The 140,739-nt window shown below is 50.7% G+C and overlaps 6 protein-coding genes and 2 pseudogenes across 15 annotated transcripts in view; 6 read left to right on the top strand and 2 right to left on the bottom strand.

Moving 5' to 3' along the window:
- The window catches only part of SYCE1 (synaptonemal complex central element protein 1), a gene marked incomplete at both ends in the record, with an annotated part of 8,562 nt that extends 3,754 nt beyond the window's left edge, over positions 1-4,808 (top strand). The window contains 11 exons of the mRNA XM_082673265.1: positions 405-464; positions 811-885; positions 1,572-1,619; positions 1,868-1,922; positions 2,625-2,714; positions 2,961-3,024; positions 3,823-3,889; positions 3,960-4,083; positions 4,153-4,263; positions 4,398-4,485; positions 4,731-4,808. Of these exons, the coding sequence (XP_082529391.1) occupies positions 405-464; positions 811-885; positions 1,572-1,619; positions 1,868-1,922; positions 2,625-2,714; positions 2,961-3,024; positions 3,823-3,889; positions 3,960-4,083; positions 4,153-4,263; positions 4,398-4,485; positions 4,731-4,808 (860 nt within the window). The remainder of the gene's footprint in view (positions 1-404; positions 465-810; positions 886-1,571; positions 1,620-1,867; positions 1,923-2,624; positions 2,715-2,960; positions 3,025-3,822; positions 3,890-3,959; positions 4,084-4,152; positions 4,264-4,397; positions 4,486-4,730) is intronic.
- A 33,072-nt stretch (positions 4,809-37,880) lies between these two features.
- CYP2E1 (cytochrome P450 family 2 subfamily E member 1) lies at positions 37,881-48,631 on the bottom strand. Of its 2 annotated transcripts, none has more exons than XM_082673187.1 (9): positions 48,437-48,631; positions 47,358-47,517; positions 44,304-44,453; positions 43,847-44,007; positions 43,220-43,396; positions 42,039-42,180; positions 39,996-40,183; positions 39,357-39,498; positions 37,881-38,601 (listed from the first exon to the last, which is right to left on the bottom strand). In XM_082673187.1, the coding sequence occupies exons 1-9, from the start codon at positions 48,611-48,613 to the stop codon at positions 38,411-38,413; spliced, it is 1,488 nt and encodes a 495-aa protein (XP_082529313.1). In that variant the 5' UTR covers positions 48,614-48,631; the 3' UTR covers positions 37,881-38,410. The 2 variants fall into 2 exon arrangements, with proteins under 2 accessions (XP_082529313.1, XP_082529314.1); XM_082673188.1 differs by lacking the exons at positions 47,358-47,517; positions 48,437-48,631 and adding exons at positions 44,854-44,989; positions 45,798-45,818.
- Positions 48,632-71,404: 22,773 nt separating this feature from the next.
- On the top strand, positions 71,405-88,128 carry LOC309834329 (olfactory receptor 6B9-like; annotated as a pseudogene). Its single transcript has 2 exons — positions 71,405-71,468; positions 87,151-88,128. The product of its transcript is annotated as an olfactory receptor 6B9-like (transcript).
- A 641-nt stretch (positions 88,129-88,769) lies between these two features.
- On the top strand, positions 88,770-89,355 carry LOC309834459 (ganglioside GM2 activator-like; annotated as a pseudogene). The gene has a single exon. The product of its transcript is annotated as a ganglioside GM2 activator-like (transcript).
- A 5,132-nt stretch (positions 89,356-94,487) lies between these two features.
- Positions 94,488-94,934, top strand: SPRN (shadow of prion protein; the record flags this gene model as incomplete). Its single annotated transcript, XM_082674342.1, has 1 exon — positions 94,488-94,934. The coding sequence occupies one exon, from the start codon at positions 94,488-94,490 to the stop codon at positions 94,932-94,934; it is 447 nt and encodes a 148-aa protein (XP_082530468.1).
- A 2,631-nt stretch (positions 94,935-97,565) lies between these two features.
- On the bottom strand, positions 97,566-129,549 carry LOC309834428 (mitochondrial ribosome-associated GTPase 1). 7 transcript variants are annotated; one of them, XM_082673220.1, is made up of 13 exons: positions 129,514-129,549; positions 120,575-121,061; positions 119,490-119,689; positions 109,756-109,820; positions 107,223-107,327; positions 105,207-105,287; positions 104,618-104,674; positions 104,309-104,399; positions 102,994-103,055; positions 102,513-102,609; positions 102,129-102,210; positions 98,272-98,384; positions 97,566-98,034 (listed from the first exon to the last, which is right to left on the bottom strand). In XM_082673220.1, exons 2-13 carry the CDS (start codon positions 120,853-120,855, stop codon positions 97,901-97,903), a joined length of 1,368 nt encoding a protein of 455 aa, XP_082529346.1. In that variant the 5' UTR covers positions 120,856-121,061; positions 129,514-129,549; the 3' UTR covers positions 97,566-97,900. The 7 variants fall into 7 exon arrangements, with proteins under 7 accessions (XP_082529346.1, XP_082529341.1, XP_082529342.1 ...); XM_082673215.1 differs by lacking the exon at positions 129,514-129,549 and adding an exon at positions 121,557-121,795; XM_082673216.1 differs by lacking the exon at positions 129,514-129,549 and adding an exon at positions 121,557-121,795 and having other exon boundaries at positions 98,288-98,384.
- A 100-nt stretch (positions 129,550-129,649) lies between these two features.
- ECHS1 (enoyl-CoA hydratase, short chain 1) lies at positions 129,650-136,917 on the top strand. Its single transcript, XM_082674341.1, has 8 exons — positions 129,650-129,793; positions 130,966-131,163; positions 131,638-131,765; positions 132,597-132,696; positions 133,921-134,025; positions 134,495-134,614; positions 135,725-135,792; positions 136,763-136,917. Exons 1-8 carry the CDS (start codon positions 129,706-129,708, stop codon positions 136,826-136,828), a joined length of 873 nt encoding a protein of 290 aa, XP_082530467.1. The 5' UTR covers positions 129,650-129,705; the 3' UTR covers positions 136,829-136,917.
- A 1,395-nt stretch (positions 136,918-138,312) lies between these two features.
- FUOM (fucose mutarotase) overlaps positions 138,313-140,739 on the top strand; it is a gene marked incomplete at both ends in the record, with an annotated part of 8,106 nt that continues 5,679 nt past the window's right edge. Inside the window, 1 exon segment of the mRNA XM_082672983.1 lies at positions 138,313-138,532. Within this exon segment, the coding sequence (XP_082529109.1) occupies positions 138,313-138,532 (220 nt within the window).

The following is a 140,739-nucleotide window of genomic DNA, read 5'->3' as shown; positions in this document are numbered from 1 at the left end:
TCCATTTGGTTCCCATGCACTCTGCTGGATCCAGGGTTTCACCTTCCCTCCACCTCACCTCCGCTCCTCTGGCTTGCTCACCAGGCACCTTCCACCCGTGTTCCCACCTTAGGGCAGGCCTTTGTACTGACTGTCTCCCACCCCCACCCAGGGAACAGCAAGGTCTGCCCCCCTCACTTCATTTGGGGCCCTCAAGGGGTCTTGCCATATCTGAAGAAGCACGTCCCACTCCACTTTGTAATCTGTTGCCCCTCCTCTGTTTCTCTTGACTGCACTTAACCACAACCTGACTCAGGTTCTTTATCTGTTCCTGTCTCCCCTCCCCAGAATGTGAGCCCTTGGAGGGCATCCACCTCCCTTCACCTGCCCTGTCATCTTCACTCAACCTCCTTGTTTCCCTGCAGCCGGAAGCCTAGAGCCCAGGATTGAGGTCCTGATTAACCGGATTAATGAGGTCCAGCAAGGTGAGCTCAGGACCTTGGCTTGTCTGCCAGGTGCGGTTGCGTGATTGGCAGGGCCCAGTGCAAAATGAAAATGTAGGGCCCCTTGTTCCAAATTACTGTGTTTTGAAAGAGCAGAGCATTAAACTTAGCATGGGTTGGTCGGGCCCATCTAAATTCAGGTGCTGTACTCACACGTTTATTAACCTGTCCTGCTGTCAACTGAGCCCAACAAGAAAGGCTTGGGCTCTGGAAGCCTTGTTTCCTGCTTCCGGAAACAAGAATCTGGGCCCCTCTAGGTTTGCTTAAAGACAAATGCGAAATGTTTGCAAGGACAGACACTCACACAATGTTCTGCGGTTTGGCACAGCAAAAAAGAAAGCCAGTGAGGAGCTAGGCGAGGCCCGGACTGTCTGGGAGACCCTGCAGAAGGAACTGGACTCATGTAAGCTTGTGGGGGATGACCCAGAGGTCCCCACAATGTCATGCATCCTTGAACCCAGTATTCCAATCAGCATCCTTGCCGTGGCCAAGGGCTCCTGCCCCCTCTCCAACCTCAGGTCCTACCAATCTCCCCACTCCAACTCTGTGGGTGGGAGTGTTCCGGAAACACCCTCCAAGCATACTCTTACCTTAGGGGCTTTGCTAGGAGAGGTTCCCCCAGATAATACAGGTTCCTATTGCCTCACATCATCATTCAGTTCTCAGCTCAAATGTCCCCGTCTCAGAGAGGCCTTCCCCAGTTACCCCACCCAAAGACCGCACTCTGCCCACACCTAGTCACATGGCTCTTACTGCTTGATGTGTTTCTTCGCAGCCCTTATCCAACTTCGTGCAATGTGTTTATTTTTCCTCTTCCCTCCATGTAAACGCACTGCCATTCCACAGGGTCCTCACAGCCACCCTTTATCAACTTGAGGGCCCTTTGATGCTTACAGGGAGTATGGGCCCAAGAGGGAAGGGGCTCACCTCAAGGGGTCTACATCTGGGGTTAGGGCTCACCTTGAGGGGTCTACATCTGGGGTTGGGGGTAGGGCTGTACCAGACCACACATGTGACCATGGGCAAGCCCAGTCCCTGAAGGTTCAGTGTGTGGACTCTGATGCCTGAACATGTTACTGCTTTTTCCAGTGAGTGGAGAGAAAGTACGCCTGAAAGAGATCTTGAGCAAAAAGCAAGGTAATTGCAGCTACTCTGTCTCCAGGTTTTTGCCTTTGCCACCCTGCAGAAGCCCACTCTCTCTATAGAAGTAGGAGCCTTTTGAAACCTGAATCACCATGCATCCCTCCTGTGGCTTCCACCAAACATGCAGTAAACGACAGAGTCCCGTCAACTCCAGAGATCCCACATGATCTAGCACTTTTACCTCTGCCCAAACCTCATGCCCTGATGGGCTCTCACGGGGCCCTCACTTCCTCTCCCTGCAGAGACCCTGAGGATCCTCCGGCTCCACTGCCAGGAGAAGGAAAGTGAGGCACAGAGGTAAGAGCTTCCCCCTGGCCCCTGCTCAGCGCTGTCCATTCTGGTAGAGAGAGAAAGCAGAGGAAATCGGTCTTAGACCCACAGCTCTCATCTTCTCCCTAAAACGGGGAGGCCAAATGCCTGTCTTCCCACCTTGACTCCAACAGTAGGCAGTAGTGTTAGGAGTACTCATTCACGGGGACGGGCATTCATTTGCTAGAATGTCAATTAAATTCCCTCGGCTGGTTTTCATTCTATACCTTCATACTTTCTGCAGGCTGTCTTGGCTGTCTACTCACCTGTCCCTTCATTTAGGCGTCAAGCCAACCATCTGTGCACCAGTCTCTCTCCATTCATCCATTATCCCTCCATCCACCCAACTACTTGTACATCCATGTCTCTACCTCCTGAATCTTTATTTTGCTCATTTTGTGACCAGAGGCCCCAAGCCCCTAGCATACCAACTTTGAAACTGTTCGAGAAATTCACGAGATTAATACGTGTGTGTGCCTGTACTCGTGACCATGCCCACACTGATCTCCCCGGTCTTCACAGTGACATTTCCAGAGGGCATGAGCTCATGCCCCCTCCCACAAAGTTACAGAGAAGGACCTCAATCTAGAAGGTTAGAACAGACCTCAAGAGAAGGACGCGGAAGCCCCACCCCAGGCCCCTCCTAGGGAGACTTTCAGAAAACATGACGGCTGCCTTGCCTCTTGCCAGGAAGCATACCATGCTGCAGGAGTGCAAGGAGCGAATTTCTGCCCTGAACTCCCAGATGGGGCAGGAGAAGAACAAGCAGAGGCAGTTGAGGTAAAGCCCATTGCCCAAGGCCTGGGGGCTGGATGCATTGTAAGTGGGGGGAATGCTAAGAATGGGGGTTAGAAGACGAGCTGGCTGAGCTGAAGCTTGGAGGGTCAAGGAGGCAAGGTGCTCCCAGCAGAGTGAGGAGCATGGGCGAGCTCTCCCATGTCTCTGCATGAAGACCCCGGCCTGAGCCAGGTTGAGGAGGGGCGTCTCTCAGCCCACGGCCCCTCATCCTGTGTGGTTGGTCCCCAGGTTGGATTTTGAGGAGCAACTGGAGGATCTGATGGGCCAGCATAAGGGCCTCTGGGAATTCCACGTGAGTCACTCGGGGCCACTCCTTCCACCTTCCACATCTTCTCTGGCAGCACCAGCCCAAACCTCGGGGTCATCCTCCAGGCCTCCTTCCTCTCAGTTGCCGCACCCAGTTCCTGAGCAGCCCTGGCAGCCGTGTGTTAGAATCATGCTCAGTCCAGTTCCTCGTCACCCTCACTGCCACCCGGTATTGTCCTCTTCACTGGCCCTGCCCACCCATCCCTGATGCCCTCCCAGGGGCCTTAAGTGGTCAGGAGGAGCCCTGATGAACCAAGGAGGGGTTATCCATCAAGGAGATTCCTGGGTGTGTCTGGGGCCATCGCACACACAGGGCAGATAGTGGGGAACCAGGCAGGCCGGTGTTTGCCACCTGGGGATCCCAAACAAGAAAACAGAATGAATGTCAGGACGGAAGGGCTCAGTGCGGTCACAGAGCGGGAAGAGAAGGAGCTGCAGGGCTGGGCTGGTAACTGACTCTCCAGAGAACAGCCTCGATTTGTGGTGTTTGCAGGATGCCCTATAGCGAATACCCCAGGGCTGATTTCAAACCTTGCAGAATTCCTGAACACTAACCCTCACGAGCCTCCCCAGCATAGCACCACAGGTATCTGGGGTGAAACAGCTCCAGGTGGACAGAATGGCCAATGGAAAGGCCCTGAGGCTGGGCCATGCCTGGCATGCATGGAGGGCCAGAGCAGCAGGAAGTAAGGCATGCAGAGTAAAGACCAGATCCAGATTGGCTTCTCTGAGGCACATGGGAGGAAGCCAGGAGATGTGGACAGGCTGCCTTTCTACCCCTCAGAAGCCAGAGCAGCTGGCCCTGGAGATCGCCGCCCTGGACAGCAGCAAGGAGAAGCTGCTCAAGGAAGGTGAGGCCTGGAGAATGGGGATGCCCTGCCCTGCCCTGCCCTGCCCTGCCACTGTCCCTTCCTGCTGCAGAAAAGCTGGTGGAGGCAAAGCTGGAGGATGTGAAGCATCGTCTGTGCTCCCAGTTCGGAGCCAAGGGCTGCTCGGCAATCACTGAGGGGCTCTTCCTGCGCAGCCAGGAAGCAGCAGCTGTGGTGTAAGAGAGGGACGGTGCGGGGGGCGGCGGGGAGGGAGAGGTGCTGCCATCACTGACGCCCACCCTCAGGCATCTGTTTGAGGAGGAGAACAAGAAGGCCGGGGAGTTCCTGGAGGATGCTGCCCAGCGCCAGGAGCAGCTGCAGCAGAAGTGCCGGCAGCTGCAGCAGCAGAGGCAGAGGTAGGCGTGGTCCCCAAGGGGAAGGTGGCTAAGGGAGTCTCTGCTCCCTCCTAGACTCTGTCACTTGGTCTCTTTACAATCCTTCCCTTCTCCCCCTACCCTCCTACCCTACCCCCCTACCCCTTTTTGTCCAGGCTGAAGGAGGAGCTGGAAAAGCTTGGAGTGCAGGTCCCTGCTCAAGGCCAGAGCAATCAAGAGGAAGGGGCTGGCCCAGGAGAAGCTGTGAGTCCTGGCATCTGGGTCAGGGAGCAGAGACAGCTTATGAAAGGAGCTCTGGGTGGGCAGGCAAGGAGGGGTTCTGCAGAGAGCTCAGAAGATGGTCTTCAGGGAAGGGCATTCCCAAAGGGACACAGCCAAGGCAAAGGTGCAGAAGCTGGCAGCAGTGGGGTGAGGAAGGGCAGGACCCAGGGAGGGTGTGGGCATGGGGATGTGAGGAGACTCCCACGTCACACTCTGACCTCCCGCAGGCCAATCCCAAGCCCCTTGGAGTTAGTGAGGAGAAAGACCCAGAGCCGCCCACTAAGCAGAGCCTGATGCCCTCCTAGGCAAGGAGGAGCCACCCTGCACTAGAGCTTATGCCCTGCACTGGAGCTTATGGGCTTCAGGAAATAAAGGCACCATATTAACACAACTGCCTCAGCTGAGTCTGTGTTAGGTGGGGGGTTGTCCATCCCAAGACCCCTGGCACCTGAGACTGAGTGAAGCCTTGGCCACACTCTGCCTCTTGGCTTCAGCCAGAGTCCCACAGCAGGCACTCAATAAGTGCTTCCCTCACCTCACAGTCTCTGGTCTGCTCATCTCTAGGACTTGACATGTTCTGGGTCCCCAGGCAGAGGGATGCAAGACTGAGACCCTCTCACAATAGGCCCAGGGGTTCTGAAAACCCAGCCTGTGATAGTTTCTTCCATTCCTTATTCAGGCCTAGACCACAGAGTCTCAGAAATCCCAACAAGGACCAAGGGTCCTCAGCCAGTCAGTTCCATGCCCACAGCCCCCACTGATTCGCTGAGAAAAAGAAATGTAATTGGAGCCTAAATGTAATTTGTGCCTGCACAGGCACAAAACCTGTACCTGAGACACTTGTCACAAGAACATAATATGTTAGAAATCCTCAGTGTCGTGGAAGTCAGTCACCTAGGACAGTTGGTGCTTAGGGCATGTTTCAAATCCACTGGAGTGCATCACCCAAGCCAGGGCAATGATGGGAGTCAAAGTCTGTGTTCTTGGGTCAAAAGACAGTGAATTCAGTACGTACAAAGAGATTCCTTCTCTTGAACGGCTCCCCCATCCAGGTAGGACAGTGACACAGTCGGGCAGACAAACCTCAACAACTCTCATTTCTGAATATATACATATATATATATATATCCATTTCTGTAACTGGTCGTGGAATCACAGCCGGTATTTATATCCATCTTCACCTTCTTCCACCACCCATTCTGCTTCCCCTTTGCCTTCATCAAGCAACTCAGCCGTCTGTGCCTTTTTACCCGGTGGAGTGACCAAAACCTTTATTCCTGAAGGATCTGGGCCATCAGTACTCTTGCTGGATTGGATTGTTATCGTTTTTCATTGGCATTAATCACAGGGCGTGGTCATACTCAAAGAAACCCTAAGGTATCTCCTGTATCACAGACATGGTTTCCCTACCTGCACTGACGAGAAGTCCAGTTTCCCTGTGGTAGTCAGGCTCAGTGATCAGTCACACCAGCCAGCACAGGGACTCCTTTGCCTGTTGATTCACAGGCATGAGAAGCCCAAGGGGGCTGAGCGGCGGTCTTAACTTCCCGTTCAGTGGAATCATTATTGTATCTCCTAGTGGAGGCATTCCTCCCTCTGGGACTAAGGCCTCTAGGCCAGTGGAATATACAGTTGGGGGAACAGGAAGCAAAACTTTTCCAGCTGATCGCTAGGGACAACAGTGAATGTTACCACTCCCATTTCCACCCCATGATTTTTGGACCTTAGAGTGCTGGCCATGGGAGACAGCACCATATATTAGACACTGATTCAGAACATATGCAACCTTCTGGAGAACCCTGTCCCAGCCCTGCAAGGTATTGCCACCTAGCTGGTATTGTAACTGAGTCTTCAAAAGACCATTCCACCATTCTATCAAGCCAGCTGCTTCAGGATGGCAGGAGCATGGTAAGACCAGTGAATTCCATCACAACTTGGGCCCACTGCATAACTTTTTTTTGTTGTTAAGGGAACTCTTCAATCAGAAGTAATGCTGTGTATGAGACCATGATAGTGAATAGGAATTCTTAACTCTGCAGATGGCAGTTTGGGCCGAAGCATTGTGTACAGGGAAGGCAAATCCACATCCACATTTAACCCTACCCTCATTCCTTCTGGGGTAGCAGGCATTACTGATATTAACCAAGGCACATAGTTCACTTCTCAGAATACACCATGTTAGACTCTTTAAAAAGGCCTTCAATAGCACTTTTATCTTCCTGATAGGTTCTTGATAGCCGATTCAACTGAGAGACATGATGGTCTCCTCAGACAGTTTTTCAAATTCCACTCCAGCAAATGGACACCTTATATGGGTCTCTGTCTTGTCCCAGGCCTTAATCGCTTAATTCAAAGCCCCTTGTGAAACCATACCCTGTAATTTACAAGGTCCATGTAGTAGAAACAAAATGATACACCAAGAACACCAGGGAAACCACAGATAGGGAAACAACTTGCTGATGCACAGGCACATTGAGGGACTAGGGTGACTGATAGTGAACGTTAGATGTCACGAGCCAAAAATTCAGCCCCTGCTACACACCAAACACCCTGAATTTGCACATATGACACATGAAGAGCAGAGCAGTACTGCCTGGGCAGAGAACTCAATACTTCCATTGAAACTTACACGTACTTTTCACCAATCATTTCTGAGCTCCCTGCCCCTCTTTCTCCCTCTTTCCAAGATAAATACACCACTTTGCCTCCTGTCTCCTTGCTTGGCCACCCTGCAATAAAGCCTTTTATTTTCTGCAAAAGACTTGTCTCAATATTTGGTCTTTTCTATTGTGTAGCAGGAAATGAGCCCACACGCTTGGTTACAAATTTGCTGACATCTCCATGTACTCCAGGACTGTTCTCACAGGCAGTGTGGACTACGGAAAAGATAAATAGAAAACTCCACTTAGTAAATGAAATTCACATTTGGAGATAATAAAATCAAAACCATATTCCATAAGGATAAAACCAGAACACCTCTACCTGTTACTGATACGTGCTGGAGGAAAATCAACATCAAATGACAAAAGCCAGCCAAGTGAGCTGTAACCACTCTGCTGGATGTCTCCTTACTGTCAGTCTGGGTGTTTTCATTGGTTTGCAAACCAGAGTCCCAAACCTTCCAAGGAAGCCATGGTTTAAACCAACATGGTGAATGCAGGCCGACATGCCATCACTTTTGACTAATACAAGTTTTACAACCCAAAGACTGCAGGCTAGCCTGTCACCATCCAAACCAACAGCTGAGGCAAAGGGACGTAGAAATTGGCCAAATTAGAGGGCCTGTCTAGAGGGTAATGCCAAAGCTCCACAGCCACAGATATTTTAATTGTCAACCGGACACCCTGCTAACAACATACACCCAAATCAGGCCATATGACTTAAACCTATTTGCAACAGAATCCAACTCATCACCCATCTGGGAAAAACCTTGGAGAGTTAAAACCTCAGATCTGGCCATCTCTAATGGAGCCTTTAACTGCGCCAGTTGAGTGCCGGCACTTTGGTTCATGATGACAGCATCACAGGTGCCAACATCACCTTGGCTACCTGTGCACCCACGGCCCCTTAACTTAAAAGATATTTGCAAGTCAAGCTCCCAGGCCCAACGCTGCCTTCAAATTAGACAAGTTGTTCAGCATCTTTATAATGCCAAAGAGTCAGAAAAATAAGACTCATACCACTCCAAGTGGGTGTCCACTTGAAAAGGATACCCCAGTCTCACATTCTAGACAATATTGCTCTATCCAGGAGCTCAATGTTGGAGATGGCATCGCCCCCTGAGGTGGAGACAACTCTGTCCTGGACACTAAAACCTCTGCTCCAGGGATGCCTAAGACTTGCCCCACCCAAGGTGCTGGCAAACTAGCTCCAGGACATTCACTGCTTTTCTTCCTTTGACATTAGGGATTCTGTTGTGTTTCTTGAGCTCCTGGCCTGCTTATCCCATGATCCAAGTATACTCTTGCTCTCTGCAGAAACATACATCCCTACACGTCTACGCCTAAAGGGAAATCTGTAGAGATTACTACTGTCTGTACCGTTCTACAAATTAATGGAGACTATTGCCTTTCCCAGGAGACAACTGCCGCCTATCAGTCAATTCCTCAACCTGCTTGGGAAAGGACAACACACTCCCCAGTGCCTCTCCTACTCCCTGCCCCAGCTTTCCACCACCAGTTCCCACCTGGAGTCTCCCACCACGAGCACCACGACCACCGCTTTCTACTAGTTAACACACGAATACAACGAATCTCTACGCTGACTTCACTAACATCCATGCTCTCCAACAGCACAGTGGCCAGACCTGCCACACTGACCCGAGAAATTGACCCTACGCTGTTCAGGGCAATGTATGTCCTACACTCATTTATTCAGGCCACTCCAATACCCCAAATACTTGAGCTCAGTATTGACTCAATTTTGCGGCCCTAGCTAGATGAGTTTACCCTCTTAAACGGCCAATTAAGTCCACACTCCCAAGCACCTGCTGAGTTGTACCCTCACACTCTGCACTACTGTACACCTGCCCTAATTGCCCTAGGGCCAGGTAGCAGAACAGTCAGGGACAGCCTCAATGCCCCAAAGTCCACTGAAAATATTCACATTAGCCAATCCTAAGCCTGCTTGCAATGCCTATCCCCTTCCTTCTTGCTGAATCCACAGTACAGGCACTGGATCCACAGTTCCCCCTCTCCTCTGTCTACCTCTGAGTGGCCCTGCACGGTGTGCCGTTTCTTCCCAGGAAATTGTAACTAAACTGTGAAACTTTCTGGATTCTCTCTCTTGTTCTGCAACCTCATGCAAGACAATAGGATTAAAACAGGGTCAGAGTGATAACGGCCACACACGTGTTAAGCCACACACACACACACACACACGTGTCAGCTTCCCATGTCTATTGGGTCAGTTGAGATGTACATGACCCAGCTCCTTACGGAGTACCCAGCACGATGGATGTCAGCTTGTTCATAGTGGTCACCAGCTCAGTAGCATACACCTTACTGGCTTTTCCTCCTCTCCGCTGTCATTTCCCCCACTACCTCATTCCTGCTTTTTGCAATCACTTCCCAAATAAACTGCTTACACAAGCTCGTGTCTCACCTCTGTTTTGGAACACAAAACGAAGACAACAGGAAAACCAAGCAAGGCAACCCAGCCCCTACTCTGATCAAGTCAAAGACAAATATAGGGACTCCATCCAAAAATAAATTGATACCCACCTTAACACTCCCACCAAGAATTAAAGAGTGGACAGGTCCCCAAGCTAGCAATCCCAACACAATCACCCAGCAGAATCAATTATCACCACCAGGAGAGTCAGTAGTACTTCCGTTGTGTTTTTCAGAACATCTGATTTGTCCATTGACAGCTACCACTTAATGCTGGGAACATCTGCTTGGTGGAACCTCAGTCAGATACAGGATTTTAGCTGCAATGGATACTGGTTTCCATTGCTGTGTAAGAAATTACTGCAAACATAATAGTTTAATAAAAAGAAATGTACTCCCTCACATCTGGAAGACAGAAGTTCAAGATCAGTGTCACAGGGCTGAAACCAAAGTGTCAGCAGGGCCCATCTCCAGAGACTCTAGGGGATAATCTATCCCTTCCAGCCTCTGATGGCTGCTGGCATTCTTGTGGCCAAATCACTCTATATCATCTATCCCTTGGTGGTTTCAGGAATTTCTTAAGTGTCAAATCTTCTCTCATTTATAAGAACACTTGTGATTGCATTTAGAGTGTACCTGGACAACCCAAGGTGATCTCATCAAAAAATCCTTGATTTAATCTGTACAACTCTTTCCATATAAGGTAACACACACAGATACCAGAGATTGAGATCTGATATCTCTGGGGGCCATTATGCAGTCTTCCATACCTGGGAAAGAGCTTTTACCTTTCAAGCTTATTTAATGAGCAAAGGCCTGCTGCCACAGTGTTGGACTGGTTGCACGTTAAGTGAGCCATTATACATTATCTACTATACTCCCCCAACAGCAAAATTAGTCATCTGATAAACTCTCACCCACAGGCCCAGAAGACAAAGAAAGGTACGGCAAGCCAGGAAGGGGCTCAGCCCTGACTTGGAAGAAACAAGAAGTTTAGCAACTCTTGGGACAAACACAGGGTAAGCTGAGAAGGAGGCTGAAACTGAGGGACGGGAGGTGGAAGGTGGTGGGGGGAGAAGGTATCAGAGCAATAAAAGAAGGAAAATAAGAGGAAGAAGACTCCAAAGTTTTCCAACGTGACAAGAGCTCCTGGGAAACCAAGGGCCGAGTGCTGGGGGGAAGTGGTTGAGGTGGAGGCAAGGGATCAGGCCTGGGAGAAGAGATGCTACCAGTAAGACGTGAGCATCTGCTTCAGTTCAAGGTGGAGGAAGGGAATGTGTTCCAGAGGAAATGTGCGTGTGGCTTCCATCTAATGGAATGGGTCACAATTTGACATATCGTGAATCCCAAAACTTTTTTTTAAGGATTTCAATCAATTTGAAATAAAAGGTTTAAAAACAGTTCAAATGAAAAGAGCCCTCTGGGAATTCCTTGGTGGTCCAGTGGTTAGGACTTGGCACTGTAACTGCCAGGGGCCGGGATTCGATCCCTGGTTGGGGAACTAAGATCCCACAAGCTGTGTAGCATGGCCAAAAAAAAAGAAGGAAAAAAATTTTTTTTAATTTAAAAAAAAAATTTTTTTTAAAGAGGAAAAGAATAAAGAGAAGAAAAAGAGCGCTCTGGGCAGGAAGTAGGACTGAAGCAACTAGTTAAGTTATAAAATCAGGCTTTGTCTCTTGGAAAAGGGAAGACGACTTGACTCAGCACAGAGCCTTGGAAATCATCCCCTGAAACACTGTAGCCTAATCAAGGAACTGATGGTGTGTCCTGCTAGACTCAGCCAGTGATGCCTCAGTGCCTCCCCACTGCCCCGTGAATGGACGTGCTCTTGGTATCCCATCTCTGTGTTACCATTGCCTGTTGAGCGTTTGCAGGGCAGGTGACTGGTCACTTCAGGTCACACATCTTCAGATTCAGAGCAACCACGAACATGGAACTGTGCCCAAAGAGCCTATGTGTACCTAGACCTGATACAGATGACAAGCTCCTAGATTTCTGCGCCAACAGCTTTATAAAATGAGATTTGGGGGAGACTTAGTAGAGTATGAGTATTTTTTGTATGTGGAAGCTATGTGAACTCTGTGGCCATACAGTGGACAGTATCATACTATATTTTCCAAAGATGGTTGCATTAACATGTCCCATCCTGCACACTCTTCTGCAATGTGCTCTTGCAACATTTCCATCAAAGACGGAGAGTCTATTTCTCCACTCCTCAGAACTTTCATGGGCCTTGCAACTTCTCCGAATATGAAAAGGCAGAAGTGGCACTGCACTGGTACCAGGAGTAGCTCTGCCAAATGTTCCTTTGGAGGCAAAATCATTCCCATTAGAGAACAACTGGTCTACAGTCTTAAATTTTTCAATACGTTAATATTTCTATCTGAAAAATTGCATTCACGTTACCTAAGCTGATAGTTTTCATTAGAAATTCTCTGATGTACATAAAGTTGTTTTATTGAAAACTCTGACACATTAAAGATATTTGTAAGGCTTTACTTTATTCTCAGTGTTCAATGAGCTGTCTCTGCCTGATAAAGGCATTCCTACATTTCTTGCATTCTTTGTCTCTTCATATGACTTGATTTTTCCATCAATTGACTGGGGATGAAAGATGACACCACAAGGAATTGTGTTGAATTTTCTACACAATTTGTGTGAATTTTCTACACAAGGACTGGTAACTTCTCACAGAAGTCTGTCTCAAATTCATAAAATGAACTGGCCACAGTGGACTGGTAGCGTTGTAAATAGATTACACATGGGAGGGCCCAACAGTGAATATTTATTTCTCACTCAGGTAAAGCACAACTGAACATTTTTTTTGGTAGAGTTGGGAAAATTTCTGCTCTCCATAATCATAATCAATTTTTTCTGTCTTAAGTCATGATTGCCATCTCCACCCAGTGGCTCCCAAGGCAAACTGGGGTGGGGGTGTGGGGAGCAGATTTGCGCTTCAGAATCACAGGGCATAAAAAGTCAGCAGGAATGCATGGAAGGTTTTTGTTTTTTTTCTTCTGGCCTGGCCTGGAATTAATGTTTATTGCTTGTGTTCAAATTCTCCTGGCCACAGCTCAGTTATATGGTCCCACCCACAGTAAAGGAAGGCTGAGAAATGCAGGCTAACTGTGTGCCCCAAAGAAAAAGAAAGTGAGTTTGGGTGTACAGACAGCCAGTCTCTGCCATACATGATTTCTCCTCTGTGTGAGTCCTCTGATGTTTGCTGAGGTGTGATTTCTGGCAAAAGGTTTTTCCACATTCATTACATTCATAGGGCTTCTCTCCTGTGTGAGTTCTTTGATGTACAGTGAGGGCTGACTTCTGGAAGAAAGTTTTCCTACATTCTTTACATCCATAGGGCTTCTCTCCTGTGTGTGTTCTCTGATGTCTATTGAGGGTTGACTTTTCACAAAAGGTTTTCTGACATTCGTCACATTTATAAGGTTTCTCACCTGTGTGAGTTCTCTGGTGTACAGTGAGTTTTGACTTCTGGTAGAAAGTTTTACCACATTCTTTACATTCATAGGGTTTCTCACCTGTGTGAAGTCTCAGATGTACAGTGAGTTTTGGCTTCACACAGAAGGATTTCCCACATTCATTACATTTATAAGGTTTATCTCTTGTGTGAGTTCTCTGATGTACAGTGAGGGCTGGCCGGTGTCCAAAGGATTTCCCACATTCTTTACATGCGTAAGGTCTCTCTCCTGTGTGAGTTCTCTGATGTGCAGTGAGTACTGACTTCTTATGGAAGGTTTTACCACAATCATTGCATTCATGAGGTCTCTCCCTATTGTGAATCCTTTGATGAACAGTGAGGGCTGAATTCTGGCAGAATGATTTCCCAAATTCATTACATTCATAGGGCTTTCCCCCAGTGTGGATTCTCTGATGAATAGTATGGCCTGATTTACGGCAGAAGGATTTCTCACGTTCATCACGTGCATAGGGTTTCTCTCCAGTGTGTACTTTCTGATGTTTAGTGAGATTAGACTTTTTATAGAACGTTTTACCGCATACATCACATTCAAACATTTTCTCTAACTGAATTCTCTGAAGCTGAGTGGGATGTTATTCCCACTGGCAGAAATTATTCCCACTTTGATTACATTTATGCTGTTGCTCCTGGAGATCAGCTCTGTGTTGGTTTCTTACAAAAGGTATTCCCCCATTTGTTACATCTATAGTGATTCTCCCTTACGTGAGTTCTCTCTTGGGCAATGAGAGCTGACTTACCACAGGCCTTCCAATATTTCTTATATTTGTAAGCCATCTCACCCATACGAACCATCCTATGTATAAAGAATATTGCTTCCTTGATGAAGTCTCTCCCTTGTCTGTTACATTCAAAAGGTTGCTGCAGAGTTTGATTCTTCTTCTGATGCCTAGGGTACTCAGCATATCTGAGGGATTTCCCAGTTCTATTACTATCCTCCGGTTTCTCTCCAGCATGCATCTCATCAGGCTCACTAGGGAGAAACGTGTTCTTACACATATTCAACATTTCTGGCTTCATTTCTGAATAGTTACCATCATTTATCATCAGTTTTGAAATATGAATTGGGCTCAAATTAAATGTTTTTCCTAAGTCAGCTGTCCCCTTAGTTGACGTTTCATTGCTGGTGATTACAACTTGCCACAAACGTCTACCGTGATTTTCCTGGCTGGTCTCAATCATGTCATCCACAATCTGGACATCTAAAAGGAGATAAACATAATTACAGGTCATACCTTTGAATCACATATAAGTATTTCCTATTGAATGGTTTGTAAAGGTAAAGAAGTTTCTTTTCATCCTAGCAGGATACGATTCTTTAAAAAATCAGTAACGGGGGACTTCTCTGGTGGCACAATGGTTAAGAATCAGCCTGCCGATGCAGGGGATACAGGTTCAAGGCCTGGTCCTGGAAGATCCCACACGCCGCAGAGCAACTAAGATCCTACATGCTGTGCACCCCAACTACTGAGCCTGTGTTCTAGAGCCTGCGTGCCACAGCTACGAAGCTCACATGCCTAGAGCCCGTGCTCTACAACAAAGAGAAGCCACCACAGTGAGAAGCCCACGCACCACAACGAAGAGTAGCCCCCGCTCGCCACAACTAGAGAAAGCCGGCGCTCAGCAACAAAGACCCAACGCAGCCAAAGATAAATAAATAAATATTTTAAAAAATCAATAATGGGTACTGATTTTATGTGATTTTTCTCCCTAATGAATTAATGTAAGAACCTTCATTGATAGGTTTTCTAATGTCAAATCATTGGGTTTTTTGTTTTTGTTTGGTTTTGCTTAAGTTTTTTTCTTTTCTTTTAAATTCTTTTCAATGAGGAAGTATTAGATGAAAATATTTACTTACTGTCTAAATGTAGATTTCAGCTGACAGCTTTTCATCTACCATTGGTTTTCCATTCATTATCTCTACCTTTCTTCTTATAATTGTGGGTAACTTGTGCTAGCCCTTTTCTAATAGCTCAGCTTTGAAGATGGCATGATTTTCCTGGATAAGTTACTTACAGGATACGGGAGAGGGCCACTTGTCTGTCACCTAAACAAGAATACTGCTTAGAGAGAAGAACTTTACACCTCTGTTTGTTTAGTTTTTACTTCTCCCTGGGGAACACCTATAGGCACCTGTGGGTTTTTCAAAGGCTTAATCTTTTTTTCCATGCTAGACAAGGGAGCTTTCTGCAAATTCTTAACTTAACACTATACCCTTGGCTTCTCAGAACCCTAACAAGTTCATGAAACTCTAATTCATCACTTTGTGAAACTCCTCCCTGCTGGCCTGAAGGATTTAGGTTCTGCAACCCAGCATGTGCCCACCATCTTCGAAAAGCTTTCTCTGGGTGCTTCTGAGACCAACAGCCAAGGCATTTTCACCTCACTTCATGGTGCGAGTGACTCTACTTGATAATTCACTGCTTCTGAAGATATTAACTTTACTGTACTTTACAGTTTCAGCTGTCCCTTAGTTGTATTGAAACTGGAGTCCCATGTATACTTCTCATTCTTTTTTTAAAAAAAAAAACAACAATGATCTTCACAAGAGAAAGTAAAAAAAAATTTAATTTCAAACTCCACTCCCAAAGTATGAAATTCTTGGTTTCACTGGCCTTGGACCCATAGTCTCTAGTTTATCCTCCCGTGTCACAGGCCACCGCTTTCCACGGTGAACAGTTTTCTGGGTCCTTCTCAGCCTCATGGTTTCTGATGTAGTGATTCATGAGACCTGTACCTGGACCACTTCTCTCATGGTCTTAATAGGTCCGTAGGCCACCTCCTCTACTCCTACCAGTCTTGAGTTAATGATTTGCTAATTTGCATCTCCAGCAGTGATGTCCATCTTCTACTCCAGATTTTACATGCATGCATATGTTCCATGTCAAAATGGAATACAGTCATCTCAAACGTAAGCTCTACCAACATAAACACTTAATCTCCCCTAAATGTGCCTTCTTAACACCCTTCTGGAAACACTATACTCTTATTATCCTCTCTCTCATCCTTGTTTAACACTTTTGTGGCTCTGATTTCACTACTAAACATGTACATTTGTTTCATTTTTCTCTTTCAACAAAATATAAGTTCTATATAAAAAGGACATTTCGGGACTTCCCTGGTGGCACAGTGGTTAAGAATCCACCTGCCAATGCAACAGACACGGGTTCGATCCCTGGTCCAGGGAGATCCCACACGCCGCAGAGCAAGTAAGCCCATGTGCCACAGCTACTGAACCTGCACTCTAGAGCCCGTGAGCCACAACTACTGAAGCCTGTGCACCTAGAGTCTGTGCTCCGCAACAAGAGAAGCCATAGCAATGAGAAGCCTGTGCACCGCAACGAAAAGTAGCCCCCGCTCACCACAACTAGAGAAAGCCCATGTGCAGCAACAAAGACCCAATGCAGCCAGAAATAAAAATAAATTAATTTTAAAAAGGACATTTCTTTGATTACTGCTGTTATCCACACATTTACAAAATTTACCAGTGTGTAAAACTTCCCAATTAACATGTTAAAAGAATAAATGAATGTACGACTAAATGCCCAAAAGAAAACAGTCTCTGAGAATGAACAAAAAGGAGGCCTATTGGGACTTCCCTGGTGGTCCAGCGGTTAAGAATCCTTCTTGCAATGCAGGGGACGCCAGTTCAATTCCTGGTCGGGGAACTAAGATCCCACATGCTGTGGGGCAACTAAGCCTGTGCGCCTCACCTAGAGAGAAGCCCGTGCACCACAACAAATCGAAGATCCCACGTGCTGCAACTAAGATGCGACGCAGCCAAAAAATAAATAAATATTTTTAAAAAACCAAAAAAGGCGGCCTACTGAGAATCTAGGGACAGTGACTAACCAAGAAAAAATTCCAAGAGGAGGCAGGTGGGCACCGGTTTTTGGTAAGTCTAAGAAAACATTCAGCAATTAACAAAAAGGGGGAGGTTTACATGTGAGAGCCGTATCTGGAGACTGAATAATGCATGAGTCTGATACATGCAGACTGAAGTCTGTCCCAAGGTATGAACTTGGAGAAAACAACTGGTGAAAAAGAGCTCAGCACGGCCAACATCTGCTGTGCACTTGTCTTCGCAGCCTCCCTGCTCAGTGTGCACTGACTCCCTGCTCAGTGTGCACAGTGACAGTGTGCACTGACACCGGGAAACCCTGGTCTGGGGTTTTTCTTTTACAGTCCATGGTGCTGCTCCTTGCTCCAACTTGATGATCACCTCAGGCCTGGTAATGCAATGCCCTGTTGATGAGAAATACTGTAGGACTTTTGCCAAACTGTTTATGTTTCATGGGCTCTTGAAAAATGCCAACAGCACAGCCTCAAGAGTAGTGCAATGAAGGGCCAATCTGAACCTCTGACTGGAGGGGTGAACACACGTTCTTCCTGGCCCGGAATCTTAAACCTAAGTAGCATTTCATTTCACAAACAACTGTACATTTACCAATGAAGAAAAACGTGCTTGCACTTGGCAGTTACTAGGGGAGTTTTGCTCACCCAGTGACACCAGGCTACTGTAGTTCTCCAGCATGACATCCCTGTATAGGGTCCTCTGAGCAACATCCAGGTCCTGCCACTCCTCCCAGGTGAAGTTCACAGCCACATCCTCAAGTGACACCAACCCCTGTAATGGTACATTTTTCCTCAATTCAAGGCATCAGCCTGGGTCAAAAGAACAGGAAGTCTAGGAATTCATTCTTATGTGTGTGTTTTATCTTACACAGGATATACCATACCATGCTTTGTACTCTATATTGTGGGATAAGGAGAAATCATCATAGAAATACCCTACGTCTGTGTTAATTTAGTAGTTCTTCAAAGTACCATCATAGTTTCCCTTATAAATCTGGAATGGTCCTCATTGCCAAAGATACAAGGAACATATGAGCTGGTATGGAGACATAAGTACAAACACTTACCTGGAATAATGTGTTAGATGAACCAGGTTACACACATATTTAAGGTAGCCTGGGGTATCAAGGGAGAAAAAGAATAGTTGTACTTTGTACTGTCAGGTTGCACTTCACTGAAGAGCTAAACATGTCAGCTGTTCAGTGTGAACCACATGTTCTCATGAATATGAGGCAAGAGCAGAAGTCAAGCTGAGAGGCATAAAGAACAGATGCCACTTTAACAGAAGTACAAGCAGCACCACATCCAGGTGGGTGCTCCTGGGCTGAGATAAGAGATAAAGACAGTAAAGGTATTCAAGGAACTGATTATAAAGTTACCCTGCATTTAAATATATGACCTAACTCCATCAATAAAAAACCTTACGTGCTCACCATTTTTTTAAAAAAGTATGTACACATGCATCCTAGAATTTTCTTATTACCTAAGGAATTGCTTATGTCTACCCAAGAGTGAACATGACCCACTTCCTAAACAACAGGGAGTGAATAATGAGGGGCTGCTAACGAGAGGTAAGCTACATAACCAGATGTGCCCTTTAACAGTCATCATCCAGCAGGAGAATGGAGAAGGGCTTAAGGGAGAATCAGAGGAGAAAAAACCAGAGGGAGAAATGACCAACTATACTAGGTAACAGAGGTAACAGAGGAAGATGAATACGGAACAGGGGACTAATTCCAAAACAGAAAAAAAGAAAAAGAATTTGGTACTCATTTGCTCTGAGAAGGTGAAGGGAAAGCTTTACTACCAGGCTGTCTGCACAACAAGCTGGTAGATACTAGCGCTATAAACTGATATTGGGATAAGGACAAAGAATAGGATTTGCAGAACAGACACAGATCTTGGACACAGCATGTTTGAAGTTTGAAATTTCTGTGGTCAAATATGTGAAGATGTGCAACTGGCAAATGGATATATGCTCTTGAGCTCAGGAGAGAGATACAAGATGAAGAAAAGGATTTAGGAAACAGCAATATTTTAGTGGTAGCTGAAGCCATCAGAGTGAATAAAATTGCTCAAAGAGAACCTAAGAGATTGAAAGGAGAAAATGAACAGGTATGGTGTTTTAGGAAACACTGATATTTACTGAGATTACTGAGAAAGAAAAACAGACCATGACAATGGAGAAGAAATTTTTAATTATTCTAGGAATAGAGAAAGCCTCAATATTAAGAAATCTATTAATACAATTCATCATATTTGTAGTTCAGTGGAGAAAATTCTAGATGCTAATAAGTAGACATCTATAAAAATACCCTCTCATTTGTAATAAAAAAACTTAAAAGAGGATTCACGGGATTTTTCCTTAACATGATAAACATGTATGTCTTAGCCACAAGTGAAAGCCAGCATCACACTTATGGGGAAACATGCAGAGCAAGGATGCTTCATCACCATAGTTACTAACACTGTACTAGTAGTGTCAGTCAACACAATTAAAGAGAGAAAAACAGCACTGAAAGTGATGATGGTTTCCATATAATTCATACTTGGGAAGCTGAAGAGAATCACATGACATCCAAGTACATCCAAGTACTCCACATAGGAAGACTTAATAAGTTAGTAGCTTGTATGACTAATATAAGGCTTTTATATAAACCTTCATATACATGATACTCACACAACCACAATAACAAGAAGACAAAACACCTAGCAATACATTTAACAAAATAATGTACAAAATTTATGAGGCGGGGAAAAAACCCTGAAGGATACAAAAAGGAACTAAACAAATGAAAAGACACACCATGTTCACGGATGTGAATGAGTAGTACACATCATGGTAAGCTGATTTAAAAGTTCATGTGGAAAATTAAGAATAAACATGTGGTAGGTTATATTTCTGTCCAGCTAAATTCAGTGCCATAGACTGGGTGGCTTAAACAACAGAAAACTCTTTTCTTACAATTCTAGAGGCAGGGAAGTCTAAGATCAAGGTGCCAGCCAATTCATTTCCTGGTAAGATCTCCATTCCTAGCTTGCAGATGGCTGTGTTTCTGCTGAGTCCATATATGGCAGGGAGGGAGGGAGAAGGAAGGAAAAGATCTCTCTCTTCCTTTTCTTATAGGGCCACTAATTCTATTGGAGTAACGGCCCCACCCTACGACCTCATTTAAACTTGATTAAATGCATTGGGAGTTAAGGCTACAGCATATATATTTGGGGGGAATATAATTCAGTTCATAGCACTCCTTGCAGTGCCTTTCTCTGTAAAAGGATGTATATATCGCCTTGCGCTGGAACTCACATATAAACAGATTTGTAATTCCCCACCTGTCTTGCTTTGACCGATGACATGTGAATGGAAGCATTACTCCTAAACAGAACCTATTTAAGAGTCACACAATGATCACCGTATTTCCCCTTTACCATGTTCATCCTCAGCAATATGACAGAAAGAAATACTCCTCTGTCTGGGATGCTGCATGATGCTGAAAGGAACAAAACTAAAGCTGACCCATGAAGGACAGGTAATAGCACTGAGAAAGAAACCTTTCTTCCTGACCGAACTGGTAACTGAACTGGCACCAAACCAAACAGAAACAAACACCAACAATGGCAACAAGTAGCGCAAAGAAACTGTGAGGATGGTGTTATAATGGACCATGGTGTTACTTAAGATAACTGGTAGTTATATACTTACTGTTACTTAAGCCACATGAGTCATACTTCTTAAATCAAATAATGTTTACCTCATGGACTTAAAATCTTAGAAAAAGAGGCAGGAAATCAAAATGTGAGTAGTAAATCTCAACTACTAGTCACCGCTTCTGATAAAGCAATATAGGAAAATGATGAGCTAAGGGGAGGGGAAAAAAAACAGATTGCAAGGAGGGATGAAAGAAAACAAGCAGAAGCTAGAAATTTGGGGTCTTGTAGAGTAGGAAAACTCTCAAAACATTTCTTTAGCTTTTACTGTGTCAAGGCAGAAAAAGTTGCCTCTTTCAGTTCTTACAGAAAAAAATACAATGAGAAATACTTTAGGAATCAAAAGTAATTATACTGAACTGTATGGCAAGTAACAAATGAAGAATATAACTATGACAGTCACTGTTAAAACTTAAGAATGGCTTGAGCTGGCCCACAATAAATCCCTTCTGCTGCACAAAATGGCAAAGACTAAGGATGAAATACTTAAGAATAAAACAAAAACTTACAGTCTAAAAAATATATAGATACATGAATACCAAAAAAAAAGAAAGGTATGTCTCAAAAAGCTCAAACTGGCTGAAATCAAAGATATATAAACCCAACTATATTTTTTATGGTTGTACTGTCAAAAACCAACCAAACTGAACTAAAAAGTACGGACAGTTTAAGATTTAAAGAGGCTGCTTGAGACTATCGACAAGAGGCATATCAAAAAAAGCAGCCCAGCCACTGAGGAAGGCATATTTATTTTTTATTAGTTTTTAATTTTATACCTAATTTTACATTATTCCACTTTTATTGAAGTATAATTGACAATTAAAATTATATATATTTAAAGTGTATAACCTGCTGATTTGATAAATGTATGCATTATGACCTGATTACTACAATCAAGTTACTTAACACACCCATCACCTCACCGTTACCCTCTTTGTGTGTATGTGTGAGAACACGTAAGATCAATTCTCATGGCAAATTGCAACTAAACAATAAATTATAAACTATGGTCTTATAGTCACCATATTGTACATTAGTTCCTCATAATTTATTCATCTTATAATTAGAAGTTTGTACCCTTTCACCAACCTTTACCATTTCCCCCGTCCCGACAACCACCATTCGAATGTTTTCATGAACTCGACTTTTTAAATCTTCCCTTCCACAGTTAAGTGATACCACAAAGTAGCCTCTCACTGTCTGGCTTATCTCGCTTAGCATAATGCCCTCAGGTTCATCTATGTTGCTGCAAATGGCAGAATCTTTCTTTTTAATGGATAAATAACATTCCCATAGATATCCATACCACATTTGCTTTATCCATTCATCTGATGACTGACACTTAGGTTATTTCTGTATCTTGGCTGTTGTAACACTGCAAGGAACACGGGTGTTAAGATACTTCTTTGATATACTGATTTCTTTTCCATCAGAAATATTCCCAGAAGCAGATTTCCTGGATCACACAGTAGTTCTATTTTTAAGGTTTCTTATTGTTTCTTTCTTCCTATCTATCTATCTATCATCTATTTGGCTGTGCTGGGTCTTAGTTGCAGCACGCGGGATCTTTGTTGCCGTGTGCGGGATCTTCACTGTGGCGTGCGGGATCTTTAGTTGTGGCATGTGGGATCTAGTTCCCTGACCAGGGATTGAACCTGGGCCCCCTGCATTGAGAGCACGGAGTATGAGCCACTGGGCCACTAAGGAAGTCCCTATTTTTAAGTTTTGAGAAAACCTCATATTGTCTTCTAAAATGGCTGTATAAATTCCCACCCTAGCGTAAAAGGTTTCCTTTTAACTACATCCTCACCAACACTTGTGATCTCTTGTCTTTTGGATACTAGCATTAAACAGGGGTGAGGTGATATCTCATTGTGGTTTTGATTTGCATTTTCCCAATGATTACTGACATTGAGCACCTTTTCATGTACATGTTGGCCATCTGTATGTTTTCTTTGGAAAAATGTTTATTCAGGTCCTTTGCCCATTCTTGACTTGGTTATTTTTTCCTATGAGTTGTAATAAATTCCTTATATTTTGGATATTAACCTCTTATCATATGACTTGCAAATTTTTCTCATCTCACGGGTTCCCTTCTCATTTGGTTGAGTGCTTTCTTTGCAGTACAAAAGCTTTTTAGTGTGATGTAGTCCTACTTGTTTATTTTTGCTTTTGTTTCTCGTGCATCTGGTGCCATATATTGCCAAGTCTCATGTAGAAGCTTTTTCTGTTAGGAGTTTTACGGTTTCAGGCTTTACATATAAGCCCTGAAGTGTCTTGACTGATACAAGTATCTTTGTTTAACCTGATAGCTTTGGGTCACACAGATACCCTATGCTAAAAATGTGATTAATAGTGGGAGGCCTTGTTATCAGCACATTTTATGAGCTCAGTCTATGGAGGGACTAGAGACTAAGGTCAGCCACACAGATGGTCAGCCAGGTCTACATGACAGAGCCCCAGTGCAAGCTGGATATCAAGGCTCAAGTAAGCTTCCCTATTTCTCCACATTCCACGCACACTGTCAAACCCTGTTGCTGCGAGAAAAAGGCACCGTCCACGTGGCTCCACTGGCAGGTTTTTGGAACCCTGCACATGAAGACTCGTGGACCCTGCTTTATGTGCCTGATCCCTTAACTGATTTTAATCTGCATCCTTTCACTGTACAAAACCATAAACATGAGTACAACAGCTCTTTTTTTAAATTTATTTACTCATTTATTTAACTTTTGGCTGCACTGGGTCTTCGCTGCTGCACGGGGGTTTTCTCTAGTTGCTGAGAGCGGGGGCTACTCTTTGTTGCGGTGCACGGGCTTCTCATTGCAGTGGCTTCTCTTGTTGCGGAGCACAGGCTTCAGTAGTTGTGGCTCGTGGGCTCTGGAGCACAGGCTCAGTAGTTGTGGCGCATGGGCTTAGTTGCTCGGCGGCATGTGGGATCTTCCCGGGCCAGGGCTCGAACCCATGTCCCCCGCATCGGCAGGTGGACTCTTAACCACTGCGCCACCAGGGAAGCCCACAACGGCTTTTCTGAGTTCCGTTGAGTCCTGCTAGTGAATTACTGAACCTGAGGGTGATCATGGGGATGGTAACGGGCATGAGGGCGCTCTGGGGACCAGACTTTGTACAAGCAAGAAACATCAGGTAACTAACTAGAACAAGGACCACGATAATCAAATTGCCTAAAATCTGAAGAAAAATGTATCAGATAGAAATCTGGGTATATATAAAGGAATAAAGAGCACTCAAAATGGTAAATATATTAATAAATATATAATATATATTGTATTATGTAATATATGTTTTATAATATATTATGATATAATATTATATTATTTTTATGTTCAAACTCCTTTAAAGGTAATTGACCATATGAAGCAAAATAAGAATGCATGTGGGGGACTTCCCTAGTGGCGCAGTACTTAAAAATCTGCCTGCCAGTCAGGGGACACAGGTTCGATCCCTGGTCCGGGAAGATCCCACATGCCATGGAACAACTAAGCCCATGCACCACAACTACTGAGCCTGTGCTCTAGAGCCCGTAAGCCACAACTACTGAGCTCACAGACCACAACTACTGAAGCCTGCATGCCCTAGGGCCTGTGTGCTGCAACTACTGAGCCCATGTGCTGCAACTACTGAAGCCCGTGCACCTAGAGCCCAGGCTCTGCAACAAGAGAAGCCACTGTACTGAGAAGCCTGTGCACCACAATGAAGGGTAGACCCCGCTCACTGCAACTAGAGAAAGCCGGTGCGCAGCAACGAAGACCCAACGCAGCCAAAACAAAAGAATGCATGTGGGAGTAAAAGGTATGCCAACGATATCACAGAAGCTGGGAGGAGAAAACTTTTGAAGTGTACTGTTTTAAGGTTCTTATATAAATGGTATCTTATTTGAAAGTAGACTAGGATAAATTAAAGATGAACAGCACAGACCTTACAGTAACTGCGTAAAAAGGTGTAATAAGCCAACGAACGAGCTCACAGGCCACACAACAATAGGCAGTAGCCACATCTGACCTGTGTGCCGTAATTTACTGCCCCTTACCTTGGATGAATTATTCCCATGGAAGAAAGAACTGAGTTGGGATAGTAATAAGATTGGGAGACTTAAGAGAGCTGACCAATAGTCCAGTGGAGAGAAAATGGCCCTATGATAAAGACAGGCCAGATAAACTAGTGAAGATAGATTTAAAAATATAAACATCATAAATGTAGCATGGCTTGTATGTTAATGGCAAAGTAGCTTGACCAGACTAACAATGTGCAGAAAACTATTATAAAAGCTGGACAAAATTTATAACACAATCACCTAAAGGCACTGGAGAACAACTAAAAGTAGGCAGAAACTAGATTTGAATAATCCATTAAAGGACAAACTACTTTGCAAGTTTATGGCATTTTACCAGAGGGCAATCTTCACTCTGCAAATAGATCAAGAAACTGAAAGCTGGAGCTTTACTGGCTTAGGTGTCAGAGGGCATAGTTCAGGGCTGCCAACAAAACTGGAAAACTCAGTGGGGGTTGGGGGGTAGCCCTCGGAGAGAAGCAGCAAAAGAACATGATGTACCAAATTTCCACACAAAACCAACCACAGTTGTTGGCTGACTGCTAAACTACACATATGTGGAAGACCTCAGAGGGCCCAACAAGAAAGCAGCCTCTCAAAGCTGAAGGAAATGAATGAAGAGTCAGCTGCTGGTCACTATAAGAAATGAAGTTTAGAATTTGAATCCAGCCAAGTTAACTGCCTTGTAGAACAAAATCACTCTTCAGAGAAATGTAACAGGATCCAAAAACTCTTGCAACATATGATTTACAATGTTTAGTACATAATTCAGAATCTCAACACATGTAAAGTAAGAGGAAAATGTTACTCATATTCAAGAAGAAAAACAAAAAACGACCATAAACAATCACTAGAAACTAATCCCAAGGTATCCCGGATGCTGCACGTAGCAGAAACATAGTTAACCCATCCATAAATGCATTCAAGTACTTAAAGGAAGATAAAAAATAATGTATTGGCGGGGGGGAGGGGCAATATCAGTACAGAAAAACAAACTAGAAAAACAATTCAATGGAAATTGCAGAGCTACATACTACAGTAACAAAAATGAAAAACTTTCTGATGAGCTGAACGTCGCATTGGAAACAGCAAAAGAAAGCCAATGAACTTAAAGATAGATCAGTAGATATTTTCTTATCTTTTTGAGAGAAAAAAATGAAGAAAAATGAAAAGAGGCTAAGAAACAATTTAGAAAACAGTCTAACATATGTGACTGTAGCACCAGCCAGAAAGGAGGGAGAAAGAATGGAACATAATATGTATTTTTAGAAACAGTGGCTAAAACCTTCCCAAATTTTGTGAAAGACACGAATTTACAGACTGAAGCAGCTCAATGACCCATGATCAGCTTAGATTCAAAGAAAACTACTCTAGGGACTTCCCTGTGGCACAGTGGTTAAGAATCCGCCTGCCAACGCAGGGGACATGGGTTCGAGCCCTGGTCCAGGAAGATGCCACATGCCGCAGAGCAACTAAGCCCGTGCGCCACAACTACTGAGTCCGTGTGCCACAACTACTGAAGTCTACGCGCCTAGAGCCCGTGCTCCACAACAAGAGAAGCTGCTGCAATGAGAAGCCCGCGCACAACGAAGAGCAGCCCCCACTCGCCGCAACTAGAGAAAGCCCACGCGCAGCAACAAAGACCCAACGCAGCCAAAAATAAATTAATTAATTTATAAAAAAAGAAAAGAAAACTACTCTAGGCACACCAGTCACACTGCCAGTATCCAAAGGTAAAGAGAAGATCTCGAAAGCAGCCAAAGGAAAAGATCCCACTCAGGTACATCTGCACATGAATGATAGATGACTTCTTATCAGAAACCGTGGGGAACGCCTTTATTACCCTGAATGGAAACATCCTTCAAGTTGTAATTCTACCCAGTGAAACTATGCTAAAAATAAAGATGAAATAAAGACATTTTCAGATAAAGATAAACTAAGCTAATTCATCATCAGAAGATAGCACTAAAAATGATAACGGACATTCTCCAGGAGGAAAGAAAAAGATACCAGATGTTAACCTGAATCCACAGGAAAGAATCAGGATCACTGGAAATGGTAAATATAAAAGATTTTATTTTTATATATATATATATATATATATATTTCTTCTCTTAATTCCTTTAAAATAGATATGATTGTTTAAAGAAAAATTATAATAACATACAGGAGACTCATAATGTATGTAGACTCAATATGTAAATACACATGTATAAAAACAAAAGTACAAATGATAGGGGTTGTAAATGGAATACTACTACTCAAAGGTCTCTACATTTTATGTGAAGTAATGCACTGCTCCTCTAGTATATTCTGGTAAGGACTCATACCGTAAGCCTTACAGTAACCAATAAAAAAGCCGTGGAATGAAGTGCAGTGTATTAATTTGACAGGCTGCCATAGCAAAGTAGCAAAATGGTAGAGCCACTCTAGAAGACAGTTTGGTGCTGTCTTCAAAATTAAACACACACTTTCAACACATGATCCAGCAAGTGCGCTTCTGGAATTTATCCAAAGGAACTGAAAACGTATGTCCACATAAAACCAGTACACGGATGTTTGCAATAGCTTCATTCATCAACTGCCAAACTTGGAAGCAACCAAAATGTCCTTCCGTAAATGAGTGGATAAACTGTGGTACAACCAGGAAATGTAATATTACTCAGTGCTAAAAATAAATGAGCTATCAAGCCATGAAAAGACACAGAGGAAACTTAAAAGCATGTTAACAAGTGAAAGAAGCCAATCTAAAAAACCTACCTAACGTGGTTCTAACTATATGACATTCTCTAATAGGCAAAACTATGCAGACAGGAAAAATACCCGTGGTTGCCAAGGGCTACGGACTACAGAAGGATATGAACAGAAGGAGCGCAGAGGATTCTCAGGGCAATAAAACCACTCTGCATGACTATAATGGTGAATACGTATCATTACACATTTGTCCAAACCCATAAAAAGTGCAGTACCAAGAGCGAATTATAATGTAAACCGAGGACTTTGGGTAATAATGATATGTCTGTGTAGGTTCATGAATTGTAACAAATGAATACCTGATACTGATAATGGGGAGGCAGCGCCTGGGGGCAGAGAGTACACTGGAAATCACTGTATCTTCTGCTCAATTTTGCTGGGAATCTAAAACTGCTATAAAAAAATAAAAGTCTATTTAAAAAATGTGCAAAAAGGATAAACAAATGGCCCATACACACATAAAAACATGCTCAACATTGCTAGTCATTAGAGAAAAGCAAATCAAAAGCACCGTGAGACACCATCTTATGCCCAATAGGATGGCTACTATGTAAAAAACAAAACAAAACAGGAAAGAACAAGCGTTGGCAAGAATATGAAGAAACTGGAAACCTTGTGCACGGCTGGTGGGAATGTAAAATAGTGCAGCCACCACGGAAGACAGCACGGTGATTCCTGAAAAAATTAAATACAGAATTACAACGCGATCCTACAACTTTACTTCTGGGTGTATAAGAAACAAAGTAAAAGTGGGAACTAGAAAAGATACGTCTACACACATGGTCATAACAGCATTATCCTTTATAGCCTGAAGGTCGAAGTAACCCATAAAACCATTGATGGATTAATGGATAAGTAAAACGTGGGCATACATACAATGGTAATATTATTGAGACTTCATAAGGAAGTGAATTTTACCATGCTACGATACGGATAAACCTTGAAGACACTACACTAGGTGAAATACGTCAGTCACTTAAGGACAGGCACTGCATGATTCCACTTACATGAGGTTCTCAGAGTCATCAACTTCATAGACACAGAGATTAGAGTGGTTGCTGCCAGGGGCTGGGGGAGGGGAGAATAGAGAGTTAGGGTTTAATGAGTAAAGTTTTTTTTTGTTTGTTTTTGGCTGCGTTGGGTCTTCAGTGCTGCGTGCGGGCTTTCTCTAGTTGCGGTGAGTGGTAGCTACTCTCTGCTGCGGTGCACGGGCTTCTCACTGCAGTGGCTTCTCTTGTTGCAGAGCACGGGAGAAGGTGCTCAGGCCTCAGTAGTTGCAGCATGCGGGCTTCAGTAGTTACAGCGCATCGGCTTAGTTGCTCCGTGGCATGTGGGATCTTCCTGGACAAGGGATTGAACCTGTGTTCCCTGCATTGGCAGGCAGATTCTTAACCACTGCGCCACCAGGGAAGTCCCGAGTAAAGTTTTATCTGGGGAGGATGAATCTGGATATTCTTAGTGGTGATGATTACACAACAGTGTGAATAAACTAAATATACCACGAGTACTGAATTGTACTCTTAAAAATGGTGAAATTGCCGACATTAGCTTATGTATATTTTATCACAATAAAAGAATTAACCAACAATTAGGAGAGTTCTGCTCCATAGTCATAGTTACGAATAACGCACACGTGCACTTCTCCCTATTCATTTTTAAGTGATTAACTGAAATAGCAGAAGAATTAAATAGTCTTTAACAGGGTTTGCAAAAAGGTCATTTTGGAACTAGCAATACGCAACTATATCATAATAAAAGCGACAGAATCACTGACAAGTTTATATAAATGGAAGCTAAAAATTACAAAAGTCTGTAACCCTTGTTTTTAGACTTTGTGTAACTTTGTCCTGACCCTTGTTCAAAATAACTCTGAATAACTCCTGAATTCTTTCTCTCACTGGACTCCTAAGGCTGTCACCACACATGCTGGCCAGTAGCACAGCTCGAGGGGAATCTAACCAGATCACAGCAAACACATCCTTCAGGTTTTGCCAAGGATGACAATTCCAACGTAAAAAAGAAAGTTACTGCGTTTGTTGGTGAGCAACAGTGCAGACATCAGACGAAATTAAAGGCACAAACAGAAGTAGCAGGACTTTACCTTAGATGAGATTAAAGCTGAGAGAGAGGGAGGGGTCCAGGAGAAATCCCATTTTGGTGGTTTGACGCACTGGCTCCATGAAAGTAGCATCATATGTACGGGAAGAAAGAAGAATGTGGTTTTCATTTTGGATTTGTTGAGCTTGTGATACCTTCTGGATAGCGACAAGAAAGCATTCAACAAGGAGCTGAACCTACGGTCTAAAGGTAGGGAAGAGGTCCAAGCTGGAGAGAAACAGGACTGTCAAATCACAGAGGGCCAAACAGGTCAAGGAGAACTGCAGCGTGTGAAGAATGGGGCCCAGGTTTGAACACCTGGATGAGCAACGCTCAGGAGCAGAAGAAAAAGACAGAAGAATTCGGGAATAAACCATCAGAGAGGCCACAACAGAAGCTAATGGCCGAGAATTTCCAGGAGATCATGGACAGTAGCTTCAATATGGCAGAAGGTTCAAGTAAGGCAAAGACTACAACATATTCATTGAACCTAACTATAATTTAGGCTACTGGCGAGCTTGAGAAGAAATGAATTAAGACCATGTTGAGTAGGTTAAGCTGCAAAAGAGCAGTGGAAACATTTGCCAGAAAATATAGCCTTGTACAGTCTGCTATACAACCTGCATGCATTGACTAGCGGAGAGAAATGAGTTACTTAACGGACCTGCAGTCAATTCAATCCTCTAGACATTCCACGTTTTATCCATGCATCAAGTAGGGCCTTCCAAAAGCTGTCTGGGACCACACTCTTTTAGCAACTCCAGAAAAACCTTATTAAGCAAGTTCTGCTTCAGCACTAGGTAAGTGTCACCATTGCAGAATGCATGAAGTGTTTATTTCCAGACGGGCAGTGAAACACTGTCCACTCCATCATCTATGTGACCAGTTAAGCCACTGTTCAGACATCTGTGCATGCAAGTTCTCATGTCTCAAAGGAATACAGCATGCTTTCTTCTAAGGGTCCATTCTGATCAGAGAACAGGTGTATCTGTGTTTTTGCCATTGCACTCACCTTGGACCACTCTAAGGTCATATTACCTGCCTATATCCACATGCCACCTTTACCTTTTTTATGTATATTGCCCTGAAGCTGAATCTTACTTAGTTTTACTTTTCCATTTTACTTTAAGGACCCTCATAAAGCTCATATAGTAAAATAGAAAACAAGCTGAGGAAAAAAAACAACTCACCAGAGATGTATTCATTTCCTGCTGTTCTTAGAAACACACAGAGGACTCTGGAAATAGAGCTGCGAGAGAAGGTGAATGGAGGGGCATCAATTTAAATTTTTAAAAATGCTTATTTAAACAATGGCTGCTTCTCCGCATTTATTTCCCTGTGAAGTTCCCTACAACTGATGTGGGCTCTGCCATTTGACTTGCTTTGGTTAAAAGGGCATAGGATACAGCAGAAACTAACACAACACTGTAAAGCAATTATATTCCGAAAAAGATATTAAAAAAAAATAAGGACATATGATGCAAACACAGATGAAAAGCACTTTTCCACTACAGCTTGCCTTCTGGGGCTAGCCTGTTAGGGACATGTGGTTTAGCCAACAGCCAGCACAAACCACCAGAAAAGTAAATGAAGTCATCTTAAATCAAACAGCCTCAGTCAGGGCATCAGATGACTACAGCTTCATTTGTGAACCAGACAACACGAACATAGGAACTGACCAACTAAACCCAGCCCCAAAATGCTGAACCACAGACCTAGAGATTGTCACACTGAGTGAAGTAAGTCAGACAAAGACAAACATCATATGATATTGCTCATATATGGAATCTAAAAAAAATGGTACAAATGAACCTATTTACAATACAGAAATAGAGTCCCAGATGTAGAAAACAAACTTATGGTTACCGAGGGGAAAAGGACAGGGGGAGGAATAAATTGGGAGATTGGGATTGACATATACATACTACTATATATAAAAGAGATAACTAATAAGAACCTACTGACAGCACAGGGAACTCTACTCAATACTCTGTAATGACCTATATGGGAATAGAATCTAAAAAAGAGTGGACATATGTATAACTGATTCACTCTGCTGTACAACAGAGACTAACACAACATTGTAAATTAACTATGCGTCAATAAAATTTTAAAAAGTAAAAACAAAACAAAAATTTAAAAAAACCCAAAATGCTAAACTTTGAGCACATTTTTTTTTAATATACTTATTTATTTATTTATTTTGGGCCACGTTGGGTCTTTGTTGCTGCGCGCGGGCTTTCTCTAGTTGCGGTGAGCAGGGGCTACGCTTCGTTGCAGTGCGTGGGCTTCTCATTGCGGTGACTTCTCTTTGTTGTGAGGCACGGGCTCTAGGCGCACGGGCTTCAGTAGTTGTGACACGTGGGCTCAGTAGTTGTGGCTCACAGGCTCTAGAGCACAGGCTCAGTAGTTGTGGCGCACGGGCTTAGCTGCTCCATGGCATGTGGGATCTTCCCAGACCAGGGCTCAAATCTGTGTCGCCTGCACTGTTAGGCGGATTCTCAACCACTGTGCCACCAGGGAAGCCCCCAATGTTTTTTTATTATTTTTTATTTTTTAAGTCAGTAAATTTGGGTTGGTTCATTACTGAGCAAATGCTAAATGATATGTCTAAGTCCCCAAACTCAATGTTTTTAACAAAATTACGTGGGGAAAAAAGTCTTACATTACATGCTGAAAAACAACCAATAGAACTTCACAACACATGCAGAACTTCTGAAAGGAAAACAAATGTCACCTGGATGGACCTCAGTAAGGTTGTTGCACTAAGAGACCACGTGAATTTTAAAAAGCAATTGTGTGCAGACCAGAAAACTATATTTTAACTTTTTTACACCATAACATGAGCCTGTTAATTTTATGGGGGCATATGCTGTGTTTTATTTACATTTTTAAAAAATCAGTTTGGAGCCAATTAGAGTGAAGTGTGATTCACTCTAATTTTCCCATTTTAAACAGTGGAAAATAGGCTTCTGTTATTGTGCTGTGGAATTTATGATTATCAAGCACAGATTTCTGATGTTAAGTGGGAAACACTTGTATTATGAGTCCCCGGAGCTCACTTAGTCCACAGAAAGAATTAGGGAAAATAAGACAGGCATGTTTAAGACAAGGTCTTCTAAAACTTATTTGTTCTTAAGTTGACTGCATTTCTCAAAAATGGTGTCAAAAGTAAACGTGTTTGACTTAATGGTGGCAGAGTGGATAATATTATCCAAAAGTCAAGATGCCTGATGTATACAAAAAATCACGTGAGCCTGGCACATCACCCATGTCCTCAAATCCTTTTTCCTCTCCTCCACCCACACCCCGCTCACTCCCCAGTCTTTCTCATAAGGCAGACATACCCTGACAAACCCTTCCTGAACTAACAGAAAGAACTGCTGGGAAGAGCAAGCACCAGCATACCTCCAGATACCAAACTTGACGGTATAATAGGCTTGAGAGAGCTCAGATAACAGAAACAGTGGGAGCAGAATGAAGGAATGGGAATATTTAGGGAGCACCATAGACAGATTCTCTCAGCTGTGACAGGTTATCCCTCCACCCCAGACCACACCCTCGGGACCTCTCCAAGAAGTAACGTTTCTTTTGGCCTCTGCCTACCCGCCTCAGCCTAGCTCAGGTCTCCTGAAAGTCCACTCGGACCTCCCATTATCACCCAGTCTTTGACAACTTCGGGAGGAAGCAGTGTCACCCATATCTCGTTCACTCTGCGCAGACGCATCAGTAATTGCTTGGCCACGCAGAGCCAGAATCTCCTCCTTTCTGTGATTCTTCCGCCTCTGCTCTGAAGCGCTAATAAGCGGGTTCAGGTTTCAGGGGTTGTCCTTCGTTCACAGGGCGCCTCCCCTCCATGCTTCATAATAACTACCTTGTTCCAAAGAAAAGGGGTCAGTCATTCAGAGCGCAACGATCCCCCCGGCACTCACGGTCCCTAGAAACTAGGTCTTGTGAAAACTGTAAACGAAACCTGGTGCTCAGCAGGCTACACAGCGCAGGAGGGGACCTGACCCCTCACCTGCTGAAAAGACTCCGAGAGACCCCAGTAACAACTACCACACAGTAAGACTCCTCATGCACTTCACACTGATTTCCCCGGGAATCGGGGGCAACTCGCTAGTCCTTAAGGCGCTCGCGTCACAGGTGAGCAAACCGAATGTCACAGAGGTTAATGACATCGCCCGGGAGGCTTGCTTCGGCGGCACAGCTGGACAGTGCACGCAGCCCGCAGCCCACCCACGCTCGCTCGCGTGGTCTGCAGACCCGCCCCGGCCTCACAGTCACCTTGGACTCCACCCCCAGGTCGCGAAGCCTCCGGAGGCGGGCGCCCGGCTGCCCGCAGTGCGCCGTCTTCTGACCAAGCAACACTCGAAGCACGGCCCGAGCCGGCCCTTTCCAGCCCTGGACCAGCGGGTCCTAAGGCCACAATCGCCTCCCGGGCCCTGCCCAGGGTGCGGCTCGCGCCTGCGCCTCAGGCCGCGCCGCTCACACCCGCCGACCTTTACGCTCCCACCGAGTGGAGCAGCGTCCCCACCCCGCCCTGCGTCCCCGCGCCGCGGCCGCCTTCCACCCTTGCACCCACCTTCAGGGTCCCAGAAGGACAGCCAGCGCGCGGGCGCAGCTGCCGTAGCGCGCTGGGGCCCCGACGTTCCGGACGGAAGAGGGTGAGGTGGGCGGGGCCGCACACGCGCAGGAGAAACCCGTAAGACTCCATCCCAGAGGCTCCCGCGGGAACGCGTCCTTGCGTGGGGAGAGTGCGTGTCCCACACGCGTCTCCGTCCGTCGGCGCCGTCGGGGGACGTTTTGTGTATCGAGGGGTAATGGGTCTTGCTGCCCTGAGCCCCGGATGTGATGGATGAGACTGTGTCTCGACCCACGTGCAACCACGTGGAATTCTGGTTTGTTATTAAGTCCTAGTTTAAGAAACTGAAAGAGATGTTGTGAGACGAATGGGTAAATTCTTATGGGGGCCGAGAATCCGATGATACTATAAGTTAGCTTTAATGTTTTTGTTAACTATAATGGCATTGCGGTTATGGATCCCACGTCCTTTTTTTTTTTTTAACAGTTGCATACTACCGCATGAATCGTGAAATATCACAATGTCTGTCCTTATTAAAGTACGTAAACCAATATTGCAACTGTTGTGACTTTGTTAAATTAACAGTTTAAATGTATATCCTGTGTGCGCGATATTGTTGAACCACTGTCAACAAAGACCACGAGGAAACGTGAAATAGAAAATTTTATTACACGTAGGTCTATGCGTGCCTGTATGTGCCACAAGAGGAGTTCAAGGCAGGCGGTGTGGATGGGAAAGGGACAGGGCATGCTGCTTGGGAGGCTCTGGGACATTGCAGTGGCCGCAACGTGACAGAGCGATAGGAGTCCTGTAACTCTTTGTTCCGGCAATGCTGGCCCTTTGAGTTTATCTTGTTTTTTGTCCTTGGAGCGCCACATTTCCCCCTCTCTTTATTTATAGGGCCAATCCTTTGGCCCTGTTGGACACCCTGCTCATGTCTACCTGTCTGCCTAGCTCCTTCTCAGGCGTTCCAGAACGCTTTTTGTTAGGAGAAGAGGCAGGGACGTCGTAGGGGCCCTGGGTTCCTGATGCCTGCTCTCTGTCAGAGTATTCCTAGAGAGGGGGTGGGGGCTCCATGGGATGTGACGGAGGCTTGTTCAAGTGTTGTCTGGGTGTTGACTGGCCTGTATTCTTGTCACCTTACCATCTGGAGGTTCATTGGTTGTATTCTAGAAGAGACAAACTTAACAAGGAAGTTAAAAATGCATGGCCCGAAGATCAGTAGAAGTAGGAAGGCTGCTATAGGACCTAGAAGAGGAGTTAGCCAAGAGAACCAGGACCAGATATTAGTCTTGAGATCCCACCAGTCGAATCCCTCTGAGGCTCCCTTCATATAAAACCCTTTAGCTCTTTCGATAATATTCCGAAGTTTAGTTTGAATTTTGCCCAATTGGTTGACCAAAAAAAACAGCAATTCTCCTTTAACATTGCACAGGTCCCACCTTGTTTAACCATTGGTAAGTATAAAGCTCTCCTATTCTGTAAAACCACTCCTGCTAGAGAATTTATTTGTTCTTGTAGAGTGTTAATTTGAGCTGCCGGGTAGGCAGTCTGTTGTGTAAGTTCAAGAAAGAGCTGTCGGGCAGTGAAAATAAAGTTTAAAAGTCCAGATGAGCCTCTTTCTATCCCAACAATAATCTCTAGGACTGATATTACAGTGAGAGGTGCCCGCTTTTGTTTACGTGATTGAGAGTATAAGGGAAGTGGGGTGCTGTCATTTATAAGGATAAGATTAGGAATAATGTATGCAAGGGTACAGGTCCCCCGTCCAGTTGGCTGGAAGGCATAAATAGGCATTGGGTCCGCAAAGGAAACAGGTGCGATTTGTAGGGGCTAGGCAGACGTCTAAGGTGATGTTGAAGTAGGGTTTTCCTAAATGGGTGCGGGAATGTTCTATGCCCTCACAGGTAGTAGCTAAAGTCATTCCAGCTAAAGGAGAGAGGCAAGCAACCTTTGAGGGATGAGAGGAAAAGTTTTAAGCCCAGTTGAAAGAAGGAATAGTAAGGTTCCACCCTATGTCATAATCCTCAGGTGTCTTGAGATTTTCGCAGTCTTCTTGCTTAATATTTGAGGGTTGGAACCAAAAATTGTGGTTCTGTTAGGGACAACTTGGGGATGGGGTGGGACTTCAGCTAGAGTAGTCTTCGTGGTGGCTGTTAGGGCCATACTTACTGGTGTAAATGATAAAGCAGCTTTAAGTTTTGTTAAAAGGTCCCAGCCTAGCAGAGGCGTGGGACAGGCCGGGAGGACTAGGAAAGAGTGTGTGAATAAAGCATTTTCAAGAGACAGGGTGAGGGAGGTGTAAAATGGCCATAAGAGGGTTGTCCATCTATCCCTGTTGGGAGGATCGAGGAACAGCGAGTGGGACCAGAGAAGGAGGTCAGAGCTGAATAAGTAGCCCCAGTGTCAATCAGACACTGATAGGAGCCCCTGCCACATCCAGGGTTATCTGGGGCTTCTCCGGTCTTACGGGGAACGTAGGGGCCTGGAGGTTGAGCCCCAGGCACCTTCAGTCATCCGCACCCAGGAGCCCCAGATCCAGAGCACAGTCCGCTTCTCGTTCCTGATGGCCACTTACCACCGACAGGGGAAACTGGCCTTGACTTTGGCACAGGGGGCAGGGACCTGAAATACCCTGGGTGTTGGGTGGTCATGGTGTTGGCCTACCCGCTTGAGGATGGGAGGGACAACTCCTTTTCCAATGGCCCTTTTGGTGACAGTAAGGGCATGGGGTATGGGGTGGCAGGGTGCAGCATTTCCTGACAGTGTGCCCTGCTGACTGCACTGGTAGCAGGTCAGCGGTGGTCTTTGAGAAGGAGAGGGGATTCCTGTCGGTCCCTGTTGTGGGGGACTGAGCAGTGGCAACGGCCATGTATTAGAGCGTGTGTCGCTTTAATTTTTCCTCCTCTCTTAGTTCTCACCCATTCCTGGAAATTTCCTCCCTGTCGCTGAAGATCTTAAAGGCCGTGTCAAGTAGGACAGAGAGTGGGGTTTGCGGGCCCTGTTCTAGTTTTCGTAATTTTTGTCTGATGTCAGGGGATGCTTGGCTTTTAAAATGAACTGCAAGTGTGGCCTGACTTTCAATGATGCAAAGAGGATCATTCCCAGGCTTTAAGGTCTTGTCATTTGCTCGCTAGGTTTTGGATTTGCTTGGGACCCGACACCCCTTCCTTCTTTCTAATCTGTGGATATGTTACCTCACGTGGTAGGTGGGACTTTGCATATGTGATAGGGTAAGGATCCTGAGAAGGGGAGGGATTCCAGGGTTACCTGGGTGAGCTCGATGTTATCACAGGACCTTATAAGTGAGAAGCAGGAGGGTCAGTGAGAGCTGGAAGATGCTGCACTGCTGGCTGTGAAAACTTACTCACTTTACTAAGGAACATGGGGCTTATGTGCTGCACAGTGTTCCAAAGCTCTGCATCTTACCCGTTCAGCCCTCACACTCTATGCTGGGGGGGGGGGGCTGCTGACATGCCCATTTTACAGGAAGTCTGGACATACAGTGCGTTTCCTGGTGTGTGCCCTCTGGGTGGGAACAGGGTTCTTGTCCCAAATTATTCTTCTGTTTCACAACACTGAGGTTTAGTTCACGGAGCTGATTAATGATTTCCTCGTTTCTGCCTCATTCTGCACAAGGGTCCCCATATCCTTATGAGTTCCGCTTCCAGGCACAAAGACTTAAGAGATAATAAGAGATCTCTATGCTGACTTTTCAGACATATTTTAATCTTAAAATATAGCACAGGATAATGCTATTAGTGAGCCCAAAGGAATACTTCACATCCTAGGGAAAGATGTCAGGGGATACTTTTAGGATATGGCTAACAAATCCTCCGAAGGTATATTATTTTCATTTTTTCCAAACAGCAAAATAGTGTCTGTGCTCCTTTTTGTGAATCCTTTACAGGAGATGCTGACTCTGGTGACTGGGGAGCTCTACTTTTGCCGAAGAGTTCAGTTTAACCTACACTGATATGTTCTTACTTATCATGGTTTCTAGGAACTCCAACACAAACTAAGTCATAGTTTGCTTTAATTACTTTAATTAGTTTGACACAATCTTTTATGGACTTTGTTTCAAATTCTATCTGAGGAATGTGCTTGGCCTGGAAAGCAGCCTCTCTGGCCCAGGTGGTTCCCTGTGGAGCCCTGGCTAGCCTTGCTGAGGGGCACAGGGAAGCGGGAGGCCTCCAGGCCAGCATCAAGGGACCCGCGGGCTTCAGAGAACGTGTGCCTCACACTTGTGAGCGGGGAATGACACAGAGTCTGTAATGGGGGGGGACCTTGGCAAACCCAACTGCTATGGGGCTGAGGTCGATATCCATGGGGTCCACTGGCGACTTCAAGTTAAAGTGCTGCAGGATGGAGGCCAAGAACAGGAACAGTTCCATGCGAGCCAGGCCTTCTCCAACACACACCCGCTTTCCTGGAGGTGACAGCAACACTAAGACACCGCCCTGGGCGACACAGCAAGGGCAGAGCTGGGTGGGAGGAGGCTGTGCGTCAACGGCCACCCTAAGCAGAGTTGACCCCCGTCTGTCTGTTGAAAGGGAGCCCAGAGTGGATTTCAGTGTAAGAGTATCAGCGACGGGTGTGCTCAGGGACCAGCCTTCACACAGCCTCAACCACCAGGACTCAGCTTCATGAACCTGTGTTAGGTTGGGAGAATGGGCCCTGCCCAGTGCTCAGCCTGATGTCCTACAGGAAAGAAGAGCGGCCCCAGGTGGAAGCCAAAGCTCTCGTGTTGGTGTTAAAGTTATCGAGTTGGTTTCAGATCTTCCATCATACCCATGCCAAGGGCAGGCCCTGGAAAGGCAGCCAAGGGCTGGAAAGGTTAGATGGTCCTACGATGAGTCCAGGTAACCAAACGTTAAAATTTGCTTAGTAACCCTTGTTTAAAATTATGGAGAGTCAGTAATATAGTTTTGAAAGATTTTCACTAAGTTCTAGTAAATGAAGAGTTTTAGCACTGAATGAAGTATCCAAGGAAAGAAGAACTCGTCTCAACTCATTCCCAGGACTTCTGGTGAAAAGATGTCATTTAACCTCTCTGAACAGGGAAGAACACATTTGGGTCATGTTGGGGACGGAAATCAGGGGCACGATGCTGGTCACACATGGAACGGAGAGCAGGACTTAGGGACAATCCCCGGGAAGGGGCTACACGTGACCTCTTCTTACCTGCGGAAAATGGCTTGAAATGGTCACTGTACTTGAACTTTCCATTTTCATTCAGAAAGTGCTCTGGCTTAAACTTCTCTGGTCCGGGGAATTCTTGGCTGTCATACAAGAGGGAGTCCAGCGTCGGAATTATGACTGTGCCCTGGAAGGAAGAGGCTGCCTTGGTCAGTCAAGTTGACACAACACAGGCTCACCTGGGAGCCAGCGGTTGAATGTTACGTTAGACAAGATGGTATGTTCCCAACCGGGGAAGGAGTTCGCCTGAGGGCAGACAGAGAGCAGGTGGGGGTCACGACCAAATGGCAATGAGAGCTCTCATCTTTTCAGGGAAGTAGCTCCTCTGACCTACTCATCCAGGGCTGGGTGCTACTGGTGTTGTCTCTTTCTGCTGCTGGAACACACCTCAACCCCAGGCACCGTCTGAGGAGCCCCTTCCCAGACTGCCTCCATTCCTGTGGCCACCAGGTCCCCACAGGCCTGCTGGGGCAGCAGCACTTTGCAGGGTAGGGGTGCTGGCCCGGCCCCCAGTGTTCAGCCGCCTCTGCCTAGAGCAGGTGTCCTTGGTCCCCGTCCTGTTCCCTGGCCGGCGGCTGATCGGCAGGGTGGTGCTCGGGGGTGCGCTGCAGGCTCACATCTGACCTTGGGGATGACGTATCCTCTGAACACTGTGTCCCGGGTTGCTTCGTGGAACAGGTTGGAGGGAATGAGGTCGATGAATCGCTGAATCTCATGCACCACGGCATCCAGGTAGGGCATATCCAGCCTGTCCTTGATGGCAGGGATTCGGCTTGGCCCAATCACCCTGTCAATTTCCTCATGAAGTTTCTCTGCGAAGACATGCATGGAATAAACGCACGACTCCAGGCTGGCTCAGCGATCATGCTCCCGTCCATATACCCAGTAGATGCTCATGGAGCTTTGGATTCTTGGGTAGTTCATCCGCGTGCGTCAGCAGGAACCAGGCTCAGTGAGGCTAGGGACCGTCTACAGCATTTATGTAGTTACTTATTCGTGGCCTCCACTACCGTAGCTGGTCATGGCTAGCCCCGTTCTGGTCGTCATGCCAGGAGCAGAGAATAAGAAAGGGTCTTGGGGATCTCTAGTTGGAGGGAAACTGTGGTTATGGTTACCCCAGGCTGGGTTGTTGCAGGCTCGTAAGGAGTGTGGAGGCGAATGGAGGATGGAAACTGACATGCTCCGTGTGTTTCTGAGCAGGCTCCGGCAGGCCAGCCTCCGCTTGGCCTCTGTGGGTTTGAGGTTGCCTGTGGGCCTTGTAATCTGTTGAGTGAACTGCAGAGCTTCCGCAGTATGGCAACCGAGTAACAATTTTAAACACGTGTAACAAGAGGGACGGTATGCTGATGTTTACTAGATGGTAAATATAAGAAGTGGTGCACAGGGATCTCACGTGGCAGTCCAGGGATATGTGGCGTTAGGGGTGGGTGGAAGGCAGGGAGGCGAGGAGGGGCCTGGGCTGGCTCTGCACCCTGCTTTCTTTCCAAGAGCTCTGAGCCAGTACTGAAAGCTGTCAACACATGTTAAGTTTGGCAGTGGATGTGTGGGCGTCAGTCATATTTCCTTTCTGTCTTTTTCTCTGTATTGGAAATTCCTCATAATCCATAATTAAAACAGTCTTGGATTCCGTGGCTCCCCTATAGTACAGAGTGGTCAGAAGCCCCCTCAGAGCTGCCACAGACCCGTGGAGCCTTCGCGCCCTAGACTTCCGGCTCTTTCGCGTCACCTTTCTGTCAGGTAGAAAAGCAAAGGCTTTGGAGTCGGACCAGGTCTGACCCTGGACAGGTCACAAATACGCATTCCTAGGGAAAATAACCTCACGCCCTTTCCATCAGCCCTCAAGAATACAGTGTGTTAAAGGGCTGATTCCCATACCTGGCACACAACCGCAGCCAGCATGGCTCGGGTGGTGAGGGGCTCCTTGCAGTGGGGACCCCCCCTCCCCAGCTCTGTGCCCAGGCCTGAGCACTGCCGGGGAGGGCACCCTGGCCCCAGGCGATGGCTCCTTTACCTCCTCTTTCCTTGGAGGTTGGCGCTGATTGGCCTGTTGATAAGTGGCGTTGCTCACATCGCCTCCACTGGCCCATGCGGCTGGTTCTAGTGCCTCGTGCTCTGTGCATGCGGCCCCCAAAGCCATGCCTGATCCACCCTGGGTCCCACCCGGCCCAGTGCTGGGGAGGAGCCCTGGGAGGGAAGGCCGGGTCCAGGGCAGCAGGCAGACTTGCAGTGCTTTTCCTGGGGTTCCTCCTCTGATCCCCACTCTTCCAATCGGGTGAGACACGCCAGGAGGCCTTGCCCCTGCCCCCTCCTGCCTCTCAGCTCTGCCTGGAAGGCTGGGGCTGACCCAGGGGCGGTGTGCCCATTTTTTCTCTGTCATAAATAGATCATGGCCTGGAGTGGATGCAGCTGGCCTGGCATTTCTCCACTGGGCTTTCTTCCTGCAATCTGGGGTTTGCCAGTGGGTGTGGGAGAGCTGAGTGCCGGGGCCTGTCATGTACGGGAACACTGCCCCTAACGCATTCGTCCAGCAACCCCAGTGTCACTGCTGCAAGGGTTAACAAGCAGTCCCCGTGTGGCCGACGGGAAGCTGAAGCCTAAGTGCTCCAGGCTGACCGTGCAGGTGTGACGGCCACATGGTCCGGTGGCCTTGCCTGTTACTTGTCCTACCTTCGACCTCCGGGTATTTCATGAGAATCAGGAGCCCGTATCTCAGGGTGGTGCTGGTGGTCTCTGTCCCCGCAAAGAGCAGGTCAGCCACGGTCACAGCTATGTTGTCCAAAGTGTACACAGGGTCTGTACTGTGTTTTTCCTGCAATGTGAGAGATAGGGCCTCAATACAGGGAGGTGTTCAGGTGGATGAGAAAGAGACCCTGTGTCCCTCAGCAGAAGAGCACCTGGCAGCCCTGCCAGCTCCACAGGGGGCCCATCCTGCACAGACACCATCGTCTCCATTGCAAGGCTAGGGAACAGAGGCTCCCAGAAAACCGACCACGGGTGGGACTGTGCCCTCACCTGGCTGTGCGGTCCGTGCTCCTTCTACAGCACCGAGGGCCCTCCTGGGGGTGGGGCTCTCCCTGGCCCTGCGCCACGACCTCCAGCAGCTCAGGGCTGAGCTGTGGGGCTTCTGCAGGTCTGCCCTCGGCCTCATTCCACCCCAGGCCGCTGCCTTAGGTCCCAGGAGGCAGGGAAGTCACAGGGGAGCTGGGCATAGGGTGGGAGGTGGGAGGGGTGGGAGGAGAGACTCTCAGACTCCAAGGGCAGCCTTCCGGGAGGCAGGTGTGGAGCTCACGTGTGGCTCTGGAGCCACGTGTGATGCCGAGGAAAGAAGAGAAGCTTGACTGATCTGGGCGGGCGACCCGGGGGGTGCCAGAGAGGCGGTGCCGGGAGGGCCCGGGCCCCCTTAGTCCATGCACGACGTGGGGGTTACGTGCTGACGAGGAGCACCGAGGGCCTCTCCCCAGGTGACATGTGGTCATTAGTCAGTTGATCAGAAGTGGTTAAGAGGCTGGGCTGGAGGGAGCCTACGTGAGGGGCCCACTCACCCGGTCCCACAGCCCCCTGATGGCTTCCCCAAGAAAGGCCATCCTGTTGGCCGGCACAGTGGACAGTACAGTGGAGCCTAGGGCGGCCAGGAAGGCTGGCCGTGTGTCGAGGTGTGGTGGTCACGCTCAAGCCAGTGCACTTGTATAAAACTAAGAGCATCAGAATGTACACGATGTGGGCGGCGTGGACACTGCAGTGCAGGTCATAATACAAATCTGAAAGATGCGCCCTGCCCCCGCAGACCCTCTCACAACGGCCGAGTGCCCGGCTCCGCCTGGTCTGGACGCTGAGAGCTGTGAGGGTACCTTCTCCATTTCCAACAGCATGGTGTCAGTGAAGTCTCGGGGGCAGCTGGCCTCCAGCGACCTCTGGTGGTCCTTCACTCCTTCTAGAGCGTACTCTTTTATTTCAGACACATTTTTCATTAGTTTTCTATGGCTTCCAGGCAGGTAACGTATACAGCCTGAGAAATTATTATAAAGCTAGAGAGAGAGGGAGGGAGGGAGAGAATTTTCTTACTATACATATTTTTTCCAGATGCAATAGCACTTGGCGTACTAGGCTGACAACCTTCTCCAAACCTGAACTGATGGCTGTCACTATTGTACTGTTTAGAATATTTTGGCTGAAAGTGTCTTTCTGGGCACCACTCTACGAGGTCGTGTGAGTTCCGTGGTGGGAATGCGAGCACATAGGCAGAGGCACCGTGTGCCTGGTGAGGACTGATTTTAAAGAGTGAAATGGTAAGTGTCCTGCGGTTAGCAAGGGGGAAAGGCGGGCCCCGTGGAAGTGTCCCGAAGGAGCGCTCAGGCTCTCTAGTCTTGTGTGCCTGTCTGTCCGCACACACAAGTACCCCTTCTTATCCTTTCCCTGCTGTAAACCCTCGACTGAAGCCGCGTGCAGACCAGGCGAGAGGGAGGGAAGTGCTTCACCTGGATCCAGGGTGTGCTGAGCAGGTAGAAGTTCTCATTGAACAGACTCAGCATCCTCAGGGCCGTCCTGTCGTTGTAGTCAGCGCGTCTGTGGAAGAGGATGTCGGAGATGACGTTGTAGGGCGCGAAGCCGATGACAAAGGTGGGGTCGAAGGGCTGGCCTGGAAAACAGGGGAGCCATCAGGGCGCTTCGCTCGTGGGTGTGGCAGGAGGGCCGTTTCCAGTGCTTGTGAAGAGACACCCTAGGACTGTGAGAATTCTCGGGAGGTGGTGACTGGGAACCACTCGGGTTTTCTTCACTTGTCAGTTATTCAGGACACACCAGCGGCACCCTTGATGACCACGCCCGCTCCCTGGGTTAGAGGGGAAACCAGCTTGTGAAGTGGCGTCTGGGGGCCAACGTGGGGCGCTGCCTCGGTCGTCAGGGGTCGTGGGGCCCAGGCCAGGCTGTACGCACCATGGGTCTTCCGGAGCGCCCCCAGCAGGAGCTGGGCCTCCCTCTGGATCCGCTGCTCATTGCCCTGTTTCCCCATCCCGAAGTCACGGAGGGTGGTCAGGGAGAACCGCCGGGTGTCCTGCCAGGTCGGTCCATTATTGAAAATAATCCCTAAGGAAGAGGGAGCAGCAGGCTGTCACTGCAAACTGTCCTCTCAGGAGAAAGGGGCAGGAGTGATGGGCGCCCTGCGCTGCGCTCTGCGCGGGAGGGACCAGGGGCCGCACTGACCCGCGCAGTGACAGATGCTTGGGTTTGGAGAGAAGCCGTTGGGGCCGGCTGGCTTTCTCCGTTGCCCCTGTAAGCTCTGCAACCACCAGCCTGCTTGCTTTCCCCACTCTGCCTTGTGTCCTCCCCACAGGAGGGAAACCACACCTGACCACTGAGAAAAACCTCTGCCTCTTTCCTGTTTACTGACTAATTTCCTTGAAGCCATCCTGTTTCCAATGATTTTTTTACCCTCACACTATAGACACCTCAGCTCACACTCTGTGGCCTCACAGCAAGTCCTTACTAAAATCTGAGGTCACAGGGCCCCCGGACCACGGAGACCTCCGGATACGGGAAGATCTTGATCTGGTTCCCTCCTGCACGTGGAGGCCTGAGGAAAGCCATGGCCCCGGACATTCCAGAAGGAAGTCTGGCCGGACCTGAGAGGTATAGCGGAGGAGGGCTTCATTCTACCCCAAAGGGACACCTGGACGGTCTGCAGGGGAAGCACAGGCAGGGGTGGGAGGATAGGGATGTGACTCAAGGAGGCTGCCATGGAGTCAAGCCCGGGGATGGACAGCATGACTACTGATGGGTGTGTGGGCACCAAGAAGATCCATTTACAGGTGCCGTTCACCAGGTTAAAAGCACAGGTGACACTGAGTTCAGGGTCCTGTGTTCAGGTATCCTGGTGCCGATTCCTGTGGGGCACTGCATAACGGGCCAAGTGGATGCTGGGTACGTGGCACAGCAGCCCAAGAGGGAACCTAGGGGAGGGACGCTCCAAACTCGCGGGTGTCTATGCCATCAGCCCGGCCAGGCCTCGGGCAGCTCCAGCCTTCCAAGTTGCTGACCCAGGACACAGGGCAGACAAGCAAGCGGTGGCAGGGACCAGGGAGCGTGTGCTGAGGAGGCCAGAGGACAGAGCAGAGCCTGTGCCCCTAGTCCTGAGGACCAGAGAAGCCAGAAGGAAGGCAGGAGGAGAGGCGCTGGGGGACCACCCTGAACGGCATGTGATAAGGAGAAGGGGTGGTTAAGGAGGGAGGGGCAGAGAAGCAGTTAATTTTAAAATGTTCTGGCAAGAACTGTGTGGAAAGAAAAGGTGGAAGATACAGAAAAATGTGAGAAGAGACAGAGGGAGACAGAGATACAGAGACAGAAAGACAGAGACAGAGATGGAGAGCGAAAGAGACAGAGTCAGAGAGACACAGAGATGGAGAGAGGAAGAGACAGAACCCAGAGGCGCACCATCATTCGGGATCCAAACAGGCTGAAATGGGGCAACAAATCTCCTCTCCCAGAGCTTTGTGAAGATTGACTGAAAGGATGGGTGCGGCCCCCTCGGCACTTTAATACGCAGCCGCTGCTCCACACTATTGGTAGTCACCAATGCTCACGTCATTATTCCTGGGGACCAAATGCAGCCCTGGTCCAGGGCCTGACTGAGGCTCAGGGTCAGCCCTGGGCCGTGTGGGACATACAAAAACAGCACTTTGGAGCCCTCAGGCAGGAGGCAGGCAAGCCCCTTGTGTCTCACCTGCAGGATGTGGATGCTGGCCCCTGCCTGACTGCTCTCAGGGGCCCATGACTTGGACCAGGGCTGGCAGATAAAGGGTCCCCAGAGCCAGGATGGAGCTCTTTGGCCCCAGAACTCCTGCTCTCCTGGGGCTCTCCTCCAGTAAGTCTCCTCTTGTGTTAATGACAAAGATTAGGGTGGTTAATTTTGCTTTGAGCCGCCCCCAATAACAAACCCACCCACAATATCTAAGAGGGACAATCAACCGCCATTGGTTGTGGCAGGATATAACCTCGGAAATGCAGACTGGAAAAATAAGGCAAGGAGCCCGTATACAACTGTAAGCACATCAGTTTGAAAATTCTACATAAAATGAATAAAAGTTTTCTAGAGGCTCATCACCAAAGTTGACTCAGGAAGCGCTAGAGGCTTCCAAGTTTTGCTGGGTTGGTGGGACACTGTTTCCTTCTCATCTGCTTTGGATCTCAAACACCAGGGAGCAAATGACAAAGGCCAAGCAGGTGAGGCTGGAGGACAGCAGGTGGGGCAGGGAGCTTTCAGAGCTCAGAGGTGGGGGAGGGGCGCCCCCGCCCAGGCTCCAGGACCTCCTGGGAGACGCGGAAGATGGAGTCTGAAGTCAGGAGTCTGGAAAACACTCAGATAAAGACCAGTTAGACCCCACCCCACCCCTGCCCCGCCAAGGCCTCCTCCGCCTGCCGGAGGGGAACTCAGGGGCTCTGGAGACACCGGAGGGGGGAGGGGCAGAGGAAAGAGGTGAGCCTGGGGAGACGGGGTCACTGGGAAGTCTCAACACCCCCTTCCTGGTCTAAGAACAGCCCCAGGTAGGACATCGGGAGGCCCCCTCGATGGAGAAGCGGGGTGCCCATCGTAGGTGAGGGGCCCTCGGTGGATGGAGCCCCAACACCCACGAGTAGTTGAAACTGTGACTGGAAAGAGCTCCCAGGGGAGACTGAGGGCCCAGGGAGGCGGGAAGGTCTGCGGGGGGAGGCCCGGCCCAGCCGTCAGAAGCAGCTCCCTGGGTCCTATTTCTCTATGAACACGTCTGTCCTGCTGGCCGGAGGGTGGGTGCTCCAGGTCTTGTCCACTCTGGGTCCATCAGAAGGTGCAGAGCAATGACTGAGTGAGTGAATGCACCAACCTTCACCCGAGTTGTCTGCGGATCGCTTCACCTTTCTGTCTTTAGCATGTTGTTACTGTTATCTCAGTACCTCCCCCCAGCATCTTCCCCACCCCACAAACACCGCCCCCCCCCCGCCCCAAGTAGGACGCACCTTTGTCCTGGTGCACCCGGAACGCGGGGATTTCTCCTCTGCCAGAAAACTCATTCCTGTAGTCGAGCAGGACCTCCTTCACGGCCTTGTAGCCGTGCAGGACCACGAAGCGCCGTGAGCCCAGGTACAGGGTGAACACCGGGCCGAAACGCTCTGCCAGCTGCGGAGGCCACCAGGCCGGGGAGTGAAGCCACCGCGGACTTGGGGAACATGCCTCGCTTTAACGTGCCCCCCAAGGTCGCTGTTGTTGACCAGGAGAACCCAGAGTGATCTGGGGAAGACCTCCCTAGAGGCTTCTTCTGCCGGGAACACCTCCAGCGCACGGCGCACCTGGGTGTGCCTAGCTGCCCTCCCTCCGGGGAACAAGTAACTGGGAAGGCCGATTCCTCTTGTTCCCCCTGAGGCCCCTTTGCCCATATCCGCCCCACCCCTGTCTGCTGTCCCCAGTCAAGGTCCCGGACCCCAGGACGCTGCTGGAGGCCCCGGAGCCATACTGTTCGGAGGCCCGAGCACGTCTTCCTCTGCCGGAAGCTCGTCAACGCCTTTCAGAGCGGCTCCGTGCCCTGTGGCGTTCTTTTACTAGCTCATTTAATAGACTCATTAACGCATTTTGCTTTTAGATTTGTTAGCTCGTTCACTGTTCACAGCAATCGTAGTGGGGGGGGGGGTCAAACTCTTCACTTTTCCCCCTGTTCTTTGGCGCTACGGAGTGCTGCAGGTTGACGCGCAGCTAGTGTGCGTCTGGTCTCAACGCGTGTCCCTCCTTGCATCCCAGTGGCAAAGAGCAGCAGCCCCGGCCACACTGCCCTGGCCAAGCCACCCAACGACAGCACGGCAGTTAACGCTTCGCTCGAGCAAGGGCCTTCGGGGCCAGCCATGGCCAAGGCCCACTGAGCTCCATACCCGAGCTGTAACACTAGCTAAATATTTTGAATATCACTCTTGGGTGCTACTGGTAATTCAGCGAATTCATAACAAGCTGGTATCGAATTACAATTTGTCTGAGAGTGAATTGAATGCACACATATTACATCTAATTCCTGAATGCTCCTCCCTCAAACCAACAATATTTCTCTTACCCTGGTGAAGGACTTGGGAATATCCTTAAATTCCAACTGGAAAATGTTCCCAACGATGGGCAGTGGGAAAGGGCCAGGGGGCAGTTGCCAGCTGCTGTAGATGTGTTTCCAGATGGAGATGAGCAGCAGGGTGGCCATCCACACCAGCAGGGCGACCACGATGCCCAGGGCGGCCATGGTGCCTTCCGGGGATCTGCCGACTCATGCGGACACTCCTGGGGAGAGGCACAGCTTTTATAGCGCATCCTTGAGAAGGAGGGTGACCAGCCAACCAATGTCACCTTCCTTTTCCTCTGGCCCAAGATATTAGTTTATTATTAGCTGCTGTTGGCCACCATTTCAAAGGCCGATCCCTTCAGTGTTTGCCGCTTAGAACTCCATCCAGGCACCCACTTGGCCACGCCTGGGCTCTGCCAGCACTGGCTACTGACACCTGCACCAATGTCAGTAAACTCGGCATCCAGGGGAGCTCCACCAACCCACACCTCAGAACACGGGGTGATGGCCTGTCCTCCCTTTGACACTGATTGGACAAGAAGGAGTACGGTCCTGTTTACATGGGTTTGTTTGGGGTAGGATTTACGTAAGGCAACATCAATTATGTGCCGACAGTCTCCATGGCAGAGTGCCTGATCTCCTGGTGCAGGTCTCACCTCTGAGCAGGTTTGTCTGAGCAGCCCCAGTGGCACTGAATCACCAACAGCCAAATTCATAAGCCAGAGAAGGAAAATGCAGCATCTGACATTTATTCCACTTTGTCAGATCAACTGGCAAATTCAGTAGAAGAAAAAAAAAGAAAGAAAAAGAAAAGAGTTGACCAATTATGAAAAACTTAACTACATTTTTAATGTAGAAAATTAGGGGATAATCACTGTTTAGAATCATTTCTTCAAATTAAAAAAAAATACGTTAGGATTTTTATTGTGTTTAAATCAATGAACTATTTTGGTAGACTTTATGTTTTAACATATCTTATCTTTGTGCACAAAAATCACCTTCTGTATATTTATTTATGTAAAACCGAGGCTGCATTCCACATACTGAATTTTAACCCACTTTCCCACCCAGTTTGCTAGCAATGTGATTTTTCTGCGTCTAGACCTGCAGCCATGTCACTGGTGTTGGACTTGTTAACTTATTGTGCCATGTAGGGGCGTTGGCCTTGGCAGGAGTCTCAGGCCTGTTTTGTGCCCGTGAGCTGCTGGGCGGCAGGCCCTGCCAGCTTGCGTGGGCTCTGCTCGTTCCTCCCAGGGGCTGGTGTGGGGCTGCAGGGCGCATTCCGCAGGATGGAGACTGAGCAACCTTGACCCCCCTCTGCCCTCTTCCACCCTGCCAGGCCTGCCAGACAGACATCCGGGTCCACGCGGCATTTTTCTTCTTGGTTTGTCCCTCTTGCTGGTGCTGAGGGTTGGGCAGGGTCAGCCTTCCCTGGGGCTCCAGTTCAAGCCCTGACTGGTGGTCGCGAGGACAGCAGACGTTTGAGGCAGAGAAGGCCCTCTGGCCCCCGTTGGCTGAGAATAACTACACCTGGCAGCTTATCTGAGCGTGTGCATCCTGCAAAGGGGCCCAAGGGCAGGCGCAGGTGAACCTAGACCTCACAGGGGTGCAGCCTGGGTGGTCTGGGGCCAGGCCCTACTATTCTAGGTCCTCTGTGGAAATGCCGTTGGAGGGCCAAACAACAACAAATTCTAAATGCAGGTACAGATGTCTTTTGAGAGTAAGGATATTGTTGAGTCCTTCTTTGCAGAAGCAAAAGACCTTTTTATTTGTCTTGGATCTTATTCAGTTGCCTGCACCTTCTCGGACAATGTTGACTAATTGGGATGACAGAGGTGGCCTTGCCTTGTGCCTGGCGGGAATGGGTACTTCTCCATCAAGTCTATTGTTGTTTGGTTGTAGCAAAGAGGCAATCACATTGCGATGATTTTCTTCTTTCTCTAGTTAGCAAGGAGTGTTTAGCAGGGATGAGTGCTGAGGTAATGAAATATCTTTTTAATTGAGACAATCCTAGGACTTTTCTCCTTAAACCTGCTGGTATGATGCTGGATGAAAACATTGTTTCGTATAAAAGCAGTCTTATAGTTCCGCTTCACAGCCAAGATTTTCATGGAACGATACTCTTTACATGCTCGCGGGTTTAACTTGTTAATAGTGTTTTTAGTAGTTGTGCATCTATAGCCATAGACAAAATTGGGCTTCAGTTTCTTATGTTTTATTATATCTGCTGTAAGAATTGTGCTAACTCTAGAAACAATTACAATTCTCTCCATCTTTTTCTATTGTCTGGGATACTTTAAATTGTTAGGGAATTATCTGGACTTTGAAATTTTGATAGAATTTACTAGTAAAACAATATGGAAAGGCCTTATTGAAGTTAAACAATTGTTTATAAAGATTACAAATATCATCTCAATTAGGAAATTAAGACATGCTCCTTGTAACAAATCAAACAATGCAGAACTGGATAAAGCAAGATGTGAGCGTACAGACTCTCCCTACCGCGGTAGTTCTCCTATTTTCAGTCCCATTAAGAAAGAAAAACTGCTGCCGACTTTTGTATTATTTCTCATCTTTCTTTTATACCTACTAAAAGATTTCTTTTGCACTTACTTTGATTCTGTGTATCAGACCTGTGCCTACATTTAAAAAGCACATGTAAACACGTATCTTGGTTAAAGTGTACTTAAAATAACTTCCTGTGCCCTGGCATGGCCTGGGGGGAGCCACACCTTCAACACTGGCAGAATCAGTGGCAGCAACTTGAAATAAAGTCCTGGAAGAATAGCAGATATCTTTTAAAAAGCTACCCTGCAATACTTTGAATGGCATAGAAGGAATATTGTGTAGGGAAACCATGGACTTTGACAACTCAGAGGAAACATGTTCCAGAGAAGTTGCATCCAAATGGTTTATTCTGGGTACAAGTCCCCGTTGGGTATAGAATTTGCAAGTATTTTCTCCCGTCCTGTGGGTTGTCTTTTTACTTCCTTGCTGATGTCCTCGGTAGCACAAAAGGTTTACATCTTGATGAAGTCAAGTTGATCTATTTTTTCTTTTGTCACTTGTGCTTTGGTTCGTATCTAAGAAATCATTGCCTAATCTAAGTTCATGAAGATTTATTCTGAGGTTTTCTTCTACGTGAACCATCCATTTTGAGCTGTTTTGTATATGGTATGAGATCGGGTCCAACTTAGTCCTTTGCATATGGGCAGCCTTTGTCCCAACACCATTTGTTGAAAAGAGCAAACTTCAGGAATGGGGAAATCCCCAAGAGTGCCAACTGTCTTGGTACTTTTGTCAAAAGTCAGTTGACCACAGATGTGAGGGTTTACTTCCAGACTCTCAATTCTATTCCGTTATTCTGTATGTCTATCCTTATGCCAGTTCCACAGTGTCTTGATAACTGTAGCTTTGTGTTAAGCTTTTAAGTTAGGAAGTGAGTTCTTTAAGTTAGTTCTTCTTTTTAAAGATTTTTAAAGAAGGTATTCTGAACTTCTTGCATTTCCATATGAATTTTAGGATTAGTTTGTCAATTCCTACAAAACAGATAAGTGGGATTTTGAAAGGGATTGCAATAAGTCTGTGCATCACTTTGAGAGAAGAGCTGTCTGTATGAGTTTGCTGCGGCCGCCATAACAAAGCACCGTAGACTGGGTGGCATAAGCAATAGAAATTTCTTCTCACGGTTCTGGAAGATACGTCCAAGATCAGGTGTTGGCAGGTTTGCTTTCTTCTGAGGGCTCTCTCCCTGGCTTGCAGGCAGCACCCCTCTTGCTACCTCTTCACATGGCCTCTCCTCTGTGCGCAGGTCCCCCCGTCTCTGTGTATCCTAATCTCCTCTTCTTATAAGGACACAGACCAGATTGCATTAGGACCCACCCTAATGCCTAATTTCAACTTACTCACCCCTTTAAAAGCCCTGTCTCCAAATACAGTCACGTTCTGAGGTGCTGGGGGTTAGCAGTCCAACATATGGATTTGGCGGAGGGGAGGGACACACAATTCAGCCCATAGCACCACCTTAACAATGGTACAATATTAAGTCTTCTGATCCACAGAGGGGGAAAGTCTTTCCATGTATTTAGATTTAATTTACTTCAGTGAGGTTTTATAGTTTTCAGTGTTCAAGTTTTATACTTCTTTTGTTAATTTCTTCCTATTTTGTTTTTTGATGCTATTGTAAATGGAGCTTTTTCTTCACTTCACTTATGCATAGTTCATTGGTAGTGTCTAGAAATACAGCTGAATTTTGTATACTGACCTTGCATTCTGCAACCTTGCTGAACTCATACAGTTCTAATCGTTTTTATACACTCCTTAGGACTTCCTATATACAGGATCACATTATCTACGAATAGACACAGTTTCACTTTTTTGTTTCCAGTTTGAACATCTTTCATTTCTTTCTCTTGCGTGATTGCTCAGGCACCTCCAGGGCTCTGTTGAGTAGAAGTGGTGAGAGCGGGCATTCTTGTCTTGTTCCTGGTCTTAGGGAGAAAGCAATCTTTCACCATTGAGTATAATGTTACCTGTGAGTTTTTAGTAGATGTCTTTTATCTGCTTGAGGAAGTTCCCACATATTCTTAGCTTGTATAGTGTTTTTGTGATGAAAAGGTGTTGAATTTTGTCAAAAGTATTTCTGCATCCATTGAGATGATCATGCAGCTTTTGTCTTTCGCCGTGTAAGTATTGTGCATTACATTGACTTTTATACGTTAAATCAACCTAGCATTGCTGAGATAAATCCTACTTGGTCGTGCCATATAATTTGTTCTATGTGTTGCTGGATTTGGTTAGCTAGTATTTTGCTGAGAACTTTTGAGTGTGTAGTCATAAGAGACATTGTATTTTTTTCTTATGATATCTGTGTCTAGTTCTGGTAACTGGGTAATACAACTCTCTTAAAATGAGCTGGGAAGTGTGTGTGAACAATTGGTATTAATTTTCCTTTAAACATTTAGTAGAATTCACCATGAAGTCATGTGAGCCTGGAATCTTCCTTGCTGGAAGTTTTTTGATTACTTATTCAATCTCTTAACATTATAGGTACATTCAGATTTTCTCTTTCTTCTTAAGTCTGTTTTGGCAGCTGGTCTAGAATGTGTTGGTTTTCTAGGAATTGGTCCATTTCTTCTAGGTTACCTATTTTGCTGGCACACAGATGCTTGTAGCATCCCGTATAGTATCCCGTAGAATCATGTTTTTATTTCTGTAAGGTCACTTGTGATGCTCTCACTCTCATTCCTGATTTTAAGGATTTGAATCATCCCTCTTTTTTTCATGATCATTCTAGCCATATATGTTAAAATAATATTTTCAAATCATCAATTTTGATTTAAATTTTTTCTCTATTGTTTTTGTATTCCTATTCAATTGATTTCTACTCTAGAATTTATTACATCTTCCCTTCTGCTTGCTTTGGGTTTAACTTGCTCTTCTGCTTCTACTTAATTAGGATGGAAAGTTAAGTTACTGATTTGAGATCTTTCTTCTTATTTAATGTAGGCGTTTACAGGTATAAATGGTATATGCATTACAGGTATAAGTTTTCCTCTAAGCAGTGCTTTAGCTGCATCTCCTATGTTTTCATATGTTGTGTTTTCAGTCTCATTCACCAAAAAATATTTTCTAACTTGCTTAGTGATTTCTTCTTTCACCCACTTGTTATTTAGAAGTGTATTGTCTACTTCTCACATATTTTTTACTTTTCAAAATTTCCTTGTTATTGATATTTCATTTTATTCTCTTGTGGTCAGTGAATATACCTTGTATGAACTCAATGTCTTTACATTTATTGAGATCCTAAGTTACAGCCTAATCCACAGGCTGTCCTGGAGAATGTTCCATGTGTCCTCGAGAAGAATGTATATGTCACTGCTGATGGGTGAAGTGTGTTATAGATCAGCGGTCCCCAACCTTTTCGGCACCAGGGAACAGTTTTGTGGAAGACAATTTTTCCACAGACCGGGGAGGGGGTTGGTTTTGGGATGGTTCAAGCGCATTACATTTATTGTGCACTTTATTTCTATGATTATTACATTGTAATATATACTGAAATAATTATACAACTCACAGTAATGCGGAATCAGTGGGAGCCCTGAGCTTGTTTTCACTTGCCGCTCACTGATAGGGTTTTGATATGGGTCTGCAAGCAGTTCATTTATTATGGTCTCTGTGCAGTCAAAGCTCTCCGCTAATGATAATCTGTATTTGCAGCCACTCCCCAGCGCTAGCATCATCGCCTCAGCTCCAACTCAGATCATCAGGCATTAGGTTCTCATAAGGAGCACGCAACCTAGATCCCTTGCATGTGCAGTTCACAGCAGGGTTTGCGCTCCTACAAGATTCTAATGCCACCACTGATCTGACAGGAGGCGGAGCTCGGGCGGTAATGGGAGCGATGGGGAGCAGCTATAAATACAGCCACTTGCCCACCACTCACCTCCTGCTGTGCAGCCCCATCCCTAACAGGCCATGGACGGTAGCGGTCCATGGCCCGGAGGTTGGGAGCCCTTGGTCTAGATGACTATTAAATCGAGTTGGGCTTTATTGTTGGTCAAGTCGTTTATCTCCTTGCTGATATTTTGCCTAGTTGTTCTCTATATACATTAGTGAAAGGGAAGGTTGGTGTCTCTAGCTAGTATCGATGAATTGTCTATTTCTCCTTTCAATTATCTGAGTTTTTGATTAATCTAAATTTTGGGGCTCTGTTGTTAGGTACCTGTATATTCATAATTGCTGTATCTTCCTGATGGATTGATTCTTTTATCATAACAAAATATCCTTGTTGTCTCCAGCAATAATTTTTGTCATAGAATCTATTTTGTCGGATATTACTATAGAACTTCAGCTCTTTTTGGTTACTGTTTGCATAACACCTTTTTCTATCCTTTACTTTCAACCTTTTGCTGTCTTTGAATCTAAAATGTATGTCTTGTAGATCGTGTGAAAAAAATCATTAAAAAACATCCATTCTGCCAATCTCTGCCTTTGATTTGAGTGTATAGTCTGTTTACATTTAATAAAGTTACTGATAAGGTAAGATTTACATCTACCATTTTTCTATTCGTTTTATGTGTGTCTGATGTCTTCTTTGGTCCTCTAACCTCTATTCGTGTGTGTGTGTGTGTGTGTGTGTGTGTGTGTGTGTATGAAATTGATATTTTCAAATATGCTATTTTAATTCCATTCTTTGTTTAAGCTATATATTCATATACATTACATTACTTTATAGTATAATTAATGTATTATAATAGAGACTATAAATTATATATTATTATATTATAATTATGAGTTATTTTCTTATTGGTTGCCCTGGAGACTACAATGACCATCTTAACTTAAAATGATCTAGTTTTATTAATACCAACTTAATTTCAATATTATTCAAAATTTGCCCCAATTTGACCTTGTTCTCTCTCCCGCTTTTGTGTAATTTTTGTCATACAAATGACATCTTTATACATAGTAAGTCTATTGACACTTTTATAATTATTGAGTTATGTGTTTTAAATTAGATAGAAGAAAAGAGTTACAAATGAAAATTCATTTATGCCATATGTAGTTACTTTTACTGTCAATTTCCATTTTTCATGTGGATTTAAATTACTGTCTAGTATCTTTTCATTTTAGCCTGAAGTACTCCCTTTAAGATTTCTTGTAAGGCAGGCCTGCTAGTGGTGAATTCTCTCAATTTGGGTTTATCTGAGAATGTTTGAATCTCTCCTTCTTCTTTTTTTTTTTGCGGTACGCGGGCCTCTCACTGTTGTGGCCTCTCCCGTTGCGGAGCACAGGCTCCGGACGCGCAGGCTCAGTGGCCATGGCTCACGGGCCCAGCCGCTCCACGGCATGTGGGATCTTCCCGGACTGGGGCACGATCCCGTGTCCCCTGCATCGGCAGGCGTACTCTCAACCACTGCGCCACCAGGGAAGCCCCCTCTCCTTCTTTTTTGAAGGATTGTACTTCTGGATATAGAATTCTTGACTGACAGTACAGTTGACGCATGAACAACATGGGTGAGCAACACGTGTGGGTCCACTTGCTTATGTGTGGATTTTTTTTGTTTTGTTTTATGGTTTTTTAAAAATATTTATTTATTTATTTGGCTGTGCTGGGTCTTAGTTGTGGCTGGCGGGATCTTCTGTTTTTGTTGCAGCATGTGGGATTTTTAGCTGCAGCATGTGAAATCTTAGTTGTGGCATGTGGGATCTAGTTCCCTGATCAGGGATCGAACCCAGGCCCCCTGCATTGGGAGCACAGAGTCTTAGCCACTGGACCACCAGGGAAGCCCTTTGTGAATTTTTAAAAATAGTAAATACTCAAACTAGTGGTTTCCAGCGGGGAGAGGGAAGGGGGAAGGAGCAATAAAGGGGGAGGGGAGTAAAAGGTACAGATTATTAGGTATAAAAGAAGCTACAGGGAATATAGCCAATATTTTATAATAACTATAAATGGAGTGTAACCTTTAAAAATGTGAATCATTATATTGCACACCTGTAACTTATATACTACTGTACAGCAAATATACCTCAATAAAAAATAGTAAATACTACCGTGCTACACGATGTGCAGTTGGTTGATTTGGAACCATGGATATGGAGGGGTCGCGTGTACAGAGGAGCATCTATAAGTTATACGCGAATCTTTGACTGTGTGGAGAGTGGGAACCCCTAACCCCAGCGTTGTTCAAGGGTCAACTGTCTTCTTTCTGCACTTGGATTATGTCATTTCACTGCCTCTGGCCTCCACAGTTTCTGGTGAGAAGTCAACTGTTATTTTATGGAGGATTGCTTACACATGGGGTTCACTTTCTCCTGCTGCTTCCACGGTTCCCTCTTTGTCTTTGTCTCTGACAGTGTGACCATGAGGTGTGTAGGTGTGGCACTCCAGTTTATTTTCCTTGGAGTTTGTTAAGTTTCTTGCATATGCAGATGAATGTTTGTCATCGACTTTGGAAGTCTCTAGCAGTTATTTGTTCCAATAGTCTTTCTCTCCCCTTCTTCTTTTCTCTCCTCCAGAGGCTTCCATTATGCATACGTGGGTATTCTTGATGATGTCCTGCAGTTTTCCGAGGCAGTGTTCATCTTTCTTTATTTTGACATTTTGGTAGTGTTTTCATCACAGTTATGAAGGAGCAGATTTTCAGAGTTCTTAATCCACCATTCTGGAAGTGCTTCTCTTGCCTCTCCCTTTATCCCGTTGTCAGCGCTTATTCAAGAGCTTTCCAAAAGACGTCCAGGAAACCTGAAATTGCTTTTATTATTGGTTAGAACGTAGCCACTCCTATGTGCAAAAGAGGTTGGAATGTGAGCATTTAGCTTTTCCAGACTTTAAAAAGTGGATGTATTCAAAGAAGAAAGTGATTGGAAATGGATGCTAGATTATCAGTTAATAGCGTGTGCCCTGTTATGGTTAGCGGTCTTCTGTGTATTCTTCTGATTTTTAAAAACTTATATAAATACACACACACACACACATTTCCCTCCCAGAGAACTGTATCACAGTAATCACAAAATTATCTTCTTAGCAATAATTATACCACAGGTATGTATTTTTAGACCTGGAACATACAGCTCTTCATCATTCATCTTCGTGACTGGAGAATATTTCATTTTGTGAATATTTCATAATTTGTCGATTTTGAGTTGATGAACAGTTAGTTTTCCCCCAACCTTTTGCCATTACGAACAGTGCTGCAATGATATCCTTGCACATGTATTTTTGTTCAGAGGTGCATATATTTCCATAAGATAGTTCTGTGAGAGTGAGGTTGTTAGATCATCAGGCGTGCAGACTTGAGATGTGAATAGCTACATAAAATTGCCCCTCAGGAAGGTTGCGGTCCTTCAGAGCCCTGCACAGTGGTCAGGCGCGCTCATTTCTACACATGTTTTCTGCCACTGGATGCTGTCAGTTACTGACAACTGAGAAAATGCTATCTCATTACTCTATTTTGCATTTCTCTGATCAATAAAGTTCATCAGCTTTTCACTCATTTATTAGCTATTTTAATTTTTAATTTAATAAAATATCTATATATTTTTCCCTTTTTATATTCGTGTTTAATATATTTCTTTTTTTTTAACATCTTTATTGGGGTGTAATTGCTTTACAATGGTGTGTTAGTTTCTGCTTTATAACAAAGTGAATCAGTTATACATATACATATGTTCCCATATCTCTTCCCTCCTGCATCTCCCTCCCTCCCACCCTCCCTATCCCACCCCTCCAGGCGATCACAAAGCACCGAGCTGATCTCCCTGTGCCATGCGGCTGCTTCCCACTAGCTATCTACCTTACGTTTGTTAGTGTGTATATGTCCATGCCTCTCTCTCGCCCTGTCACAGCTCACCCCTCCCCCTCCCCATATCCTCATCGTGTTTAATATATTTCTTATGAGGTTTTTAGAACTTTTAAAAAATAGGTATAGGTTTATTTTAAATATTATCATACTTTTACTTGTTTCATTTATGAAAACATTGTGGCGTCAGGGAGGGAGGAAAAAAGGAAACTTTCTTCCTGCGCAAAGGGTGTGCTATCGACCCAAGAGGACAGGGCAAAAATTGCTCAGTTTGCTCTCCCGGGCTGAGGGCGGCCTGCGGTGAAACTTGGAAGAGAATTCCATCCCTTCCCTGGCAGTCGTACCACGCCCAGGAACGTTCGGAAAAAAAGTTGCCTGGTCCCTGGTCCCCAGTCGGAGGCCCCCAGTGAAGAAACGCGCGCCAAGAGGATCCAGACCAGGCCCTGCGCCAGGGGGTCCGGCGACGAGTCCCGGCCGCCCAGCGATTCCGATGGGTCCCGCTCCCTGGACTGCCGGTTGTCCTAGAACTCTTTATATATCCATATCAAATAAATATTTGTTATTTTCCTGTTTTATGCGTTGAAAATAATTTCTCCCAGTCTCTTGTTTGATTTGTCATATAGACATTTAGATTTTTATGTAGTTAAAAATTTCAGAACTTTTCCTTTATGGCTTTCAAAATTTAGATCATGCTTTAAAAGACTTTCTCGGACTTTCCTGGCGGTCCAGTGGTTAAGACCCCGCGCTCCCAATGCAGGGGGCCCAGTTTCCATCCCTGGTCAGGGAACTAGATCCTGCATGCATGCTGCAACTAAGACACAGTGCAGCCTAAATAAATATTAAAAAAAAAAAAAAAAAAGACCTCTATCTTGAGATTACAAAACACTTCTGTTATATTTTTGTCTCTGTTAATTACTTTTTAATCGTGTAATTTAACACTTGTCTTAAATCAATGTGATCTTGTCATTTCTAAGTAAGATGTGCTGATTTCTCACATTATAATCATGTTTTGTTAAATGCTGCTTTATTTTAAAAGTTACTTTGATATATTCAATGCACATTAAGACTGGTGATTTATCTTTTAACAAATTGTACCTTTTAGCAGCAGAAACATATTTTTGTCCCCTTTGATAATTGCTGACACATATTTTCTTTTGTCCATCCCAGCATTTTAAGGTCTCTACGCCATTTTGTCCTTGAGGAATGCCTGGTACAATCCGTTCGTTTGACATAATTGAAAATTCTTTCTTTTTAACAGGAGAATTATGTCACGTTCATTGTGACTGCTGGTAAATACGGCCTTATGACATACATCCTTTCCCTTTTAGTTGCTGACTTTGTCATATTCTGTTTGCTCCTTTTCTTCTGCGATGCTTTGGTGTCTTTATGTTCTGTTGTCATTCTACTAATGATTACCCTTAAGTTTGAAAGTACACATAGACTTATTAACCTGAAGAGTTCTTTTGATCTGAGCAAAAAGAGACCTTTAGCATACTTTTCCTCTCCACTTTCCATGCAATATACCACTCTGCCCCAACTCAGGAATTTTAGTTTCATAATATTAGTTTTAAGTATGTTTAAATGTATTTTCTTCTGTTTTTTTTTTTAACATTTATTTATTTGGCTGCACCGTGTCTTTGTTGCAGCACGTGGGATCTAGTTCCCTGACGAGGGATTGAACCTGGGCCCCCTGCATTGGGAGCGTGGAGTCTTAACCACTGGACCACCAGGGAAATTCCTATTTTCTTCTATTTTTGAAAGTCAACTTTTGCAATTGCATGAATATTTATAGCCATCTTATCAAGTCATTATTTTCCTTTAAATATACACTTTACTGGTCTCTTTGCCTGTTAATTTTACATTATATCTTTTTCTTGGATTCAGCCTCCTAGAAGTGTAAAATCGAAACTCAAACAAGTCTTAGGGGAGAGGATGGGCCACGTGTTTGCAATATCCAGTGAGCCTTTTCCCCTCAAGATTGCTCCTGGGCTGTAACCCCCACAGGCTCCTTGACCTCCCTCCACGGGCCAAGCTCTCCTTAGCGGTAGATTCTGTGGTAACAGTATTTTCTACCAGGTTGATTTTGTGCACTGACTTCCCCTTCCTTCTTACTCACAAGAAGACACACAACTATCCCAGAAGTTCCTTAAGAGGCAACCCAGTAGCCATGAATCCTTAGACCACAGACGTAAAAAGTATTACTTCTCTGGGCACCCAAAAGGCTGTGGATAAGCAAGAAGGAGTGGAGTAGAGTTGGAGCTGAAAATAGGATGCTCTCCTGGAAATTCCCTCTTCCTTTGTAGGTAAAAGGTTTGCGAAGAGCCACATAGAAATATGGGCAGGTAAGTATGTGACATTTAATGCACTCTGGGCTAAAAAGAATGACCTTGACAAAGCCAAAATCTCTTCCAAGTAAAACAAAAGCAGAGAACACACAACCTCCCAGGGTCCAAAGGGTGAGCTGGCTTGGCCCGGGAGCAGAATTTTCACATCAAAGGGACTGGGGATTATAAGTGTGTGTTCTCTCATCTGTCCCCTGGCTCTGCATTCGTCTCAGAGCTGCTGTTTACAATTCCGGGAGCAAGCAACACAGTTTCCCTACGTGCAGAAGAGCTAGCCCCGCGTGGTGGACGAAGGCGCGCTCCTGAATTCCAGGGGTGTGGCTTCTGCTTACTGAGACTCCAAAGGAGATGCCAGCACAGAGCAGTGGTGGGGCTTGGCAACAGAAGGGTCCCCCAAAGGGCAGTGATGCCTGTGGAAGCTGGATGGACCCAGAGAGAGGACCAGCCACTGCAGGACCTACCAGAGGGCCCAGAGGAGAGGCAAAAGGAAAAAGCCTAAAGCAAACTTGTCCTCTATTATCTTTCATATCATCCTTGGTACGTTGAAAAGAATGTATGAGGAATTCCTCATGTAAATCAAGGTATAAGAACAGTGAACACCAAGCAATCCGCTGCTAATCCCAGAACGAGCACCTCACTTCCAGCTGCACCTGCCTGCCTCCGTCCTGTCCCTGTGCCTCCAGAGGTGACCACTGCCCCGAATTTCCCTTCTGATATTCTCGGTGGTTTTCTTGCCAATGTTTTCACATTGTTTCATTTTCCTTATTTTTGAATTTCTAGAAATGATTCCATCATTACCTCTAGGCGCCCTGTGAGCCGTGGCTGGGAGTCAGTGACCAGGACTGTCCACTACCCATCAGATTATTCCCACGTTCCTGCTGCTGCAAGGAGTGATGCTCAGGCCGTTAATGCATGCTTCCTGGAACACCTTGCAGGAGCATCTCTAGGCCAGGAGTCTCAAGGTCTACGTCATACATGACACCATGTCACTTCTTAAGTGTTTGAACCCATTCAACTCTTACCAGCATGTCCAAGTGTTCCTGTCCATTCACAACACTTAATACTAACGGAGTTCCTAATTTTTACCCGACTAATGGGCACAAAATGGTATTTAATTCTGGTCCCAATTTGCATTTCTCTGATTATGAATGAAGTAGAGAATCTCTTTATATATGTTTATTCATCAGACTTGTATCTTCTTCTGTAAAATGCCTGCTCGTGTACATGCTCTTCTCTTGTGGTTTCTGTCCTATTCTCGTGGTTTGTAGCACTGCTTTATGTATTGTAGCTAATGGCCGTTTTTCAGTTTTATGTGTTGCAGTGATGTGCTTCCTCTTCGGGGGCCTCCTTTTCACACTATGGCATTTTTAAAAAATAAATGGATACTTTAAAATTATCGGTCTTATATTTTGGAGCTATAGCACTTTTTTGGGTTTAAAAATCTGTCCTTGCCCCGGAAATATCAGAAAGATAGTTGCCCATATTTAAAGTTTTACTTTTCACATTTACATCTTAAATCCATGTGGAACTGATTTTTGTGTACGGTAAGGGCTAAGGGTAAAATCTGTTTTTCCCGTATAGATGTTAATCATCCCAGGACAATCAACTAGGCTTTATGGCTCGTACATGCAATTTAAGTGTGGCGCACAGACTGAGGCTGTCTGTGAATGGTCTGCTCTGTCTGTGCTGAGACCAGGACAGAAACTGAGAGGAGGCAGTGACATAGAATCTTCGACATTGCTGTGCTTACCGAGCACATGATTTTTTTTCCAGTAAGTCACTTCTATTATGTTTTGAAAAAATATTGGCTCATAACAGGTTGCAAAATAACAAAAACCATGCAATACACCAACTCTTTACTACAGATAGTCAGAGAGGCACTGGCCCAAATGAGTCCCATTTATGTAAATGTTCAGGTAGCGCTTGAACAGCTGCATGTGCTGTGATGGGGAGGTTATTCAAGTGTCTTTCTTGCTATCAAAAATACTTGCTTGTTGGCTTGACTTCGTGATGGACAGAGCACTATTAGTAGCTTCAGATCTCTCCCAGTAGGCCGATCAGTTTTCCTTTTAGAGACTTTGCGACTGTTTTATCAGGTACGTTGACGTTAGTATGCCTGAAAATACCTTCTCTGCCTCAGAGTCTGTTGTGTTGGACATTGATGTCGCTACCCTGGTTTCCTGTATAATGTATTAAAGGCCAACTGGCAGAGACCAAAGGGTAACTTGTGAGGCCAAAGGGTCACTGGTGGGGCTGCTATTGGCTTACATATACCCAAAGCCTATCTCAGGGATGGGGGATTTGGGAACGAGACTTACATGTCTCACGAGAGACTCTGGCCCAGTCTAACAATACACAATCTTCTTTAAATTTCACACCCCTCCACTGAATGGGGGGACCTTAGCTAACCACCCAAGGAAACATGGGGTAATGAACTTGTCAGGGCCGTGCTGTCCCTCATCCAGAGGAGTGACCCAACTTGCTGGCAATCCGTCTTCTCTCCTCCAACTCTGGCGCTCAAAACGACGTTCAGTTTTTTCAAAGATTACTGTGGTGACTTTTGCATGTTAAACTGATCTTCCATTCCTGGGCCAAACTGAAACCGGTTGTGCTATATTATCTGTTTTATATGTTGCTAAAGTCTAATTGCAAATATTATGTTCACAAAGTATATTGCTCTGTATTTCCTGGTCGATTTTGAGGGCTATGCTGGCCTAATGGAAAGATTTGGGAAGTATTTCCTTTTCCTCTATTCCTTGTCTCCAATTTGTGGGTGACTGGCAATATTTTTCCTTAAGTGTTTGACAGAATTCACCAGTGAAGTCATCTTTGTCAAAAGGCTTGTTTTGTATTCCTCATCACTCAATTTGAAATATTTTCTAATTTCTTTTGTGATTTCTTCTTCGCCCCATGGTTTCTGAGAAGTATGTTGCTTAATTTCCAAGTATTTGGGGGAGTTTCTAAATATATTTCTGTTATTTATTTCTAGTTTAATTCTGTGTGGTCTGGGAATATACTCTCCTGATTTCAATCCTCTCTAATTTATTGACAGTTACTGTATTGCCTCATACAGTCTACACTGGTGACTGTACCATGTGCTCTTGAGAAGAATATGCACTGTGCAGGGGTTCAGTGTAAGGTTTATGAATTTTTATTGGGTCATTTTGGTTGGTAGTGTTGTTTACTTTTCCTATGAATAACTGAATCTTTTGTCTTCATTTTCTAGCAGTGGTTGAGCATGGAACAGTAAGTCCTCCAGCTATGATGTGGTTTTGTCTATTTCTGCTCTTAGTTATGTCCATTTTCATTTCACATATCTTGAAACTGTTAATAGCTGCATTCACCTGTAAGATTACCTTGTCGTTCTGGAGAGGTGGCCCTGTTGCCATTACAAGGCGCTCCTCAATCTCAGTAATACGCCTCATCTTGAAGTTTATTTTATCTGCCATTCGTGTGGCCACACCAGCTTTCACATACTTACTGTTTGCATGGTATACATTTTTCATCTTTTAATTTTTATCCTATTTGTGTCATTCTATTTAAAGTACATCTCTTGTAAATAGCATGAAACGTGGCCTTGTTTTTTTAGCCATTCCACCATTTAATTAGATTGTTTGGTCCATTTACATTAAACGCAATTATTGACATGGTAGAGTGTAAGTCTGCCATACCATTGTTTTCTATTTGTCCAGCTACTCTTTGTTCCTCTTCCCCTAACTTCTTTTGGGTTGCTTTTTTAGTGTTCCATTTTATTTCTATTGACTTTTTAGCTATATTTCTTATACAATAAGCATCCCAAACCCACGACAGCGTGTCTTGAATTAATATTGTAGTATTTCACATGATCCTTTTATTTCACATCCTATCTGATACTAATTCTGTTAATGATTTTAATAGCAAATACTGTATTTTTCAGTTGGAAGCTTTTCATTTGTTTTTCTTCTTGTTTATCCATATCTTACTGAAACTCTCCTCTCCTTACACATTACATTCATCTTTTCTTATAATTTATTTAACATATATATATTGTCCCATCCAGTGTAACTTTCATCTCATACATTTGGTTTTCATCTCTAGAAGTTTGGTGTGGATCTTTTATGTATCTTCCATGTCTCTGCTTCGCTTTTTGGACTACTAAGTGAGTTGCATGACATGAGATCAATGTACAAAAAATCAACTGTACTTCTATATACTAGCAACAAACAATTGCAAATTAAAACTTGAAAATACCAATTACAATATCACCAAGAATATGAACTACTTAGGAATGCACCCAACAAAAGACATGAAAGATCTACACACTGAGAACTACAGATGACCACTGGGGCAAATTAAAGGCCTAAATAAATCAAGAGATGCTCTGTGTCCCTGGACCAGAAGCCTCAACATCATTAATACATCGCTTCTCACCAAACTGATCTCTAGTTTCAATGTAATCTCATCCAAAGCCTCCCGAAAACTTGTCTGTAGAAATCGACAAGTTTATCCTAAGACTCATGTGGAAATTCAAAGGACCTAGAAGAGCCGAAACAACTTTGAAAAAGGGTAACAAATTTGGAGGACTGACACCACCTGATTTCAGATTTATTATAAAGCTACAGGAATCAAGAAAATGCATTGGTGTTAAGACAGACAAACAGACGAATGGAACTGAATAGGGAGACCAGAAATAGATCCACAAATATATGGACAATGGATTTTTATCAAAGCAACTCAGTAGAAAACAGTGAACTTTGATCCATACCTCATACCATATGCAAAAATTAACTCAAAATGCATTATAGACCTAAATGTAAAATCTAAAATTATAAAACTTCTAGAAGAAAACATAGGAGAAAACCTTTGTGACCTGGGATTATGCAAGTATTTCTTAGATATGACCCCAAAATACAAAATATAAAAGAACCAATAGATAAAGGGACTACATCAAAATTTAAAACTTTTCTTTGAAATAGAGAGCGCAAAGGACAAACGACAGACCGAGAGAAAATACTTGAGAAGCACACATCGAAGAAAGGACTGATATTCAGAAGATATAATGCACCCTCATACGCAAGGATAAGCAAATCACCCAATGATCTAATAGGCAAAGTATTTGAACTTCACCAAAGAAGAAACATGGATGGCAAATAACCCTCTGGGGAATTTCAAATTAAAACAACAATGCAGCCCCTACAGGCCTGTCAGAAGGACTGGAATTCAAAGACCACCGAGTGTCATCGGTGAAGACGTGGGCAGCCGCGCTCACGGTATGCAGCCGCCCGGGGAGGGTGCGGCATTTCACAGCGAGTTACACACACCCCACCACGCGATCCCGCCATCTCACTCCTAGGTAGTTACCCAGGAGGAATTAAAGCCTGTGCGTATGAAAGGTCTTGTACAGGAACGTTCATAGCTGCATTATTCACAACAGCCGAAAACTCAAGCAACAAAAACGGCTGTCAACAGGCAAATGTGGCAAATCCATACAACACAATAAAAACAGAATAAAAAGGGTGAACTACACGGCCACAGGGACATGATTCCATTTACATAAAACTGACTGACAGGGACAGAAAACAGGTCAGTATTGCCTGGAGAGGAGGGGCCGGGGGCGGAGAGGAGGAAGCTCTGGGCTGGTGGAAATGCATGTTCTCTTGGTCGTGGTGAGGGTTTCCTGGGTGTGCACATACGGCAAAACTGACCAAACTGTATGCTTTTTATGTGTGCTATTTAGTGTGTCAATTACACCTCAAGAATGCTGTGTTTAAAGAAGGAAAAGCCTCCCACAGAGAAAACCCCAGGCCCAGAAGCAACAGAATCAGCAATGTGTGCAAAACATACTAATTACGTCCAAGCTGGCTTTTCTCCAGGAGCGCAATGTCGGTTTAACGTTAGAAAATCACTGTAAACTCCCACATTGAAATACTACGAGAGAAAAATCACAGTCATCTTCAGAGATGCAAAAAAAGTATATAACATTCAATATACATTTGATAATAAATAAATAAGGTAAGACTTTGTAAACTAGAAGTGGGAGGGAATTTCCTTAATCTGATAAGAAGTGTCACCAGAACACAGCTCACAGCCAACGTCCTACTTTCTGAGATCAAAAACAGGCTACTCTCACCATTTCTATCTGACTTTGCCCTGGAGGTCTTAGCCAGCGCAGTAAGTTAAGAAGAAAATCATAAGTGTTGGAAACTGTCATTCTCACAGACAAGGCCACTGGGAATGTGAAAATCCAGAAGAATCTGCGGATAGGTTAGCAGAACTCAGAAGAAAGTTTATCGAGATAACTGGATAACTTGTCAATAAACAAGTCACTCGTTTTTCTATATGTGAGAATAAACAGAAAATGAATTCTTTTAACTAGATACACTTTATAAAAGCAACAAAAATATTAAATATCTAGGAATTACTCTAATGAAAGAGGTGGAGGCTTTACGAGAAAACTGAGTGACACTGAAGGAAAGTTTAAGGAAGGAAGGAAAGGCACCAAGTTCACAGAAGACTCAGTCTTGCAAAGACGTAAAATTTTCCCGAATTAAACTATTGAAGGAGGGGGACTAGACGACAGAATGATTCTAAAATGTACACGGAATCCAATGAGTGGGAATATCATCCAAGTCAACTAGAAGCAGCCCTCAGCAGCCCCTTTTGGACGCGGTCCGTGGTGGTCGGGGGTCTCCTACAAGGGCCAGCTGGGCAGCGTGGGGTGGAAGCAGAGAGCAGCGTATAGGAGTACGTTCCCTCCTCCCCGCAGACACCACCAGGCACCTCCGGGGCCAGGCAGGCCTCCGCGGGGTGAGGAAGTGAGGGTGCCGGTTACCAAGGGGCAGGGTGGGAATTTCCGTGCTGATGCTGGAAGGAAAGGAGATGAAGACCCAGGAGCCGAGGTGGACGAGGGCCCTGGAGGTGCGGGGCTGGGGTGGGGAGCTCAGCGCGCCCTGGCGCTGCTGATAAGGTCTCTGGGGGAGGCAGGAAGTCCGGCCAGCCTGTGGCTTGTTTTCCGAGAAGGGGTGGGGGGTAGAGTTTAGGCAGCCTTCCGGGAAGGCAGCTCATGCTGCAGAGCCAGAGATGGGGGCTCCGCAGGGGGTGGGTGAGTGCCAACTCTGGAGAGGGGGGCAGCGCTCACTGCGGTGGGACCAGGGGTGCTGTGGGAGTGACCCAAGAAACAGGCAGGCCAAGAGCGGAAGCTGTGGGCCGTGGGAAGCCGGGGTGTCAGTGCGGAGGGGCTGACGAGGCGTGGGGTCCAGGGCGCTGGGAAGTGGAGGTTGAACCAGCGGCCGTGAGCCGAGAGGGCTGCCCACGGATGCCGGGGCTCCCGAGAAGAAAATCTCCAACCGTGAGCCAAAATCGTCAACAAACAAGCGAGAAGTCCCAGCAGTTCTGCAGCCTGAGGCAGCCCGTGCCGAACAGGCCTCCGGGAGAGACATCCGACCCGTCAGTCTCCGTGGGTGCGCGGCGGTGCCAGGTCCCAGGAAGGTAGGAAGGCGCAGCGGTGGGGAGACCTGCCCTAGGAGAGCAAGCCCTGAGCGGACTGGTGGCGCGGGTGGGCGGCCAGGGAGGCTCACGTGGGGCCGGAGCCACACCCCCTGGAAGGTTCTAGCGGCCTCTCTGCCGCAGGCAGAGCCGGGGGAGGCTGAGGCCACGGTGCTGCAGACAGAGGTCCACAGGGTGGGCGGCCCTGCACCGGAGCCCACAGCTGCGCCGCTGCGCCCAGGCCCAGCAGGAAGAGAGTGAGAGTGGACACACCACCCACACCACCACCACGTCTCAGCGTCCTCCCGTGGTCATCAGGGCTGGCCACGTTCTCAATCACTTAAAATTACATCCTGAATACATTAGCTCTGGCATCCTGAGAACGTGGTGGACCAGGCGAGGTTAAGGACATCATCAACAGCTAAAGAAGACCAACCTCACCAGCCTCGCCGGGGCTCACTCCTCCCCGCCAACCTGCCCGCTCCAGGCTCCTTTCCCATCCCACACCCTCGGCCGTGGGAGGCCCCAGGCCTTGGGCCTCTTCTCAGCCTCGTGAGGAAATGCCATCGTGCCCAGACGGACCCCCGAAGGCTCACCTCCACCCCCAGCCCAGCTCTGGACTCCAGTCTCACACGTCCACGTCTCCACCTGACTGTCCTTTCATCTCCAAATAAGCATACAGAAAACTTACTTCTGACTTCCACCGAACCCCTCAATCCCATGGCTCCCAGAGCCTGGGACTCCTGGCTCTTCCACACCTACGTCCAATCCATCAGCCAAGCCCACGGGCTCTGCCCCAGAATCCATCCTGTGGTGGATGTGACTGACCCACCACAGTCACACTAGAGTGCACGCTACAAGCTGCAGCCACAGCCCCAGACCAGACCCCGGCGCTTCGCTCCTTTAAAGCAAAGATGCATCTGGCCCCGCTCTGGTCAGAGCCCTGCACCTCTCCCTGAGAAAGCCAAGCGCCGAGGACACCAGCGGGCTATGTGCACTGACCACTGAGGGGCGCCCACCTCTGAGCTCGGCCGTGGTTCTGCCCCAGGCCCCTCCCCAGCACGTAGCCCACGCCGCAGCACCCTGAGGCCTTTGCAGTCACCATTGGCTCTGCCTGGCCCTCCTTCCCCTGCTATCTCCAGTGCCCCTGGGCCCTCAGGAGTCGGCGCGAGCCACAGCCCTGCCCTGCACCCGGCACGCGTCACCACCCGTGGGCCCCAGGAGGGCCTGCTCACCAGCCTGCCATCCACCTCCTCCAGCACCCCAGCTCCACGTGGCAGGAACTTGTCTGTTCACTGCTGCATCTGAAGTTGAGAGCCCAGGCGGAGACCAGTGAGGACCCAGCAAACGCCTCTGAACGATGAAGGAGTAAAGGACTTCTGTAAAATGACTTCGGGGCAGAGGGACACACAGCCAAGCTACCCCCACCCGGGACCAGCGGGGCAGCTGGAGTGGCAGCAGGGCCCTCTCCCACCTTTAAGGGGCCGGTAAGCTGTCCCCTGCAGCCTGTGGGACCCCTTCTCTGATTCAGCACAGAGACTGATGGCGAGGTCTGCGCCCCACGTGCCAGGAAGCGGCCGAGGCCCCTTGCGGGTTCCTGGGCAGAGGGTCCTAGGGCCGACACCCCTTCGTGCCTCACTAAAGGGTTTCTCCGTCCACCTCATGTGACCCTCACAGTGGACCACCGGAGAGCAAGGAGGTAGGTGACCATGCGGCCGGCTGGGAGCCCCAGCCACTCGGAGCAGGGAGTGTGGAGCCCACCCAGGACAGCAGGGTCTGGGGCACGGCCCAGGCCGCTCCTGTGCCCCCAGCTCTGGCCAGGGGTGGGCAGTGGTTTCTACCCGAGCCCCCTCTGCTGCATTGAGCGGCCGCTGGATGGCAGGGTGTCCACCTGCACCCACATCCTACCTCTGTCACACCGGCTGTGGTCCCACAAGGACAGCGGGGGAGGGCAGGTTTCCCTCTGGGCTCTGATTCCCGCCACTCTGGCTGACAGAGCTAATCACAGGACAGGAGGGCCCCTGGGCGGAGGCCTGGCCTCCCAGGAGGAGCTGCGGGCCGTGTGGGTGTCTTGTGCACCGGCCCCTGGGACGGGTGGGGGCTGGAGGGGGAGGAGCCTGGCCCTGTCCTCCTCCGCCTGCCTCTCCCTTCTGTGGGCTCTTTTCATGTGAGAAGAAAGTGACTGAGGATCGACGTCAGCCTCCCATTTAAGACTCGGTTATCCTTTGGAAACACACTCGTGGGCTGGGAGGCGGGTGGTGTGGGCTCCCAGGCTGCCCAGCCCCCGGCCGCTCTCCCCGCGCAGAGGAGGCTGTGGTCCGCTGTGCTTTCCCAGAAGACCAGACTCCCGTTGCTGTGAAACAGGGACCTCAGAGGAGGCGCCTGCTTCCATCTCAGGCATCGGCTGCTGTCTCCCCCGAGACGGTCTCTTTACTGTGGAGGGAATCTCTGCAGCCAGGCTCATCCCTTTTGCATCCTCAGAGCTCTATCCTGGGAGGGATGCACCTGGATGGTCGCAGGGAACGCAACGGTCCTGGGATGGGGAGATCCGCAGGCCCGGTGTCCAGAGCTGGGTTCAGCTGTCAGCAGGACACACGCTGCAGGAGCCCCTGGTCAGCCTCTGCCTGCCCTGACCCAACCGAACACCCGTGCAGAACCTGAGTCCCTCTGAGCGCTCGGGACCAGGTAAGGAGCCGCGTCTGCCAGGCCCCTGCCCCAGAGAACTGTCGGGCGCCCCATGACAGGTGAGCAGAGCGTGGGCAGGGCTGGGGCTTGAACCCAGCCCCACCGCCTGAGACTGCATCAGTCTTAGCACAGGTGGAGCTGAGGGTGTGTGTGCCTGTGTTCCCGTGTCCGAGTGCATGCCTGTGTGTGCCCATTCCCGCAACAATGGGCAGCGAGCCAGCCAGGGCTGTCGGCAGCCGGGTACGTGTCTTGGCTGGCCCCCGTGTGCAGGGCAGCGTGTCTGTGGTAGGGGGTTTACCCTTGTGTCAGAGCCGTGTTTGTCCATGTGTTTCTGTGCAGGTGGCATGTGTACAGGGACGTCTGAGTGTCTCTCTGGGGCACGGGCACTGCTGTCTCTGTGTCTTCATCTGCCTGGGGGTGTGGTGTCCACGTGAATGCCTGCTCTGCTCGGGGGCCTGTGGGCTGGGCGCGGAGGGTGCAGGCACCTGTGAGTGAATCTAAGTCTGGGGGACGGTGTGTGGCTCTTGCGCTCGTGTTGGGTTTGGGGAGCACGTGTGTTGACTGGTACATGGTGGTGCAAGACGGGGACCTTGTGGTTTGTCCCCGTGCATCTGTGTGATGAGAACTCAGGCCCACCTCCCACCCCATCAAAGAAGTGGCCCTTCTGCTCCATCTTTCAGACTGAGAAACAGGAGCTGGGTGAGTACAGATCTCTGTTCCAAGTCCCACAGCCAGTCAGCGGCAGCTCAGAGCAGACATGGCTGTCAGGAGCCATAGTGGGAGAGTGGAGACGGGGGCCCGGGGTAGTGGTACCCAGGCCCTGGCCACACCGGCGGCTGACACCACACCACCGAGGTCTGACGAGCCTCCCTCTTCTGCCTGGAGTCGCCGCCGCCCCTGTAGCCACCAGGCACCCCAGGGTCTGTAGCAGGTGAGCTCAGCCAGGGTCCCGCCATGACCCCGCGGGACAGCTGAGAGAGCAGAGGCGCGGGGAGGGCAGCTGTCCTGTCCAAGGCTCAGGTGGCCGGGGGAGGGCAGGGTTTGAACCCGAGCTGCCCATCCCAGAGCCCACACCCTGGAGCTCGGGGCCCTGCTACCTCCTAAAGTCTTTGCAGGATGAAAACGGGGGGTTCCTGCCACCTGGAGCAGACACGAAACAAGGGCAGAGATACGAGGCTGAGGTTTCTGTTCTCCAGATACATCCTGCACACGTGATGCAGCCTGTTCCAGCAGGGGCCAGGGCTGGCGGCAGCATCTCCCCTGTTACAAGGAATTGTCTTCACGGGCTTGAAAGGACCAGGTCCTAAAGACAGAAGTCGGCTCCCCTCCCGCCCTCGCTGGGCAGCCGGCTCTCGACTGGGTGTTACTTCAACGTCAAGTGTGTGGACCCACACAGGGCCCCGTTCTGAGTCCCGTACAGTGCAGACAAAAAGCTAAAACCCCAGCCACACTACAAATGAGTGGGCTGACTTTTATTTTGCCCGCGCCATGTGGCATGTGGGATCTTAGTTCCCCAACCAGGGATCGAAGCCGCGACCCCTGCAGCGGAAGTGTGGAGTCCTAACGACTGGACCACCAGGGAAGTCCCTGGACTGACTTTTAAATGGGCTTTGGAGACCTGGAAGCTCACTAGGATGTCTGGAGGGCCCGTTCTTGGGACTGAGCGACAGGCTGACGTGGGGCAGGGGGTAGGGACCCAACAGGAGGGAGCAGAGCAGCTGCTCTGGTGGTGACACGTGCCCAGAACTCCAGAGACAGAGGCCCAGGGAGGACACACCCAGATATCTGATGGCGAGACCCCAGTCCTGCACCCTGGTCCCTCCAGATGGGAGCTTGGATGGAACTTCTCTGAGAAAACTTCCCACGAATGCCCAGAACCAAGGACACTGACAGTGGGGGCCCCAGCCCAGTGACCCTTCCTGGGTATAGTCAGCATTTTGGGCCTCTCCAGTGCAGGCTGAGAGCTGAGGGTCACCAGACATCTGATGAGAGCCTCTAGCAGGCAAGATGGAGCGAAACTAAGGAAGGACTGGAAGTCAGAGGAAGCAGAGCTCAAAGGGAAAGAATTTTGTGAATATCCTCGGACATGAGAAAACATGGATTGCGTTGTTGAAACAATAAAAACTTCTTAAAAAGAGAGAGAGAGAGAGAGGGAGAGGGAGAAACTTGCAAACTGGAAATATGACGGCAGAAATAAAATTTCAGTAAGGATTAGAAGTGAATTGAAGAAATCGTTCAGAAAATCAAGGCAAGAATTGACATGCAAAATGGATACCAAACACGTTTCAAAATCAGGGAATTGGCCCGGAGATCTGATATCTAAGCAAGAGTACCAGAGACGCAGAGGAAACCATGGGGAGCTCCAGACCCAGGCTGGAGAACTGAGCACTTCAGATTAACCTTTTCCTGGAGGACAACCAGATAAGGGGAGTGAACCACGTTTTAATCCTAAAAGCAGCAAAGGGACAAGAGTCAGTGAGAAATTGCCAGGCTGAGGAACAAAGACCACCGGTGTCTAGTGCGGGGAGCCCAGACTCGGCCCTCAGGCCAGCTGAGGCCCTACAGACCCCACAAACACGGTGACCCTGCAAACCCACACCTGCCTAGGGAGGGGCTGCACCCTGGGAACGAGGGTGACTCAGGCAAGATCCAGCTCCCCGGGGCCCAGGACAACCACAAGTCGAGAATCCTCAGAGCATGAAAGTGCAGACTTTGAACTTGGAGTCACAGGATTCTAAACAACCAGCACCACCATGTGTCTGGAGGAAGTAAAAACCAACAAAAATCCCTCCTGGAGGGAGGGATTACATCAGAGTAATGCCAGTCATTCCTTCAAATATTGCTTCAAATATCACCTTCAGCACAAAATCAAAGGTGAGAAGGTGCGTGAAGAAGTGAAAGATGACGAGCAGCTGCCAGCATAGGACTCAGGAGAAACTCGACGAAACAACTGTGTTTACGAAACCCAAGGGGGCAGAACAAGCAGAAGCGGGAGGACACAGTAGACTGAACAGCCATCAACTTGACCTACTTGACACCTAGAGGACACGCCACAAGACACAGAAGAATACATGCTTTTCAAGTGCACATGGAACACTTACCAAGATAGACCCTTATTCTAGGCTGTAAAACAAGTCTCAAATTTAAAAGAATTGAAAGTGATGCAGTGTATGTTTCTGATCATAATAGAATTAAAATAGAAACCAATAAAAGAATAAGATACCTGGGAAATCTCCAAATATTTGGAAACAGTACACTTCTAAATAACTTGTTAGTTAAATGAGAAATCAAGAGAAATAAGAAACTGTTTTTAATGAATATAAAAACACAACATATCAAAAATTGTGGGATTCTCCTAGAGCAGTACTCAGGGAAATTCATAGCATCAAACACCTATGTTAGAAAAGAAGAAAGACCTTAAATCAATGATATCAGCTTCCATATTAAGAAACTAGAAATATAATAATAAACTAAGCACAAAAATAAGCAGAATAAAGGAAATAATAAAGATCAGAGCAGAAATCAGTGAAATGGAGCACAGAAAAAAAAGAGAGAAAATCAATGAAAACAAATGCTGGTTCTTTGAGAGCATCAATAAAATTGATGATACGGGGATTTGCCACTTGTACAGACATTCAGGACCGACTGGCACAGACCTCAAAGGAGACTCCTGAGGGGGCTCTCTTCTGCCCCGCCAGCTCTGGCTGCTGTGCTCCTCCCCTGGTCCTGATCAACAGCACCTGTGTGGACCTGGAGAGGTGCTGTAGGCCTCAGGTTACTCTCAGTGAAGACCTGCTAGAGCAGACACAGGAACGCCTTTCAGGTAACTGCTGATTCTAAAAGTATTTTCAGTCTTACAGCCCAGCACCCTTTCCTTCACCACCTGTGTTCTGCGCTGAGCGACGAATCACCACAAACCTAGTGGCTCAAAACAACACACATTTGTTATCTCACGGTCTCTGTGGGACGCCGGCCTGAGCACAGCTGAGCTGGGTCCTGCTCGGGGCCCCAGGCTGCAGTCAGGTGGGCTGAGTTCTCATCTGAGGCTTGACCAGGGCCGGACCCTCAGGCAGAATTTGTCTCCCTGCAGCTGTGGGACTGAGGTCCCATTTTCTTTCTGGCTGCTCTCGGCCGGAGAGGCCACCGCCGTGCCCTGCCCTGGGGCCTTCCCACAGGCCTTCTCATGATGGTGGCTTGCTTCTTCAGGACCAGCAGGGCCAAGCTCAGACAGCGTCTTACAGGACGTACCGTGGTTACAGGAGGGACAGCCCCCCACCTTTGCATGCTTACTGGTTCCCATCCACCCTCAGGGGCTTTCTGTTGTCCTCAAAATATTAGTAAAAATGGCCTGGAGATGAGCTGAGTTCACTCAACACCCTAGAGCTCCTTTGCCCAGACAACTGTTGGCCAAATTTATACCTAAGCCCTTCCTTCCACTGCTTAACCTCATAAAATTCCCTTTTCAAAAAATCTTTATGGGACTTCCCTGGTGGCACAGTGGTTAAGAATCCGCCTGCCAATGCAGAGGACACGGGTTCAAGCCCTGGTCCAGGAAGATCCCACATGCCATGAAGCAACAAAGCCCGTGCACCACAACTACTGAGCCCATGCACCTAGAGCCCGCGCTCTACAACAAGAGTAAGCCAGTGCAGTGAGAAGCCTGTGCACTGCAACGAAGAGTAGCCCCCGCTCACTGCAACTAGAGAAAGCCCACATGCAGCAATGAAGACCCAATGCAGCCAAAAATTAATTAATTAATTTTTTAAAAATCTTTTTTCAAATTACAGAGGAGGGGAATGTAAGGTGAATTTTAACAAAAGTAAACCTTGTTTATTGATAATGATGAAGCTGATGTTACCAGGAAGAAATTTCCTACTATGTAAGTGCAGGGTGTAATGTTTTTCCTTAAAATGTTGACTTTAAAGAATGTTCCTTGCAATACAGGCAGCTAAGTCCAGATTTTATTTCTGACCACGGAGTAATTCCTGAGAAATACTTGGATTATATGCCTCAAATGGACAGGGACTGTGTCTCCTACTGCTGTATTTACACCTAGTATGGTGTACCTAGGACAAGAGCCGGGCCTCATTAAACACCTGGCAACTAGCTGGACAATAAAGTCCATGCTCTGGGGGGAGGGGAAGGTTCCTATCCACTCTCGGGATTGTGCAGCACGGGAACACAAGGCTACCCCAGGCCCCATCACCACACCACTGTCCCATTCTTCAAAATTAAGGTGCAAACACACTATTGTTAACTATAAGCACCATGTGTTCAGCAGAGCTCCAGAACGTACCTTGCATGACAGAAACTTTATACTCATTGAAACACAGCTCCCCTTTCCCCTCCCGCAGCTCCTGGCAGCCTCCATCCTCCTCTGTTTCTATGAGTTTGACTCTGTTGATGCCTCGTATATGTGGAGTCACGCAGCATTCATCCTTCTGTGCCTGGCTTATTTCACCGAGCATGTCTTCCAGGTTCATCCATATTGTCACATATAGCAGGATTTCCTTCTTTTTTAAGGCTGAATAATATTCCACTGTATGCACAGCAAAGAAAACCATCAACTAAATGAAAAGACAACCTAGTGAATGGGAGAAAAATATTTGCAAATGATATTAACCACTTTGGAAAACAGTATGGAGTTTCCTCAAAAAAATTAAAATTAGAACTACCATATGATTCAGAAATTCCACTCCTAAGTACATAGCCAAAGAAAGTGAAAACACCAATTCTAAAAAATACACACACACCAATGTTCATAGCAGCATTATTTACAATAGCCTAGACATGGAAGCAACCTAAATGTCCATCGACAGATGAATGGATAAAGAAAATGTGGTATATATATATACAATGGAATATTACTCAACCATAAAAAAGAATGAAATAATGCCATTTGCAGCAACATGGATGGACCTAGAGATGATCATTCTAAGTGAAGTAAGTCAGAAAGAGAAAGACAAATATCATATGTTATCAATTATATGTGGAATCTAAAAAAATGATACAAACTTATTTACAAAACAGAAATAGACTCACAGACATAGAGAATAAACTTATAGTTACCAAAGAGTTTGGGATTAACAGATACACACTAGTATATATAAAATACATAAACAACAAGGACCTACTGTATAGCACAGGGAACTATATTCAATATATTGTAATAACCTATAATGGGAAAGAATCTGAAAAGGAATATATATATGTATGTATGTATATGTATGTATAACTGAATCACTTTCTGGTGCAAGAGAATTGAAAACTGGTACTCAAGCAAATACTTGTACACGAAGGTCCGTAGCAGCACTATTCACATATTGCCAAAAGGTAGAAACAACCCTAAGAGATGGATAAAGAAAGAAAAGTTGGTATATACTTACAATGGAATATTATCCAGTCATAAAAAGGAATGAAGTATTGATTCAGGCTGCAACATGGATGAAGCTTGAAAACATTAAGCTAAATGAAAGAAGCCAGACACAAAATGTTACATATCATATTGATGTCATTTATATGAAATATCTAGGATAGGTAAATCCACAGACAGAAAGCAAATTGGGAGCTGACTGGTTCATTTTATGTTATGTGAATTTCACTTCAATTTTTAAAAAGGAAAAAGAAAAGAATGTCAAAAAAGAAGGAAATACTTAAAATATTTCCATGAATATATAGAGGAACATTATTCTAACCTCAGAGTAGCCAAGAATGTCCTTTAAAAGCATGTGAATCAGGGACTTTCCTGATGGTGCAGTGGTTAAGAATCCGCCTGCCAGTGCAGGGGACACAGGTTCGATCCCTGATCCGGGAAGATCCCACATGCCACAGAGCAACTCCGCCCATGCGCCACAACCACTGAGCCTGTGCTCTACAGCCCACGAGCCACAACTACTGAAGCCCATGAGCCTAGAGCCCATATGCTCCAAAACAAGAGAAGCCACCACAATGAGAAGCCCTCACAATGCAACGAAGACCCAACACAGCCAGAACTAAATTTAAAAAAATAAAATAAATTTATTAAAAAAAAGAATGTGAATTGTAAAAAAAATAAATATTGAAAATTTTGACTGTGTTAAAATTATGACCTTTAACACCTCACCAGAGAAGATATACAGATGAAAAAGAAGCCTATGATAAGATGGTCAACAAAATTTACTAGAAAATTGCAAATCAAAATAAGCAGGGATGGGCTTCCCTGGTGGCGCAGTGGTTGAGAGTCCGCCTGCCGATGCAGGGGACACGGGTTCGTGCCCCGGTCCGGGAAGATCCCACATGCCGCGGAGTGGCTGGGCCCGTGAGCCATGGCCGCTGAGCCTGCGCGTCCGGAGCCTGTGCTCCGCAACGGGAGAGGCCACAACAGTGAGGGGCCCGCGTATCGCAAAAAAAAAAAAAAAAAAAGCAGGGATTTCCCTGGCGGTCCAGTGGTTAAGACTCCGCGCTTCCACTGCAGGGGACACGGGTTCGATCCCTGGTCAGGAAACTAAGATCCCACATGCCCCACAGCACAGCCAAATAAATAAATAAATAAATTTTTTAAAAAGGAGATACCACTACTCACCTATAAGAACAGCTAGAATCCAAAAGCCTGACAATGCACAATGCTGGCAAGGATGTGGAGCAAAAGGACCCTGCTTCGTTGCTGGCGGGAAAGCAAATGAAAAAGCCACTGTGGAAGATAGTTAGGCAGCTTCCTAACAGCTAAATGTAGTCTTGCCATGTGATCTAGCAGTCACACTCCTAGGTATTTGCCCAACTGATCTGAAAATTTATGCCCACGAAAAAACCCGCATGCCAGTGTTTACAGCAGCTTTACCCATAACCACCCAAAACTGGGAGCAACCAAGATGCCCTTCAATAGGTGAGCAAATAATAAACAGTGGTCCACTTAGTGCTAATTCCATCCAGTGGAATGTCATTTAGCACTAAAAAGGAATGAGCGATCGAGCCACGAAAAGACATGGCTGAATCTTAAAGGTACATTGCTAACTGAACGACACCAGTCTGAAGAGGCTACACACCGTGTGAGTCCAATTTTATAACATTCTGGAAAAGGCAAAGCTGTGGAGACAGTAAAGGTCAGTAAGTGCCAAAGGGCCAGGGGGAGGAGAGAGGGTTTAACAGGTGAGGTTCAGAGGATTTTAAGGCAGCGAAACTCTTCTGTGATAGTGTAATGGTGGATACATGATATTGATACTTGTTAAAACCCACAGAACTCTACTGTACAAAACGTGAACTTCAATGTATATAAACTTAAAAAAAAATCATTTAGGAGGCTCGGGGACTCTAGATGGAATGCAGAAGGTGGCAAACAATTGAACTGTATAAGGAATGCAAGAAAAACCTCACTGCAGGACGTGGGGTGTAAAGGTGCTAGTCTAAGTAACCGTGGAAATGAGTGGAGTCTGTAAGACCAATGGCAGGAGAAACTACACAGCACTGTGCTCTAGTTGACAAAGACTTTTCCTAACAGAGTACAGGTTAACAATTCTACCACCACTTTGCATGTAATTGGAATGTAACTGGAATTGGACAATTAAGTTAATGGATGATGGGCAGTGGGAGCCAGGGGTTTCACTGTCGGAGTGGACATCTACAGATAAGCACAGCACGGAGGATGGAATGGTCCATGTGGTGACGGATCAGAGCTGGAGACATCAGTAAGGTCTCCTGTTTGGCTTAGCACAGATACAGGTGTTACATACAGAAATACGTGTGGAAGTGTGTGCACACAGGTTACTGTACACACAGGTCTCCTTGCTCCGTCAGGCAAGGGGGCCTAGAGATAACAGTATCCTAGTAGCGACAGGCACTGCTGGCACCCAGAGGTTGCTTTCTTTTTTTTTTTTTTTTTTTTTTTTTTTGGCCATGCCTCGTGGCACAAGAGATCTTAATTCCCTGACCAGGGATCGAACCTGTGCCCCCTGCAGTGGAAGCTCGGAGTGCTAACCACTGGACCACCAGGGAAGTCCCCAGAGGTTGGTTTCTAATATCATCGTATAATAAAAGGTACCAGGGCTCCTTGGGAAAATGGCTGATTCCAGGTATAGCAGGAAACGTGCAGGATGAGCCCGGGGCATCCCAGCACCAGAAAGTAAGTATTCAAAAGAAAAGCCAAGGCCCTCCGGCGACCTACACGCACAGGCGGGGCTAAATCCAAAGCTGAGCCCCTGGGAGCTGTGAGAACAAAGAAGAGAAAGGGAAATCTCTCCCAGCAGCATCAGAAGCAGCGGATTAAAGCTCCACAATCAACTTGATGTACCCTGCATCTGTGGAATACCTGAATAGACAACCAATCATCCCAAATTAAGGAGCCGTGTGGATGAAAGGCTCTTGGTGCTGCAGCCAGGAGTCAGTGCTGTGCCTCTGAGGTGGGAGAGCCAACTTCAGGACACTGATCCACAAGAGACCTCCCAGCTGCACATAATATCAAACAGCAAAAATTTCCGAGAGATCTCCATCTCAACGCCAGCACCCAGCTTCACTCAACGACCAGCAAGCTACAGTGCTGGACATCCTATGCCAAACAACTAGCAAGACAGGAACACAACCCCACCCATTAGCAGAGAGGCGGCCCAAAATCATAATAAGTCTACAGACACCCCAAAACACACCACCAGACGTGGACCTGCCCACCAGAAAGACAAGATCTAGCCTCATCCACCAGAACACAGGCACTAGTACCCTCCACCAGGAAGCCTACACAACCCACTGAACCAAACTTAGCCACTGGGGACAGACACAAAAAACAACAGGAACTACGAACCTTCAGCCTGCAAAAAAGGAGACCCCAAACACAGTAAGATAAGCAAAATGAAAAGACAGAAAAACACACCGCAGATGAAGGAGCAAGATAAAAACCCATCAGACCTAACAAATGAAGAGGAAATAGGCAGTCTACCTGAAAAAGAATTCAAAATAATGATAGTAAGGTTGATCCGAAATCTTGGAGCTAGAATGGACAATAGAATGGACAAAATGCAAGAATCAGTTAACAAGGACCTAGAAGAACTAAAGATGAAACAAGCAACGATGAACAACACAATAAATGAAATTAAAAGTACTCTAGATGGGATCAATAGCAGAATAACTGAGGCAGAAGAACGGATAAGTGACCTGGAAGATAAAATAGTGGAAATAACTACTGCAGAGCAGAATAAAGAAAAAAGAATGAAAAGAACTGAGGACAGTCTCAGAGACCTCTGGGACAACATTAAACGTACCAACATTCGAATTATAGGGGTTCCAGAAGAAGAAGAGAAAAAGAAAGGGACTGAGAAAATATTTGAAGAGATTATAGTTGAAAACTTCCCTAATATGGGAAAGGAAATAGTTAATCAAGTCCAGGAAGCACAGAGAGTCCCATACAGGATAAATCCAAGGAGAAATACGCCAAGACACATATTAATCAAACTGTCAAAAATTAAATACAAAGAAAACATATTAAAAGCAGCAAGGGAAAAACAACAAATAACACACAAGGGAATCCCCATAAGGTTAACAGCTGATCTTTCAGCAGAAACTCTGCAAGCCAGAAGGGAGTGGCAGGACATATTGAAAGTGTTGAAGGAGAAAAACCTGCAACCAAGATTACTCTACCCAGCAAGGATCTCATTCAGATTTGATGGAGAAATTAAAACCTTTAGAGACAAGCAAAAGCTGAGAGAGTTCAGCACCACCAAACCAGCTCTACAACAACTGCTAAAGGAACTTCTCTAGGCAAGAAACACAAAAGAAGGAAAAGACCTACAATAACAAACCCAAAACAATTAAGAAAATGGGAATGGGAACACACATATCGATAATTACCTTAAATGTAAATGGACTAAATGCTCCCACCAAAAGACACAGATTGGCTGAATGGATACAAAAACAAGACCCATATATTTGCTGTCTACAAGAGACCCGTATGCTAACACATATATATGGAATTTAAGAAAAAAAAAATGTCATGAAAAACCTAGGGGTGAAACAGGAATAAAGACACAGACTTACTAGAGAATGGACTTGAGGCTATGGGGAGGGGGAAGGGTAAACGGTGACAAAGCAATAAAGAGGCATGGACATGTATACACTACCAAACGTAAGGTAGATAGCTAGTGGGAAGCAGCCGCATAGCACAGGGAGATCAGCTCGGTGCTTTGTGACCGCCTGGAGGGGTGGGATAGGGAGGGTGGGAGGGAGGGTGACGCAAGCGGGAAGAGATATGGGAACATATGTATATATATAACTGATTCATTTTGTTGTGAAGCTGAAACTAACATACCATTGTAAAGCAATTATGCTCCAATAAAGATGTTTAAAAAAAAAAATGGACCTATCTGTCCCCTTCAAAGTTTGCTTTTGCCCCTTGGGAATCCCTCTCAGCCATCCCTGTCCTGACCCCAACCATTCTCAGGTTATCTTCTCCCAAAGATGTGTGGCAAAAAAAAAAAAGAAAAGCCAAAATGATGGGGCGTGTCCAAGGGGCCCAGGAATCATCTGAGAGCTCCCAGTGACAAAAGCTGGGATGGTTCGAGCAACAAAATAATTAGAATAGCATCAGGTTATAACCCAAAGTATGAAATAAAATCCATGAGTCTGTACTGATAGAAAGGACTGATTGGATAAATAAAGAAATGAGGAGAAAAGACAATCTTCCATGCAAAAGAACTGCAAGTGATTTAGGTCTATATTCCTTTCTCAAGGAGGGAGAGCGTGACCGCCCCCCCCCCACACTCCTTAAGTGTGGGCTGATGTAATCATCTCCTTCCAGAGAGGACAGTGTGGAAGGCTGGTGGGTAACCTGACAGGAGAGATGACACACGGCCTCAGCCAGGTGATCAAGGTCAGCACCAGCACTGACGATCCTTGTTGACAGTATGGACCTCTATGGACCTCTGATACGACATGATGAGAAGGACACTTTATCTCTGTAGTCTTCCCCCCAAAGATCCTTAACCCCAGTCTAATCATGAGAAAAACATGAGACAAACCCTAATTTGGGGACATCCTATAAAAGAGATAACCCAAACTCCTCAAAACTGTCAAAAAAAGAGAAAAGTATGAGAAGCTCACAGCCAAGAGGAACCTAAGGAAGCATGACAACTAAATGTAAAGTTGTGTTCTGGACGGGATCCTGGGACAGGAAAAGAACATTGGGTAAAAACTAAGGAAATCCAACTAAAGCATGGACTTTAGTTGGTAATAATGTATCAATATTGGTTCATGAATTGTAACAAACATACCCCACACTAATGTAAGATATTAGCATTGGGGGAAATTGGGTATGGGGTGTACGGCAACTGTCTGCACTAAATTTGCAACTTTTCTGCAAATCTAAAACTGTTCTAAAATAACTGAAAAATTAAGAACTCTGTTCATCAAAAGACATCTTAAAGGAACTGAGAAAAGCTATAACCTGGGGAAAGATATTTGCAAAACATGGTAAAAATTAAAAAACACTAATGAAGTGAATCAAAGATGAACCAAAAAATGAAGAGATAGACCATGTTCATGTATTGGAAGATTCAGTATTGTAAAGATGTTAATTCTCCCCAAACTGATCTAGATTCAATGCAATTCCAATAAAAATTACAACAGAATTTTTTTATAGAAATCAAGTAGCTGAATCTAAAATTTATGGAAAAGCTAAGGAACTAAAAGAGCCAAAGCTACTTTGAAGAACGAGAACAGTCAGAGCGCTCGCACCAGCTGCTTCAAGCCTGTAAAGCTGCCGTAATCGAGGCAGTGCGGCGTCAGAGAGGACGAGCTGAGGGACAAATGGAACCGAACAGGATCCAGAAATAGACCCGTGAACACAGATCACTTCCCAATACAAGCCCATATTCTAGAGCATTAAATAAATCTCAAACTCTAAAAGATGCAAAATTATGCAAAGGATGTGCTCTGATTACAATGAAATTAAAATATCTGGAGAAATATCTCCAGAAAATTTCCAAATATTTGGAAATTAAATAACACTCTTCCAGACAACCATGGTCTATCTATATAATGGAACGGGCACAGACACCCTGGACATGCCTCAAAAACATGCTGACAGAAGCCAGAGACAAAAGAGGGGATATTGGGTGGTTCCGTTTCTCTTACATTCTAGAAAGAAACAGAATTAATCTATGAAGAAAAGAATCAGAACAGTGGCTGCCTCGAAGTGGGGGATTAAGGGTTGACTGGGAAGGAGCATGCTTCTGGGGTATCTTGATGAGGTGCGGGTTCCATGCGTGTGTGCATTCGTCAAAACTCATCAAACTTAACACTTAAGGTCTGTGCACTTCACTGTGTAAATTACACCTCAATAAAGAAATTTAGAAAAGGATATAAAGAGAACTCCTGCAAATCAATAAGTAAAAGGGGGCACCATGGAGAGAAATGGGCAAAAGACACACACACACACACACTCACACACACAGGCATCTCACAGAAGCGGAAACACTCACTGACACTAACCATAGCAAGAGAAGCAGCGAAAGACGATTCACAGTGAGATGCTATTTTTAGCCTCCAAATTGGCAAATATTAGGAAATCCACCAACACCATCTGTTGTAGAGGATGTAGTTCAATGGTAGGAGTGTAATCCCTACAGCCACTTTGAGGAAAGAACTTGGCATTTTCTTGCAGCTGCATGTGAAGTTCAGCCCCAGCACCCCCATTCATAGGGGCGGCTGCAAGAGAAACCCTGGCGCCCCGCACTCAGGAGCTGCGCACGAAGAGCAAATGCACAGATCGCGAGGCAGACACGATAGAATGTTACTGCGCAGGCGTCAGAATGAGCGCAGCACAGCTGCCACGAAGAGTGAGAATCTTCGCAACAAAAAAAGCAAGACCCAGAAGACAGCATGTAGCATGATACCCTTTGTTATGACGTTTGAGTACGAGCAAAACTAAGCAATGTGTTATCTATAGTTAAAATGCTTTAGGCAGCAGGGGAACCCCCGTGAGTGGTCCCTCTGAGAGGGAAGGAGGGGTGGCAGAGGGGAGGAACTAAGGTCACTTATTAGCCACTGTGTAGGTCTTGAGTGGAGAGCCGGTTTACAAGAGTCCCTTACCTTATTTTATACCAACGAATAAATAAATGCTCTGCATGGAGAGGAAATAAAACGATTGCTATAGGGTAGCAGCCCCTCCCCTTTGGACCTCAGGGAAGGGCCTTGAGACTGGGAGCCAGTCTCAGGCGTCACCAGGGCCAGGACACCTGGAGGGCAGGTGACAGGCCGGGCTCTATTTGTCCCACCCCTTACATCATATTCCCCCCTCACAGTCCCTCCGTGGACCCTGCAAATTGCTCTGAGTCCCGCTGGTGAGAATGCCAATTATCATCCTCCAGACAGGGCTGGGGGGGGGGGGGCAAAGCCTCTAATGAGCCCCAGAAAAGCCACCTGGGCCCTGAGGCAGCAGGACCCAATGAGATGCGGCACTTCCCCTAGACCCTCCCTGGAGACCTTCTGCGAGGGGAGGGGTGGGGTAGGTTGGCAGTGACCTTGGTCTTGAGGCAAAGGGTCTGGGGGTGCTACGAGGGCAGCACCTTCTGGGTGCCCCCAACACCTGCCACCAAGTTGCACGGCATAGACAGCAGGGCACGGGCTCCTGGAGCCCCCAGCCCTGATGTCCCATGTCCAAGCTGGCCCACCAACCCCGGTTCTGCAGCCCCTTCTCAGGCCCAGCCTCTTCTGCCGCATCGCCGACGGGTCTCACATCGCCAGGGACTGGGACACAGTCCTCAGTCCCCTCTGCACCCCCCACCAGCTCTGAGCCCTCCTGCAGCCCCTTCCCAGGGGGCTGGGCACTGGGCGCCATCAGTGGGGGTCTCCAAGCCCCTTCGAGGTGAGCCAGGAGCAGCCACCAGCTCAGCCCCGGCCCAGGGAAGGTCAATGTAGAAGGAACCGGCTGAGGGTCGCCCAAGAAGTACACTTGCCGGCGGGAATCACCCTCCCCCTCCAGCGCGCCCCCGGTCCTGCTGGACAGACCCCAACCTCGCAGAGCGGGGGAGGGGTTGAAGAGGAGCTGAGGCCCCAGGAGCCCCTCACCCACCAGCGGAGAGCACTGCCCGGCTCCGCCCAAGCCCGCCCACCTCCCTGCCACTCGCCCATCCGTCAGACACCCAACTCCTGGGCGTCCTGGCACGAAAGTCCCAAACTGCGAGGCCCCTGAAAGGCTCTGAGTGGACCGATTCCACCATCCCCCAAAGGCCACTTTGATGCTCAGAAAACACAGGATAAAGACCTCAGGTCGGTTCACGGAGCGTCATGTGGGGACACCAAAAGTGGGGATCAACCCTCCCACCCCCTCCCCCCAAACCCCCTCCCCCACACCCCTCCCCACACACCCCCAGCCCTGCAAACCCCTGGCCCAGGTTTTGCTCACCCCTGGAGAGCCGGCTGGCCATCTGATGGAAGTGGTGTCCTTCCTGAGGCCTGAGGGGCCCTGGCCAGAGAGCAGCACAGAGCAGCAGTCCCTGAGGGCCCACGTGGAGGAGGCCAGGGAAGTGCCCAGACACACAGCCTAAGACGGCACACCAGGCAGGCAGAATGGGTCTTCTCTCCTGCTATGTGTACACATACACCTGTGTGTGAGTGTGTGTGCATGTACCTGGGGGTGTGTGCAGGAGTGCACCTGTGTGTGTGTGTGTGTGTGTGCACGGGCACACGCACTCCCATGCCTGTCCGTGTACCTGGTGCTGGGACAGGGAACAGTACGCACCTGAGAGCACCCACATGAGTGTGGAGGTAAGAGGTGTATCTGCGCGCAGCGGTGTGCAGGCACCGAGGCCCCCTTGCCAGGTGTTAGCTCAGGGCGAGGTGCGTGCTGGGCTGAGAGGGGGTCAGTGCTGCAGCGGCTTTGAGAAGGGTTACAGTGCCCCATGCAGCTCTCACGGCCCGGCCCCCTGCCCAGCACACATCACACCTGCATCTTTCTGCTGTCCAGGGTACTCAGAAGTGACCCCCCTGCCAGGGAGGGCTATGAGAAACTCCACCAACTCCACTGAGACCTTGGTGACAGATGTCATCCTGCTGGGCTTCCCTGGGCTGTGCCACCTTCAGGGGCCACTGCTCGGGTCATTCTTCACGATCTACATGGTGACTGTCCTGGAGAACCTGGCCATCGTGGTGACCATCAGAGCCAGCCAGCCACTGCACACACCCGTGTCCTACTTCTGGGCCAACCTGTCGGTGCTGGAGACCCTCTACACCTCGGTCACTGTCCCCAAGCTGCGGGCTGCCCTCCTGGCCTCGGCGAGGACCGTCTCCTTCTCAGGCTGCCTCACCAGCTGCTCCTCTTCCTCTGCCTTGGCTCCCCTGAGTGCTTCCTCCTGGCCACCATGGCCTGTGACCGGTTCCTGGCCATCTGTCGCCTGCTGCGCTAGCCGGCCATCACGGACTCGAGGCTCTGCTGAGTCTAGCCCTCAGCGCCTGGCTGGGTGGCTTCCTGGTCTCCTTTGTGTCCATGGCTCTCACCTCCGGCCTCAGGCTCTGTGGCCCCAACGTCCTCAACCACTTCTTCTGTGACATCTCACCCCTGCTGCGGCTCTGCTGCTCCGGCACCATCACCATCGAAGTGCTGGACTTCGTGGCAGCCCTGGCTGTGCTCACGACCTTCCTGCCAGTGACCGTGGTCTCCTATGCCCACATCGTGGCCACAGTGCTGAGCATTCCAGGAGGCTCCGGCCACCACAAGGCCTTCTCCACCTGTGCTTCCCACCTGGCACTGGTGGCCATCTTCTACACCACCACCATCTTCACGCACACCTGGCCTCACGCCGTCAGCTCCTTCGACTTCAACAAGCTGGTGTTCAGGGTCTACTTGGTTGTGACCCCACGGCTCAACCCCAACATCTACTGCCTGCCGAACCACGACATCAGCGAGGCCCTGGCCAAACCCCACCAGGCCCCTGGCCCCTCCTAGCACCAGCTGCAGGGGGAGGAACTTCAAATCCGTCCCCCGGCATCTGCTCACAGCCACCAGCCCACACCAGGCAGGCCATGGCTCTCTCCCAGTGCAGCCAGCAAGCTCCTCTCTTCCCCCCTCACCCTGAGACGGGAGCACAGTGGGAGCTGCCGAAACTCCGAAGGCTCCAGCTGCCTCTCACAGGGAGCTTCAGCACCCGATCAGGGGACAGCTCCTCAGCCCAGGACGAGCTCACTCCGAGCTCCCGGGAAGGTCCCCCTCCACCTTCACTCCCCCGACCACCTGTGACCTGGTCAATCTCTGGCTTTCCCCCACGCCTGGAAGCTTTCAAGATCTTCTTGTTGTGTTTGGTGTCCAGGGTATGCTTGTGTGTGTGTGTGCGTGTGTAGTTATCATGCTTGGAGTTTGTCACGCTTCTAGAATTCGAGACTTGCTTTCTCTCATCAGCCTTGGAAAGTTATCAGCCATTACCTCCTTAAACACTGCATCTGCCTTATTCTTCCTTCCTCTCCTTTTGGTTTCAGAAGTGCGTGTATGTTGGAACGCACAGCTTTGCATAACCAATACGCGCAGGCATTTAAAGGCGTTGTCACCTCCACAGAACTTGTAGTTAACCCGGTGAGGACCCACCCTCTGTGATGAACGCCCTGATGCAGGCCCCATTCCCCGTCTCCCTGGGCTTGCTTCTCGCCGGCCCAGCAGCTCCTGCACACATCCTCTCGAAGGCTCTCCAGGCTCGGTGGCGTTTCCTGGGGTAACTGCGATGAGGGGAAGCACCCTGCGGTGGTCAACAGCCTGACTGTGGAACCTGACCCCATTGTCATTCCCAGGAACGTGACCATCAATGCTGCGGTCAGGACCACTGTGGGCCTCAAAGATCCTCTGAAAGTGGTATTAGCTCCGGAGAACGAAGTGGCTGGCTTTTGGGTCAAAGTCCCAGGCGTGGAGCAACTTGGTAGCTGCGCCTACGAGAACTTCCGTAATGTGCTTGAAGTGTTAACTCCCCTTGAGAATCCCTGTCCAGAACCCCTGCACACCTGTGGGCTTCCCTGTCACTGTCCCTTCAAAGAAGGCACCTACTCACTGCCCAAGTCTAACTTCTTCCTGCCTGCCCTGCAGTTGCCCAGCTGGCTCAGCAGCGGGAACTACCCGTCGGAGATCATCCTGAGCAACGGGAAGCGTCTGGGCTGTGTCAGAGTCTCCGCCTCCCTAAAGGGCAAGTAAGGTGGCACTTGTCGCAGCAGAATGAAGGAGTGTGAGGAAGGCATCCTCTGCCTCTGTCCTACGTTGGCCAAGGCCAGATTCTACTCTCTGTCCTTTCTACAATGATGACACCCCCCGCTACAAGTCATTTTATGCCACCTACAAAACCGTTAGGCGTGGGCCAGCAGCCCGAACCGAAGCGAGGATGAGCCTGGTGGGTTTTGACAGCCCAGGACGTCTACTGGGCTGGCCCCTGCATTTTCCTCCTCAGCCCCGTGGCTTTCTCTCTAAGAACTAAACTCATTTTCTAAACAGTCAAGGAAGGGGGCTAACGTGTTTTGTGACCCCCTGTTCAGACTGACCCAGTCTTGGTCTCCTGAAGTACCTTTATGACTTCTCTCATTGATTTTGTGTGTGTGTCACCGACCTAAAAGCAGAGTGAGAGTACTAACAGTTTTCATTTTACTCCCACCCCCTCTTACAATGAAGGGTCTGAAGGAGTCGATCTCAGTCTGTTCCTCCATTAACTTCTATGATTTAGTGTTCTTTTCTAGACTTGCCCAGCTAACAGTGGGGCACAGTGTATCCTGGAGAGGCTCGGCATGTGATGGGAGAGATATCTGAGAATGCTCTATGTGTTTAAGATGTCTGTGAACTCAGGTGCCTTCAGGGCAAAGTGCAAGACATCAGTGGACCACGCAGAACATCACATTGTTTCCGGGCACATCTTCCAGTCTTTCCTTCGTATAACATAACCGATCCGAGGCAGCTGCTGCCCAGTCTCGAGCTGGGGGTATAATCAGGGATGAGGGGACTGGGGTGAGCTGGAAAGGGCACATCCGGTCCGTAGGGACAGCTGCTGTCTAGCTCTAGCCAGTAAGCACCACAGGAGGATGCAGGCTTCGTCAGCTCTGCCTGGTCGTTGGCTCCCCAGCTGCGGGGGGTGGTAAGCAGTCGAACTGCAGAGCCTGTGGCTTCTCCAGTGCATGGCTGTCTCCTGGTCTCAGGCCGGACTTTACTCTGATCGACAGAAGTGGTGAGAGTAGGAAGCTTTTCTTGTTCTATTTTTTAAGGGAACACATTTAAAGGCTCTCCACTAAGTATGATGTCTGCTGAGGGTTTTTTTGAAATACAGCCTTAATCGGGTTAAAAAATTCATTTCAACGACTAGTTTCCTTGGCATGTGTCCCCACCAGTGAGTGTTGATGGAAATCAAACGCTTGACAATGGCGATCGCACGACAATATGCAAGTGCACCAAATCAACATGTTGGGCACCTTACATTTACATGTTACATGTCGTGTGCATTTCAATTTAAAAATAACATCTCAAAATTAAGAAATGGCTCTCTTCTGCTCAGGCCCATGGCATGTCTTCATCCTGCCAGGAAGCTCCGTAGCCACTGACAAGACCAGAAGTGGCCTGATAAACGGTACAAGAAAGCAGAGCCCAGAGGGCCAGCCCTTACGGAGGCGCTCCTCACGCAAAGGGAACTGTGCTCAGAACAGTAGGGGTTGGAGCCAAACAGCCAAATTCTGCCGTAGGGAAGTGTGTCAGGCTTCAGTTAATGAAGGATGGCCCCCAAGTCCCAGCCTTTGCACCCAGTGATGGTTGTTTGAACTTTACGGAGGAAAATGATGAAGTTCTGGTTGCTGGATTTGGTCGCAAAGGTCGTGCTGTTGGTGACATTCCTGGAGTCGTCTTGTAGGTTGTCAAAGTAGCCAATGTCTCTCTTTTGGCCTTAATGCAAAGGTTAGAAGAAAGGACCAATATCGTAAGTTTTGATGGTGACGGCACGATAGTAATACATTTTCACATGCAAAAAACGCCCCAAAAAACAAACAAAAAAAAATTAAGAAATGAAATGCTTTGTATTCTCCTTCTGAGAAAATCATGAGCGTTCTTCTCCCTTGGTGCAGCAGTGAGTGAAGCACGTCCGCATACTTGACGATGTTGAAAGCACCTGGACCTGAGTGGTGCGACCTGCTTCCGATGTACTCTTGGGCTCAGTGGCTAACATTTTATTTAGATTTTTCATGTTGATATTTAAACATAAAATAGTCTAAATTTTTTTCTGTGCTTCCCTTACATATTTTAAGAGAAAAGGTTTAGGGTCTCGAAAAGGGTTAATTAAGCCTCAGCCCGTGGCTCCTCCTACGTGGTGCCCTTGGTTCTTCTCTCTCCTCCGAACAACTATCTGTCAGACTCAGAGCCCAAAACCGTGCCCTTTCTCTCATATTTGCTGTCGTCTGCTGCTCATGCAGAGAAATTTCCTTACCTTTATAATTCAGTTCTCCTGGTTGTTTCTCAGAGGTTCGTTCTTAGCCGCGACCTTTGTCACAGCATCCTGTTCTTATATAGATAGTATCCCCCCAGCTTTTCTGAGCCTATGAGTTGGAATATTTTTCGTTTGTTTCTTAGGTTTTCTTCTAATTCCTCAAACTTCTTGAGCCTTTTTTTTCACCCCATTTCTTTACCTTGGCCTTTCTCTGTTGTGTTGCAGACTTTCTGTCTTTGGATGCCGATAAACGCTGTTTGCTGTTCACACTTTAAAGCAAAGCAGTGGGAAGGCTACCTGGAAGCTCCCTGTGCTCGGCAGGACCCTTGAGAATGAGGGGCAGGGACGGGCCATCGGGCTGGGGACCCTCTAAGTGCAGGTGACGGAAAGCACTCATCCAGAGAAGGTCCACGGCGTCAGCTGTGGCGCTGCCTGACCCGGGAGGTCGAGGGGGCACAGGGCCCGACTCACCTGCCCTCGGGCTCCATGTGAAGGCTCCACGAGGGTGACAGGTCCTCGCATGCAACGGCTCCAGGCACAGCCTCCCGCGGAAGGAGAGCGGCCTCTCTCAGCAGCTCAGACCACGGCCAGGGGCCTTACACTGGGAAGCAGGTCCACGTGGCCAGGAAGAGCCACAGGGCATGCCACATCCCCTCACAAGACCAGGGGAGGGGGCAGTCACAGTCAAACCCCCATGGGCCGAACATAAGAGAGGGCTGGCTCCCCAGGGCACACACAAGGATGCTTCGACCGGAACAGGGAAAGGACGCTGAGAGGCCAAAGCGGCAGCTGTCCCCAGCAGGCCCCACACCGCGCCGGGGCTTCCAGGTGCTTCCTGATACCGTCAGAGAAACGCCCTTGTTTCCTTGGGGTGAGCAACACGCTGGGGGCCGTTCTGTGCGTGGGACCGGGGGTGGGGGGGGCTCAACCAGAGAATGCAAACCTTGGACGAACCCCCATTTCTGTCCCTACCCCTCCTGCCATCCATCACCACAGCAGCCCAGTCCCTGAGGCTGGGCGGGAGGCTCTCTACTTGGCCGCTGCCCCTCTGGCCCAGGTGGCATTTGAAACCCACAGGCCCTGAGATTGCCCAGGAGAACGTGTGGAGCAGCGGTGCTGAGCCTCCAGGGACCACGAGGGTCTGATGGAAGCTGAGAGATCGAATCACATAACAACCCTCTGAAGTTCAGGAGGTCCCTGTGCCCACCTCTGACACCATCAAGAGGGCCTGGTGTCCCCAGGTGGAGTGGCTGGGGTGAAGGCCTAGAGTCAGTGGGTGGAGGGGAAGAGATTCCAGAGGACAAACCAGCCTTGGGAAGCAAGACAGCACCATTTCAGACGTGGCCCCAGAGTCCAATCCGGCCGGGACCGGGGAGGCCCGCTGGCTTGAGCAGTCGGGTTACCGGTGGCGGGGCTACCTGAGGACCCCCGGAGGAGCCTGAACAGTGGGCACTAAAGGGCGGGAGGAGGGGGGCCCACGAGGGGGTGCTGCTCTGGGACTCGGACACCATGGGGCCCTGGAGAGCCGTCCTCCCCTCTCTGTGCACCGCGGTCAGGAGCTCAGGGTCCGACGTCGCATTCTTTGGTCCCTGTGTCTGGGACACACCCACCCCGGGAAGGATGGAAATGAGGAACGGGAGAGGGTGGGGTGGGAGAGGTTAGGGTTTGGGGCGGGTGGAGTGGGATGGACTGTGGGAAGGTGGCGGTGTGCGCACCGGGTGCTGAAGACAGCGGGGGAGAGGGTCCTGTCGAGAGACAGGACCCGGGGGGGGTGCGGGGGGGGCCGCTAGGACGGGGTGCTGCGCCTCGGAGCGCCTGCCTTTATCTCCTCCCTTCCGTCTCCCGGGGGATGCGCCTCCGCGTCTGCCCACCCCCAAGCCTAGGGCGGATGCCTCACGCAAAAGCCAGGCTCCGCGGTCGGCGCTTTGGCGGTCGGCGCTCGGCGCTCCGTGCAGTCTCCGCCGCAGCTCCGTCCTTCCCGCTCGGCAGCGGTCCCTGGAGCGGCCGCCGCGGTTCCGAGCGAGGCCCGTGGCTGGTAAGGCCGGGCGGCGGAATGTGGGCGCGCACCGGGAGGCTGGGGCTGGCGCCCGCCGGGCTAGAAATGAAGACGCAGCGAGGGGCCGACAGGGCCCGGGCGGAGGGTGGAGCCTCCGGCAGGTGGTCGCATCCCGGTCCCCCGGCCCAGCAGCTGAGCCAGGCGGTGGGGGCGGGGGGCGGAGCGCGAGGCAGAAGCGGGCGGGAGGCGACCCTAAGCTGGGCCCGGGCCTGCGGCGGCGGGGCGGGGTCCGCACAGGGTGACGAGCCCGCGAGGCCCGAACCGGCTCTGGCCCCGCGCAGCCCCGGAACGGGTGGGAGGGCCGGGTCGAGTCTCACCGTTGGTCCCTTCTCCAGACCCCGATCTGGTTCCTTGGGGACCCTCGGTCCCTGAGACCCCAGGGTGGCCTCTGGTCCTGCCGAGCCCTGGAGACCGGAGTCGGTCCTTCCAGAGCAGCCCAGAATACGGGGCCCCCTCCCCAGGCCTGAGCGCCCCCCGCCCACCGGAGGGTGCTCACCACCGCCCATTCTTTGCCCCTACTCCACCACCACCCCCCCCAAGCACAGAATAACCCGCAGGTGCTGAACCCTCTCACCCCCTGCTGCCCCTTCCCAGTTACTGAACAAGAGCCCACGCCCTCCCCAAGCCTGAGTCCCTAATCCTCAGGCATTACAACCTCCTCCTCTTAGCCCACGCCAGCCTGGTCCGGTAGTGCTCCAAGGTGCTGGGGCCCCATGTACCACCAAATGCTGAGCCCCTGTCCCCAGGCCCCGGGCGCCCTGGGCCTCGCAGAAGCTGAGGTCCCTTCCTCCATCCTCCCGCAGGTTTTGCTCCACGAAGATGAACTGGACTGCCGCCGCGTGCTGGGCTCTGCTGCTAGCGGCCACCTTCCTCTGCGACAGCGGCGCGGCCAAGGGCGGCCGTGGCGGGGCTCGCGGCAGCGCCCGGGGCGGGCTGCGCGGGGGCGCGCGCGGGGCCTCGAGGGTGCGCGTGAGGCCTGCGCCCCGCTACGCCGGCTCCTCGCTGCGCGTGGCCGCGGGAGCGGCGGCGGGGGCGGCGGCGGGGGCAGCCGCGGGCCTGGCGGCGGGCTCGAGCTGGAGGAGGGCCGCGGGGCCCGGGGAGCATGGCCCAGACGACGACGAGGACGGCGCACCCGGCGGCAACGGAACGAACCGAAGCGTCTACAGCTACCGGGCGTGGACTTCGGGCGCGGGGCCCATGGGCGACCCTCACCTCTGCCTGCTGCTGGGCGGTGCCCTGGGCGCCCTGGGGCTGCTGCGGACCTAGGCCGGGCTGGGCTCGGGGGCCAGATCTGCCCCCAGCCCGCGCCTGCCCCGCGAGCCACCACAGAGGCTGCCCAGCACTGAGCGCCCCTTGCCTCCACTGCCCAAGGCCTCTGAGCCCAGAGGAGCTGCGTGGCCAACTCCCGACAGTCCAGCAGCCTCTCCTCCTATGACCCAGAGGCACCTCCTGTTCCCCCTCCTGCCCGATCCCCTCCCCAGCCTCCGCACCTCCCACCCTACCAGGGGACCAGTGGCCCCTCAGCTCCAGGATGCCCTGCCTGCCACTTGGAGGTTAGGGTACCCCCCCCAGCCAGAAAGGCAGGTGTCCTGAGGTTCCTGCACCATCCTGGCCAGCTGCCCACCACTCTACAAGCTGTTCAGGCCATTCTAGCTCCCCTGACCCCACCTGGACACTTGAGAGGTGTGGACGGTGCTGACCACCAGGCAGAGAGGTGGGCCCTCAGGCTGGGCTGGTTCGGCCACACCCCTGAGGACGTGGTGGCATCCCCCCCAGAAACAGCCCCAGTGGGCCAAAGGACTTGAGGATTTGGGGGAGAGGAGAGGTTTCCCTCGCAGGCTGTAGTGTGCTGCCTTCCAGAAAGGAAGGGGGCCACATCTGTGGATTAGTGAGCCCAGACGTGGCCCCGTGGTTCTCCAGACGGCTCCCAGGATACCCTCGCCCACAGGAACTGCCCACGCCTTGCCCCTGCCCTTGGGCCCAGGGCCCGTGCCCGTGTCCCCCCACGGGCAGACGCTTTGCGAGACCCGTCGCCAGGGGCTCCCTTAAAGCCACTTTGCTCTGACTTGAAACAGCTCTTCTTGGACCTATTTTGGAAGAAAAAGAAAATCTGTTTAAACTTCAAGAGTTTTCCATTTGCTCTGAGCTCCAGGTCCACGTTCCAGGATAAGAGCCCCGCCTGTACTCGGGGACGGCAGCTGTGGCAGGCAGCCCCTCGGAAGCTGAGGGCGAGGTGGACCGGAGGGGCTGGGGCTCCAGTCAGACCCACGGCCGGCATGGCCACAAGGCAGGGCCCAGTGCCCAGCAAGTGCCACCAGATGTGAGGGCACCTGTCCAGCAGAAGAAAGCCCAGAAGCTGAGCTTCCTCCACACCCCGAGGGCTGTCAGAGCGAGGCCAGAGCGGCCTCTGAAGAAACCACAGGGCGCGTCCTGACAAGGGTTTGCGGCTGGCACTCAACACCCGTGCGGAAGGCCAGCCCTTCACCTCTCAGGTGCCTTTCCCTCAAGCCGCCAGCCTGGTCCACTGGCCGTGAGCTCAGCCTGGGGCCCCAGCTCTTTCACATGTCCTGTAGCTTGAATAGCCTCTTGTCCCTCAGAAGGACGGCTCCGGGGTCTGGCTTCCGGCTCAGGCTCTCCTGTGCTCAGCAGGAGCCTCCCCGGCAGGGCTGCCTCCAGAATCTGCCCTCGCCTGCCCCTGGGCTGCAGGGCCTTTGGACTCAGCTGATGGACGCCAGTGCCAAGACCAGCATCTCCCAGGAGCCGTGCCACCTCTGCTCTCTCACAGCTGGCACTCGGCTCTGGTTACACTGAAGGTCTCCAGATTATCCGCGGGACCTGGACCAAGCACTTTCCTCCGAAGACCCAGGCGCTCCGCTGCAGGACGCAGCTCCCTGCAGCCTCCTGTGTCCACACTGCCAGCATTCTTGGGTGCGGCGCCCAGATGCGCTCTGTCCTCCCGAACCAAGCTCGACGCTCCCAAAGACCAACAGGTCGTGGCCAAGCCCTGGCTGGGGCCTCAGAGGCAGCGTGACCGTTTTAAAATCTTGAACAGGGGGACCCATCAGGGCGGCCCCTCGGTTGACTCAGTTCTCCCTGATGGGCCCGGCCAGGCTGTGCTCAGCCTCAGAGACCCACCCGGACCTGGACTGTGGCTGGCCCAGACCTTCACGTGCCTCTGCAGCGTGAGCCGCCAGCACACTCGTCAAGCTTTTCCACACACCAGCCCGACTCCAGCGGCATCTGGCGTCTGGCACAGCTGCGAGTCTCTGAATGCTTCCCACCCCTATGGGTCAGGGTTCCGGCAGGAGGCCGGTGGGTGTCTCAGGAGACTTGGCAGGTGCGCTGGGTGTGGGGCAGCCACACGGGGCGGCAGGACCTAGAGGGGCGCCTACAGGAAGGGCCGGGGCTGCTGACCAGGTGCAGCCTACCCAATCCCCACCCCTTCCCCCCTCCGGCCTCTCCAGAATGCAAGCTGGTGGTCATGTTCCTGCACCCCTTCAGGTGCGACCACAGCAATGCTGAGCACCGCCTCCGGGAAAAAGTCCTGCTGTCTCATTAGCTGGAAGGTGCTGGGAGGCGGTGGGGAGGCCTAGGGTCTCCGCTGACCACACCGTCCTGTGTGTAGCTGGGCTGTGAGCAGAGCGGCCCCGGCCACCGAGGGGACAGGTGGTCCTTGGGTTCTGCCACGGCTACTTGGGACCTCTTGTCCGTGTGTGTGTGCACGTTTTAGTAGTGAAATAAACACTCTGTTGCCAATGAGACTGTTTCTTATTGCAGGACCCAGGACTCCGTGTCGGGATTCTTACACAAGAGCCTTGGGTACTAAGTGGTTCACGTTCCGCTTTTCCTTGGTGAGGGGCCCAAGGGGCTGCACAGGTGCACAACGAAAGGGCCAACCACAGAGACAGGCCTTTTAATTTTAAAATTACAGATTACACTTTCAACTCCTTCTGAGAAAACACCAGCTTCTCCTCAAGAGAATATTTAGGAGATACTGAACATGAGTGAGTTTCCTCCCCCCGCCAGGAACCCAGGGACGTCCACTGCCCTGATGTCCACACCCAGGCTCAGTCCCCTGTAACCAGGGGCTGGGCTGTGCAGCAGGAGGGCATGGCCTCCTTCCTAGAGCAGAGACCGGGGAGTATACAGTGACCAGCAAGGAGCCTGTGGACAGGGGACTCCCGGGTGCCCACCCCTGGCCGTGGAGCCGCGAGGCCCTCCTGCTGGACTAGTCAGGGCTCCGCCGCAGGGGGGCCCTGCAGGAGGTCCCGGTCCAGCATCACGGGGCCCAGCACCCCGCTGCGGAAGGCCCGCAGGAAGTCTCGGGCGGCCGCAGGGTAGTTGGGCTGGACAACGTTGACGTCACCTGGGGAAAGCAGGAGGGCCCAGTAAGGACGAGCCCCACTCAGGAGCTCTAGCCCACCCACCTCAGGCCCGTCCAGGTGGGCGCCTGCCTTGCACATTTGGGAAGCCGGAGCCTCCAGAAGCCACAGGAAGAGGGTGGGGCCGCCCCACACACCCTGCCCCAGCCCCAGCCCAGACCGAGAGCCCCTCCCCCGGAAGCTCCGCCCCCCGAGCCCAGCCTGGGGCCACCAGGCCTCACCAGTGCCCGTCAGCACCTTCACCTTCTGGGTCTTCCTCAGCTTCACGGCCACACGCTTTAGCACACGGGCGATGTCGTCGCAGGCCTCACCCAGGCCATAGTGCTGCACGTACCTGCACACAGGGCGATGGTCAGCAGCTCCACCAATGACCCCTCGTGGGTGCGGGTGACCGCCACGTGGACCTGGGGGCCTCACCGACACCTGCCTTCCGCGTGGCCACGACCAGCTGCCCGAGACCCCCTCCCCCACCGGGGTCCTGGGGCGGCGGTCAGAAAGGCTGCTGCTCCCAGCGGTGTCATCCCCTGGCCCTGAGCTGGCCTCCCACGATGGCAGCCCGGCCACTGGCACACACTCAGTTTGCTGCCGAGGCTGCCTTGGTGCCTCTAGGCGGCTGGCCGGAGATGGACGGTGGTATTCCCCACTGACTGGTGCTCTGGGCCTGGGGGGAAGAGCCAGCACGGGATGGGTGCGGCACATCAGAGGCTGAGAGGCCAAAGGAGACCAGCGTCTTCCACGGACACGTGCCTCCCTGAGCCCCGGGGCCAGGACCCCTGGACCAGCACCTGCGCTGGCCCCTCCCCCTCACCGCCCGCCGGGCAGGCAGGGCTGCAATGTGAACTGCAGCTGCAGAGTGGGGGAGGCCGGACGGGGCCTCAGGCCTCGCGCCTGGACCCCACGTGAGCATCGGAGCCGGTCTCGGAACGACAACCCCGAGGAATGCGCGTCCAAAATCAAACTTCCCAGAGCAGCAGCTGCGCAGGCCCCTCTGTCCCCAAGAGATCGAAGGCAAGGAAGACTCCCACCCACACACGCCCAAGACCTGCCACCCGCAGGGAGTCGGCTGTCACGCTTCCCAGAAACACCGAGGACAGCGGAGGTCCAAACTGAATGCCTCGAACATCAAGCAAAACGTGACATTTCAAATTCTACTTCCAGGGCTTCCCTGGCGGTCCAGTGGTTAAGACTCCGTGCTTCCAGTGCAGGGGGCACGGGTTCAATCCCTGACTGGGGAACCAAGATCCCACACGCTTAGCCACATGCAGCCAAAAAAAACCAAAACCCAAAAAAACCCACATATGTCAAATCCCACTTCCATGCAAATGGGCTAACAGGGACTGGGTCTACTCGCCACCTGGAATAACAAAAAAGGAAGAAACAACCAAAACTTCACACAACAATGGTTTTCAAGGCCCAGACATCAGGCCACAAAGAGTGTAGCCATGGGAAGGAGGAGTGCAGGGAGGGGCCCCGGGGAGCCCGGAGCGGAGAGACGGCGCTGGGGACCAGGGCAGCTGCCAGCTGCAGGCGAGTCAGACAGGGCAGAGCTGCCCAGGGAGAGGGCTCGGGAAACTGGCAGACAGCCACCCTCAGATGGTCAGCAGAGCAAGTTTCCCAAGGCCAGAGGCCAGGAAGAGCCACCCAAGAGGCAGGAGGGGAGCAGCCGGGACAGACGGAACCCAAGATCCACAGGCTGGGGAGGGGGCGGGACGCCCTGGGAATTGTTCCAGGCCCACCTGACAAACTGTAAAAGGAAGGTCCAAAAGGACCAAAGTGTTTCCAAATAACGGTCCCAGAACAGGAATATAAAGACACCTGTCACCAGAAAGGTCCGATTCACGTGCCTGCCCCCCGTCAAAAGCTGTCAGGCACACACAGCAGGAAAACAGAGCCATTACAAGGAGAAAACCAATTACCTGAAACTGCCCCAGATGTTAGAATTCCCAGACGTTGAATCAGTTATTAGAACTGCGTTCCCGTGGTTACAAAGTTAAGAAAACACGCAGAAGATAGTAAACAAAAAATGATCCAAACCCAGTATCTAGAGGAGAGCACTGTGAAAACACACACTCGGGATTAAAGCAGGTCAGATCTGCAGAAGAGAGGGTGAGGGGACTGGAGAGCCAGCACTGCTGAGCCGGCGGCACCCGCGGCCAGTGCCTGGGTAGTGGAGTCCTGGGAGAGAGGAAGAATGGCCAGAGATCATCCGAATGTGATACAAACTACACAACCACAGATGCGAGAGCCCGAGGAACTAAAAGCACAAGAAACATGCAGAAAACCACATGAAGGCCCAGCGCCATAAATTGCTCAAAAACTTGATAAAGAGAAATCTTAACAGCAGCCAGAGGGCCATGAATACAGAGAACAAAGACAGACAGACAGACTTCTCATCAGAAACAACAGCCGCTCTGCGGGACTGAGGAAATCCGTCCATCTAGAATCTACACGCAGGGCAAACGCCCTTCAAAAACTAAGGTGAAATGAGCACATCTTCGGACAAACAGCAACCTGCGTCACTGTGAGCGTCACAGGAAACCCTCGGGCAGGAAGATGGCCCCAGAGGGAGGGCGGGTCCACACACAGACAAGGAGCCGTGACTGGCGAGGCTCAGAGGAAACTGCCGAGATCGAGCCTCCACTTACATCTGTGCATAAACAAAGCTCGGCAGCACGTCTGCTACATAAAAGCAAAAGGTGTGACGAGACCGGCCCAGAGGTGAGGGTGAGGAGAGCGGAAGGGCCCTCACGCCACACTCGGCATTAACACCCCCGAAAAGTGTTCTACAAACCCTAAAGCTACCTCCTCCAAAGCTACAGGTAACAAGCTGACAAAGGGGAATCGTAAAACAGGCCAGAGAGAGAGAGGAAAAAAGAACAGAGAATAGCTGGGACAGATGGCAAGATGACAGATGGAAACCTAACGTCAGTGACCACATCAGGTGGAAATGGGCTACCCAAAATAAAAGCAGAAACGGTCAGACTGCGTACAAAGCAAGGCCCAACTACAAGCAGCCGATAAACACATTTTAAAAGTAAAGACGCACAAGCTCAAAGCAACGCGACAGGAAAGATGAGCACACAGAGACTCTCTTGAAGGATAAAGGGGGTCACGTCCTCAAACCACCAGAAGAACCCAATGACCTCCTGACGCTTTCCACCCCCGACAACGGAGCCTGGAAACTCATGAAGCAGCTGCTGCCAGGACAGCGGGGAAGAGAGCAGCCCAGGCGGTGGTGGGAGAGCCCGTCTCCCCACGGGCAGCACAAACAGGAAGAGAGTCAGGAACACGGAAACAAGGAAGGAACAGGGACCGAACAGCAATCAACCAACAGCAACCAGGAAGAAAGACAACACAGAAAGTCAATGAAACCAAAAGCTGCTTCTTTGGGGACAGTCAATAACCTGTGCCTGATGTCCTCAAGGTGATAAAGCAGCGGTCCCCAACCTTTTTGGCACCAGGGACCGGTTTCGTGGAAGACAGTTTTTCCACGGACGGGGTTGGGGGGAGATGGGGTGGCTCAGGCGGTAACGCGAGCGACAGGGAGCGACGGGGAGCGGCAGAGGAAGCTTCACTCGCTCACGCGCCGCTCATCGCCCGCTGTGCGGCCCAGTTCCTAACAGGCCACAGACCGGTACCGGGTCCCCTGGGGGTTGGGGACCCCTGTGATAAAGGACAGCTCTGGGGCCCCACGGGACACCGGCGCTCACACCGTCCTCAGCAGCGAGAACGAACCAACCAGATGTCTGCACAATGAAACCTCCCAGTGGTGACCAGTGTTAGAACACGGATGAATCCCGAGACGACGGGGCTGAGCAGGGAGTCCGCACCATGTGGCTCCACTCGTGAGATTCTAGGTGATGGGAAGCAGATGGGGCAGGAAGGGGCGGGAAGGAGGGGCTACAAAGCAGCATAAGAACTGGGGGGGTTTTCTGGACTGTGGAACGCTTTCACACGTCTATTAAACTGTACACTTCAAAGGACTGCACGCTATCTATCTACAGTACTTTAACGGTTCTGTTTTTTCAGTCACGTTTGTCTGGGATGGGAGAGGAAGGGCCCGCCTTCCCACACTCACCCCAAGAGCTGGCGCCTGTTGAGGGTGTAGAGAAGGTAGTCAGCCAGGGTCTCCTCGCCCACCAGGTGGTCCAGCACGGTTCCTGGGAACAGGCAGCAAGGGTGAGCGCACACACGTGCCGCTGAGGAGGCCAAGCCGTGGCCTGACCTGCCCCCACCAGGCCCGCCCCACCTGTTAAACAGGAGGAGGGCGCCCCTCCAGGGCAGGCCAGGAGGACTGGTGGGGTCAGAGGGTGCAGAGTGTGTCACCTGTGAGCCAGGACCACACACGCTGCCCGAGACGTCCTGCACCACAGCTCTGGACATCTCTATGGCAGCCAGGCCAAGGCTGGCACGAGGCGCCCAGCCTGGGGGCCTGGGGGCCTATTGTGGGGGGCTGGCTCACCACACAAGGCCAGCTTCAGGCCTGTCTCCACGCTTTGGATCCGGGGAGCCAGCACCCCAGGGGTGTCCAGCAGGAACATCAGCGGCCGCTCACACACCTGTGGGCACAGAGGGCAGTCGGCCAGCCGCTCGAGCAGCCTCAAGCAGCCCCTCCCGCCAGGCCCTCTGCTGGGCCCCACAGGCTTGAGGAGGCCCCAGAGCCTGCCCGCCAGTGTCGTCACTGCCACCAGCTCTCAGCTACCCCACAGGATGCCACTCCCGCGTGATGCGGAGAACGAATAAGAGCAGGAACCCAGCAGCTGCCCTCCTCCCAGAAGGACGGGCTCTGCCCTGACCCTGTGTGCCCTCGGGCAGCTTCCCTCACCTGTGAGACGCGGTGGCACCTGTGCCCTCCCCCAGGCTTGCTGTGAGGACTGGGGCAGCGCTTGGCGGACAGAGCAGAGGGAAGGGGCGGTGGAGGCCTGGCAGCTGAGGGCCCCTACCTGAATCCTGGACATCACAGCTCTGGTGATCCCAGGCTCGCCGCCCACCCTGGTGGCTTTTCCTGCAGGATAAAAGAGGGTGTCAGTGTCTGTTAAACACACAGGCAGGTAAGCTACAGAATGAGCAACGACACACGTGGAGACCTGGAGGGCCCCTAACACCAGGAGAGAACTGTCTCCCGGCCCTGAGAGTGGCCCAGCACCTGCTAAGCAACGGCCGTGACGTCTGGACCGGAGCTGCCCGCCGCCATCACCTTCCTCCCTGCAAGACCGGGTCCCAAGCATCTGCCCCCACACCACCCAGAAGAGCCTGTCGGTGGGGCCACTCCTGACCAAGAGGCCGCCTGTGCTCTGAACACTGGCTGCCCTGGGGCCCAGCTCAGGGTGTGTCCCAAGCAGACTCTGCACCCTCTGCTGAATCAACACAAGGACAAAGGGACACATGCATCCGTCGGCACAGATGGATAAACGAAATGTGGTCCGTCCACACCACAGAGTATTATTCAGCCCGAAAAAGGAAGGAAATTATGAATTATGAATCACGCTACAACACGGATGGACCCTGTAGAGTTAGGCTCCGTGAAATAAGCCTGACACGGGTCAAATCCTGTGATTCCAGTTATGTGACACCGGAGCTGTCAAGTCCACACAACAGAAAGTAGACCAGAGGCTCCCCGGAGTTCAGGAGGGCAGCTACCATTTATGTCTAGAGTTTCCGCTTGAGATGATGGAAAAATCTGGAAATAGGTGGTGTGACGGCTGCACAGCACTTAACGGACTTAATGCCAACGATGTTTTTTAAAGCCACAACTGAAGAAAAATAAACAAAACAACAGCTGACTGTAACAGCTCCCCAGTTGGCAGCGAAACAGCCCGAGGTGACGGTCTGGCACTGTTCGGGCTTTGGGGTGGCGCCCGAAGGACACGCTCGTGCAGACTTGGTCTCAAAAGTTGAGAGGCGTGGGACAAGGACACAGGCCTGGGGCTCCCCCTCCCCAGGTCCCGGCCTGACGTCGCACCCCACGTTTCCTACACACCTTGAGCACAGCGGGTCAGAGACAGATAAACGAAAGGACGAGACTACCAACGTTTAGAAAAGTCATCGCATATACTAAACACTATAATTAAGCATTTAGTTTTGAAAAGAGAACGCGAATGAAGTATAAAATGTATAAGGGAATGACTGTGTCTCACCAGCTGACTGCATGCCAGGTTGTCACCTCCTCCTGGTGGGAAAAGACCCCCTGACGAGCTGGGGTCTCGGGCTCTGAAGTTTGTCCCAGCACAAGAACCAGAGCCTGCCCCGGGGAACTACCTTTCCTGAGGTGCTGCCTCCGCAGGGAGTTGATGAGCGATGACTTGCCCACGTTGGGGACCCCAATCACCATGATGCAGTACTCCAGGTTCTGCAGGCGCGAGAGCAGGGATCAGCGGCCCAGCCAGACCCCCCAGACACACACACACCCAAGCCAGCTTAACAGGAAGGACAGTCGCTGCACCGGCCCTGCTCACCCACCTACTGAGACCCGGAGGACAGGGGGCTCCCCAGGCTGTGCTTGGTAGCTGGGTCTGGGGCTCCCCAGCGGGAGGGACGTCCCACAGCTGGCACTGGCCCACCACCAACCTCTCCTCGGTGATAGCGGTAGCTGCTCCCAACCAACTCCGTGACCTTCGGGATTATCTGCAAGAAACAGACCACAGGCCCTTTCCTGGGGGAACTGGCCACCCTTAGCTTCTGGAGGTGGACACTCCAGCGCCCAGCACCGGACAGCTCAGGTCCAAACACGTCAAGGTTCAGGCTGCGCTACGGCAGGCGGAGGTGGGGGTCGCCTGTGCCCCACCTCGTCCCTCCACCAGGAACCAGCAGGACAGACCCCATGGGGCGACGGCTGTGACTGCCAGCACCTGCTAACAAGATGCACGTCAGCCGGTGAAATTCTCAAATACAACTGGGAAAACAGGCACTAGACCCTCCACAGGCCCTTCCACCTTATGACCCCGGAACGTGTCTCGCAGGCTGACTCTGCTCCCTTCCCACCATCAGCCGTCAGGCCCGTGCTGCCCTTGGCACCGGGAGATGAGCGTGCCCAGAACCCAAGCAATTACGGGTCGTCTCCGACACTGTGCTTCTTACAGAAGCACAACCTAATTCGTGGCATTTCTTTAACATATTTAAGCAGAGGCATTAGAGCACAAAACAGAAAAAAACCCACCTGCTTGATATTTTCATCCTTCACACAGTTGGTAAAAATGACATTTTTTAGGCCTTCTCCTTCTAAGTGTTGTATAATTTTCTGAAAGAGACAAGACGAAATTTCCATTTTAAACACTAAATGAAGACATGGGCAGTGTCACACGCTAACGCCCAAGATCTGCTCGCCAGCCCGGAGCCGCAGCGGCCAGGGACTCAGGGAGGAGGCTGGGCCCACCGGGCAGCGCAAGGGGCAACGCAGCACCAGGGACAGGCTGCCTGAGGAGACGTCCAAGGAGGGCAGCCTGGCCCCGGGGTGGCCCTGGGCGGCTGGCTCCATGTGAGGACACAGAGAGAGGAGGCCACACCAGGTCATTCCAAGTCACTCCCAGCACTGGAACTGCTCAGCGCTGGTCTCTGTCTGGTCGCACCATCCCTCCCACTCCTCCTAACGAGCTTCCACACAACGAGCTCCACTGAAACTAAGCTTTGAGCCCCATCCGATTACAAAGTACAAGGAATACTTTAAAAGCCCCTAAGTAAACTAAGGCTAATATGAACTTACTGGCCGTAACGTGAAGCAAAATCAGCGCATGACTGATATTTCTACAACCAGTATTGCACTCTTTGATCAGCTACTGAGTTACTTAAAGGAACAAAGAAATCGTTCATTAATTCATTTAGTTTTACTCATTTATGTTATTTGTTATGAGGACGCAGATTAAGGTCAGGCATCACAGACACACGTGAAGCTGCGCTTCAAGTGTACAGATTTGCACGGGACGCTGCCACCCACTCCACAGAGGCAGACACGGAGGGCCACCCTGGGGGCTTCTCCTCTCCTCTCCTCCCCAAGCCCTTGGCCGCAGCACCTGAGAGGAGGGGCAAACACCCCAGCCGCCTCCCACAGGTGAGACCCCCCCACCCCCGTGTCCCCTTGTCAGGCCACCTAGTGTGCCCGTCACTCCACAAAAATCAGCATTTTGGAGCAGGAACAACTGATGGGTGATACGACCCAAGTCTCAGCGAAGCAAAGCAGCTGAAAACTTGTGATCACCAGTAACTACAACTGCCCCTGCAGTGAAACCCGTGGGGTTCTGTTCTCAGAGCGGAGCGCGCTCGGCAGGAGGGATTTCAGTGAGCAGACGCGCAGCCTGCACGGCAGGGGCAGGGTCCTGATGGGCGACGTCTTCCGCTCAGGTTCTCAATGAACAAAGCACCCTGTGGCTTCAGCACTTGCATCTCCCTGGAAACCGGGTGCTACAGGCCTGTGGCAGGGGTTTAAATAACTCAATGTACCACAGCCAACTAAGAAACCAGGAACGTGTTCTTGCTGCTGTGAAAGGAAAAGCTCCACAAAAGAAAAAAACTGGCTTGATTTCAAGATTCTGACACCTACCCTTTACAAAGGATTTGATAACAGCAAGAAAAGCAGAGAAGAACACGTCACAAGTAACATTTCCTGAATCTTCACGCTTCTCTTACTCAGGGACAAGGCGAAACACACCTCCGGCCTGGTCACTGTATCCCCGTCCCGCAGGGCTCAGGGAAATCCCCTAGCTGCTTTGGGCCACCCGCCTTCCAGCTTCCAGATCACTCGGTGGGCAGCAGGTAGCCCACAGGTCAGCCAGGGGTCTGGGAAGCCGTGGGGCTGGCCAGCGAGGACACCAGGGGCAAATGCAGCCACCAGGAGGCCTCCAGGCCAGCGCTGTCCGGGGGACGACCACTCACCTCATGAGGCAACAGAAACGTTAGCGAATGAAAGTGAAATAAAACGTGGACGTCGGCCTCACAGCAGCAACTACGACCCACGTGCTCACAGCCTCGCGGGTCCAGTGGCCGCCACGTGGGGCGCTCGGCTCCGGCCGCACCTCCCGGCCACCTGCTACAGGAGGCGCACGCTTCGATCACTTGGATCATGAGTTAAACAAAGGGTAGTTTGCTAAAGCCGGCGGGCCCGGGCGGCCTGACACCACGTCCGCCCAGTGATCCGGTCCGACTCAGGGGCGCTCACACTGAAGGCCCTGCGGGGCATTACCTGCTGCTCCTTCAGATCCGCCAGGTCCATCTTGTTGAGGACGAGCAAGTGAGGCTTAAGCCCAAGGGTCTCCTGAAACAGAGGGTTTCGGCCTGAAAGTGGGATGTGGCCAAATTAAGGCAAAATTCCTTCAACGCTTTACCAGCCAATTAACGTACTTTGCCTCGTCTTGTTACGCAGACTGGACCACCTTCGAAAGGAAACCTTCAGAAGGGACAGGGCAGAGGAAGCCCAGTCTGGGAGCAAGCGAGCTCGGGCCAGCCCAGCCTCCCACCAAGACCAACCCCCCAGCGTGCCTGCCCCGCCAGTGCCAGGAGCCACTGCAGGCCCCTCGCCACTTCCTGTGGACAAGAGGCAGAGCACAGACAGGGCGGTGGCTCTCAAGTGGCTTCTCAAACAGGAACGACGGTGGCAAAAGCAAAAAACAAAGCTCACTGGAAGGTTTTACGACTAGACCATTGTTCAGTTGCCAAAATGATCTGATGGCTCAAAAAAAGTCCCTCCCACAGAGTCCTAACTAGTATATGTCAGACCACCGCCGCCACCCACCGCCACCACCCTGTGGAGTTCCCACGAAGACCTCCAGTGAACCTGCCTCCTTACTGCCATGGGCAGGCCCTTTTTCCCTCAGCCAGGGGCCCTTGGCGCTCACTGCCAAGTGCCACCTCCCGTGACACGGACCCAGGCAGGAGGGAGGTCTGTCTGTGTCTTCATCTCGTGAGCACTCGGCCCCTACCTGGTGCTTGTCTTACTACGAGGCCAAGGCCTCAACGTGCCCTGGGTCTAGGCACCCAGTCAAGTGCTGTGTCCTCACCCACACAACAAAGGGACTTTCCGTAAACAGCCCTCTTCCCTCAGAGGTTAACCAAGCCTGTGCTAATTCATAACGCTGAAAGCCTCCAGACTCCCTCACGGCGCCGACCTGGAGGAGAAATCAGAACGTCTAGGGACTAAAGGAGCAGAGGCGGCCTCTCATCACAGCACACGGAGCAGTAAGGGCAGGTTTCATTGTTTTTCAATAATCAGACATATAACTGCCAGTAAGCCCTTCGGACTGGCATGAGGTATTGTACGAACTGATACATTTAGCCTACAGTAGAGAAATCCCCACAGGCCTTTGAAACAGAGAAAACAGTCCCTCGCCCTCCACCCTAGAGATGGCAATGACTCTCAAGCCAACACCTTCGCCGTACAAGGAAAATCTAAACACAGCTCAGGTAAGTACAACAAAAGCAGGCTCTGAAAAGTATACTGAGCGAGATGGTTACATCTTGCCAATCCACGCCTCAAGTACAGCGGGAAAAGTCTGGTTGGCAGGAACGTTTTAATGGAGGTTTCATATCCCACCTGGACTGGGTTGGAAGGCCTGGGCGTGCCAGGCAGAGGTCTGAGAGAAACGATGCCACCTGCGTATCAAAGGGGAGCTTTCTGGGCCCCACAGAGATTCTGGTTCACTGGCCTGTAAAGGGGCCCAGATATCGGTATTTTCAAAAGCCTCCTGGGGGAATTCTCGTGCGTAACGAGGACTGAGAACCACTGCTTCAAATGCCAATAATTATGACAGGTGACGCCGCTGACCACTGTGGTGCTGACTGGACCAGAGCAGGGACCAGAGGAGGTAGACAGAAACAAGGTAACAAGCCAGGAATGCCTCCTGCTTGACTCAGGAGGGTCTCCCCTGCACTACAGTTCTGCACCCAATGCCAATGGGGTTGGGGGACGTCCCTCACCACCAAGCAATCCTCCACCACCACCAGCTGGGTGTCCTAGTATTCAACTCAGTTCTGCCACTATCCACCTGGAGATGACATCAGACCCCACAGGTTAAGGGCTCAGGACTGCTACCACCCCTCACTTCAGACACCAACTGCAAGTCGAGGTTGTCACCTGGTGACAACCAACATGCTGTCTGACCAACGGGCTATGGAAGGAGGGTTCCCACGACCCCCTCCTTGGGTCCTAGCAATATCAGTCTGCCAGACTGGCTCAAGGAATTAAGAGAAACATTTTACTTACTAGATCAGGCTTATTATAAGAAGACCTAACTCTGGAATAGCCAGATGGAAAACACGTATAGGGCGAGGGACGGGGAAGGGACCCGGAGCTTCCATTCCCTCTATGTGCCACTATGCCTGCATCTCGACACCTCACCAACCCAGAAGCTGTCCCCAGCCCACCCCTCAACCTTTTGGGTTTTTACAGCGGCTTCATTACACAGGCAGGACAGAATGAATCACTGGCCTTGGGTGACTGAACTCAATCTCCAGCCCCTCTCCTTTCCGTAAGGTCAGAGGGTAGGACTGAAAGTTCTAAGGCTCCCATATCAAGGTTGGTTCCCCCAGCAACCAGCTCCCCACCTTAGGTGACTTAGGGTCTTTTCCAAAATCACCTCATTAACATAACAAAAGACACCTTAAGGAGCTCCTCACTTAGGAAATTCCAAGACTTTCAGGAGCTCTGTGCCAGAACCAGGACACAGACCAAATATGTGTTGCTTATTATAAGTCACAATGTCACAAGCACCAAAGGATATCCGGGCATCATGGACCTCGATGATACAGTCCACCAGCTTTAGGCTGCTCTGCATCTTCTTCAGCCCTGGAAAACAGAAGAAGGACGCTTAAGGGAAGAAAGGGGTCCATGGCCTTTTAAGAGAGGTAGAAGATTTAAGTTGAACTGTCAAGAATGACACACCATCATAAACAACCTAAAATGAATACATCTGAGTGCAGTGCTCTATTAAACAATAACTGTGTCTCCTTCAAATTCAACCCTGGTGGCTGACGAGAGAAAGTTCAGGTCCCTGCCTGAGGGACACCTGCACATCACAGGGTGAGGTCAGAGCCCATCCGTCTACACCACTTCCACAAGTGGGCGACTCTAGGTGGAATATTTAACCTCTATGGGTCTTTATCTATAAAGCAGAGAAACACTGACTAATTGACTCATGGGGCCCTCAATACTGTGTGGAGATGACGATGGTGTAGGTACCAACCTGAGCCACTCACCCTGGACGACGCACACACAAGGCACTGAACTCACCCCGCACCAGGAACACAACAATGCTCCTCTTCTGCGGCTCAGCAGTGACACCGCCCCTCAGCCTCCCCTCCCACAGCCAAGCCCTGTCATTTATGCACATCCTCAGACATCTCACCTCACCCCACACGCCGCCCCCCGCGGGCGCCCCGTCCCTCCCGAGCACCGACGCGCGGAGCACCCGTCACCGAGCCTGGCAGAGCAGGCGCCAAAGGGGGCGGGAGCAGGGGGAGCGTGGCAATCCGTCACACGGGGAAGGGCTGGACCCGTCCTACATGTCTTCTTGGGGCCAAACTTTGACAAATGAACGGTAAGAAACTCCCAGAGAGGTTTGGGCAGAAGACAACAAACTCGATCTACGTCTCAAAGGTTTTGAGGTGACTGAATAGCTGAATACAACTTGTAAAGTGCTTTCCTACCCCTACTTCATCTAGTCTCCAAAGTAACGTCAGGAATTTATCTTTTCCAAAGCAGATGTGTAAACTGAGGCTTCAGGAGCCGAGTGGCAGAAGGGCCTTACGACCCCCGCCCTCCCCGCTCGCGGGCGACCCGCGAAGAGCCGGGTAAACAGCGTGGGCCCCGCCGCGTCTCGCCGGACCTCACCCTTGGCCATGTGGCCCGGGAACCAGCGCGCCACGTCGCGACCGTCTAGGGGGAAGCTCTCCCGCCAGGCGGCCCGGGCGGCGCCGCACAGCGCGCGCGTGGTGAGCCTCATGGCGCCGCGTCCCGAGCTCCGCGCAGCGCCGCGGACCGCTCCATCAACGGACTTCTCCGCCGGGCCCGCGACCCACACAAGGGTTCCGACGCTCCAACCTTCCGCAGCGCGGCCCGCGCGTGCGCGAACGACTCTGCCTCTAGCGGCGGACCCCGAGAGGGGGCGGGGGCCCGTGGGCGGGGCTATGAGCCAGGGGCGTGGCTCCGAGCCAGGGGCGGACCCACGCAGTCCCGGGGGTTATCGGGGTCCAGGGTTCAGTAATTCATTAAATTAAAAAATCCTGGTTCTTCCTAAGCGTATCCTGAGCATAAGTAACAAAATTTAGCAGTCCGCTGTCAGTTTGGTCCCTTTTTACAAACTTGGTCAAAATTTTTCAGATATTTAACATTTAACTTACAAGTGTAACATCCTTTTCTAAGTACTCAGGATTTTAATGTAACAAACAAACCTTTGCAAAAACTGACTGCAGTTCTGCTAAATTAAACCTATTAGTACAAACAGCCTCAAAATTCCCTTCACTGTCCCAACACTCTGTATAAATGTAGTCAGATTCTAACTTTTTTTTTTTTTTTTTGGCCGCGCAGCATGGCTTGCAGGATCTGAGTTGTGCAACCAGGGGTTGAACCTGGGTCATGGCAGTGGGAGCCCAGAGTCCTAACCACTAGGCCACCAGATTTTAACTTTATACCTCAAGTCTGAGTAACTACTGACTGCACTTCGAGTTACAAGAGTATGACAATAATGTAATTTTTTTTTTTATTTTATTTTATTTTTGTCTGCGTGGGGTCTGCGTTGTTGCACGAGGGCTTTCTCTAGTTGCGGCAAGCGGGGGCTACGCTTCATTGCGGTGCACGGGCCTCTCACTGCAGTGGCTTCTCTTGTTGTGGAGCACGGGCTCTAGGCAAGTGGGCTTCAGTAGTTGTGGCAAATGGGCTCAGTAGTTGTGGCCAACGGGCTCTAGAGTGCAGGCTCAATAGTTGTGGCACACAGACTTAGTTGCTCTGTGGCATGTGGGATCTTCCCGGACCAGGGCTCGAACCCGTGTCCCCAGCATTGGCAGGCGGATTCTTAATCACTGCGCCACCAGGGAAGCCCTAATGGAATTTTTTAAACAAGCTCCTAAAACTCCAAAGATGCTCAGATTCTCAGCACAAAGATATCACTACTGTCATCTTGATGGCCTTAAACCTCCTAATACTCAGAGCTAATGGTTCCTGGGGCTGAGACAAGCCCTCCAGGTGCCTGACTGAGACCATCTGGGCCTCCTGCCAGGCCTCCCAGCACCCCTCCTGAGCCAGCCCAGACAGCCTGAGTCCTGCACCCAGACTCATGAAACGTGAGACGTCAACAACACAGAACTCTGTGCCTGATGCACGCTGTGTTCTTCCATGGCCCTAGGACCAAAGAACGAAAATAAAAACCCTCCTGAAGCCCAGATTTCTCTCAGCTGTCTGACAGGCAGGTGCCCCAAGTGAGACAACTCCAGGGACACAAAGCAGTGGACACACAGACAGACCTCTGGGGGCAGAGGGAAGGTCCCTGGGAGGGCGATTTGACCCAAGATGAGAAGTCAATAAGAAGGTGCCAGGATGAAGGATGGAGGGCGTGTCTGGCACCACGGCCCAGAGCCTGGCCACTTGGGGCTGAAGAGAAGCCCAGAGGCAGTTCTCCAGGCATGCATATACTCCTCCAGGGAGCCAGGGCCCCAACCCAAAGCAGGACACACCCTGCAGCCCAAGGTCTGAGGAGGGTCAGGAGCCACTGACCTCGAGGTGGGCGCCAGGCCGGTGGGCGCCAGGCCGGTGGGCCCCGTGCCTGCCACATGGAGTCCCAGCCTCTGCAGCTCCTGCACCTCCCTGCACAGGCTAGCTTCCAGCTGCACCGCCTCCCCGGGATGGTCCTGGAAAGATGCCCAAGCTCTGCCGTGGCAGCCATGAGACTGGCCATTGCCACCCTCACCTGAGGCTTCTGTCCTTTCCTCAGCTGTGAGATGGGGGCCGTGCAGCCCATTCCCTGGGGCTCTGAGGATGCAGCGAGGGAAGATGAGAGAAGCTGAGCACAGCACCCAGGCCCCCGATACACTCCCCACCATCTACCCAATCACTGCCCAAGAGACCCTGACACGCTCACCCCAGCACCGCCCAGGGCACCCTCACACGCTCACCCCAGCGCCGCCCAGCGCACCCTCACACGCTCACAGCAATGCCGCCCAGGGCACCCACTCCTCTGCACCCTTCAGGCCTCACTGTTCACCTCCTCCAGAAAGCCCTGGGCCCTCGGGTCAGAAAAGGGTGCCCCCTCCCCCGCACACTCCTGTCTCACACTCACTGGCCCTCGCCCAGACCGTAGGGCAGCCAGTGCCTGAACAACGGGGAGGTCCACTGGCTCTGCTGCCACCAGCAACGAGAATTCAGACACCCGTGAACACACCCAGGGTCCAGGGTGGCCGGGGTAGGCGGGCCACGTGCTGGGGGCACAGGGCCCTGCAGTGACCGGAGCCCGGGGCACGATGAGGACAGAGCAACCCATGCTGCAGCTCCGATGCATAAGGACGACTCTGGACAAAGGACACTTTTACACAGTTTATGTTCTTCCAACCGCATCAGCAGCAGCATCCCACCCCTCCCTTCTCCAGGAAGACTTCGCGCTCAGCTCAAGTTCAGCCCTGGCCGGACTCCAGCGACTTGGGAAAGGAGGGAGCTGACCCCAGTGACATTAACATCCCAAATCCCAAGCCCGACTGAACCTTGTCCATCAAAGGAAAGGGTGGGGCCAGCCTCCCCGGGACCCGGGAACTGGGGGAGCAGAGCCGAGCTCAGAGCCGGGCTCAGGCCGCTGTGCCTGCGAATCCCACAGAGCGATGAGCCGGTCAGCCTCCCTCCAGCCGGACAGCAGAGCTCCGTGCGTGGTGGAGTAAAACGTCCGGTGTGTGGCTTCCCCTGCAAACAGGACCTGGAGCTGCAAAGAAGGGTGGGCTTAGGGTGGGTGCCAGGGGTCGGCCACAAGCCTCACACGCTCCTCCCCAAACACAGAGCGAAAAACCAAAAAGACAGACATCAGCAGGAAAAAGATAAGAAAATTCAAGGGCCAACTCAGAAGCCCACCATCCAACCAGAAATCCAGAAAAAGAAAAAGGAAAAAAAAAAAAACCACGGTGAGGTAATTCAAGAGCATCCCAGACGAGTGAATATGTGCCAGAAGGCAGCGCCGCTGGGCTCGGAGTGAGCGTGAGTGTGGGGCTTCCTGCTCATTCAAGCTTCCTCAGAGATTTGAAAACCAGGTGACACAGGGAAGAAAGGCATCGGAACGGCCTCAGGCTTCCAGCAGCAATGCTGGAGAACGTCTTCAAAACCCTAAGGGACATGGCTCTCCAAGCAGCATTTACACCCAACGTGGGGCTTTACACGGCTGTGAATCCTCGGACACTCCTCCCACAGAAAGTGCGGTCTGTGTCCGGCCCCTTGAATCTGGGCGGGTTCCTGACCACTTTGTCCAGCAGGTGTGGCAGGAGTGGTGCTTCCTGACTTCCCAGCTCCGTCACTGGAGCGATGCAGCTGCCCCTCCCCAGAAGGCCTGCGCTGGAGCCCCAGGCGGCCACAGGGCAGCGTGACGGCCACCACTCTGTGAGGAAGCCACATGGAGAGGCCTGGGCAGGTGCTCCAGCCAGCGTCCCAGCCATGCTCAGGACAGACATGAGAGAGGCAGCCTCAGATGACCCCTGCCCCAGCCCTGAGTCACCCCAAGCCCGTCATCTTCCCAGCTGAGACCCCAGATGTCGTGGGGCAGAAACAACCGTCCCACGGTGCCCACCTACAGAATCCATCGGCCCAGAGAAGTGGTTGTTTCCACTGCTGGAAAAGAAACAAAGGCACCCTTGCCAGCTCAGGTGTGGAGAGTGCCCACGGCAAACAGGATGTGTCAACAGTGAGTAGCAGTCTTAGCAAAATTACTGCGGCACACCTTGGAGGGTGGGGAGAGGTCTGAGGGCTGGGTGGGCAGATGAGTGCAAGAAAGCTAAAACTTTATGTGCCGTGGTGAGAATTCAATCAGTAATTCTTAAAACTGAAAAATCAAAGAGCACTTAGAGGGACTTCCCTGGCGGTCCAGCGGTTAAGACTCCGCGCTTCCAGTGCAGAGGGCGCGGGTTCGATCCCTGGTCGGGGAACTAGGATCCCACGTGCCTCGAGGCGCGGCCAAAAAAGAAAAAGGCTTAGAAAACTGAACACAGAATGTTGGATGATGTGGAGCAACTATTGTGAATTTTTAAGTGTGATAACAGTGCTGTGTCCTTGATCTTTTAGAGACGCACGCTGAAATATCTGCAAATAAAATGACATCACCTGTGGGACATGCCTAGTAAAGGTATGGGGGAGGCCAGGGCAGTGAGACACCAGGAACGGACAGCTGTGAAGCTGGAGACAGGAACCCAACGGTTCTGCCAAGCTTTGTAACATTTCAAGTTTTACACAGTTAGATGTTTTGTAAAAAGTGGTAGCACCGTAATGGAAAAGAATCTGAGAAAAAACACGCGCGCGTGTGTGTGTGTCTGACTCACTCTGCTGTACACCTGAAACTAACACAACAACGTAAATCAACTATACTTCGATTTTATAAAATGGCTTTAAAACAGTGGCAGCACAAGCCTGCTACTTAGAGCAGAATCAGCCTGAAGAACAGTCTGGGAAGGGGCAACGGCATGCCCCCCAGCAGAGTGCTGTATTTTGTTTATTTCATTTCGTTAGCCAGCACCATAGAATCCTCTGACGCTTTAAGCCACATGTATATATAATTCTGATAAAAATAACACATTGTAAAATTACTGTTAGTTTCAAAAAGAAAATGGACTCTGAGTCTCGGGGCCCCAGCCCCCCACTTGATCGCACCCAGCATCCCTGGCCTTCGTGGGACCTATCCCGGGCCCTGGGCCTTCAGCGGGACCCCAGTGCCCTCGCCAGGCAGCTGCGTCCTACCTGGGCACCCCTGCCGTCCGCAGGGAGAGGCTGGGCTAGCAGGTCCAGGTCGTCCCCGGAGCTGCCCACAGCCACATAGCTGTAGGAGCCCCGGGTGTATGGGGCACTGTGCCAGCGGGACCTCAGCACACTCCTGGGCGCGGGGAGCCGGGGATTCCCTAGACCAAGAGACACTCGCATTAACAAGGAGCCTCTGGGACTTCCCTGGTGGCGCAGTGGTTAAGAATCCGCCTGCCAATGCAGGGGACATGGGTTCGAGCCCTGGTCCGGGAAGATCCCACATGCCGCGAGCAACTAAGCCCGTGCGCCACAACTACTGAGCCTGCGCTCTAGAAGAGCCCGTGCTCCTCATCAAGAGAAGCCACCGCAATGAGAAGCCACGCACCGCAATGAAGAGTGGCCCCCGCTCGCCGCAACTAGAGAAAGCCCACGCAGCATCGAAGACCCAAACGCAGCCGAAAGTAAATTAATTAATTAATTAAAAAAACAACAACAACAGCAACACCAAGGAGCCTCTCACCTTAAGGACTCTTAGCAGCTAAAAGCGAGAGATACTGCCCGGGAGAAAACCAAGGCCCAGAGGGTGTTAGTAAGGGGCTCCCCGCATGAGGCCCTAGAAGCAGAGCCCCCGACAGGCACCGCCGCCTTTCCCAAGCCTCAGCGTCTTGCCTGTGAAGCTCTGATTAGGGACAACTGTGTTCATCTTGGTGGCAAATTTTAGAAAAGAGAAGTGGGAAGTGTCCCTCAGAGACAAGAACTCTTAGTGACGCACTAATGGGAAGGACAGTCCCCAGACACTCAGGGCTGAACCCAGTTCCTGTCTGGTGAGAGGTCTGGTTCCTGTCAGAGACCAGCCACCAGGGCAGGAGGCGGCATGGCCCCTGCAGTCGGTACCTGTCACCTTGCGGAGCACCTGTGTCAGAGACAGGAGCACGTCCTCGTCCAATAGCGTCTCCATGAACTCAGACTCGAGCCCTGCGATGAAGCCGCAGAGCACCTGGCTGGCCCTGCTGGAGAGAAGCAGCGCTGGGACCAGACCCGCAACACCCAGACGGCCTTCACCAGGGCCAGTGGCTCCACCAGTGTGGCCGTGAACTCCCAGGGCCCCTCGACATGGGGTCTGCAAGGTCAGAACTCTCGGGGCACTAAGACGATTCCTTCTGTCTCCACAACTGAGCGCCGGTGGGGACGGCCACCCCCAGCACCTTCGGGGACTCAACAGAACCTATGAACAGAGCCGGTGGCTTCCCTGCCACCCACACGCACTGGGAAACGCCCCACCACTGCAGTGTCCCGTGAGGCAGCGAGTCACCAACTGTATCAAGTCCTGACCCTCGGGTGCGTGTCTTCCTAATACCCCGCGTGACGGGCCGGAGGGGACGGGGCACACCATGCGGACCCTGGCTCGGCTGCCAGGGGCATTCGGGCCTGGGTATCTGGCAGACACTTTCTTGTAAATGAGCAAAGTGTGTCTCTTACAAGGAAAACAACTGCAAGTATTTATTACACGTTCCAGGTCCCAAGAGATGCTGACAAGCAGCACACAGTGGGTCTCCATCTGTCCCTGCACGGGGTGGGCCCAGGGTGTCTGTCTCACCACTCAAGGTGCCCTTGGGATCCCTACCCATTCCAACTCTCCAGAAACACCTCACAGAGAATCTACATAGCGCTGGACCCCACGCAGAGCTCACACCAGGTTTCCTTGGAGAAACCTGGGAAGAGCACGTACCCGAAGGAAGGCAGGACCCAAAAGCCAACAAGCTTCTTGAACCAGGCATCCTGCAACTTGGGGGCGGCGTCCTCCAGGGGCGACGTGTCCCTCCACACCACCTGGATGTGCTGGCAGTCTGGCTGCCAGAAAGGCTCCTCAAACTCCAGGAAGATTTTATTGTTGGTCCCAAAGCCTATTTTCCTGATCGCTTCCGCCTTCTCGGTGGGCAGCGGTGGCTCAAAGAAGGTGTCCAGACGTTCTTTAAGAAAACCTGGAATTCATAAGTAGACTCGGTTTACACCACGTCAATCGCTTAAACCAGAACTGATAGCCACAGGAAGGCACCCTGACCCCGTCACAGGAGTCAGAGAAAGAGGTGTCTGGGACCCACGCAGGCTGGCCATCGGGAATCCTGGCCAGCACCTCAGCGGAGGGACACAACAGGCCCCCTGAACACCTGGCCAGGCAGGAACAGGTCGCATGGCCCCCGGACTCCTCTGTGGGGACAGTTCTCCCCCCTGAGCCTTCTGCCTCTCAGTCTGCCCAGGGTTAGCTTGGAGGGGCAGCGAGACATACCGGCTTTACCCAGAAGCCACCTGAAAATTAAGCAGGTTCAGCCCAAAGTCAAACCGCGAGGAGATGAAACATTCGCAGCACAAGCCAACCTCGCAGGTCTGCAAGAAAAGGACGAACAACCCCACAGGAAACAAGGCACCAGCCGTGAGCATCCACAGAGGGGACCGTCCCTCCACGGCCGCCCTCTCAGTGCAGAGCTTCAACTCAGTAGTTCCTGCTACTGGAATTGATCCTACACATATGCGCCCACAAGTGTTTTTAAACACACACGTGTACAACACTGTGTGCAACAGAACAAGTGAAAACCATCTAAATTTGCATCAGTATCAAGTAACGACACCTACATACAAGAAAACACAGTGTGGCTGTAAAGAACAAACGGGACAGGTGCCTGGCCCCCGTGAACAGTGACCACACAGCCGTAGCGATGCACCTACTGACTGCAGCAGTTTCAGTGACCACGCACCACAATTGGGCATGAACAGGGCCGTCCACGTAAGAGAAAACACACCACAATAGCCCTGTCTGTGCTGATTCGGAAACGAAGGAGCAGCAGAACACTGTGCTAACACGCGTGGTGTGATTCCACCGTGGGAAAAAGGAGCCGGGCACTGAGCAGGCTTATCCACACCCGACTCTCTGCGAGGGGACAGGCGGGACCTGTGGGAGGTGGGCAGAGACTCTTGCCCTTCATCTTCCATCCACTCTGGCACCTGCTAGCTTTGTGAACTTGGGCAATTAAGTGACTTATCTCTGTTCGCATTTGTCAAATGGGGATGGGGCAGATGTGTCCCCGGCTGCCTCAGGAGTAAATGAGATGAGCAGGCACAGACTTGCTTTCAACCACCTCCACCTTTTACCCAACTGCCCGCTCCTACTACAAGACTTGCGTGTGAAGCATCAGATCTGGAAGCAAATAGGATTATACACACGACTCCTTCCTCGATTACCACCGGGACCTAAACTCGAGACCTGGCTTTCACGCCCTCTCCACCGCTAAGGAAGCAGTTTGGTGAACCTCCCAACCTTTCCATAAATTACCTCCAAAAGGAGTAAGACACTTGCTGCCCTGCATTTTCTCTTCCTGTGAAACTTTATTCCAAAGCACTCGACTGCGACAAAGCACAACCAAGTAACTCTGTCCTAAACTCAGAAAGAAAACGCAGGCTTAGCAGCCAACAAACGCCCCAGAGCCAATGAGGCTGAAGAAAGCCAGAGGCCAGGGGCCCCTGGGGTGGGAGCTGGAGAGCCTTTACCTAACGGCACGGTGACGACCACGTGATGCGCTGGGAAGCAGCCTCCATCCTCACATTCCACCAGCACCGGAAACGTCTCCCCAGGAGCAGAAGCTTCCTCGAAGCACCCATCCCAGTGAATGGTCTTCACTGGCTTGTTAAAAACCATCACGTCCTTGGGCAGGGAGGCCATGATGCGGTCTGTGAGTCCTTGGTAGCCTCTGGGAGAGACAGAGGTGTCCCGTGGTTCGACCAGGCCCTGGAGGTGAGTCTCTGAAACAAGCCCTCCAAGCTCACACCAGATCAAGGAGCTGCAAGGGGCTGTGGTCTTGGCCTGGGGGCCTGGCTCAGCCAGGGAGGAGAGCAGGGAGGGAGGGGGTCTCATGGGAGGGTTAAATGAGCAAAGGGATGCGAAGGTAACCTGTGGAGAGCAGGTCCCTCCTCACCAAGCCCAGGGCTCTTGTTCTGGGCATCTGCCTGGTCACAGTGCCCTCCCTGTGCAGGGCAGTCCTGGAGAGTCTTGTGAGTGCCCCATGGGGGAACAGCCACATCGACACAGAGGAGGGCCTGTCTGCCCATCTCTGAGGTCGAAGCCCCGGCACAGTGCTTACAAGCAGGCGGCCTCCTAAATGTGGGAGGAGTTTTTGCGGTACGCGGGCCTCTCACTGTCGCGGCCTCTCCCGCTGCGGAGCACAGGCTCCGGACGCGCAGGCCCAGCGGCCATGGCTCACGGGCCCAGCCGCTCCGCGGCATGTGGGATCTTCCCGGACCGGGGCACGAACCCGTGTCCCCTGCATCGGCAGGTGGACTCTCAACCACTGTGCCACCAGGGAAGCCCTTAATCACTTGTTTTTGAGAACAATTCTTTTCTTTTTCATAAGTGAGCAAAACTAGGGAAGTAAATGACCAATCTCCCTAAAACAGGGAAGACAAACAGCCCCATGTCTCTCCCACCCATCCCCTGCCTGTCAAAGCTTGGCCTGAGGTACGGGTAGGGACCCCTGGGGTGCATGGGGGGTACTTGGGGTGCATGGGGGGACCCCTGGGAGGCACGGAGGGGTCTGGGTACACGGAGGAATGTCTGGGTGGGTGGGGCACGCACATACCCAGGAAAGGTGCAGTCCAACCCTGGCAGCACAGTGTACTCCCCGAAAGGTGCGAGGGCCACCAGGTCCATGCTGTGGGTACCGCTCACACAGCACTCCACGTTGAACAAGTTGTTCAGGATGGCCAGCTTGAGCCTCTTGGTCTCCTCCTCCTCTGTCCAGCCGGCCATGTGCTGGCGGATCTCCTTCTTGAGGTACTCCCCGACACTGGGGGCGGGGGTCTCAGCCGCATGCAGGAACTCCCTGGTCTGGTCTATGAGACTGTAGAACAGTCTGGCCATCTCCGCCACCAGCTCAAGGCTCACACTTCCCCCGGAGCTGGCATAGGACACAGAGGGCAGGCCCACGTGACCTCCGGTCTCGATCAGCTGGTTCTCCTCCGACAATGCCTTCTCCCCCAGAAGCCCGTACTTGGCAGCCAGCTGGAAGACGGGGTTGCCCTGCGAGGGCCCATGGATCCAGTGAGCGCCCACCTCCACCACAGCACCTGGGAGGGAGCAGGAGAGGCGACTGTGAGGCTCCCTCACTTGAGCCCTTCTTCTGTACACGGAGCCCTGCCCTTCCCAAATATGCTCTGAAAATCAGCCGGAGGCCCGCACGGTCCCTGAGGACCACAGACTCTCCCGGCAGGGCCATCAGACCTAGTTTAAGAGGAACACCCGGGAGGGGCGACCTGGAGGCTGGAGGGGGAGCTACCTGCAGGGCCAGAACCGGGGGCAACTGTGCATTGCCACGGGTTCCCCATGCACGGCAGGGGCCGGCCCTGCTCATGCGGGCAGCTGAGTTTCGGGGACCAGTGAACTTCGGTTTATTAACTGAAGCAGTGCGAGGATTCACTCAAGGGGCCAGATAAGGGTTCCGGGTCGCTTAACCCCGGACGGAGGCCGAGCCAGGAGTCGGCAGAGCTCTGGCGGCACGGATTGGGCTCTGGGAAGGGGGTCCGGGAAGGAGTTCCGGGAAGGAGTTCCGGGAGGGCTGTTACCGAAGCTGCGCTCCGAGCGGATGCGGCCACCGGCGCGGGCCGTGGCCTCCAGAACCCGCAGGTGCGGAAAGGCCGGGTGGCAGCAGAGCCTCTGCGCCGCGCCCAGCCCCGCGATGCCACCGCCCACCACCAGCACCCGCGGGCCGCGGCCAGGGGCCTCCGCCTGACGGTCACTCGACTGCATCGCGCCGTCCCGGGCAGTTCCCGCGCGTCCCCGCCGCTCGGAGGCTCGGAGAGCCGGGGAGAGACGCGAAGTTGGCCCGGGACGCGGGGCGGGGCCGGAGTTTGAAGGGGCCTCGGGGCGCGGGGCGGGGCAGAAGGCGGGGCCAGAGGTGGACAGGGGCTCAGGGCGCGGGGCGGGGACACGGGGCGGGGCCGGGCACTTGGGGCGGGGCCGGAAGTGGATGGGGGCGCGGGGTGGGGCCAGAAGAGGAAGGGGCCCCGGCGCGGGGCGGAAGGCGGGACTGGAGGTGGAGCAAGGGGCGTGGGGCAAGGCTGTCCCCCGCGTCGGCCCCCCCTTGGCTCCGCGCGCCCCTCTGGTTTGGGCCTGGGGCAGCCCCTATGGGTCTGGCCCACGCCCTAGGATGGTAGCGGAAGGCCGCCGGGGAGGGCGAGGGCGAGTGCAGAAGGGTCCGTGAGTATTCCCCGGTACCGGCCGGTGTGGGCAAGCGTCCCCACCGAGGGAGAATCGGGGCGGCCGGCTGGCCAGTCGGGTTGTGTCCCCTTCCTAAGAAGACGTGGGGACGGCGACCAGAAGGCGGAGGAGGAGCCTCCTAGCTTCAGACGCGGAGGCGAGCGCCGTCACCTCCCGACCCGGTGGAGCGCGTGGACGGTGGGTGCTGAGATGTCAGGGCGGGACGGGGAGAAAGCCTCCAGGCGACGACACTTTTGTGTGTTGTGTGTGTATATACACAGTCACAAGTCTACCAACACAGGATGCAGCACACATAAAGTACAAAGTTCAAGATAAACGGTAAATGGAGAAACAAGTCTTACGTCCCCCCTCCCCCTCCGGCCCCAGGAGAGGAAGACATATTCAAGCCTGCGGCATTTCTGGAGAATTCCTCTAGTTCCCGCAGGTCTCCCCTACTGCCTTGCAGGGATTAGAAAGCTCCTGCCTTCTGCTAAAAGGGTCCTCAGGCTTCCCTGTAAACCCAGTTAGGGCACATCGTTCCTTCTCAGCCACACTTGGGTACCGCTGCTCCAAACCACGGCGCACCCGTGCCTCCGTGGACTTTCCGTGGCCACCTGTTCCCTGTGGGGTGAGGGTAGTCAGGGAGAGGAGCTAGCTCCCAGGCTGGGTAGGTAGTCTTTCTGTTTGGGGTGTTCCTCCTTCTCCAGGAGGAGCCCTTCTCGCTCCCTGTGTTGCCCTCCTCAGCCATATATTCTTGTTCTTGGATTCACTTTCCTGTTCTGGTGAAGCTGAAAAGAGGTGTCTGGGAGATCATTTTTTTAAAGATATTGCAAAGCTGAAAATGTCTTCATTTTGCCCTCATACTTGATTTGTAGTTTGCCTGGACATAGAATTCTAGGTCAGAATCTCCTTCCTTCAAACTCTGAAGGCATTGCTCCCTTTCTCTTCCCTCCTAGGAGTGTTGTGAAGAAATCCACAGCTATTCTAATTTCTAATCCTTTACAAGCAGTGGGGACATTGTCCTCCCTGGAAGTTTTTAAGATCTTCTCCTGAAGTTTCACAACGTGGTGCTTCCATGTCCCTCGGTTGTTACTGTGTTGGGCACTCAAAGGGCCCTCAGTCTGGAAACTCCCATCCTTCAATCCTGGCAAATGATGTCATTGATTATTTCACTAATCAGTTGTTTCTACTGATGACTCATCCCTAAGCAAGCTCTTGAGGGTTTACTCTTACCTCTTCCTAAAGTCCTTAATTCAGGCTGTCAGACTTTGAGCCTGGCCCTTGAATGCTCACGTATGTTCTCTCCTGTTTCCCACCTTTACATTTCTGCTCTCCTTTTGTTAGGTAGTTAGTCAGACATTAGCAGCAAGGAGGTGACAGTGGCGAGAAAGACAAGAAGAAGCAATCGAGTCACACCCAACCATCTGGGGACTCTCCCCTGACCCCACCCAGAACAGTTGAAACTATGGTCATATTGTGGGCAGCTTATCCTGTTAAAGAGGGGCACAGTAACACAAGGGAACTTCCCTGGGCTGCGCATGCCCAGACCAGACAGGTGTATAACCTATAGTAAACCCAAACTCATTATACCATCATTATAATAAAATCCATGTATGGTTTTGCCCCCCGCCCCCGTGGGCGTTTCTTAGCGATTGAAGGATGAGAGAATGCGCAGCAGTAAACTTGTTACAGAGCTTGGGACTGTCGATCAAATAATGATCCCCTGTCACTCGCCCCCGCCTCCCTGCAAAATGCTCCTTAAAAGCACCCTTAAGCCTGGGGGCTTCCCTGGTGGCGCAGTGGTTGAGAGTCCGCCTGCCGATGCTGGGGACACGGGTTCGTGGGTTCGTGCCCCGGTCCGGGAAGATTCCACATGTCGCTGAGCGGCTGGGCCCGTGAGCCATGGCCGCTGAGCCTGCGCGTCTGGAGTCTGTGCTCTGCAACGGGAGATGCCGCGACAGTGAGAGGCCCGCTACAGCATAAATAAATAAATAATAAATAAATAAATATCACCCTTAAGCCTGTACGGGAAGGCTGCTTTCAATTCACAGAAACAGCCCACTCTCTCTCTCTCTCTCTCTCTCTCTCTCTCTCTCTCTCTCTCTCTCAGAGTGTACCTTTGCTTTGATAAACTTTGCTTTGGTCTTGCTTCACTTCGCTGAAACAGCCCGCTTTCTCTCTCCCTCTCTCTCTCCCCCTCTCTGGGAGTGTACCTATGCTTAAATAGACTTAGCTTTATGCTTAAGCTTAAAGCGGTAGTTTGCTATTCTTTGCTTACTATCGCGGAACCAAGATTGCTGGTCCGGGTCTTCCGTTGACCTCCTTGGTTAGATCTATTTTGTTATAACGCACGTCAACCCGGTGACACTTTCTGTGTGATTTCTTCCATTGAGGCTTTCGTTTCTGCTGTCATAGTGTTCATTTCCAGGAGCCCTTTCTTCTCGTACAAGTGCTTCTTTTTAGAAAGGGGAGGGTGTCTTCTTGCTTCATCTTCCAGGGAGATTGTCCTCGCTGGTCTGGAGGCGTGAAGTGCTATGCTTCTGCTCTGTTGCTGTGCTCTGGGTTCTTCTTCCTGTTTCTTTTGGCTCTGTCTTCCAGGAAGAAGCTCTCTGAGATGTCAGGTTATGTTTGTCTGTCTGCTGGTGATGAGGAATGGTAGACCAGATGGCTGTTTGTGAGTGGGGCTCATCAAATTTGAGCTTGATTCTGGGTAGGCTGTTATTTGGGGAACCTCCATCCATATCCCTAGGTCTTTCATCTTGGGTTGGTCATGCTCCCTGGGAAGAGTCTTCCAGTCTCCTGCGTGGAGCATATAGACCTGGCTGCCAATACTTTGGGAGCCAAAGAGTGGACAGGAGTGGGGAGGGTCAGCTTACTGGATGCAGTAGACCCACCTCCAACTGTGCCTGCTGTCCCCTTCCTGGAATCCCTGTTTGCAGAGAATAGCCTCCCAGGATGCTGCCAGTCACCCAGTGCCACTTCCTGGAATGTGAAAAGGGGTTTAGGAATCTAACTGCTTCTTAAGCAATAAGACAGTACCTATGCAAATAATCAAGCTGTGAAGACTCACCCCTGAGTAACGGACAGAATCCCAGCCCTCATGGAGCTCAGTGAGTGGAGACAGAAAATAGTCGCATAAATATGTGGTCGTTTCTCCAATGAAATGTGCATGCAAGGGATGCCTGCCCTTTCAAAGAAAGGCTTGGGGAGAGCTGTTGCCGTGGACCCGAAGCAGTCCCTGAAAACTCTCCCATTTTGTGCCCAGACTGCAGGCTGACCGGCTGCTGATCCTGAGCAGTTTCGGTGGCTGGTCTTACAGGCCGCCAAGCAGGTCAAGGTGCCCGCGGCATGACTGCTAGCAATGGCCCGCTACCCGGGGGCCGGCAGCAGCGGAGGGTGGCTTGCGTGCTGCTTGCTGGGCCCGTGGCCCTGGGCTCTTCACTCTCCACTCCCCACCCCTACACCCCCCAACCCGCGGAGCACCCCCTGCCCTTCCCCCGTCTCTTGAGTCCTGCCTCCCCAAGCTCCTACCCCACCGCGGCCCGCGAGAGATGGCTGGTGACCCCCCCCACCCCGCCCCGCGCGCTTCACGCTGGTCGCGGTCCCCCCACCCCCCGCAGGGAAAGAGCCAGGATGAAGCGCCCCGCTCGCAGCGGAAGAGGACGCCATGCGTGCCCGTCCCGGGCGGGGGCTCACCTCGTCCGGTCCCCGCAGGGCAGGAGAGGCACGAAGCCCGGCAGGGAGCCCAAGTCGCGCCTTCGGCGATGGCAGTGACCACTGGACCCAGAGGCGGCGCGGGGTCAGCAGCGCCAACTCCTAGCTAAAGCGCTGGGCCTGGGACCAGCCATAACGCTGAGCCAGACACTGGCCTTGTCACTCAGCCTGACATCCCGCAACTAATGAGGAAACCCCAGGCAACCTGGCTACTCTAATGAAACAGCCCATCTGCGTGCAGCCACCCTGACCCTGGTGTCCCTGTTTGCAGGGGGAAATTTTACCCCCCATTCTGCCACCTGAAGCAAAGTCCCCAGCTCAGTGTAGCTCCCTCCTGTGAGGTTCCCCCAAGGGTCAGCTAAGCTGAAGCCCAGCGGGGTCACTGGGCTGCTGCCAACGTCCCAGTGGTCTGGTCTACCCTGGGGACGCTTCAGCCTGCAGACCTTGGGTCCCAGCTCCACAGACAAATACACCACTGGTCTCTGGGTCCCTCACAGGTATGCCCACAGTGAGGTCCCTGGTGTAACCCCTGAAATCAAGCTACTGGAGCAGCCTCGTGGGGCTGTGAGAAGCATGTCTGTGTGCTCATCCTGCAGTGCAGGAGGCCTCCTTGCTGGGCCTGGGCCACTCCGGGCACACTGGGGCCTCTCTCTGGGCTGCCAGCGGGGCCCAATGGCTGCCGCCACATTCTCAGGTTGCAGCCCCACTGTCCTCGTCCCATCAGCTGACTCTGTCACCTTTGAAACTACCCTGTGTCCTGTGTTTGGCTTTCCCATCCCTTCACAGTTGCCACTGGCCATGCAGCAAGGGCCCTAGTCAAGGCCCTAGTCAAGGGCGAACAGGGGCTACTCTTCGTTGCGGTGTGCAGGTTTCTTATTGCGGTGGCTTATCTCGTTGAGGAGCACCGGCCCTACGCGCGTGGGCTTCAGTAGTTGTGGCACAACTTCCCAGACCAGGGCTCGAACCCGTGTCCCCTGCATCGGCAGGCGGATTCTTAACCACCACGCCACCAGGGAAGCCCAGGCAGGTACCTCCTGACTGTCAGTTACAGACCTAAGGAGAAGGATCACCAACAGGAGATTCACTGCATCTCACGGGAAAGTGATGGCGCAGCTGCCAGGCCAACGAGAAGCTGTCAGCACCCTGAGCTCTCCTTTTCCTCCAACTGACTTTTCTTCAAAACAACCCCTCCCAACTTCCTCCTTTTTCTCTATAAAACAGAGAAAACTGGTAAAATAACTGGCTGTTTTATTTTTTAGGTTAGCAAGTTGAAAGTATTCTTTATATATTCAAGACACAAGACCCTTATCAGATCTATGACTTGCAAGATTTTTTCTCATTCTGTGGGGTGGCTTTTCACTTTCTTCATTGTATCCTCTGAAACACAAAAGTTTTTAATTTGAGTGAAGTCCAATTTATATATTTTTTTCTTTTGTCACTTGTGCTTTTGTCCCTAAATTACTTCATGAAGGATAGCAGCCACCTGACCTCAACACCAGCCCTGGGGGGGTTAGGAAAAAACTTCCTTTACTTTCGAGCCATTTCCCTTTGGGTACCTGTCACAGTACTGCAGCCCATACTAAGACAGAGGCTCCTTTGGTAAAGAGTTTTGGTAATGTTTCTCTTTGCATGAAAATGTCTTTAGTCTATCCTCAGCCCTGAAATAAAGTTTTGCTGAGTATTCAATTCTGATTTGGATTTTATTATTTACCTGAAAATATCCGTTTTGCTCTTCATTTGTAGATGACCTTTTTCTTTCTTTCTTTCTTCTTTTTTTTTTTTTTTTTTTTTGGCCTCCCCACGCAGCTTGTGGGATCTTAGTTCCCTGATCAAGGATGGAACCCGGGCCCCAGCAGTGAAAGCATCCTAACCACTGGACCGCCAGGGGATTCCCACGTACTTGATCTTTTTATCTCCACCCTTGAATTTGCAGAACTTGGGCACGAATACAAACGGAGGCCAATAATATGTGTCTAAACATTTGAAATTTATAAATCAAAGTAATTTAATGATTTCATTGTTAAAGTTTAATTACATCTTATTTTATACAAATAAAACTATTCACAATCTAGTGTTCAATAGATACCAAGTTACCAATGTAAAGAGTGTTATGCTGCACTCCTGTTATATCTAGACCTATAAATACATACATTTCAGAGTGATATGAATTGTTTAATGTTGCAAAATGTTCCTCAGCCACCTCGTGCAGCTGCTATGAATAATACTGCACACACTTCATGAGCACCTGGACCACGAAATGGGACAGGAAGAGAAATAAGAAGGTGGATGTTTGCCACAGTGCTTGGCAATGAAAAACTCAGTTACATGATGCCTCTAAAAGGAAGCATTTTGTTAATAATTTATCTTTTCCTTGTCTAAGCACTTACTTCTGCCTCTCAACTCCTTCCCACACTGCTTAGCAGTATTATCTCTGATTTCTCCGTGCTATTGAAACCAAGTCCCCCTAAAACCGAGTTCCCTTACTGAGTTCATGATTCGTCTCTCCACCCAAAACTTTATTCCCTTTCTTGTTCCCTCTGACCTCAATCCTGTGCTAACTGAGCACTAATCAACCAGAGTCAGGTGACTAAGATGGCTGCTGTTGATAACATCGCTAATGTACTGAAATTGCCATTGTAGACACCATCGTTAATACACACTCAGGTTGTTTCTCCAGGGCAAGATGAGCTCACAGACCCCCCAGCCATGGACCGCCTGGCCTGAGAATGTAAACCAGAGACAGCCTGACTCCTGAAACTAGATTCACAAATGTCACAGAAATGTCACAAAACAGTGATGAATCCCAGCCTCTTTCTTTGTTCCCCTTTTTAAAAAATCCCCTCAAAGATCAAGTTGGTCGGAGGCTTATCTGAGCTGGCCTGAGTGGATCTGAGGCTTGTCTCCCACTCCTTTGCTTGATGTCCTATAAACGCCCGCTGTCAGAGTCTGGCTTTCTGCGCTGGTTACAACTGCACGTTGCCCTGAGGGCTGACTTCAGGTCACAAGTGTATCCGCCCAGCTCTAGCGAGCTCCAGTCTACCCGTCCTCAGCAAGTTTGGCTTTCCGTGCCCCACAGCCACTGCCTCCAGCTGCGAATCCGGGACCCAGCTGTGGCTCGAGGCGCAGTCACCCGGGTGTGGGGACGACACGCTTGCCCCGCACCCAGACACACGCCGTTTCCCGGAAACGGCGGGAAGGGCCAAAGGCTAAGGGCACTGCCGGGGCCTGAAGAACAGAGGCGGCGCAGGCCGGCGGACAGTTCCGCCAGGAGCCCGGCGGGCCAGCACCGCGGGCCTGCGCACTCGAGAGGCCTCCCGGCGGTCCCTCTCGACCACGAGGGCGTCCCGGCCGGCCCCGAGCGGTCACACCCCGAGCTCGGGCTGCGGCGCGCGGTCCACGCGTCTTTCCACCCCCACGGCTCGGCCAGCCCGGAGGGTTTGCTCTCAGGTCTTCAGGGCTACTTCCTACGGCTTGGGGTCCGCCAAAGGCGGCGCGGATCAGGGTACCCACCTGAACCTGAACCTCCAGCCCTCGTCTCCGCCCCGGCCCCTCCTCCTGGACACCGGTGCCCCTCCCCCCGCCCCCTGACCCCTGTCCCCGAACACTGACCTTCACTCCTAAACCTCAGGCCCGTCGCCCCGGCCACTTCCGCCGCCCGGCTTATCTCGCGAGACCTGCGAGATCTCGCGATGCTGGCCCGTGGGCGGGGCGGGCCCTGACTGGTGCGGCCGGGGGGCGGCTCCGGGGGGCGGTGGCTCCGCGGGGCGGGCGGCCGTAGCGACCTATCGTCACGGAAGAGCCATGGCCGCCCTGCGCGCCCTGCAGCCTAGCGTCCGCGTCCTGCTGTGCACTTGGCCCGGCTGCCCCGCGCCGCGCTCCTTCGCCTCCAGTGAGTGCGGGGCCGAGGGGGGCGGGCCCGCGGTGGGGGTCCTCCGGGCCCTCATCCCAGGGCCGGACCCCTCCCAGCACCTGCTGCCTGAGCTCGCGGAGCCCTGGGGTCACTAGCGTCTCAACTCCGAGGACTCGGGACGGAGTGCCAAGACCTCTGGCCATTTCAGCGTTCGGTGTGAAAGTCCTCAGACTTTAAGAGAACGTGCGGTTAGCGCCTCTGCAATTGGAAAGGGTCGCACGTGCTGTCCTGCAGTGCCTCCTGCCCAGGCCTCCCCATGTCCACGGCTTCTCCCCGGGTGTGTCTTTCCGGTTCTGCCCCACCCCAGCCAGCCGGGCGCCCCTCCTCCTCTCTCCTGAGCGCACTCGCCACCCCCCCACCCCTCATTTAGCAGGAACTCTTGGCCATGTCGATGTCGCTGGGAAAGAATCTCTGCGGCCTCTGCCTTCACCTGTGTGTCCACTTGACCTAGCTACCAGGTCGTGTGGGTTTTACCTGAGTTCTCTTTGACCACCCGCTTCTACATCCTGGCCTGTACCCAGCCATCATTCCTGGTCTTGTATGTGACAGGCATGCTGCCTTTACACGTGTGATTTCAGTCACGTCCCCACAAGCGCATGGGATAGGTACCGCGATCCCTGATTCCCCATTCAAGGAAGCCACCACGTTGGTTAACCTTCTTCTCCAGGTCATTGCTGGCCCCAGCTCTGAGCGGGCCGCCCCCGCCCAGACCCTGGCAGTTGCCCTTTGCCTGAGTACCTCCCACCAGGCTGTCCACCCAGCAGGGCTGGAACTCTGTTCTGTTTGCAGCTTAACTGCCCTCACCTAGTTGGCATTTGTTTAAAGAAGGCGTTTCCTCATTCCTTGTTTCTACAGGATCCCAGGCTGTCTCTAGTGCGCATCCTGGGAAGCGCTGACCAAGGCATTCAGGAGAAGGAAGGCTGCTCTTCATTGCTGGGTTTTTTTTTAACTTAAGGAAGTGTTCCAATATCTGTGAAAGCAGAGAGCACTGTAAAAGCCACCCATGCAGCTACAAGCTGCATGATGCAGCCACCAGGGACTGAGCAGGGGCCCTCAGGGGTCCTGTCAGGGTCACTCTGTCCACTGACGGGTGCATCCCCCCAGTTTGGTGCCTCCGTGAGTGGACATCCCCTTTTCCCCTCTCCCCCCAGGCGCAGCCTCTGAATACATCATCACAGCCAAGAAGGGGAGGAACGGCAACGTGGGGTTGGTCCAGCTGAACCGCCCCAAGGCACTCAATGCGCTCTGCGATGGCCTGATCACGGAGCTCAACCAGGCCCTGCAGGCCTTCGAGGAGGACCCGGCTGTGGGGGCCATCGTCCTCACGGGCGGGGAGAAGGCGTTTGCAGGTGAGGCGGGCAGTGTGGTGGCAGGCTGCCCAGGTGTGCGGTCGCACCCATGGCATGAGGCAGGCAGCCTTACACCTCCGTGAATGCATCAGGAAGGTTCTGCGACTCAGGGGTTTACTTACGTAAAGGGGACCAAACCCCAGGCTGCTTGGAGGGGCCCGTCTGACGTTTAACGTTGAATGTGCCCCGCCAGCAAAACCAGTCTGTTCAGGGGCAGTCACGTCTCGGGTGCGGGTGAATAGTGAGTGAGCCCTGCCTCTTCTGAGTCCCCCTCCGCTCTGTTTCCTGTCCACATCCGTCTGCATCACCTCCATCAGCTCGTATCACAGCGTATTGCACTGTACCCCCAGCCCAGCTGTGTGTCCACGTGGCCATCCCCTGCAACCCTTGGTGCCTGCGGGCGGGGCACACTCAGTAGCTACCTGTTGCTGTGGGGTCTCTGCTCTGGTAACTGGGACCTCATTTCCACCACAGCTGGAGCCGACATCAAGGAAATGCAGAATCTAACGTTCCAGGACTGCTACTCCAGCAAGTTCTTGAGCCACTGGGACCGACTCTCTCGGGTCAAGAAGCCGGTCATAGCTGCTGTCAATGGCTACGCCGTGAGTGCCCGCCCATGCCACCTCCTTGCACTCAGAACACCTGAAGGAATTGTACTTGTGTGTGTGCAGTAGAACTGATTTTTATCGGGGGGAGACCTGAGTCTCGTTCCTAGGCTCGCAGGCCTTTTCTGACTAGTGACGCTGAAGAGCCAAGAGCTGTAAAGGGAGGAGGTGTTTCAGCATCTGCCGTGTTAGTGGGGTTTCAGCTGTTGGGCTTCAGATTCCTTTGTTAGTAAAGTCCCCCCACTCCTGAGGCTCCCCGGGAGTGCTTTTCCCCCACGGCAAGGTTAAGGGCACACGTGTTGGCTCTCTGTGCAGTTTTGATGGCTTCCCAACCTGCACTGCCCTGTAAACTAACCTCTTTCACCACTGTTGAAAGCTCTGCCTCCCCTGTTTGGTCCATCGGGGTCTCCTATAGGCGCCTGGACAGCTCAGAGGCTCTGGGACTGGTTGTGGCCTGTAGAGAAGCCAGGAGGGCGTTTGAACTCACGATTCCTTAGTAAAGCTCCCTTGGGGTCAGCGGGTCAGCGGGCAGAGGTTATAGCCATCGGTTCTCCCCCTCCTGGCTGCCTTCGAGCCCCCCCGGCAGAGAGTGGAGTTGCCACGAGAGACACTGTAGGACCTGCAAAGCCGCAAGCATTTGCTGTCTGGCCCTTTACAGAAAGTTTGCTGGCATCCACTGTATAGGTAATTTGTGGGAACAGTTAACTAACTTTGCATCTCTGTGTTACTCTTTGCTGTACCCTAGACTGTGTTTCACTTTAATAGAAAATTCAAATAAGCAGTGATTTTTGACCGGGTTCCTCCGTGGAACCTCGTGCTGTTTTGCAGCTTGGTGGTGGCTGTGAACTTGCTATGATGTGTGACATCATTTATGCTGGAGAGAAAGCCCAGTTTGGGCAGCCAGAGATCCTAATAGGAACCATCCCAGGTAAAGACTGATGGTAGCTTTGGTATCGGTTCTTCAAGTCATCGTCCACAATCTGCCCGCATCTTGGGGGCATTTGGGCTGTTCCAGTGTCAGACAAAAGCACGTGGGGCTGTCGTGTGAGCCTGGACGGTGGCTGCCTGTCTGCACACTAAGGTCACGTGGGCACAGCAGCGCTGAGAGTGGCTTGGGGGCCTCGGAGCTGTGCCGGCTCCTCTGGAGTGGCTGGGTCCCTTGTCCGACACGAATAGGAAAGGCTGGCCACATGGTGGATTCTAACCGCAGAGTCTTGCTTATGAGCCACATCTGCGCTGGATCTTTATTGGTCAGCAGCTCAGAGAAGAGAACACGCTGACCACGGGGCAACACTGAGAGCTCACGTTTCAGTGGCCAGAGCAAGTCCCATAGCCTCACCCAGGTTCAGAGCAGGGAATCAGATCCCCCATGGGCAGGGCGACAGGAACAGTGGGCCAACAGTGACACCTCTGCCCCTCGGTCCACCTGACGAGGACTTCGGGCTGTGTCCCCACGGGGTCTCTGCCTTGGGTGTAGAGCCTGGAGCCCAGAGCCTCTCCCGAGCCAGCTGGGCTGGGCAGGGAGCAGCCGTGGGGTCAGGAGAGCGTGTCTGAGGTCAGCTGAGGGTGACCACCAGGGTCTTCCCATCCCAGTGCCTGAGGTCTCCACTGCATTGAGGCAGTGTCCAAGTCTGCTGGACTGTGGGTGCCCCCCTCAGGTGGCTCCTTGGCTCGGTCTGGCAGCCCTGGGGTTCACCACGGGCGGATGACCGGGCAGACCACTCTCTTTCCAGCTAGAGGCCGTGGAGTGAGCAGGAGGGGGTGGGGAGCGGGGCCTGGGAGGCGGGAACCCGGAAGAGAGGAGCGTCGTCCCACACCTGGAGCAGAGCAAGCCGTGCTCGAAGGCTGCCCCCCAGCTGCCCCCTGGGTTGGGTTGAGTCAGGGTCTGGGGCCCTGGGCCGCGAGCTCCTTGTGTCTGTCCGTAGTCTGACTTCTGCATGAGAGGTACTGGTGCAGGGGACCCAGGGCACCAGGCAAGGGGTCCCAAGTGTGGAAAGGAGCCTCCCCCGGCTTCCCCACCTGCTGGACGCCTGGGTTCTGCCCACCCACCCCACCCAAGGGGCCCATCTTCAGCCCTGGGGCACTTGGGGACAGCACGTCTGTGCATCCTGGCTGCAGAGCCATCCGTGCCCAGCAGCCCTCTGCCCTGCAGGTGCAGGGGGCACCCAGAGACTGACCCGTGCCGTCGGAAAGTCACTGGCCATGGAGATGGTCCTCACTGGTGACCGGATCTCGGCCCAGGATGCCAAGCAAGCAGGTACGGGCCACAGCCTCCCGTGGAGCTGCCCCCTCAGGAAGCTGAGTGGAGGGGGGAGGGCTGCGTCCAGGGCCTCCCACCGGTGATGAGCACAGAGCTTTCCCGTGTCCTGGGAGCCCAGGAGACTCACTGCCTTTGTTTTTTTATTTGAAATACCACATGCTCAAAGGAGTGACTGAGACATGCATGCAGGTTAAAGAGCAATAGTGAAACCGCCCCGCTTCCCAGAGCCAAGGTCAGCAACAGGGTCTCCGAGACCCTCCGCAGGCATGCCCTCTCCTGGACCCTCAGTGACCTGTGACTGTAAGAGCCCAGTGACCGCAGCAGCCAAGGGTGGCGGCCCTACCAGGGGACACCGTGGACCCTTTCCTGTGTCCCCACTGCCTTGTCGGCACCCAGAGGCCTGTGCTGTGGCTTAGAGAACGAGAACCAGCTGCTGCCACGTGTTGTTTACCTTGTTGTGTTTTAGGTCTTGTAAGCAAAATTTTTCCTGTTGAGACACTGGTGGAAGAAGCCATAAAGTGTGCAGAAAAGATTGCCAGCAACTCTAAAATTGTAGCAGCGATGGCCAAAGAGTCAGTGAACGCAGGTAGGGAGGAGAGCGGAGCTGCGAGGCTTGACAGCGCGGGGTCAGAATTATGCATCTTAACCGGTCTCGACAAAAATTGTTAGGATTCTTGGTATTTCGATTTTGGTTCTTCGTAGAGTTCTGGTTTCTAGTTGCTCGCTCACAAATTCTGTTGAAATGGCCTGAGCTCCCCTTGGAAGCAGGACCCGAGAACAGGGCCAGCCTGGGGGACAGGCGGCAGGGGGCTGGCGTGCAGGGGAAGCCCGGGAAGGGTCACCTGGGGAACCTGGGAGGAAGAGGCTCCTCTCGGCCAGCAGCTCCGCCCATCTGTCGGGGATGAGCTGGGGGCAGAGAGCATGCTCCCGGCTGTCGCTGTGGACTGGGCGTCCTCTCTCTGCCGGCGGGGCAGCTCTGACCGCCCCTCCTCAGAATCGCTAGAGTGTTAACATGACGATTTGTTCTCAGCGTTGGAGTGAGGCTGTCCCTTTGCTCCGTGTCGCCTTTCAAGAGGACGGTGAGCTGGGACAGCCGTGTGTGCCTGCGGCGAGCCGCTCTGCCCCCCGTCTCTGCTCATCGGCCTCCCAGGCCCCCGGCCTCGGCCAAAGCGTTCACACAGGCACTAGCGTGTGGAGCGTGCAGCAGGGGAGGGGACGTGCCGCCAGGCCCAAGGCACCTGTCACCTTGGCTGGGCGCTGGCCTCAGGGACCCAGCTACAGGTGCCGCCAAGGAAACGCTTCCGTGAGCCTCGCACCTGCATCACCTCCACTGCAAAGATGGCCCGGGACTCACTCTGTTCTGCACAGAGTTCTGTTTTCTGGGTGTTGTCCTTAATTATTTGTCGTGGTTTTTGAGTTCAGTGTCGTGGGCTTCCTCAGCCCTCTCGTGACTGGACAGAGTTTGCCGTCCCACCTTCCATCCAGGTCCCCGTGCAGGACACTGGGAGGCCGGGAGCAGTATTCACTGGGCATCTCAGCTGGGGTGGTGCATTTGAGCAGCGAGGCTGTACTTTAAACGTCATCGGTGAAGTCAAAGTCCACATCAGTCCCCGAGGGTGTGTCCTGCCTCCACGAAAACGTTCTGCGTTCCCACATCTGGCATCTCAGCTCCTAACTTCAGGGTTTTCTTTTTCAGCTTTTGAAATGACATTAACAGAGGGCATTAAGTTGGAGAAGAAACTCTTCTATTCAACTTTTGCTACCGTAAGTAAGCCTCATTCACGTGGAGAATCACACACGGTCCAGCCATAGACGTTCCTGGCATTTCCTTATAGGTTTTATCACTAAATACCATTTCTCTTTGGTCAGAACTCTTAGCTTCCCCTGTAACTGGACCACATGTGTTCTATCACTGAGCATTGATTTTTTTTCAAATAAGTACAGTGTGTGGAAGTTCAAAAGTACAGAAACTTACACAGGGTTATTTCCTATTACAAAAGATCTTACAAATTGCACCCTTAAACAGCAACTCCTGTATTTAAAATGCAATCCATTTACTCATAATTTTCCTAGATTGTTCCAGTTACCTGGAATGGGGCTCGAATATATTATACTGTCATAATCTGAAGCCTTGGAGCATTATTTTCTAGGATATCTGCCAGTAACTCAAAGGAAATCATTCTCTTAATGGTCATTAAAACTGATCTTTTATTATCAGAAAGTCATATCTAGGTGTTTTATAAAAGATTAAAAATGGCTTTAGCTCTTGAGGAAGTGCAGGTGCGTGTGTGCACATGTGTGTGACTGCATGCGTGTGTGCGTATGTGCACACAGAGGAAGGTATGCAGAGGTAGAGCTTGGATTCTCGTGTCCTGCTTCCTGACCCTCAGGACACCACCTGACCTAGAGCGTGGCTAGATCCAGGTCATGATTTGGTGAATGACCCAAGTATGTGCATCTGAGGTTCTCTGTAGATGGGAGTTTGTTCGACTCATAGGTTAGTGGTTCCTGAATGACCATCACAAAGGCGGGGCGGGGGTGTTTAATGGAAAAATACCCATTTCCAAGCCGCCCCTGGGAACTGGGATCATTCACAGTTTTCGAGGTGATCCCGCTGCAGAACCCAGTGAGTGGACGGCCAAGGGCAGGGAGCAGCCCTGACACAGGCAGAGCCTGGCGCCTGGACCCCACGCAGAGTGACCATCCATCTCTGCCCTTCCCCTTCTCTCACCAGGAAGACCGGAAGGAAGGGATGTCCGCGTTTGTGGAGAAGAGAAAGGCCAGCTTCAAGGACCAGTAGGAGCTGGCTGCCTGTGCCTCAGCTCCTCAAGTTAAAGAGGAAAAACGGCCTGTCAGCTTCAGAACAAATAAATCCTCTTTCAAACGCAGTGTCAGTGACACACAGCTTCTCTCCAGCTGTGAGGGGCCCTGGGGGGCTGTGTGGGCTCTCGCCCCCCCGAGCAGCAGGGGGCCTTCACCCGGCTCTCGTGAGGACCCCCAGCTTGGTCGCGGTGTCGTTTGCAGCCGGTGGACGTGGCCGCTCAGAGGGATGGCCTCGCTGCTGAGCCTTTAAAGAGACGTGCTCTTGACTAAATGACAAACTTCAGGTCACATTATGCCTTTCTTTTAGTTATCGCTAGATTTGAATGTTCTGTCACTTTTTAAAACTTGTCATTCTCAGTAACAACATTCAAACAGAACAAGGCTCTTAAAGTAAGGCACCCACGTCCCACTCCGAGGGTAACCACTGTTCACACGTTCGTGCCTTTCCAGGTGTCTTTCTGTGCCCACATGCATGAACACATGCTCCGGTGTGAAATTACGTTTTCTTTGAACAGAAATGGTTCTCCACGTACACGTTTCTGCAAGGTGCACTGATCACCGTCTGCTTCTAGCACACAAATGCACCCTATCCTTCTGTTTGACTAGCATTTGTTTTCATTTCTCCCATTTTTAAATGTACATTTTCGCAGCATTCAGTGTATTCACAGTGTTCTTCATCTCCAGACTGTTTCATCACCCCAGACAGAAACCTCACCCCTTCAACACTAACTCCCTACTCCAGCCCCCGGCCCTGGGGCCCTCTGTTCCACTTTCTTTCTGTCACTGGACTTAATATAATATTTCCAAGGTCCGTCAGGTTGTAGCACTAACAGTTTCCTTTCGTGTCATGGCTGAATACTATTCCTACTAGCACTCCTTTCAGTGGCCCTGAAATATTTCATGATGTGTGTATGTCGTGATCTGCGTGTTCACATGGTGTTGGATGTTTAGACCGTGTCCAGCTTCTTGTTTCAGAGCCGCCGTGGCGACGGTGCAGCGAACATTCCCTGCACAAATCCTTGCATTTCAGCTCGAGTGCGTCTGGAAGGGAAGGGCGGCACTGTGGGGCTGGGCTGCTGGGGGCCGAGGCTCCCAGATTGGTGTGAGGACTGCTTGTGTCGGAATCCCTGGGGCGTTGGTTTAAAATGCGTGCTCCCAGACCTGGCGCAGGATTAGTGCCCTTTGCTGTGGGAGGACGTAGAGTTTACACACCAAGGTTCCTCTGCTGGCCTTATCCCCGGGAGGGCCAGCTGCGTCCCCCGGGCCACCGTGCAGTCAGGCACCTTGCAGGACCCTGGGTGAATGAGTGACCGAGGTACCGGGAAACGCCTCTGCCCCGACCAGACGTCTGCTGTTTAATCCTCAAGTCACAGCCCAGCTCGGAACTCTAAACCCTCCATTTTACACCAGATTCTCGAGCAGGTGTCCAGGGGGAGAGTCGTATGAGTCCTGGAGCACAGGATGAAGGCCCTTGTCCTCCTGCTGCCTGGGAGGGCTGCACAGGTGAAGACGGCAGTCACTGGCCTGGGTCAGGGCCCCCCAACCTCAGAATGTCCTCAGACCCTCCAAGGTGAGGCCAGAGCAGCTGCACCTCTGGGAGCGAACGCCGGCACCGTGAGGATCCCCCTGGATCTTGGTGTGGTGCCCACTGCAACGCAGCTGCAGGTGAACAGACGGCCAGGTGAGGGGTGAGCTCTGCTGGCTTCGTTGTGCCCCCACCCCCACCCCATCCGTCTTGCTCTGCAGAGAGAGCCTCAGCTGTCGGCATGACGGGTGCTGCTCAGAACCCAGGGCAGAGCCCTGCCTAAGCAAGCGCTGCACGGTGAGACATGCGCCTGCCTGCTGGGAATCGGGCCTCAGAGCCCTCCTCCGGGAGCCGCCACCCAGCGAAGACCTGAGCACCTGGTACAGGCGTTTCCTCCACCTTGTCCTGCTGCCAGTCATGGGCAGGTAGCCTGTTGACCAGCCTGCCCAGCGGAGGTTTCTGAATGTGGGATTGCAGTCATGGCCTTGGGCAGGGCTGGGCCCAGAGTGTGTACCCTCCCCCTACCCAGGACCCATGCTGAACACCCAAGAGAGACCCACCTGCATCTGAGGAAGAGCTGAGATGGCCAGTGGAGCTCTGGCCGCCCAGCACCTTCAATGACTCGCCCTTGTGCTCTGGTCATATTTGCGCAGCTGGGGGGCCCAAAAAGAATTGCTCTGCTGACCGTCTGCCTGGGGAGGTTAGCTCTGCAGTCTCCGCCCAGGCCCTGTCATTCTGCAGTGTGTGCCGTGGTCGGGAGTTTGAGAAGGGCGCAGTGGTTCTGTTACGGCACAAGACCCTCCCCAGACAGCAGACAGAGTTCTGATGGAGTCGCCCTTGAACGGTGGGCAAGGGAGTAGGTACAAGGGGACCACGAGATCAGGCTCTCCCCTGGGGTCAGGAAGGCCGGGCCCAGCTGGGCGGTCTTCATGGCAGTAGAGGTGGGAACCCCATTTATTAAAGCTGTGTAACCGGGGTTTGCACTAGTGACATGCCATCTAGAATGAACAAGCAGAGGTATGTGCAGCAGGAAACCTTAGAGTTGAGAAAGTCCGTGCATTAGTTTAATCTTTCACACGCGTTGGGCGGTGACCTTCATAACCGATTCCGAACAACAGAGCTCCAAGTGCTGGGGGGCCAGTTGTGAGGGGCCCATCCAAGACTCGCGGGTACCCTTGTCTCAGCAGCTCAGCCGGAAGCCGAGAAAGGGCTCGACGTGGAACCCGTACATGAGAGTGTGTGTGTCTCAAAGGTCTGCACCCACAGGGTCGTTTGGGATCCAGCACGTGGCAGGGACGGGGCCCCAGCCCCAGGCCCAGGGAACAGGATCTTCTCTTCAGGCTGCGTGGTGGCCCCTACTTGGGGAGACTGGGGACCGTCCAGTGGTGTGACTGCGTGCTTTGCTGTGGGTGGCGGGGTTGAAGGCAAACCCCAGCAGGACTTCAAGGACCACAAGCTCCAGAGAGCCCTCCACTCCCTCTTGAGTTAATTGACCTCTGGCACCATATTGTTTGGGGGTTTTGATTTGTTTCTGAAGCTGAGACCTTGCATTCTCATCTATCCGTATAAAATTGGCTTTTCCCTCTTATATTCCTACTAAAAAGATAAGCTTCAGGGAATGTTAACTTCAAGTCTCTCCACTCAGGTTTTGGAGGAGAAACTGCTCACACTGGGTGGAATTGGCCACTGTGGGCGGCCTGAGTGTGGGCCCTGCGGACCACCTCCCTGGGCAGCTTCCTTGACCAGCGAGGCTCCGCAGGGCCGGGCAGTGGACGTGGGTTGTCTGTTGACTTCCGGTTCTCTGCCATCTTTCACGTACAGAACTTCCGCAGGAGCTGCCAGGCCTCCGGGCGTGTCACCGCAGGGCTGAGGGTCCATTTGGGAATGAGGTGGAAGGGGGCGGGCTCCGAGGGGAGAGAGCCTGGCCTGTCCCGGCTCTGGGTTGGGCTGTTTCCTGCGACACAGGCAGCAGTAAGTACTCAGGTGGCCGGCAGGCAAACCGGGCAGCCCCGTAAGGAGGGCCAGAGCCTGGAGGGCTGAGAGCCAGCTAGCCTGAGCGAGAGCCCGTTTGCAGGCTGGGCAGTGAAGTTAGGTTTGGGGTCCTTAAGCGGGGGTATGATCCGGCCGGTGCAGGCACGGGCATCTGCACTGGGGTCTGCACTCAAGCCTGCATGTGTGGAGCGGGGTAGAGAGAGAGCAGACACAGGGTTGAAGGCCAAGGGCAGCGTCAGCAGGGCTTTTGGTGACATCTCGGCAGGGCACAGGAGCCACCTGCATTAGTCAGCTGCTGCCACATAATAAATGATCCCTAAACTCGGTGGCTTACAGGAACAATCATCAGTTCTCCTTTCTCAGTTTGTGTG

This window comes from Grampus griseus (assembly GCF_964374135.1).
Source record: "Grampus griseus genome assembly, chromosome: 16".
NCBI classification, from domain to species: domain Eukaryota; kingdom Metazoa; phylum Chordata; class Mammalia; order Artiodactyla; family Delphinidae; genus Grampus; species Grampus griseus.
This window is presented reverse-complemented; position numbering and strand designations above follow the sequence as displayed.

What these genes read in the sequence shown, in the direction of transcription:
- ECHS1 (XM_082674341.1), top strand. Translation starts at nt 129,706, where the DNA reads ATGGCCGCCCTGCGCGCCCTGCAGCCTAGCGTCCGCGTCCTGCTGTGC. An exon ending in CTGCTGTCAATGGCTACGCC is followed by an intron (nt 131,766 to 132,596) that starts GTGAGTGCCCGC and finishes GCTGTTTTGCAG; the next exon opens with CTTGGTGGTGGCTGTGAACT. An exon ending in CCTAATAGGAACCATCCCAG is followed by an intron (nt 132,697 to 133,920) that starts GTAAAGACTGAT and finishes TCTGCCCTGCAG; the next exon opens with GTGCAGGGGGCACCCAGAGA.
- CYP2E1 (XM_082673187.1), bottom strand. Translation starts at nt 48,613, where the DNA reads ATGGCCGCCCTGGGCATCGTGGTCGCCCTGCTGGTGTGGATGGCCACC. An exon ending in TTCCCAAGTCCTTCACCAGG is followed by an intron (nt 47,518 to 48,436) that starts GTAAGAGAAATA and finishes TGGCCTCCGCAG; the next exon opens with CTGGCAGAGCGTTTCGGCCC. An exon ending in GAGGATACGTCATCCCCAAG is followed by an intron (nt 39,499 to 39,995) that starts GTCAGATGTGAG and finishes TCTTCCTTCCAG; the next exon opens with GGCACAGTCATAATTCCGAC.
- LOC309834428 (XM_082673215.1), bottom strand. Translation starts at nt 121,740, where the DNA reads ATGCAGTCGAGTGACCGTCAGGCGGAGGCCCCTGGCCGCGGCCCGCGG. An exon ending in AGGATGAAAATATCAAGCAG is followed by an intron (nt 104,675 to 105,206) that starts GTGGGTTTTTTT and finishes TGTTTCTTGCAG; the next exon opens with ATAATCCCGAAGGTCACGGA. An exon ending in ACCGCTATCACCGAGGAGAG is followed by an intron (nt 104,400 to 104,617) that starts GTTGGTGGTGGG and finishes TCGCGCCTGCAG; the next exon opens with AACCTGGAGTACTGCATCAT.